We start from the raw sequence: 121,896 nt of genomic DNA on the forward strand, positions 1-121,896 counted from the left end.
GGATGGAGTCAGGGAGAGAGTGATGCTTGGATTCTTATTCCTGGAGGTGGAGCGGGGGGAGTGTAGATGAGGGGTGGACAGCATAAAGTTTGGTCTAGCTTGGTGAGTCTGTGATGCTGGTGGTATGACGAAGTGGGGCTGAGCAGGGAACAGCAGACGCACAGGGCTGGAGCTGAAGGATCTGGGAGAGGGGGAGGCCAGCACAGAAACAAGGGCATTGGTGTGGAAGGAGTCTCTGGAGTCCTGGTGTGGACAGTGTGGTGTATGAGAGCATGTGGAGGAGAAGGCACAGCCCTGGGGAGCACTGACAGGGAAGACCGGGAGGAGAGAGATGGGTCTGAAGAGGTGGCCAAGGCAGACCACACACTCGCATGCACACACACACACACACACATACAGCGATGCTGAGAGTGACTTGGAGACTTTAGAAGTCCCCATCGCTCCGTCTTCTAGTGGGTGATAACTGGTTTTTCTTCCCCCTGGACTCCTTAGAACTCAGCCTGGGGCTTCAGAACTCCCATCCTCAGAGCGCCCAGGTGCCTGATGGATGTCTGCTGGTGGATGGATGGATGGATGGATGGATGGATGGATGGGTGGGTGGGTGGTACAGTCATCCATCCACATGATGCCTCAGCAGTGGCTGAGAGGATGGGGGTCTCAAGCAGTCCCTTAGAGGGAGAGTCGGCAGGGAGGGGGAACTAAACGGGCCATGGGTGGCTAAACAGGAGTATTCAGAGACAACTCAGGGCTCCTGGCTGCAGGATGACACCGGAGAAGCAGCGGCATTCTACGTTAATGAGAACAGGAAAGGGGCTGGGTGGGGGCGCGGCGACGATGGGATGAGTTTGAGGCATCTGTGGAGGGGACCAGTCCACACTGGCTCCAGTCTGTGGCTCAAGAGAGAATGGGGGTGGGCCAGTTCTGAAGTGCAGGAGGAGACTGAAGTGTCCTCACAGAGGGCAGTGGGTAAGTTTGTGCACAGAGCAGGTGGTGTGAGAGGAGAGGCATCACGGAAAGAGAAGAGAGACAGGACAGACAGAAAGACCCTGGTCCAGAGCTCACCAGACATTCTGTGGACAGATGGATGGATGAGCCATCAGACGAAGAGTCCATGAGAGTGATGGAGAGGGTGGGAACCAGCCCTGACCACGCCCCGGAGAGACGTGATCACATATGTGTACACACAGGTACACACACACTCAGAGAAACACAGAGAAAGAGCAAAACTCCACAATTTTCCAGAAAGAGACAGAAGGAGCTGGAGCGGAAAGTAGCAGACACACACGCGCACACACAGGCACACACACACACACAGAGCAGGGATGACGCGCACACTCGCAGCGAAACTCAATAAGGCTCCTCGGGAGAGCGGAGCGAGATGAAGACGGAGGCGGGGGTGGTGGACACATCAATAATAAAGTCAAAAAATAAAATGAAGAGGACGAGGTAGGCGCCTCAGGGAGACACAGGCAGGCAGACGCAGGTACACGTCTCGTGCACACGCGCGCACACACACACACAGAAGAGTGGGCGGGGGTGGGGGGTGGAGTGGGAAGGAAAGCCTGCTGTGGAGCCTCCGAGAGAGGGGCCCCCCTGTGACCCACGGTCCACACTGAAGCAGACACCGCTTGTGACCCTCAGGGCAAGGGCCAAATCTGGAGGGAAAAAACATGAGGCAGAAAGAAGGAGGGAAGGAGAGAGGCAGCCCCACAGACCTCTGCACAGGCAGCTATGCGAACACTCAAGACAGACAGACAGAAAAGAACCACATACTTGGGTTACAGGGACACATTCTGGAGGCCAACCCCGAACCCAGAAGAAGAGAAAAAGGCAGGAAGGGATGTCCGAGCACGGACGTTTGGGACAACTCTATCTGTCATAGTGAAAAAGAGAAAACAGCCTCCGTGTACATCCACAGAAGGGGAGCTAATCGACCGCATGTATTCTGGAATGCGCCCCGGAGCAGATTTCTAAAACAGGGCGCGTCCTGGGCCTGGCTGGCAGGCTGGCTCTCTGGGGGGGATATTCCCAATCTGTAGCTTTTGTTGATTTCTGTGGTGTAAATACAACCACCAAGGTCCATTTCAAGCTATCAACGCGCCATCGCTGGACTGAGTTGGGAAGAGGTGGCCGCCGTTGGCTCCTGCAGCTGGAACAAGCCGGCTTCAGCACAGTGACGGTGGGTCGGCGTGTTCACCAAAGAGCTCGAAGACTTGCCACTGGGAAGAAAGCTTGTTGGCAAAATCTGCGCACAGTAAATAGCACGTATATTTGAAACACTCCCCTTCAGAACAACTCCATTTCATCTAAATAAGATGGACAGGCTTACACAGACTGGGTCCCCCCCACCAAAGCAACTCCATTTTATCTAAATAAGAAGATGGACAGACTCACACACAGTGGGTCCCTGTGGTTCCCCTGGAGCGGGGTTGGGGGTGAGGAGAGGCAAAGGGCTCTCAGTCTTTCCCATCATGCTTTAAGTTTTTGCATAGAAGATGCCTTCATATATCACATGTATAATTAAAAACTATTTTTTTTTAAATTAGAAAAGGAAGAAAATTGGAGAGGGAAAAGGGATGAATGAGACTGAGGAGAAGGAAGGGGTCTCCAGATCTTTGGTCTGTCTGTCCATCAACCCCCTCCTCTGTGCTGAGACAGAGAAAGAAATCAGATGCAGACCCTGCCCTCACGGAGCTCCCAGCCCCTGGAGGCAGGGGGAGTGGTGTGGGAAGTAGATTGGGGGAGATGCCCAGACACACGTACACCTGGGTGCCGTGGATGTGTGGAATCCTCACCCGATAAGGTGGGGCCCCCAGGGAGAGGTGGGCAAATACTTCTCTGAGGAGGGCATGGGCTTCCTGGAGAGCACCCGAGACCCCACTCAGCAGAGCTCTATCAGGGAGAGAGAAGGGTGCCGGGCATGGTCAGCATGAGGCCGCTTACCCAGGGCAGCAGACAGAGAGGCAAGTGGGAGGATGGGGCCCTAGGAGAATGGACACAGAGGGGTGGATGAAGCAGAGGAGGCTGCAAAGGAAAGAGAAGAGGGATGACCTCAGAAGTGGGGGTCAGGGAAGTAAAGGAGGTCCAGACACCAAGATAGACCCCCATCGTCAGAGACCTTGGATGGATGAGGGAGGTGAGGGGAAATGGGCCATGGGGTCTGGAAGCCTCATCCAGCCACCCTAGTGAGCACAGAATGGCTGCCATGGGAGGTTACAGAGGACCAAGGATTGGGGAAGGAGTGGGTAGACATGGCCAGAGCTGAGAGCCCCTCCTCAACTGTTCTGTGGATGAAAAGAGAAAGGACAAGAGAGAATCAGGAGCAAAATGTCAAGGGAGAGCATGACTCTTCACGTGGGAGGGATGTGAGCATGTCTACCTGCTGAGAGAGCCCAGGGGAGGGAGAGAGAAGGGGACAGCTGTTGCCAGGGCAACCACATTACTGGGAGGATGGAGAAGATGGGACTTCGGGGGTAGAATCAGCCATGGGTTGGATGTGGGAGGCAGGTAGAGGGGAAGGGGCTAATCTATGTTTTCAGTCCCGGATTTGGGACATGGAGGGAACACAGAGCTGATAGCAGACTTGGTGAGTCTATGAGGCTGGTGGGGTCCTCAGTGGGGTACATGGTGCTTCAGAAGAGGGGCCTGGAGTGGACTCAGAGACGTGGGGACATCTCTCTCTTTCACATACAAAACCACATACACCGATGCTCAGAGTGACATAAAAACATGAGATGAACTTACCCCTACATTCTTATTACAGATAACTGCTTCCCTGTGGACTCAGCTCCACCGGGATGCAGCCTGGGCTGTGGGGTCTGTGTCCTCAGCAGAGCAACCAGTAGGTGTTCAGTGCATGCTTTGTTGGATAGATGGATGGATGATGGATGGGTGTGAGGAAAAGAGGGAGGGAGGGAGGGAGGCAGGAAGGAAAGGAGGGAAGGAGGGAGGGAGGGAGGCAGGAAGGGAGGCAAACAGATGGGTTGATGGGTAGAAGAATGAATGGAGTGGTTGGTCCATGCCTGAGCCATGACAGGGGCTAAGGAGTTGGGCTGGGGTCTTGAACAGCCACTTGGAGGGAGATTCAGCAGGAGGGGGACACATCTGGGCATGGGTGGCAGGAGAGGAAGGAATCAGAGAAGACTCCTGGCCTCTGAGCCTGAGGAGGGTGGCGATTCAGTGCTAGTGAGGCCACGAGGTGTTTGGTTGACCCTGGGAGGTGATCACTTGGGGTGTGAAGATGCCTTGAGAAGCTCTAGGTCTGCATTGGCTTCAAATATGAGGCTGCGGTTGGGGCAGAGTCCAGGCTGCGGGGGAGAAACGGGGGTGTCAACCAGAGGAGCAGGGCCAGGGCAGGGAGCAGGGCCTCACACGAAGGCAGAGGGAGGAGGTGGCCAAGAAGGAGAGGGAAGGACAAGGCCTGACCGTGCGTGGAGCTCAGTGGGCACCGTGTGGGCGGACGGGGAAGATGGACGGACAGATGGAGTCTACACCAGGGACCTTGACCACGCCCCGGAGAGAGAAACACGTTTCAGACATGTATGGACACATACGCGTACCACGTACACACAGTGAGGCTGACGTACAGTTAGAGAAAATGCCACAGATCCGGAAAGAGAGGGCTGAGGGGATGGGTGGCACATACGGACACTCACACGGCAGGGACGCCATACAGACTCCGAGAAAAATTCACAAGGTCCCTCTGGAGAGAAGGAGGGAGCCCGTCTGATAGAGATGAAGACGGGGCAGAGAAGGGATTGGTTGCAGAATCCTCAGGGAGGCATAGTCAGAGGAGCGCACGGTGGATGAACAGCTGGGACGACAGGGGAGACAGAGTGACTTAGAGACACAGGCGGCTGACATGTGAATGCTCAGACAGACAGACAAAAAGGACAGGCTAAGGACAAATGCTGAGACCCCTCTAGAGCTACGCTGTCCAACAGGGGAGCCAGGAGCCACAGGTGGTTCTTGAGCACTTGACTCGTCCAAATCGAGATCTGATGCAAGTGTAAAATGCACGCAAGATTCCAAAGACTTCGTACCTGAAAAGAAGTAAAGCAACTCCTTCCTAAATATTTATATTGATTACATGTTGCAACACTGATGCTTCGTCTACTTTGGATTAAATAAAATATATTATTAAAGGTAATTTCACCTATTTCTTTTTACGTGTTCTTTCCACTTTTTTAGTGTGGCTATTACAAAATGTAGAATTATACACGTAGCTCCCACTGCATTGGACAGGACGGGGCTGGAACCTAGAAGAGGGGGACAGAAGAGGAGGCAGGGGCCCCGGAGGTTCGTATGGAACTTCCGTCAACTACGCGATGATGAGTAGTTAGCTTGTTTTCACTCTTTTCACATTATCACCCTTGTTTGGAACGGTGGATGGAACGGTGATAAAGTGAAAAAAGTGAAAACAAGCTAACTACTCATCAAACGAGGGATCAACTAAGTAAACACTCATGTCAGAGTCCTCTGGCCACTACGCCTCGGCTCAAAGAATGGCAGACCTTCCCCGTGAGCTGCCAGGGAAAGTAATCCAAGCTGGGTCATCAAGTGAAAACCCATTACAGAACAACACACACTTACAGTAGTACCATGCAGCATGTGGGATCTCAGTTCCCGACCAGGGATAGAGCCCGGGCCCCTGCCGTGCAAGCACGGAGTCATAACCACTGGACCGCCAGGGAAGGCCCTACAGTAGCATTTAGATTTAGGAGGATAAAAAGAACTAAAAACACTGCATTTCTATGAGTACCTAGGAAAGGGGGTGCAGAGGACTCATCCCCCCACGCTGATCCCCTCAGTTCCCTCCCGGAAGGAATCGGGGGTTGTCCAAAGAAAACTTAGTCTTGTCTGTAAAATGTTAGTATGTAAACAAAAACTGTTCCTGTGCTATTTCTGTAATGAAGTTATTTTTTTTTAGAAAAAGAGAAAGAAGGCAGAAGAAGGAGGGAGAAACTAACATAGAAAGATGGAGAGCAACATCTGTGTGTCCATCCGTTTATCCTTCTGCCCAAACATCCCACAGCCTGTTGAAAGAATCACGCACCCTGCTCTCAAAAGCTTACAATCCAGTGGGGAAAAGACCTCCCCACACTGGTGTCTGGCCTCCCCTAGGGGGTGATCATATGGGCTGGTGGGTGTCCCCAGAGGAAAAAGGTCAGCAAGGCTCCTTCAGGGAGGACAGAGTGCTGGGTCCCAAGAGAAGCCCAGCTGTGTGTCAGACCAGAGGGAAAGGCATTCCTGGCCAAGATCCAACACAAGGAAAGGCCTGGAGGTGGGAAACAGACTTTCTAAGAACCTCAGGTGGTTCGGGGGGCTGGGCTACAGGAGGAGCGCCACCAAGAGACAGACGGCTGGGGGAGTAGGCGGCAGCCAGTGCAGAAAGACCTTGAAGTTGGACCAAGGGCCTGGGTGCAGTAGAAAGCCACCAGGTAATAGCCATGCTGGGGAGAAGCAAGCTGGCCAGGCATGGTTCTCAGTATTCACAACAGCCAAGACATGGAAACAACCTAAATGTCCATCAACAGATGAATGGATAAAGAAGATGTGGTACATGTATACAATGGAATACTACTCAGCCGTAAGAAAGAACTAAACAATGCCGCTCGCAGTTTCATGGCTGCAACTAGAGATTATATTACTAAGTGAAGTAAATCAGACAAATACCATATGATATCACTTGTACGTGGAATCTAAAATATGACACAAATGAACCTATCTACGAAACAGAAACAGCCTCATGGACATAGAGAACAGACTCGTGGTTGCCAAGGAGGAGGGAGTTGGGGGAGGGATGGAATTGGAGTTGGGTATTAGCAGATGCAAACTATTATATATAGGATGGATAAACAACAAGGTCCTACTGTATAGCACAGGGAATTATATTCATTATCCTATGATAAACCATAATGGAAAAGAATATATATATATAACTGAATCACTAAACTGTACACCAGAAACTAACACAACATTGTAAATCAACTATACTTCAATAATAAAAAAGTTTTCTAGGAAGGGTGCTCAGGCAGCTACGTGGGCATGGCAGGAGGAAGCCAGAGCTTGTGCTCAGGGATCAGCCTGGTGGCCTGACTGGGGGCAGAGGCCGGGCAAAGTGGGAGAGCTCAGAGTTAGTCACTAAGGAGGCAGAGGGGCTGAGCTGCAGTGGGATGGACAGTGTGAGAGGAGGGGTAGTCTGGGGTTCCGTACTGAGCTGGAGAGTGTTCCCCCAAATCCACATCCTTCCCAGAACCTCAGAATATGACCTTATCACCCAGAGGGCAGGTGGCCATGTGAAGACAGAGGCAGAGATTGGAGTTTGGTAGCTGCAACCACCAGAAACTAGGAGAGAGACATGGAACAGATTCTCCCTCTGAGCCCCCAGGAAAAAAACCAACCCTGCCCACACCTTGATCTTGGACTTCTAATCTCCAGAACGGGAAGAGGATAAATCTTTATTGTTTGAAGTCACCCAGTTTGTGGTACTCTGTTATAGCAGCCCTAGGAGATTAACATAGGTTCTGACCTGGGCAGCCGGGCAGTGGGGAGGGAGCAGGAGGGAGCGGATTGGGGAAGAAGAAAGGATGAGGCCTGTGGTGATCACACCAAGTGTGAGAAGGTGCCCGTGGATATCCATGGCATCCTTCAATGTGCCATTGGGGCTCAGCAGAGCATCTGGGTCCAAGAAAGAAGGAGCGCTGGGAGGTTAGCGTGTGGACAGGCAGTGCCACCTAGGGGGCGGGAATCTCCTCCAGGGGATCAGCCAACTCAGGAATCTGAGAAAGAAAGGACCAAGCCCTGGAGAGCAACACCTATGAGGGGTGGATGGAGGCAGAAGCGGAAGCAAAGGAAACTTAGGAGGGACTGCCCAAATATGGTCAACACGTTGTCAATACGGGTGCCAAGACAATTAATCGGTGAAAGAAGAGGCTCTTCAACAAATGGTGCTGGAACAACTTGACATCCACGGGCAATAGAAGGAACTTGGACCCCTATCTCATACCATATACAAAAATTCACTCAAAATGGATCATAGACCATAGCTCATGAGAGAGCTAAAACTACAAAACTTTCAGAAGGAAACATAGGCATAAATCTTCGTGACCTTGGACCACAATGATTTCTTAGACACCAAAAGCACAAGCAATGAAAGAAAACATAGATAAACTGGACGTCATCAAAATTAAAAACTTTTCTGCTTTAAAAGACACCACCAAAAAGTGAAAAAACAACCAACAGAATGGAATAATATTTTTGCAAATTATGTATCTCATAAAGGCCTTGCATCTAGAATATATAAAAAACTATTACAACTCAATAATAAAAAGACAAATCGCCCAATTTAAGAAATGAGCAGAGGGTTTGAATAGACATTTCTCCAGAGAAGGTATACAAATGGCCAATAAGGACATGAAAAGATGCTCAACATCATTAGTCATCAGGAAAATGCAAATCAAAACCACAATGAGATATCGCTTCACACCTGCTAGAAGAGCTATAATCAGAAGGATATATAATAAGCAAGTGTTGGTGAGGCTGAGGAGAAAAGACAGGTATCAGTGAGGGTGTTGGAACCCTCAGCACTAGAAGGAGTGTTGCTTTGGAAAACAATCTGGTAGTTTCTCAAAAGATCAAACATACAGTTATCATCTGGCCCAGCAGTTCAATTCCTGGTCTATACCCAGGAGACATGAAGTACGTGCCTACACAAAAACGCGTACATGGATGTTCACAGCAGCATTACGCATCATCGCCAAGAAGTGGAAACAACTGAAATGTCTTTCAACTGGTGATGGATAAATAAAATGTGGTCTGTCCATGCAATGGAATAGCATTTGGCAAGAAAAGGAATGGAATACTGGTACATGCTACACCACGGATGAACTTTGAAAACACTAAGTGGAGTGAAAGAAGCCGGTCACAAAGTACCACATATTGTATGATTCCATTTCTATGAAATGTTCAGAATAGGCAGATTCATAGACAGAAAGCAGATTAATGGTTGCCTAGGGCCGGAGGGGATGGGGAAGGAAGGGAGGGGATGGCTGAGCGGGGGGGGGCGGTCTTTTTTGGGGTAATGAAAATGTCCTAAATTTGATCATGGTAATGGATACACAATTCTGTGAACGTACAAAAAGCCATTGAACTGTAGACCTTCAATGGGTATGTGAATTATATCTCAATAAAATTGTTTAAAAAACAAAAAGACGGAGTGCTTGAAAGGTGGGAGGAAAATCATGAGTAGAGGGTGGCCCATGAGGAGAGTAGGAGGCAAGAAAGGAGGGGGCATCTTGAAGTGAGGTGAGGGGCCCCCAGTGGGCTGGGAGATGAATAGGGAAGCAAGGCTGTGGGATCTGGGAAACAAGAGGCCAGTGGGGCCCTCCTCCCTCACTGGGGTGGACTCAGGACTGACTGGGTGCACCGGGCGCAGTGGGAAGGCTGAGGGGTGGATGCATGCGATATCCCATTCCTCCCCAGCTCTTCTGGGACTAGGGGAAGAGGAGGACAGGTGCTGGCTGGGAGCAAAGGGTCCAGGGAGAAAATTTTGTGTCTCTGGGAGAGAGGTGACTGTCCATCTGTATGCTGGATGTTGCCTTGAGGAAGGAGAGGAGAAAAAGGACTCTGGGAGAGACAGCTGAGGGAGGAATCAGGAGGAATTGGTAGGAAGATTGGAGGTGGGAGGTCAAGGTGTAGGGAGGGGGAGGTCTCTGGAGTTCTTACCCCAGAGATGGGGCCACGGGGAACCTCAATGAGGGATGGGAAGGTGAGGAGCCTGACCCTGCGCTGGTTTGCACTGCTGGGACTGAGGAAGCGCCGTGGACGTGTGGGTCTAGTGCCTCCTCAGCAGGGGCTGGAGTAGATGCAGAAATGAGGCAGCCATTCTACAGGAGGGAAGCCCTGGGGATGGATGACGTGGCCCCGGAGAGAGAGGAGGGAAGAGGGCACAGCCCTGGGGAGGACTGATGCCAGTGTAATGGGAGTATGGGGAAGGATCCAGCGAAGAAGGGACCAAGAGAGGAAAGAGATAGGCAGATTCCCCATTTTCTCTCCTTTTCTCTCTCCCCATGTGCACGTGTAGGCACGCGCGCACACACACACACACACACAGCATGCAGCTCAGAGTGACAGAAAGATTTGGGACCGCTCTATTGCTGTCTTCTCATGGCATGTTAGCTTACCTGTCTCCCCTGGGGCTCTGAAGTCCTCAGCAAAGAGCCCAGTGGATGCTCCATTAGGTTAGAAGGATGGAATGGTGGATGGATGGACGGATGGATGGATATGGTCCAAGCATAAAATTCTTATATCTGAGCTGAGGCAGGGGCTCAGGGGATAGAGAGGGAGTCTTAACCTGTGCTTTGGAGGGAGAAGCAGGAAGGGAGGAACAGGTGGGCCATGGAGATCAGAATAGGAACAGTCAGAGATGACTTGGGGCTCCTGGTTGTGGAGCCCTAGGTGGTGGTGATGCCCAGTGCTAATGAGAATGGAGACAGAAAGACATCGAGTGGGTGTAGAAACAGAGCAGTGGGGTTGAGGAGCTGGGTAAGGGCTTCCTCAAGTTCAAGTTTGTGGCTGGAGGGAAAGAGAAAGAGGTCTGAGCTGCGGAGGCACGGTGGGGACATCAGCACAGAGGACAGGGGACAAGCATGTCCAGGAGTGCATGTGTAGTGAGCAGAAGACCTGGGAGGTGTGAGAGCAGGAGGAGGAGGAGTTGGGGAAGGACAGGACAGACAGGACAGACAGACACTGAACTAATTAAGCTGTTTACGAATATGTAGGGGAGCCGGCAGATAAACAGGCAGGGAGAGCAAGAGAGAGGGTAGGAGCCAGCTCTAATCACATCTCAGCCGAAAAGATGAGACACACACGTGCTCACACATGGAGAGACAGAGCAAAGAAAGGACGTGGGTCCTGGCACCTGCTGCTGTGTGTTTGTGGATGATGGGTGGATGGATGGATGGAGAAATTCAGGGAGTAAGAATAAAATCAGATAATGGGACCCGAAAGAGAAAGATTCATGTGTGACCACTCTGCTGGTCACCTTCCTGATAACAGATTTCCTGTGAGGAAAGGGGATGGTAACCAGGATCAAGGGAATCAAAGAGAATTTCAAGGCTTTAGAACAAAACTCCACAAGCCCCCAGAAAAGAAAGAGAGCTGCGGGGGAAGGGCAGCCAGCCCAACACGCACACACATATACGCAGCAGGAGTGACGCACAGCCTCAGAGCAAAATTCAATAATTCTCCTCTGAGAGGGAAAGAGCAGAGATGAGCAAGACACAGTGAGATACAGGAAGAGAAGGGGGATTAGACGTCAATAAGAGAGTTGAAAAGAAGCGGGGGCGGCAAGCCACGCAGGCAGATAGATGGGGGGCAGGCAGACACTGAGGCACAGGCTCATGTGTGCTCACACGCACCTCACGAGACACCCCACCCCGCTCAGGGCACGGGGAGAGGCTCCGGGTGAAATGCTGGATGGATGAATGGACAGATGGATGTCTGGAGGGGGCTGGATGGATGAGTGGAGAGGGATGGGCAGATGAATGGAGGGTGATGGATGGATGGATGGATGGATCGATGGATGAAGCAACCCAGAGACTGGAAACAAAACCTGATAAAGGGCCCAGACAGAGAAAGTTCTAGATGTCTATTACTGGCTCCTCCAGTTCCCACCTCCACGTTTCTCCTCTGCTCCAGGAGGCTGACTGCACTGATTACCATCCGTGGGCTCCCTGCTCTCTGGCTTCCAGTTGGGTTTGGCCCATGGGATGCCCTAGCAGGAGACAGGTGGGGGAGGAGAGAGATTCCGTGGGTCACCTCCGGCTGGCTGGTCCCTTGACTGAAGGTCACTGCTCCTCTCGGGGCAGCCCTCCTCCACAACTATTGCCTCCAAGTTCTGGTCATTACACCCACCCCTCATCCCCTACGTAGCAGAGGTGGTCACAGCCTTACCACCATCATCCCCAGGTTTCTGCAAAATCCCTCAGCGTTCTTCTATTACCGCACTTGACAGCACAGTGCCTTTGTAAATAAACTCCTCAAATGTTCCTAAATTCGAATGTTCCATCTCTTTCCTGTTGGGATCCTGACTGACACAAACCCACCGTGAGAAGAACGGACAACACACACTTGCGCCTACATGAACACACACACGCACACACGGGGACACAGTGACGACCACACCCAGAAAGAACAGGGACATTGGAGAAGCTGAGCGAATGAGGAAAGCAAGGAGAGACAGAGTGACTCGGAGACCCGGAAGGCAGCACGAGAATGCACAGGCAGAGTAGGGAAGCGGGGACACAAATGTCAATGGCAATATTGTTTTAACGGCAAAGAAGTAGAAATCATCTAAATGTCCATTACCAGAAGAAAGGCTGAATAAATCATGATGTGTCTGCTCTCTGGAATACCATTCAGCTGATAAAAAGACAGGTGTACACCCTTACGTATTGACAGGAAAAGAGATCCCCAAAAATTGTTCAGTCAAAAATCTCTCTGGGGGGCTTCCCTGGTGGCGCAGTGGTTGAGAGTCCGCCTGCTGATGCAGGGGACACGGGTTCGCGCCCCAGTCCGGGAAGATCCCACATGCCGCAGTGCGGCTGAGCCCGTGAGCCATGGCCGCTGAGCCTGCGCGTCCGGAGCCTGTGCTCCGCAACGGGAGAGGCAACAACAGTGAGAGGCCTGGTACTGAAAAAAAAAAAAAAAAATCTCACTGGGAATTCCCTGGCGGTCCAGCGGTCAGGACTCAGCGCTTCTACTGCTGTGGGCCCGGGTTGGATCCCTGGTTGGGGAACTAAGATCCCACAAGCCACACGGTGCGGCCAAAAAAAAAATCTTGCTGAGCAATAGTCACAGGTCAATAGAATTTTTATGGAGAAAAACACCCTAAACCAAAACCTACCAAAAACATTTTCTATTTCCATAGGAATAAAGCGTACATGTACGTATATCTGTATATATGCATGTGTAAGGGTCTATGAATGTGTGTGTGTATAGGTATCTAGTATGGAATGATTCCTGCTAAAGTAATGACTGTGGTCTCCCCAGAGGAAGTGGATGGAAAACAGGATGGGAGGAAGGTCAAAGGGACCCCTTAGCCTTTTTTTTTTTCTTTTTGGAATTTTATTTTACTTATTTTTTTATACAGCAGGTTCTTATTAGTTACCAATTTTATACATATTAGTGTGTATATGTCAATCATCTCCCAATTCATCCCACCACCACCACCCCCCGCCACTTTCCCCCCTTGGTGAGGGACCCCTTAGTCTTACCTGTGATACTTTCTTTTTCATACAAAGATGATGTGTTCGTGTGTCACTTAGGTAATTAAATACTGATTTTAACAGGAGAGGAGGCAACAGGGGAGAAAGAGAACAAGAAAGTTGAAATAAGAGATCCTCTAGACAGACACAGCTTCCATCCATTTATCCGCCCGTCCTCCCCTCCAGCCACGGCTATTGGTCAGCGCCTCCTCTGTGCTGAGACACGAAGACCCTGTCCCAAGACATACAAACCCACACGTGTCTGGGCGCTCCGGACACCCCTGGGAGTGCTTCCCTCCGGGAAGGGTCAATCAGCATTTCTTGGGAGGACACAGGCCTTCCTCTGGATAGACAGTGGGAGGGGGAGGGAGAGGCCCATGATGGCCATGCCAAGGAGAGGCATCCCCTCCGGCCAATGGATGTGGAGGTCCCGGCTCCGCAGGAAGAGGCTGGACCACAGACACAGTCAGACGTGGCCAAAGTGCGAATAGTCCCCAGGCCCTGGGAGGGGTGGAACTGACCTGGAGGAAGCAGGCAGGGCAGGTGAGGGAGGTAGGGAAAGGTTGTGGAGAGCAGAGATGCCGCAGCCCCGGGAGGAAGAGAAGCCTCCAAAGGAAACTGAAGAGAGACAGCTCAAGAGGTGGGAGGAAAGCCAGGACCCTCAGCGTCCCCGGAGCTAAGGGAGGAGCAGGGCTCCAAACAGCAGAACCTGTCTCCAGAGGCAGGGTCCCTATGGACCAGGGGGGAGGGGGAGACTAAAGACCTGATTCTGTTTGAAGGTCAGTGGAGGAGGCCTCAGTCGAGCACCACGATGGGCTCAGTTCAGCTGCAGGTGGTTGCAGGGGGCTTGGGGAGGAGGGGGAGAAAGTCTGAGCCTAATGTTTTCTCCCAAGCTCTTCTGTGGACTGAAGGAGAGAGCAGACAGGAGGTACTGGGAACAAAAGGTCATGGAGGGAGGTGAGCGCTTTTGTCTCGGAAAAACCCAGGAGAGGGGAAACATGGCGTTGCCAAGGCAACCACGCTGACCAAGGGTGATGGAGAGGAGTGAAGGGGAAGATGGGGATGGGGGTTCAGAGGAAGAATCAGCCAGACTCAAAGGCGAAAGGCAGGATAGGAGCAAGGGGCCTCGATTTCTGTTCCCGGAGATGGGGAAACAGGGACGAGGAAAGTCAAGGATTTCCTCCCAGACTTGGTGAGTTTGCAATGCTAGGGACACCTAAGTGGGGATGGAAAGATGTTTAGATACATGGGCCTGGGTAAACACAGGCAAGAATGAGGGGGGTGTCAGTAACCCCCAGTGTGGATGGCATGGCCCAGGGAGCATTGGTGAGTGGAGATGAGCAGAAAGGAAAACACAGCCTGACAGACACTGATGCTGGAAGGGTGAGGAGGGAGACCGTCCGGAGAAGTGGACATACAGGAAGACCCCACGCACAGCATGAGCGTGAGGCTCAGAGACCACAACCTAGGGAGCCTTTATGCCTCTCCTCGTCTTCTCATGACGTAATGAGTGGTCTGTCTTCCCCTGGACTCTGAGTTTTCTCAGGACACAGCTTGGGACTTTGGGCTCTTGCCCCTCAGCAGAGCACGTGGTAGGTGTTCCACGGCATTTGTTGAATGTCTCCTGGATGGGTGGGTGGGTGGGTGGGTGACGGGTGGGTGGACAGATGGATGGGTGGACAGGTGGGTGTATAGGTGGATGGGTGGGCAAGTGGACGGGTGGGTGAGCGGATGGGTAAGTGGGTGGATGAATGTCGTCCAGGTACAAATTTCTGGGTCCTTGCTGAGGCAGGGCTGAAAAATCAGGCAGAGGTCTTGAGCAGTCTCTTCGAGGGTCACTTGACAGGAAGCAAGGCCGTGTGGGCCGTGAGTGGTAGGGGAGAGAGACAGAAGTGACTCAGGGCTTCAAATAGCAGAATGCTATTCAGGCTGTTAAGAACATAAGGCGGTGCCCACCAGCGGTGTGGAGAGGCGGGGGGGGGGGGTGACGTGATGCTCTGGATTTAAACACCTGAGGGGGGTCCCAGCCAGTGTTGGCACAGAGAGAGTCACATCTCCAGGAGCACGGTGGGGGACACACACATGGAGGGCATGGGCAAGAGGGTCCATGGAATATGTACGGAGTAGAGAGAGTGGGCACGGGAGGGGACCCAAGGCGTCCCCAGGTGTGAGAGTGGACGAGGGGCAGTAGTTAGGGAAGAACATGCAGAGACGCAGGACAGACACATAGATCCTGGCCCAGAGCTCTCCAAGGACCCCATAAATGAGTGGGTGGGTGAATGGATGGATGGATGGATGGAAGGACGATGGACAGACAGGGAGACAGATGAAGCAGGATAGAAAAGGTGGGAATCAACTTTGACCATGAACACACCTGTACACATACACACACACACACACACACACACACACACACACACACACAGTGAGATACAGAGAAAGAAAAACTCCACAAGCCTCAGAAACGAGAGAGGGAAAGCTGTGGGGGAAGCAGCAGCTACACACACACAAACACACAGAGCAGAAATGACGCACAAACAGAGCAAAATTCAATCAGGCTCCCCTGGAGAGCTGAAGGAGATGAAGTTAGAGGCAGCAAGCGAGGGAGCAGCAGGTCAAAGTTTCAAAATTCGAAGAAGGGGAGCAGGACCCCAAGGGAGGCCACGGGGTGGAGATGTGGAGCGTCCACAGTTCAGCATAGACGCCACCCGGCCCGGGCCCGGGCTCCAAGGAGACGCTCACGTGCGTTTGCAAGGGGATAGATGTAACCAAAGGGCCAAGAACTAAGCCCGAGGAGGGCCCCAGAGACAGATAGACCCTGGGGCGCCCCAGACAACTCCCCGCAGCTCCACGCTCCACCCTCTGCCGCCTCCCAGCTCTCAACCCTCAAGAGGTTGGGCTGTGCAGACCCCCAGCCTGAGCCCCCCATCTTCCCGCCAAGCTTGGCCAGTGGGATGGTGAGAGGGAGGGAGGGATGGGGAAGGTCAGTATGTTCGGTCCCCTGGACCTCAGGCTGCTGTGTCCTCCTCCTCTCGAGGCGACCCCCTCTACACGATTCTGGAAACTTCTCCCAGTGGTGGTAACAATTCACGGCCACCATGCATGGCTTCCGGTGGCCCCTAACCCCCACCTCGGTACCTACGTCCACAGACCCTCCTCAAAGTCCCTGCATTGTGGAGAGTCCTGCTGGGGCCTGACTGAGGCTAGGATGGGAACAGGGGTCAACGGAGACCTCAGTCTTATATAGAAAGCCTTAATATTTTTTTAACAAATATAATCGGTTCTTATATCTCCTGTGGAATTTAAAAATTATTTTCCAAAAGGAGAGATGAAGCCAGAGGGGAGAAAGAACAAGAGTGCAAGAGAAGAGACTCACAGACACTTGTCCAGCCTCCCTCCAGGGCAGACCCCAAGAGAAGGCCCGCCCAGAGGGAGAAAGATGACCACCCGCGTGCTGCTTCGTGCTGCCCGGGGAGCGCTTGCTGGGTCCCACAGGGCCCCAAGGGAGGGGTCAGCGACCCTGGACCCAAGGCCTTTTTCTCTGCCCGAGGTGTGGGTCTGGAGAAGGAGAGGGGCCAGTGGCACCCAGCCCAAAGGGAGCCTCCCTCATGCCAACACTTGGGGTGCAGGCTGGGCAGAGACTGAGCCTGAGCCTGAGCCAGGTGGGGCTCAGCATGGCTGGGGAGAGGTGGGAGCCAGGACAGAGCTCTGGGGAGCCCTGAGACCCCACGGAGACTGGCAGGGTCGGGGGGGAACCCTCCAAAGGAAACAGAGGAGGCACGGCCTGAGAGCTGGGGGGAAACCAGACATCCTCCGTGTGCACAGTGCTGGCCCCCAGCATCAGGGGCCCCTGGGGGGCAGAGGGAGTGAGGAGAGAAATGGGCCGGCTGGTCATCACTGAGCAGGTGGAGGAGGCCTTGCTGGAGAGCTATGGGGGCCGAGGCAGGGGGCCTCACTGCAGAGGATGGGAGAGAAATGAAAAGTGCCTAATGTTCCCCCACCCCAGCTCGTCTGTGGACGGAAGGTGAGGGAAGACAGGAGGGAGACGGGAACATCTCTCCTCAGGTGCAAGGGAGGCGAGCAAACCCACCAACCGAGAGGACCCGGGAGGAGGGAGAGAGGACAGCTGTTGCCAGGGCGACGACACTGGCCGTGAGGATGGGGAAAAGCAAGGAGGAGGTGGGAGAAAGCCTTTGGGGGAAAGAATCGTGAAGAACTGGGGGCTGATTAATGCTGGGGGCAGGAAGAGGGGAAGGGTGGTCAGATTTCTGGCTCTGGAAATGGGGGATGGCCCTGGTCGGGGGATGAAGAATTTGGTCCTGGTTTGGGGAGTCTGTGATGCTGGTGGGACCATCAAGTGCAGCCAAGGAGGGCTCTGGAGCTTACGCCGAACAGAGGGCCTGGGTTGGGGGTAAGGGGGGGGACATGAGGTGGGGCAGCATCTTGTGGAGTGGGCCCCTGAAACCCCAGGAGTGAACCACAAGGAAGTCTAGGAGGGAGAGAAGGAGGAAGGTGCAGCTTTGAGGAGCATCATTGCTGGGCCAACACCAGGAAGAGGGAGAAGCGTCTGGAAAAGTGACCAAGACAGACACACATACTGACGTTCAGAGTGACATAGAGCTGTGAGAAGCCCCTGTTATCCATCCTGTAGTGCAGTGATAACTGGTCTCTGAGCTCCTGCAGGATGTGGGCCTGGGTCCTCAGCAGAGACCCCGTGGGTGCTTGGGGCAAGTTTATTGGATGGATGGATGGACGGATGGTCCAGGCATCAAAGAGCTGATGACCGAGCTCTGAGAGGCTGAAGGGATTGGGGTGGGGAAGGAAGTGCCAAGCAGCCCCTCAGAGGGAGTCTTGACAGGAAGAGGGGAGAGCTGGGGGCGGACGGCAGGAGTGAGCGGAGTCAGAGATGACTGCCTCCCGGCTGCGAAGCCCCAGGTGGTGGTGATGCTCAGCACTAATGAGAGCTGGGAGAGAAACACATTTGGAGACCTGAGAGATGATGCCCTGGGTTTGCGTTGGAGACCTGAGAGATGATGCCCTGGGTTTGCGTTGGAGACCTGAGAGATGATGCCCTGGGTTTGCGTTGGAGACCTGAGAGATGATGCCCTGGGTTTGCGTTGGAGACCTGAGAGATGATGCCCTGGGTTTGCATTGGAGACCTGAGAGATGATGCCCTGGGTTTGCGTTGGAGACCTGAGAGATGATGCCCTGGGTTTGCGTTGGAGACCTGAGAGATGATGCCCTGGGTTTGCGTTGGAGACCTGAGAGATGATGCCCTGGGTTTGCGTTGGAGACCTGAGAGATGATGCCCTGGGTTTGCGTGCGAGCCCAGAGTCAGTGGCAGGAGTGGGAGAGAATGAGTAGGGTCGGGGCTGAAGGAGGATGCTGGGGGGTCAGTGCCAAGAAGTACTCTGTGAACTCATCCAGGAAGTAGGTGAAAAGTAGGAGAGGGGGGCTTCCCTGGTGGCGCAGTGGTTGAGAGTCCGCCTGCCGATGCAGGGGACGCGGGTTCGTGCCCCGGTCCGGGAAGATCCCACATGCCGCGGAGCGGCTGGGCCCGTGAGCCATGGCCGCTGGGCCTGCGCGTCCGGAGCCTGTGCTCCGCAACGGGAGAGGCCACAGCAGTGAGAGACCCACGTACCGCAAAAAAAAAAAGTAGGAGAGGGAAAGATCCAGGACAAAGAACTAGGGGCCCCGTGATGTGAGGATGTATGAAGCAGGAGGACTCGGGGAGGAATGATGGTCAGGACAGACAGACAGACCCTAGTAAGGGGATCAGCAACAGTGTTGTGGATAGACAGAAAGGCATAGGGACATAGAGTCATGAAGGATGACAGAGAGGGTGGGACCCGATCGCGACCCTGCCTCACAGAGAGAAGCATTATCTAAACACGTGTACACTTGTGCGTGTTGCACACCCACAGTAAGACACGGAGAAAGTAAAGAGCTACAAGCTTGAGAAAAACAGAGACAGAGCTGAGGGGGCGAGCTGTGCGCACACACGCACGCACGAACACACACACACTCGCAGCAGGAATGACGCACAAACCAGAGCAAAATGAATAACACTTTCTCAGGAAAGTAGGAGAGAACACGGCTGAGCCAGAGAGATCAAGACAGAGGCAAGAGGAGCAAGACGAGGTGTAGATTAAAAAGCTAGAAAAGAAAAACAGGAAGGGAGGTGGGGCCTTCAGGGGACCCACAGGCAGGCAGGTAGAGACATAGGCACATGCACAGGCACACACCCCCTAACACACACACACACACACACACACACACACACACACACACACACTGTAAGCTCTTCTCCTGGAACAGGCTCCATATGTCTTTGTTGGTAGGTGAGAGGATGGAGTAGCCCGGGAGTGAGAATAAAACCTGAGAAAGTCCCCAGAGAGAGGAAAGCTCCTCAGATTCCCCGAATTTGATTGTGACATCGATTTCCTGATGGGACCTTTACTGATCCACATACAGGGTGGGGAACAGGCAACACAGAAACACACACACACACACACACATACACACACACACACACACACACACACACACTCGATGACTAGGGCCAAGTCCAAAAAGAACTGGGAAAGATGAGGGACAAACTAAGAGAGAATGAGGCAGGGAAGGAGATACACAGAGCCCTCAGGGAGCCAGGAGACGGATGAAAGCACAGACAAGGTTTGGAGTACCCCCAGGACCCGAAGAAAAGGGAGCCAGAAGGAGACAGCATGTGTTTGGTACAGCCTTATCTGTAACGACGAGAAAGTGAAAACAACCAACATGTCCATCCTTGGCGGGGAAGAGCTAAATAAACTCCAGTTCAGCCCTTCTCTGGAATCCCGTGAGCAGAGGAAAAGAATTGACTGCAGTATATGTTCTAATAAGGAAAAGGAGCCCTCAGAGAACTGTTGAGTGCAAAAGCTCACGCGAGAATAATATACATAGTATGAGGGGATTTCTTTTAAAAACAAGAACAACAACAGTATTTTGAATACTGTTTACCAAACCACATTCTGCATTTTCCAGGGGAATATATACGCTTCCATTTCCAATTGCTCATTGATTTTTGTAGATTGACTTTGTATCTTGTGGCCTTGCTAAACTCACTTAATAGTTCTAGTCTTTTTGGTAGTTTCTTTAGAAGTTCCTATGTAGACAATAGCGTCATCTGCTAAGAGAGAAGGTTTTGTTTCTTCCTTTCCCATCTGTATGTTCTTTTGCTTCTTTTTCTTGCTGTATTGCACTGGCTAGGACCTCCAATGTGACGTTGAATAAGAGTGATGAAAGTGGATACCCTTGCCTTGTTCCGATCTTAGGGGGAAAGCAGTCTTTCACCACTGGGTGTTATTTGGGGGGGGCGGTGTGTGTGAGAGAGAGAGATGAATTTTTTTGCACTAATTTGATAATGCTAGTTTCTTCTTGGGAAAGGAATTGAGGAACAGGATGTAGGCTGAGGGGGACAGGGGAAGGGACTTTAGTCTCATATGTAATGTTTTAATATTTTAAGATAATATATTTGTATATCACAGGTGAGACCAAAAAGTAATCTTTATTAAAAAAGAGTTTAGGGGCTTCCCTGGTGGCGCAGTGGTTGAGAGTCCGCCTGCCGATGCGGGGGACACGGGTTCGTGCCCTGGTCCGGGAGGATCCCACATGCCGCGGAGCGGCTGGGCCTGTGAGTCATGGCCGCTGAGCCTGCGCGTCCGGAGCCTGGGCTCCGCGGCGGGAGGGGCCGCAGCGGGGAGAGGCCAGCGTACCGCAAAAAAAAAAAAAAAAAAAGAGTTTAGGGTGGCAGAGAGGGGAGAAGGAAACTGACAAAGAACAAGGAGAAAGAGGAAACCCACAGGTACAAATTCCATCTGTCTGTCCTTCCTTCCTCCTGCCCCAGACCCAAATATCCCTAGCCCCTCCTCTGTGCTGACATCGGAGAAGAAATCAGACACAAGGTTCAGTCTGGTGGGCAGAAAGGCACCCAAACAAAGGCATACCTGGTTGTTCCTGGGATATGATGGGGATATAGAGGCTATCAGGGTCTTCATCAAAGAGGATATGGTGCCTTATTCTTGAAAGGTGGGTTTGGAAGGGGAAGGGAAAGAGGCCATTGCAGCCTTGCTGACAGAGAGGAGGGGACATCCGCAGGGACCTCTCCATTGGGCAGATGGATTTTCTTTTCACAATGGGATAGAGATCGCTGATCTGGCGAACAGGAAGTCGGTAGGGGGATTTGTCGAGCATCATGGCGGGCCCAGAGGAAATGGGGGCGGCTCTGCTAAAGCCAAGGCTTCTGCAGATGGATGGAGAGAGTGGACAGGAGTGAGATAAGGCAAGATGGAGTGCTTCTTTCCAAGTTCGAGGAAAGTGAGCACTTTCCCCTGCTGAGAGGAGCCTGGAGAGAAGGGAGAGCATGGCCGTTGCCAGGGCAACCATATTGGCCATGAGGATGGGCAGGAACAAGGGGGAAGACTCGAGAGAGATGTTGGAGGAAGAATCGGCAAAAAATTGGAACTGAATTGGAAATGGAGGGCAAAGGAGAAGAGAAGGTGATGTCTGGGTTTCTGGTCTTGGAGATGGGAGGTAGGAACCTCCCATCTGGGAGGAGGGTGGGGATGATGGGGAGTTTGATCCTATCTTGGTAAGTCTGTGATGTTGCTGGGGCATCCAAATGGTGCTGAGGAAGGGACAGGGGATGTGCATGAGGGAGTTTCTGCACAGAGAAGGATCTCTGAAACCCTGGGCACAGACAGCTCGTGGAAGGACAGGAGAGAAGCAGGAGGACGCAGCCTTGGGGAGCACCGATTCTGGAGGATTGGAAGGAAATAGAAGGTCTGAAAAAGTGGCCAAGACAAATAAGACAGATGTCACCCCCCAAAACACGCACAATGTAGTGACCAAAGTGACAGAAAATCTTGGGAAGCTCCATCACACGTCTTGTAGAGCAGTGATGACTGGTCTGTCTTTCCCCTGGACTCTGATGAGGTCCTGCATGACGTGGGCCAGAGCTTTGGGGCCTGTGTCCTCAGCAGAGATCCAGTGGGTGCTTGGGGCAAGTTTGCTGCTTGGATGGGTGAATGGATGGATGCAGTGGTCCAGGCTTCAGTTTTCTGGGCCGGCTGAGGGAGGGGCTGATAAGACAGTGGGGGCTGGGTGCTGAGCAGCTTTTGGAGGAAGATTCTACAGGAAAGAGAACAGATGGGCTGTGGGTGGCAGGAGAGTGAGGACTCAGAGATGACTCGGGGCTCCTGGCTGCGGACCCAGGCAGGCAATGACACTCTGCGCTAATGAGAACAGGGAGAGAAACCCATCAGAGGTGCGGAAATGATGCTGTGAGCTTGTCATATGCTGGGTTTGAGGTACCAGAGTCAGCTGCGAATTGGCTTTGAGTTTTCAGCTCGTGAGCGAAATGGGAGTCTGGCCTGCAGGCTGCAGGAGGAACACACACAGAGGAGGGGTAGCGTCCAGTACACACACTGGGGGCCCGGGCTGTGAAGGCAAGTGGAGGAACAGGAGAGGGGGAGGCAGGGTGGTGGACAGCAGACAGCCGTGAGCTCACACCACACACCCTCACAGCCCGGGCCAACCCAAGTCCTGGCAGGAAGCAGGTGTTTAATAAACTTCTTGTGGCTGAATTAACAAATAGTTGGACAAAGCGTGAATGACAGTGACCCAGAGACTGGGAACTACCTCAGCCCAAGCCCTAGAGGGAATGACGTGAGAGACTGACAGATGTTCACACACATACACACACACACACACACACACACACACACACACAAACACACCACGAATGGCTCACAGACTCAGAGCAAAAATTCAACAAAGCTCTTCTGTAGAAAGAAATGGAATGTGGCTTTGGAGTGAAATAAAAAGAGAGGCAGTGAGGGAGGGGGAAGAGGCCCTCAGACAGCAGGACACAGATATAGGCACACTGTACACGCACACACACTCAGTCTCACTGACTGGCACAGAATCTGGCACTCGTTAGATGATGGCTGGCTGGCTGGCTGGCTGGCTGGCTGGCTGGAGGGATGGATGGGATCAATAGGTGGATGGATAGGTAAATGGATGGATGGATGGATGGATGGATGGACAGATGGATGGTTGGAAGGGTAATCCAGAGATGAGAATAAAATTTGATAAAAGGCCCAGAATAGGAGTGATTCACATATGTCCACGTACACACGTCACACACATACACTGCCTAGCATAGCATCCACCACAAGGTACTTAAAAATGGAATAACTGAATAAACTAATAAATTAACAAAGGAAGGAAGGAATGAAGCAAACTAGAAATTAGGTCAAAACCCAATAAATGAGAGAGACAGAAGTATAACCCACAGTGAGACAGACACAGATGCACACACCCAAGCATGGGTGTGAGTTCACACTCACACACAGGATGATCCACTCACAAAGGGAGGGCCAAATCTATGAGGGCTCAGAGAGAGAAGTCGGAAGCTAGGAGCGAATGACGAGCACAGCAGAGCAAGGTAGGGAGGCAGAGGGGTGAGCTGGAGTGGAGGGTACAGGAGGAGAGCTATGAAGGAACAGACTTGATAGGATGTGGTCACCGTTCAGATACGTGCACGTAATTCATGAGCATTTATAGAGCACCTACTATGTGCCAGACACTGTAACGAGCAGATTACGACAGGGAGCTTCTGTTGTAGGAGATTCAGCTCCTCCTCTCCCAGGACTGATCTTCTAGTACAGGAGACAGAAAAAGGCCACGTAAGTTAGAAAGATAATTTCTGATACTGATAAGAATGAAAAGGAGGTTAGTGCAGGGTGGTGAGACAGAGCCCAGGGGGAGGGGAGGCATGATCAAGGGAGGCTTCCCTGAGTGGCATCTGAGCTGAGAACTGAATGACAGAAAGGGTGGAGGTGGCAGCCTTGTGAATTTCTGGGAGAAGAGTCTTCTCAGGCTGAAAGAATGAAAACGGCTAGAGCCCTAAGACAAGAATGAGCTTGCCATGTTTGAAGAGTAGCAAGGAGGTGGGCGGAGCCAGACTGAGTGAGTGAGAGAAGAATGCAAGAGATGAAGCTGGCAACATGGTCAGGGCCAGATCCTGTTAGACTTTGGCACAAAGCTTGGGTTTTACAGTCAATGCAGTGGGAAACCATTGGAGGGGTTTAAGCAGGCAGTGGCCCGATCTGATTTATAAGATCCCTCTGGTTCTGAACACAGGAATAGAAGCAGGGAGCCCAGGGAGGAGGCTGGGTTATTGTCCCAGAGAAATGATGGGGGCTTGAGTTAGGATGGAACAGGTGGCGTGAAGAAAACAGAATGATTTGGAAGTTCAGTCAATGAACTGACCACGAGTATGTATGAAATGATGAGGGTAAAAAGGGACTCCTGGATAACTTCCAGGGTTTCAGGGTGGTGTAATTTATTGATCTGGGGAAGAATGAGGAAGGAACAGGTTTTCAAGGAAGATGGGATGATTTCAGCTTTCAGTGTAGTGAGTTTGAAATGCGTGTTGGGTATCCCTGCAGAGAAGTGAATGAGCAGTAGAGTCTGGAGTTCAGGGAAAGGTAGAGTTTGGGAGTGGTCAGAAAACAGAGAGTATGCCAAACTGTTGAATTGGAGGGGTTGTGTAACTGAAGAAGAGAAGGGGGCCATTTAGAGATTGGGGGAAGTGGGAGGATCCAGCAAAAGAAATAGAGAGACCAAGAGGTAAAATCAGAGAAATGTCTGAGAACCAAGAAAAGTGAAGGTTTCAAGACTGAGGGAGTGTTCAATCACATCCAACATTACTGATGGGACAGGAAGATGAGGACTGAGCACTGAGCATTGGATCTGACGAGATGGAGGTCACTGGTGACCTTGCCAACAGTAGTGTCAATAGTGAGGTCAGGGTGAAAGGCTAATAGAGGGGTTAGGGAAAGAATGGTGGGGGCTGACTTCCAAGGCCTTGCTGAGATCCAAGACATGCTCTAGTAAATGAGGTGGAATGACGACAAGCGATGGCTTGGGAGTAGGATAGCTGGAAGCTGGGACTTTGGAATTGGAGCTGCTGTTGCAAGGTCAAAGATACGATCATGGTTGAGCTCGAGTAGAGAACGAGATTGTTAGCACTTGGGAGGTCAAGAGCATGGCGTTGGCTACACCATCCATGTGGGTGGTGAAGTCATCAAGGAAGGCCACAGGACTAGGAACAGAGAGAAGAACCAGGAAATACCATCCTCAGTGACTGAGGGGACACAATGGGAGACCGGAAAATGACCATCCCAACAAGCAGGTGGCGTGAACAATGCAGAGTCACGAGGGATGCGGAGGTACCACCCTCACGATAGGGCACAGCGTGGCCTTGTTTACCGACCCAGGGAGCCCAGCAGCAGGAGCACCTGTAGGGAAGATGCTGAGTCCACTTTGGGACACATGGAGTGGCAGGTGCCTGGAGGGATAGCCAGGTGGAAGCATCTAGGAAATGACTGATCATACAGATCTGAGGCTCAAAATAATGATTAGGCAGGAAATGAAACCTCAGGAGTCATGGTATTTGAGTGGTTATTGAGACAGGGGGCAGGGAAACAGATGGGAAGAGAAATGAGAAGGGCTGGGGACACAGTCTAGGGATGAGGGAGGGCAACGATACATTGTTTTAGGTTCCGATGGTGGTTGTACCAGGTACTGAAGTGAGGGAGGCGAGGTGGGGGTCAGGCTTGGGGAGTGGACGTCAAGGGCTCATTTGGAGCATGTTAGAGTTGAGTTGCCTGTAGACTCCCACGTGGAGATGTGGGTGTAAGAGTCTAGGGTTCAGGCTGGGAGTCAACCGCATGAGGCTTGCTGGGTTTTCAAGTCATAGGACTGGATGAATCAAGATTCCCAAGGAAGTAAGGAGAGAGAGACCAGAGGGACACAGAGAAAGGATATCCAAAGACTGAGCCATTGGCTTACCAATATTTCATCAGCACTTACAAGGGGTTCCCCAGCTTTTCTTCAGTGGCCAGTCATGAAAGACAGGAGAGAGATGGGGATGAATGTGCTGCAAACTGAGAACAGCGCTGAAATGCTGCAAAGACTAAAATTAAAATGTCTGTTAAATCTGGAAGCATGGAGGTCACACCGATGACCTTGATGGGGGGCCGCTGATCACAGTGTGGGGAGGTAGGGCTATTTGGGGTGGAGGGCAACTCTTCCCACAAGCTCTTCTGAGAAGGGAGAAAAGAAGGAGCTGTAGTTAGGGAAGAGGTGGGGTCACGGGGAGGATCTTTTTTCTAGGATGGGAGAGATTTGCACGCTGGCTGGAGGGATGCAATTTTTTTTTCAGAGGGTAGCCATCCTTCCAAAAGTACAGCATGTAAGACAAGGAGATGGAAGCGGATACTGAGAGGAGGACGAGGAAGAGAAGAAAGGCGCACCCACTGGGTCATTCATTCATTCACTCAGAAAATCTCTAATAACACCTATCCATGTAATCCTTAATAACAACTGCGGATGGTGAGGCTGGCCCTTCCATAACAGCTTTTCAAAATTCATCTAATCCTTGTGATACCCCATGAGGAACGTGCTGTCTGTGGCTTCATTTACAGACGAGGGGACTTGGGAAGGTGACAGGTGTTGGAGTAAGAAGTGGAGGGATGAGTGCAGAGGTGGGGGGCCGGGAGGGGGCTACGCTGCAGGAGGGGCTGCGCAGGGGCTGCTGAGGGGCTCCCGGAGGGAGCGTCAGCAGGAAGCCAGACAGATGGCTGTGGGCTGCGGGAGCTGAGGAATCAGAGATGACTCTGGGCTCCTGGCTGCTGCCCCCAGTAGGCGCTAATGAGAACAGGAGAAACACATGTTTGGGGGCTACAGAGACAAGATGGTGGGTTTCAGGCATCCGTGGAGAGGCCCAGATGGAGACACAGGCTGGCATCATGTCTTTATCCTTGTGGACTGCAGGAGCAGGGGATGCACTGCCCAGGGAGAAGGGGCAGAGTGAGGAGACAGCAGGCTCAGGGTAGGACAGGAGACGCCGAAAACAGAAAGACTTCAGGGCCCTTGACACTTTGAGAGAAAAATTCTTAATATCACCTCATATCATTTAGAGGGTGACTCTAGAGACAGACATCTTTGTCCAAAACCCACCTCTACTACTTAGTTGTTGTGTGAGCTGGGACAAGTCACTTAACCTCTCTGAGCCTTGGTTTCCCCATCTGTAAAATGGGGATAGTAATAGTATCAAGAATCATATTGTAAGGGTTAAATGAAACATACAGGCAAGGCACTTAGGACAGTTTCAGACGTGTAGTAAGCCTATGTGAGATTAGCTGTTGTTCTTGCTGCTGTGGTTATATTCTGTCTCACTCTGCCCCTGAATACCCACAGCCTTTAGGAAGGCAGATATACAAAAAGGGAACAGTGATGTGACCTGAGATTTGTTTTAACAGCCACATTTATGAGAGAGCCCAGGAGGAAGCCATTTACTAATACGGGGTCAGGAAAGACGTTCGTGAGGAAGGGTCATTTGAGCTGGGCCTTGAAGGATGCATACGAGTTAGCAGGTGGAGGAGAAAGGTTTATTCATTCTTCCAGCCTCTCTCCAGCATCCCCCGAGTGCCTCGCTCATGCCTGGCCCTGTGCTGGGTGGGGGAGGCCAGAGCTCCAGAGAGGAACTGAGCACCAGACTGGCTCCTCCTTGTGTCACTCCCAGTCTCGTGGGGGAGACAGACATGGGAGAAATAGATTGTTATAGGTGAACATGGTAACAGCAGCAACAGGGATATGCCCAGGAAGCTATGGGAGCTTCAAGGAAGGATGCCCCCTTGGGGGTGACAGGAGGGGCACCATAAAGAAGCAGAGGAGGGAGCCACGTAAAGAGAATGACAAAGGAAGGAGAACTGCATCCCAGGCCAGGCACGGCCATAGCCAAAGCCTTCAAGGCGGGCACTCCGTGTTGTGAAGGTCCCCAGGCTTCCCAACCAGCCTTCCCTCCCCCATCCCCACTGCCCGCAGGCCTCCCTGATTTCCCTCGCTCCCTAATTCCTTGAGTATCTATCGGACACCTCAGAGGAGCCACACCTGGGTGGGAGGGAGGAAGGAAGCAAGGGACCTGTGGGGTAGGGTGAGCTGTGATTCAGCCGGAGAGGAGAGAGGATGCCAACACAGAGGCAGCAGCACTAACCAGCATGCACTGGGCGCTGCTGCAGGACCGCACTGCACTGAGCATCTTTGACGTGAGCCGTCCCACGGAGCCTCAGAACTCTTGTTGTCCTCACGTTGCTCTGAGGACCAGCATCAGATGCGAACAGGTGCTGGGCACCAAAGTCCAGAGGCTTGTTTATCTACTGTGTCTCGGTGAGAGGCAGGAGGCACAGGAAGAACCAAATGGAGAGGAGACGGCTGAGTTCTCAGCAGGAGGCGACCTGGGCCATGGGTAGAGGCTGTGAGGGCTCAGACCACCCCACTCCTGCTGCCCGTGAACCACGTCCCACTTCCCGGCCCCCAGCCCTCACGAGACTGAAACAAGAGTGAAGCCCCTCCCTGCCCCGGCACCTGGTCCTCTGCCGCCCTCGTCTCCCAGGCTGCACGAGGAAAAGCTCCCAGAACCTCTGTCCCATGTCCTGGCTCCACTGCGTTACCCACGAAAGCCCCACCCGCAGCCACCAGCTCTTCTTCATTCTTAAGCAACCCAAGAACAAAGTGACAAGGGCAGAAAAAGGGATGGTGGGACATGGAAGGCACCCAGCAACCTGAGGGAAGCAGCAGAAGAGAGAGAGGGAAGGGAGGGGAGGGAGGATGGGCTCTCTGTCTCTCTATCTCTAACCAACACCCCTCCGCTATTTTTTTCTCTGGATTTCTCTGTCTAGCTTCCTCTCCTCTCTCTCTCTCTCTCTCTCTCAACACACACACACACACACACACACACACACACACACACACACACACATCAGATAAAGCCCCAGAAGGAGGAAGGGAGGGATGGAGGAGACTGTCAGACAGACAGAACTTCCCAGACAAAGACATTCAGACCATTCAGACAGGCTGACAAAGACAGACACACAGGGGTGTCCCGAGTGGAGACGCCCAAATGCTCCTGAAGGAACAGAGAAGTAAAAACAGTGAAATCAAATTTGCAGAGAAAAACTCACGCCGAGAGAAAAGGTTCACAGATACAAAGAACATTGCAAAAAGATCTCCAAATATTAATAGTGGTTCCTTTCTCTCTGGGAGGTGGGATTACAGGGGATTTTTATTTCATATTCTTCTGCACGTTCTTTCTGGTATTTTCCACCTTCTTTGTGGTGAACACGTATTACTCCTGAAACCAAAGGAAAACAATAAATGTCATTTCTGAGAGAAAGAAAACATCCGAGGCAGGGTGGCGGATACAGCCTGCCAAAGAAGCAGCGAGAGCGTAGACCACACGCGCACACACACACACACACACACACACACTCCTCCACAGACGCTTGCACACTCACGGGCTCACACGTTCACACACTCCTCCACGATCGCAGTACTCCCGCACACACACAGGCCCATTCTTTAGGCGCACAGCATGAACAGCTAGAGTGAAATTCCAGAAATCTCCAAGGAAGGAAAAGGATGGAGAGGAGGAGGAAGGAGAGGCAGACAGGGAAGCCTGGAGAAGGATGGACAGACACACGCACGACCCTCTAGCCGAGGGCATGACTCAGCACAGCGGCTGACAACGGCCCCCTAATGCCCTCGTTTTTCTGATGGTGGTTGTGGTTCTTGGGTTTTTCTTATTACAAAGGTAATAATGCAACTTGTGTTCCTGGCAGATAATTTAGAAAAAATGATGCTCTGTTTTTTGAATGAGCAAAAGAACTTATGAATGGGAGTGACCGACGGAGACAGAGGGAGAGCAAACTGTGAGGAAACCACAGAGAGGAAGTGAGAGAGGCTGAGAGAGGCAAAGGCCTGTGGAGGGACACACACACACACACACACACACACACATGCACACACGCACACACGCACATACACATGCACACAGGCGCACACAATGGGACAAGAGCAAGATGGCGATTTTGAAAGGCTGCAGAGAGAGGGAGGTGGCCAGCAGACAGTCAAGCAGATGGGTGTCCAGGGAGCCAGACACATGGACACAAGCCCAACATGCACCCCTCGAAGCTCACACAGAGTGGGGGGCAAATTTCAGGGAGGCCTGAGTGGCGGGAGGGAGACCCGCCATCCCACAGACACACACTCCTTGTCTGGGCATCCTCAGGACGGGCTTTATGAATGAATGAATGTGGATATCCGTGAGACCCCCCAGGGGGAGAGAGAGCCCATGCAGACAGAGACAGGCACCCAGAGACAGAGGCACAGGCTGAGAGAGACGCAGAGCGGGGCTCCGAGTCAGACCGGAGACAGTGACAGAGACTGAGAGGGGCAGAGAGTGCGAGACAGGAGGAAGGGCGGTGGAGGGGGCATGAGGGGCACTGCGAGGTGGGGCCCTGGTCATAGTCCAGCTCAGGGTCCGCTCCCCAGCACGCTCCCAGGGGCCCCTCCTCCAGGAAATGGGATCAATAGGGCACTTCTATTGTTTTCTCTGTGCTTTTCTGTATTTTCTAAAAGATTATTAATGAAGATGGATGCATTATTTTTTGGATCAGGAGAAAACATGTGCCTTGAAAGAGAAAGAAAACTGGTACAGAGATTGAATGGAGATGAAGCTACAGAGAACAAGCAGGGGAGCGATCAGACACGCCCACGTGCGCCACCCTCCGGGACTGAGGGCAGACCCGAGGAGGGGGAGCAGGGAGCAGTGGGGGGCCGAGGAAGTAGGCAAACTGAGGCTCCGATCCCCAGACTTCCAAACATACCCGCACTCACACAGAGAGGACGAGCTCCTGGAGGAGACTGCGGGCACATTTGTGGATCACCTAGTGTGCACGGGAGCCTAGGGTTAGGTTGCCTACTGCAATCATGGGTGGCAAGTCTGGGCTGACCCAGAGGCCCGGGCAGGGGACGGTCTCCCAGAGGAGGGTCCCGGAGCTCAAAACCTCAAAGCAGGGCCCGGGGTGGGGGAGATGGGGAAGAAGGTATGGGGCAAAGGGGGAAGCTTGAGCACAAGGACAAAGGCTTGGAGGAGCAGAGGGCGTGAGAGAGAGAGAGGAGCAGAGAGACAGAGGCACAGACAGAGGCAGAGACAAGCGAAGGAGGCTGCGGGCCTGGAAGAGCTCAGAAGTTGGCTTTGTTCGCTGTACAAAGAGAGTTAAGGGATTTAGGGCCTGGGGGTTTGGTGTTGTTTGTGATCCCTGGGAGGAGGGAGGAGAAGCAGGAAGGCCAGAGAGGAAACCAGTGGAGCCTTCCAGGGAGAGGTGGGGTGCCCTGACCAGGGTTGAGGGAGAGGTGGGTGGATGCGTAGGGAACAGCATCTGCAGGACAGGTTACCATGGGGGTGGGGGAGGGTCAGGCTGACCTGAGCAACTAGAGGAATGACAGGGATCCCCAACTCAACAGGGTCTCAGGAAGAGAGGGTGGGGTTAGATTTGCAGCTCCTGCCAGATGTGTGGCAGGGGTGTGAGGACCCCTCAAGCATGATGCCCCAAAAGGGGATGGAGTCAGAGCTGGGGGCGCCATTGGGGAGACGGGCCTCCCCAGGCAGGGTGCCTCTGGGAGTTCCAGCAGGTCAGGGGCAGGTGAAGGGAGTGGAAGGAGACCCGGATGTGAAGATACACTCACAGACACACACAGACACGCTCACGGACACACACAGAGACACACACAGAGACACAGAGGTCGGGAGGAAGCGGAGCCCGAGAGAGGAGGAGGGACTGAGGGAAATACGTGGCATGAGACAGTCAGACATGGACACATCTGGAAAAATCGAGGAGGAAGGATAGGGAGGCCAAGAGACAAAGAAAAAGGGCGAGCGTGGCGGGAGCGGAGAGACAGAGATGGAGACAGTGCGGGGCAGAGAGGGAGAGAGGGATAAAGAGCCGTGATGGGGAGAGAGAAGGAGAGACCCAGAGGCAGAGACAGAGCTGGACACACACACACACACACACACACACACAGAGGCTGAGAGGCGGAGAGTCTGACAGAAAGCCCAGAGAGGGAAGGGAAGTGGGGAGGGGGCGCCCCTCTCCCTTCTTCCTCCTCCCTCTCCCAGAGCAAGGGCAGGCTTCTGTAACGCCTTAGAGACAGAGAGGGAACGGGCTGGAGGGAGGAGAAGAGAAGAGAGTCACACACACACACACACTCACACACAGCCCAGCGCACAGGAGGCTCACAGAGTGAGCACAAAAGCAAGAACCCCGCAGAGACGGGGCCAAGGAGGGGGCTCCTCTGTCTCTGTCTCCCTCTCCCTGTCTCATTGTGTGTATATGTGTGTGTGTGTGTGTGTGTGTGTGTTTGTGTGTGTAGAACACGTTCAAAGAATGACAATGACCCCCAAGGCTGGAGCAGAGAGAAAGCGAGGAGTCCAGTGTGGTGGACAGACAGAACAGTACACACACTCACACACACACACACACACACACACACACACACACACACACACACGACAAAGCATTTGATGCTTAAAGGGAGCACAAAGCCACCTGGTGAGAATGCCAGGGGACGGGTCTGGGCGGCGGGCTTGGGGGTGATGGAGGAGGGAGGACGCTTGAGAGGCGGGCAGTGGCGGCTGAGGCCTGGGCTTCGTTTGGGGTAGGGGTGGGGAGCCAGGGAGTGACGCAGTGGGTAGACAGACGTGGTCAGAGGCATGTTTGAGAAGGTGCTGGTGTCTGGGGAGTTTGATCTGGGGGAAGCGGGGATGGCCGGCCAGCCAAGGGGCAGCAGGAAGCAGGCTGGCAAAGGGGAATGGCCGTGAGATTGAAGAGGTGGTCATGGTAGGTGGCTCAGGAAGGAGGGAGATGCAGCCTTGGGAGTCCAGGGTGTGCAGTCAGCCAGGGGTGGCCCAGATCATCCCAGGAACGGGAGGGCCAGGAAGGGGAGGGCCCAGTGTCCCAAGACAGGAGGGCTTTTGAGACTCAAAAAGAGGCAAAGTGGACAAAGTGTGGTCTCTCCTTACAATTAAATATTATTCAGCCATAGAAAGGAACAAAGTCCTGACACACGCGACTACGTGGATAAACCTCAAAAACATTACACTAAGTGCAAGAAATCAGACTCAAAAGGTCACATATGGTAGGACTCTGTTTATCTGAAATGTCTGGAATAGACAAATCCACGGAGACAGAAAGTAGATTGGTGGTTGCCGGGGACAGGAAGGGGGGAGGGGAAATGGGGAAATGCAACTAAATGCCACTAAATTGTTCACTTTGAAACGGTTAATTTTATATAAATTTCACCTCAATAAAAAATTTTTGTTTTATTAACAAATAAAAACTAGTTCACCAAGCAGGCACGTGAGGAAAGGGATTTCCAGGTGGAGGGACCAGCACCTGCAGAGGGGGTAGCGGGGTGCAGGCGCGTGGGCGGGTGGGAGGGGGTGTGGCAGGGGGAGGGGCTTGGAAGCAGGAGGAGAGGAGATGGGAGGGGGGTGCTTGAATACTTCTTGGAGGTGGGAGCCTCGGCGACCTATGAGGTGGGAGAGCTGTGACTGGTCCCCCCTAGGGTGAGATCAGAGACCGGAGACCACAGAGGAGGCAGGTATCAGCCACTCAAGTGGGGGCTGGTGAGGTGCGAGCAGCGGGCGCTGGGGTTGAGGGGTGATTCAGCCAAGGGACTTCGGAACCAGTTAGGCGCAGGTGAGAGCAGATTGGGTAGCGAGGTGGGAGCTAGGGATTGCCTCCCTGGGGACTGGGTGGGCAAGAAGAGGCACGTCCCTGCATCCTGGCCAGGCAGGGTTTAGAAATTAGGTTGTTCAGTCAGTCAGAGAACATGTACTGAGTGACTTCCACGGGCCGGGCAGTGTTCTTGGAGCTGGAAACACAGCACTGAACAGACACTCCATGCCCTCCTGGGGCCTACAGCACAGTGGCAGAGAGGATAGTGTGAGAGATGGAAAATAAACCAAGAAATCCACACATAAGATGATAGCTGGGGGACTTCCCTGGTGGCGCAGTGGTTAAGAATCCGCCTGCCAATGCAGGGGACACGGGTTCAAGCCCTGGTCCGGGGAGATCCCACATGCCGCGGGGTACCTGGGCCCGTGCGCCACAACTACTGAGTCTGTGCTCTAGAGCCCGCGAGCCGCAACTACTGAAGCCCATGTGCCTAGAGCCCGTGCTCCGCAACAAGAGAAGCCACCGCAATAAGAAGCCTGCACACTTCAACGAAGAGTAGCCCCCGCTCGCTGCAACTAGGGAAAGCCCATGCGCAGCAACGAAGACCCAACGCAGCCATAAATAAAATAAATAATAAATTTATTAAAAAAAATAAGATGACAGCTGGCAGGGAAAAGTGCTTTGAAGACAAAGACAGCAGGAGCAGGATAGGGGTAAGGAGAGCTAAAACGGAGGATGCTGCGTTAGACTAAGTCACCAGAGAGGCCTCTCTGAAGAGGGGACTGTGGAGCGGAGACCTGAGGAGGTGGGCGGGCACACAGATCTCAGGAGAGAGCTCCAGGCAGAGGGGACTGCACGTGCAAAGGCCCTGGGGTGGGAGCAGCACCTCTCATTCAAGGAGAGGCAAGGGCAGGGTGGCTGGAGCAGAAGGGGTGGCAGGTGGGGGCTGGTGGTGAGGAGGGAGCAGCAGAGCCCTGCCTGGAGCCAAGGGCCTTCCGTGTGGGTGATGGTGAGTGCCTGGGTTCTGCAGGGGGCGCCCCTCAGGGAGATGGACCCTAATAAGGACAGTGGGACTAACAGAAGGACAAGGAGGACCTGTCAGGCCCAAGCGCTGCCCACTCTGCCCCCCGCAGGGTTGGTTGATGGAGATTTGATTAAACCCTGAAAGTTTCCCCAACAAACTCACTCAGCAACCGAAAAGCAACAGGAGGGGCAAAAGAGTGAGGAGCTTTGGACAGACTTACACAGAGGCAGGCCTGACCCCTGAAGAAAGGAGAAGAAAGCTTGAGAGAGCCTCCGAGGGAGAGCGGGAGCGGCGAGGCGAGGCCCCCATGCTGCCAGGCGCCAAGGATGACGCACACACCCGACCCACGCAGGGCTCGCGGGGTGTGACACACCGCCGGCTCTCAGGCTGGCGAGGCTGCCAGGGGCAGATGGTGACGTGCAACCCCGACAAAGCCCCCAGGAGGGGGATGCAGAGAAGGAAGAGGATGGGGAGGGAGACACGTGAGCCAGATGGGCGGGCGGTGGGGGAATCTGTGGCCAGACAGACAGACAAGGAGCCCCCAGAGAGAGAGGGAAGGACACACAGACAAAATCACCCAGACAGATCCCTCCACTCAGAGAGACACAGCCAGAGACACAGTGACCCTCACAACACATGGAGACACAGCCAGGAGGGCCCTTCCCTGAGATACACAGACAGGAGACAGACACACGCACACACAGACACAGACAGACAGCTGCCGCACAGCAGAACACACACAGAGACCAGCAGACACTCCCATTCACACAGGCAGAAACAATCAGAAACCCAGGTTAGGACACACAGACCGTCGGATAAACACACAAACATATCAACACAGAGAAACAGATACATACACACAAATACAGACAACAGACAGTCAAACACACACACAAACACATCCACGGACACACACAGACTAGGACCAGATACTCACATGCACTGGTGCACAGGGACAAACAGACAGACCTCACATGGACAGAGACACACAGCCCCTCACCCTGAGTAAGACAGAAACACACACACTGATGTTGGGGGAGAGATGGGCAGGACACCCACAAGGGCAAGACGGAAGGACAGGGAAGTTGATAGAAGTGAGTAGATGAAGATGAGGAGACGGTGTGAGGCCAGATGCCTGCCCCCCCACCCGCCGCCCACCAGGCTCGGGGTCTCCCCTCCACACCAGGGTGCCCAGTCACGGATATGCTTCTGACCCTGAGGCCTGCCGCACAGCAGGGGCTGTTTGTCCCCATCACGGCCTCCCACCCTGCGATGGGGCAGCAACTATGTTTGTTGACTGAAGGCACGACCAAATTTGCCTGATGTCATAGGGTCACTCTGGGGGGTCAAGTGCAGGCCGGAGCACCGCAACAGGTGACAGATGACAGGGAAGCTGGTGCGGGGCAAGACATGGAAAAGGAGCCGGCAGGGAAGTAGGGGGAGTGTCAAGGGGACCGTGTCCCCGAGGTGCAGCATCAGACCCCGGTTTGCTGGAAGGTGGGAGAGGCCACGGTGAGAGCCATTTCAGGGAGTCAGGAACAAAACGCCACCAGACAGGTAGGGAGAGGGAGGGGCCGACATGAAGACAGCCCTAGGATGGGATGGGAAGACAGGTGGGGAGACGGACCGCGGTGGGTGCACACGTCTGGGGCTCAGCTTGGCTAGAGACCCCGATGGCAGCGGGGTGCCTGTGGACCACATAGAGTTTGCAAAGGGGGCTGGGGAGCTGCGAGGGGCAGGAAGGGGAGGGCCAGGCCGGCACACACACACACACACACACACACACACACACACTGCCAGCCAGCACCCACCCACCCTCAGAGACAGCAAGGGAAGAAAGGAGGAGAGAGAGAGAGAGAGAAATAGAGCCAGGCTCACCTGGAAAATTCTAGATAGAGCCCCCAGGAGCGGGAGAGGAGGAGAGAAAGGCAGAGGTGGGGGAAGCAGGAGCGAGGGGGAGGTAGTGGGCGAGCAGGACACACACAAACACACTCTCCTGCACACATACACCCCTGCAGTGACGCACAGAATGGAAGCAGAATTCAATAATGACTGGGAGACAGGGCGCAGAGCGGAGAGAGCAGAGTGGAGCAGCGGGGGGCAGGAGGGGGCGGAGGGAGCGAGCCAGACACACACAGCCCCGTCTCAGGAGGTATTCAGTAATTGTTGATCGAATGGAGGAACAAACACGAGGGACTCTCAGAAGGGAAGCCGCGCCTAAGAAAGTTCCAAGACGAATAGACAGAATGTCACGCATATATACAGTGAGAAAAAAAAAAATCCCCATCAACTTTTGAATTTAAAACAATGATAATAAACAGTACTAGAGTCAGAATAATTGTTCCCTTGAGGGGTGGGGGTGGTCCTGAGCGAGAAGGAGGCTGCTGAGGGTCTGTTTCTTGCTCCGAGATGTGGACCCACAGGTGTAGACACGGGTAAAATTCATCGAGGCTTTTCCCTGAAGATGTGTGCATGTTATGGTATGTAAGTTATACCTCAATTTTTTTTAATGAGAGAAAGAGGATAAGAAAGGGAAGGAAAGATGAATGTCAGGTGGCGAGAGAGAAACAGATGCACACACACACATACACATGCACACACACACACACACAAATGATGTAACAGTGTCCAGGTCAGAACAAACCCCGAGAAAGTCTGACAAGAAAAGTAGTCAAAAGCTAATGCGACCAAGAGAGAAAGCCTGATGCCTAGACCCTCACATGGAAAGAGAGAGCGACCCCAGAGAGACCTGAATTGGAAGGGGTTCCACAGGGCAGGAAGGACGTCGCCAACATTGGCCCCGTGAGCCGGAGGCACCGAGGATGGGGGCTCCTGGAGAAGGCGTCCACCACCAGTCGTGGAACGGCCTGGCCAGGGTGACCCGTTGGAGATGGTCATGAAGCAGAAGGGGAGAAGGGAGCTGGGAAGGAGTTGAGGCTGGGGTGGACTTCAGAGGTGCAGGGGCCGGGCTTGGTGAGGGGCCCGGGAGCAGCTGCGTGCTCTGGTCCGGAGCTCATAACCCAGGGGCAGGGGGCGAGAGAGGCGGGCGTGGGCGCCGAGACGGCCCAGAGGGCAAGGATGACAGTGGACCCAGGAAAGGCGGTAGGAAAAGGGCCCAGAAATAACTCTCGGACAGACAAGCGGATGGCTAGATGGATGGAAGGATGCTCGTCTGCAGAGCGAAAGCAAACGCTGGACAGAGCCTTGGAGATGGATGTGGAAGTAGAAAGAGAGCCTTAAGGGGAGGTGGGGAGAGAGACAGATTCCACTGTGTGTGGAAAAATCAAAATGGAGCCGGAGAAAAGGAGGGCGAGCAGAGAGCAAGGGGTGAGAGGAGATTTGTCACACACACACACACTCACACACGGACACACTCACAGGGGGTGTTCAATGTGTGCTGACCGAAAGAAAATACAAAGGAACTGCCTGCCAGAGTTCGAGCAGAGGATTTAGGTAGAGTAGTCGAGTTGACACAGTGACAGACAGCTTGTCACACACAGATACACACACACATGCACACACAACCTTTCTCTGTGAATCCAGGCACACAGGGCCAAGGCAGCTTTCAGAACTGCCTTGGAGACAGGGTGGCCACACACAATCACCCCCAGCACAGGAGAGGCTCAGGGAGTTGACTGAACATAGGGACAAATGCAAACGACTCAGGGAATGAGCACTACAGCCGAGGACCCCAAAGAGAGGGGGTCCGGGCAGGGGGCAACTGTGTCCCTGTTAGTCACTCTGTGTCACACACACACACACACACACACACACACCAGCCGGGGAAGGAGCAGCTGCTTCATGATGAGTGATCTAGGAAGAGCCGGGGGCGTGAAAGGGAACAAAGCCCCCAGCCGATGGCAGGCACCCCCCAGACTGGAGCGAGGGTGGCGGCGGCTGCCCACACTGGGAATTCGACAAGCCACAGGGACAGGAGAGCCGGAGCCTCAGGGGTCAGATGAGCCAGACCCTGGCTTGGCCACACGGACACACGCACAAGCCTGAGGACACTGCACAAGTGTTGGGGGGGTGGGTAAGCGAATGGGGGGACATGTTGTGGGACACAGACACACACGCACACAGACGACTGTGCAGTCACATCTTGGCAGAAGAAACGAATTAATGCAGGTAACACGTAGAGTCAAGCTAAAATTGAGAGGCAGAGACGGAAAGAGACAAAGAACAGAACAAAAAGAAAGCCAGAGACACAGACACAGAGACAAAGAAAGACAGGAAAACAAAGAGAGAGAAAAGGAGAAAGGCAGCGGGGATGGAGAGATGACCAACAGACACGAATGCAAGAAGGACACAGACGTCTACAACCAAAGGAGCGACCCTGAGAAGGGAGTTTGGAAGGAGAAAACAGAAATGGAGGCCAAATGACAGAGGGAGAGAAAGATCAGCAGAGGAAGAGAGAGAGGCACCCAGGCCACCCAGGGCTGCCTCTGAGGACTGGCTAGATTGGGGTTTTAAGACACAGCAAGCAAAGGAATGAATGAAAGAAAGAAAGATGACTGAATGGATGGGAGGGACCCTCAGCACAGCCCGTGCTGGATTCAGGGAGCAGCCAGGGGGTCAGCAAGGGACCACATGCCATACACCCCACACCACATGCACCACACACACACCACACGCACACACCACACCACACACACAACACACACAACACACACACACCACGCACACCACACACACTATACACACTACACACGCACACCACGCACACCCACAACACACACACCATGCATGCACACACCAAACACACACCATGCACACCATGCACACCACACACACCACACCACACCACACACACACACCACACCACACACCACACACACCACGCACACACACACACCACACACACCCCACCACACACCACACTACACACACACACCACACACACCACGCACACACCACACACACCACACGCACACCACACACACCACTCACACCACGCACACACACACACCCCACACACCCCACCACACACCACACTACACACACACACCACACACACCACGCACACACCACACACACACACCATGCACACCACGCACACCACACACACCACACACACCATGCACACCATGCACACCACACACACCACACACACACCACACACCACTCACACCACACACACACACACACCACACAAACACACCACACCACACACCATACCACACACACACCACACACATTACACACACACACCACAAGCACACCACACACACACCACGCACACACACACCCCACACACACCCCGCACCCCACACCACACACACTACACACACCCGCCACACACACTAACACACATACCATGCACACCACACACCCACCACACACCCCACACACACCACGCACACCCCACACACACTACACGCACAACACACACACACCATGCACACCGCACACACACCCCACACACACTACACACCCACCACACACCCCACACACACCACGCACACCCCACACACACTACACGCACAACACACACACACCATGCACACCGCACACACACCCCACACACACTACACACACAACACACACACACCACGCAGACCAGGCACACACACACCATGCACGCACACACCACACACACACACCACACACACTACACACACACAACACCACACCACACACACCCCACACCACACACCATACACACACCACACCACACACACACACCACACCACACACACCGCACACATACATCACACGCACACCACACGCACACACCGCACACACCGCACACACCACACCACACACATTACACACACACTACACACATACACCACACCACACACACCACACACACACCACGCGCACACACACCACACACACACCACACACACTACACACACACCATGCACACCACACATACCACGCACACACCACACACACCACGCACACCACACACACTGCACACACACGCCACGCATACCACACACAACACAACACACACACACCACGCACACCACACCACACAGCACACACTACACACACCACACACACCACGCACGCACACTACACACCACACACACACCATGCACACCACACACACCACACACACCACACTCACACCACACATGCCACACACACCACGCACACCACGCACACCACACACACCACACTCACACCACAGACGCCACACACGCACACTACACACACTATACACACACCACACACACACCATGCACACCACACACACCACACCACACACGCCACACACACCACGCACACACCACGCATACGCACTACAGACACCACACGCGCTACACACACATCACACCACACCCCACACTACACACACACCACACACACATACCACGCACACCGCACACCACACACACAACACACACAGCACGCACAACACACACACACCACGCACAAAACACGACACACACACACCACACACAACACGCACAACACACACACCACACACCACACATACACACACCACACACACTATACTACATGAACAACATACACATGGACCATGGACGCCATGTATACACCACACAGGTGTGTGCATACATAAACAGTTGCAGGAAGCCCAGAGAAAAGACAAGGTTTCAGGAGCCCCCGAGAGAAGGGGGAAGGAGGAAGCTGGAGAGCAGGGAGAGTGGAGTTCCGCGCACCTCTCTCGCCCTCTCCCGGTGCTGGTCTGTAAGTCTGTCTGCCTCCCTCTCGCTCACTCCCCCGCACACAATCACACCCCCTAGAAAAGGGGAGAATGGGGGGTGGGCAGAGAAACGAGGGGATGTGATGACTCGGTGGCTGTCCCACCCCAGCCCGCTGGCTCCCACCTCCTGGCCTTCGCATGGCTGTCCTGCTGCCTGGAGTGCTTCCCGCCCGGCCACAACCCCCGCTCCCCGCCCCGCTTCTCCACCTGTTGCCCTCGGGCCTCACTCAGCCCACTCCTCAGGGGAGCCAGCCCGGACGCTCTGTTCAAGTCCAGGACCCCGTCTCTACTCTACTGGGACCGTGGGCCTTTCTGCATCTGTTCTGCTCATCTGTCCTTCTGGACACTAAGTGCCTTGTCCACGGCTGCTCCCCAGCAGATTTTTCTCCCCCCGACCCCCTAAACCCCAACCGGGGTCAGGCATACAGTAGGTGCCCACCGGAAACGTGTTCAATGAATGCTTACACACCTGAGTGAGAGCAAAGCTGGAAGGCATTTAGGATGAATGTGGAAGGAAAAGGCTGAGGAGGGCGGAGGGAGGGAGAGCCCTGGAGGGCAACGGCAAGATGGGGCAGGCACAGCTGGAATAATCTAGATGGAGGTATGGGGGTGGGGCAGATTCCTGGGAGCTGGTGGGTAGTCGGGGCGCAGGGGGGGCGGTGATGCACTTCGCGGATACAGGCAAACACACACGTACACGCGCACATGGCCGGGCAGGGGCAGCTGCTCCATGATGAGTGCTTTATGAAGAGCCTAGGGAATGAAAAGAAACACCTGCCCCCAGCTCATGGCAAGGAGAGGGGGCTACAGGGAGAGAGCCCACATTGGAAATTCAACAAGCCCGAAGATCTGGGAGGGCAGAAGGCCTGAGAGAGACACAGGGAGCCAGACCCCTGCTCCCCGGCAGACATGTAGACACCAGGGCCCCGCGTGTTTGTTGGGGGAATGAATGAATGAACAGGGGACCCCAGAGCAAGGGACAAACCTGTTAGGGTGAGAGAAATGGACAGAGAGGAGAGAGACTCAGGAGGCCGGGTGATACACACAACAGGTGGCTTCGATGCACTCAAACGGAAGTCAAGGGCAGTCCGCAGGGGGCAGAGTCTAGATGAAGAGAGATTCAGAGAGGGTGGAATGTGCAAAGGACACACAGCCTGCCCCCAACAGCCATTGCCCATGGTCAGCACAGAGAAGGCACTCAGTAAACCTACAGCCCACCATACCTTTAGGTGCCCATGAAAAATGTTTTAATTTCTTTTAAAATCGGAAGAAAAATGAACTTTAACTCAAAGAAAATGTTTTCATATATAATGTTAATATATTCAACTTTATATCAATGTTGTCATAAAATAGAATTTTTAAAAATATTTTTTATGGAGAAAGGGGTCCATGAAGGCAAAGCTGACTAGGGCCCATGAAAGTCATAACGGGGCCCTGGTTGGGTGCCCAGCCTGGGACTACATAACACGAGGCCAAGGTTAGGAAGGACGCTACTGCAGGGAGTGCTGGAGCCAAGGGAAGCCAGGGAAGGGGCAATCAGGAGGCCTTCCCGGAGGAGGTAGATGTCCAGGCTGAAGGAAGGAAAGACGTGTCAGGCAGTCAGCGTGCCACTGGCAACTGGAGCCAGCCTGGCAAGGCCTGGAATGGCAGGTGAGGGAGATGGGGCTTCCTCCACCGGAGACAAAGGATTCTGAGCAGGGCCAGAGGTGGGAAGAAAAAAAGGAAGGCCACGGCAGAGTGAGGGTGAGTGATGGTGAGTGCGGCCCAGGGCTGGAGGCTGAATGGTGGAGCCCTCCCCAGAGTGGGCAGGAGCGGACAGGAGTTGAGTTGAGGGTCAAAGGTGAGGTGCCCAGGGGATAGTCGCCAGGGAGACTGTCCAGGAGGGAGGCCTTGAGGCAGAGGCTGGAGGGAGCATGGGGCTGAGTCTGGGGCCAGGATGGGGAGTGAGTAGAAAGTGACCCCAGAAGCCAAGTCCCAGGAATCCCGGGGAAGGGGAAAGGGGTGGCCGAGAGGTTCATTCGCAGACATGCATGTACACAGATGCACACACACCGAGAGGGCGGCAAGAAACGGAAGAAGAGAAGGATATTTAATAAAATTGCAGGAAGTTGGAGGTGGGAGGTAGAGACACCCACTGGCACAGAGATCCAGCCGCAGACACACGCACCCACACACACACACACACACACACCCACACACACACACACACACACACACAGGACAATCAGAGAAAGAGAAGGGCATTTAATGAGACCACAGCAAGGGGGAGGCGTGGCGGCAGAGGCAGACACACAGATATTTGGACAGATGGACAGAAGGCAGAGCCCTGGATCCCACGGGACATACCCTGAGGGAAGCACAGCCCAGCACTGGGTGGGAAAAGCCCCAGGGAGGGAGGGCTGGGGAGACTGGGATGGACAGACAGACGGACAGAGCTCCATCTCCCAGCCTGATTCCCCCACCCCCATGCCACCCCCCCATCTCCATCTCTATCTCCGTGTTTCTGTCTCTGTCAGTCTCTCTTTTTCTCTCTGCAAACCACAGCTTTTTGGAGCCCCCAAGAGAAAAATGGGAAAAGAAGACAGAGATGAGAGAAAAAGACGAGGGACCATGTGTGTGCGTGTGTGTGTGTGTCCAGCACAAGGTCTAGTTGGAATTTTAGGAGGGAGGGAGGAGATGAAAGGAGCAGAGGATGAGCAAAGAGACCCACAGCAGCACAGAGCCGCAGCCTGGAAGGACCAGCAACACGCACGTGCCCCGAACACTGCACACATCACACACCCATTGCACACACTAGAAGTGCAACTGGTGGAAGGGAGGTCAATGAAACCACGGAGAAAGGAAGACAGGGAGGGGGGGCTGAGAAAGAGCCGGCACAGGGGGCCTGACACAGACCCACAGGCGAGCACGTGCACCCACACGGGCGAGCAGGGCTGCAGCAGGATGGGGCCCAAGGTTCACCTTTAATGTAAGTTTTACATATGAACATCTGAAAGAATCGATAGGCCAGCAGCCCAGAGTGGCAGCCAGTAACCATGGGCCAGAGGATGGAGAGACAGAGAGAGAGACAAGGAGACACTGAAGCCACTGTGCAGAGCCCAGGCGACAGGCCCAGATGGACACACACCCAGAAACATGCCCCATCCTTTCTAGGTGGGAGGGAGGGGGTAGAGAGCACAAATTACCGTCTTCTTGTATGTGCTTTTCTGTATCTTTCCTGCCCTACTATATAAGGAATTTTTTTTCCCATGGGGGCAAATATCATCTTACTTTATCAAAAAGAAAAAAAAAAAAATGCATGTAGAATGAGAAAAACCACTGAAACCAGAAAGGGAAGGCGGAGGGGACGAGGGGGTCCCAGGGTCTCCAATCGCCTGAAGTGGGCTGGAAACTGAACAGGGCAGCAGAAGCAGGAGCAGGCAGAGGGGGCAGTGAGATGATGGTCCCAGCAGAGTAGACGTCACTCGCCTTTTCGCTCTTTCTCTTGAAGAGTCGAGCAAAAGCAAACTGAACAGGGCTTCCCTGGTGGCGCAGTGGTTGAGAATCTGCCTGCCAATGCAGGGCACACGGGTTCAAGCCCCGGTCTGGGAAGATCCCACATGCCGCAGAGCAACTAAGCCCGTGAGCCACAATCCTGAGCCTGCGCCTCTGGAGAGGCCGCGATAGTGAGAGGCCCACGCACTGCGATGAAGAGTGGCCCCCGCTCGCCGCAACTAGAGAAAGTCCTCGCACAGAAACGAAGACCCAACACAGTCAAGAATAAATAAATAAATTAATTAATTCCTACCCCCAACATCTAAATTAAAAAAAAAAAAAGCAGATGCCCAGAGAGGGGAAGTCAAAACCAGTGGAGCCAGAGACAATAGGTGGGAGAGACAGAGCAAACTCCTGCCTCCCCAAACTCCTGCCTCCCTTCTCTGATCAGACAGCACCCCGCTGTGCTAGATCTGGGTGCTTCAGCCAGAATTGCCCCAGCCCCTCAAGCTCTCATTCTAGGGGGGGAGCTGTGTGAATGGCCGTGACCACCCTTGCAAGTTCCAGGGGGTCAGGGAAAGCGCCCAGAGGTGGTCTGTGGCCTTTGAGATGTTTTGAAGGATGAAGAGGAGTTTGCCAGGTTGCAGAGAGGAAAGAAAGGGCACTCTAAGTCGTGGAAACAGCCTGGGCAAAGGCACGGAGGTGTGAGAGGGTCTGGAGGAGAACCAGAGCCGTACAGAGATTGATAAGGAAATAAAATCTGAGACGGAGACACAGAGAGAGAGAGACTAGAGAAATAGAGACGGCCACGAGGCACAGAGAAAAAGAGAAACTAGCAACAGTGAGAAACAGACACATACAGAAACGGAGACAGAAAATCAGAAGCACACAGAGAAAGACCAATTAGTGCGGGGGGAGGGGGTTTAGGGAAGAGGAAAGAAACACAAAAAATTGTGAAGACAAGAGAGCCAGGGCCAGAGAGCCTGAGAGAGAGCTGAAGAGGCACAGACAGACAAAGAGAGACAAAGACGGAGGAGGCAGAGAGAGACACACACGCATTGAATCACTTGGTGAGACCAGCGAGAGACGGAGATAAAGGGGTCTCGGGGCTTCTTCCCCGGCTCGACCCGCGGCTCACCAGCGCGCAGGCGCACTCCCGACCCGCCGCGTAGCGCGGACGAGCGCTTTGTCCCCGCCGGGGCTGGGGCGCGTCCCCGGGCTGGGCTGCTCGCAGGTGTCCTTGCGCCCCCCGGTGCATGGGGGCCCTGGCGGAGCGGCCGGCGCCCCGTGCACGCCCTGAGCCCACAAGCATCCACGCGGACACACACACTGCCCCGCGCAGACAAGCAGAGCCCCGCCACACACATCGGGGCCCGCGCCCCCGGGGGAGCCCACAGATTCAGGCAGAACCACCTAGAGTGGCGTCCCCACAGTACACACAAATCTCTGCACACAGGGCCAGGAAAAACAGGTTCACACATCTGGACATCCAGACTCCCAGGCCACCTGGACACGTGTCCACACACCAACACAGACACCCATGAGCAAACAGGGCCACACGCATACCCCAGTGAACACAAAGGCACACACCCACAAGCGCACACTCACACCCATGCTCCTACCTCTGCTCCCAAGACACATGTACACCCATGGGGTCTCCAGGTGTCCATTCTGACCGGACATTGTGGTATTTGGCTTGTGAAAATGACAGTGAACAGAGAAACATCCTGATTTTGAAATCTGTTTTTAATTATACAGATTAAACAGTGTTACTACGACCAGAGGTAACTTACATGGATCGGTGTGTGATCTGATATAAAAGACATTTCTTCCTATAGACTGTTGCAAATGAACTTCCCAGATTGTGTGCCTTGGTGGAGGGGAGAAGGGAGGAGAGGAAGGGTCTTTGGATTTTTCTCCAGGGTGCCCAGGGCTTTTGCTAACCCAGTCTCACCAACCCCCCACCCACCCAGCCCAGCACTCCCGGGAAACACACAGCACGCACACAGCCACATCTCGCTGTGAGGACATCCACAACTCCACAAGGGCCTGACAGCCCTGCGGGGCCCCCAGGGTGTCAACTGCCACCACCCACCCAGGGCAAAGAGTCTTCAACTGCTCACACTTCCTGCTCACGAGCCCTGGGCTTCGCCTGGTGCATCTCAGACATAAGCAAGGTTTCTGCCAGGCACAGTCACTCCCCAAACTCAGGGATGGATGTGCACACAGCCGCATTCCAGAGATCTCCAATCTGATCATGTCCCGCTCTGGCCTCAAGCCCTCCAGCCACCAATGCTGCCTGCACAAAGGCCCCTCTGACACAGTCTGTCCTCACATCCCACCCCCTCTCACTCTCCAGCACACAACAGATACTCAAGAAACCGCTGACCAAACTCTGAGGTCTGTTTGTGTTTAATCAGACAATATGCAAAGTATTTACAACCAATTCCAAATCCCCCCTCCCCCCACAGGCCTCGGCCGTGGAACGCAGGAACCCTAGGCCCTGCCCAGAGCCGGGGGTCCCCTAGGCCTCTGCATAGTCATCTGAAATCTACAAAACACTGTTTGTTTAAAAAAAAAAAAAGACAGTATTAGGACACCTTATACAAAGGACACTGGGCAGTCAGAAGGGGATTTGGGAGCGCGCTGGGGTAAGTGAGTCCAGATTCGACTGGGACGGAGACGGGACAGGAGAAGACTTGGGTAATAAACATGTATGAAAGGAAGAGTTGAAATTTCACAGGCAGGTACCACTTGGCCTCCCTCCCCACTGGCAGGGCCTGGCTGGCTCGAGAACCCCTGGCAGCAGGAACGTTATTGCTGTGATGGGGGGCTGTGGGTGAAATGTACAACAGGTCTGGGGGACAGAGCAGAGGGCGTTTTTACATGTTAAATATGAACACACATGGAGGAACATACACGTGCACACACACACACACACACACACACACACACACACACACACGCACACAGGGGCCCTTGGCAAGATGCCTACAAACTGTTGGCTGCCCCATTTAAGAAGGACACACTGAGGTCCAGGGAGAAGCCACCACATAGCCCAAGGGCCAAAACACGGTCTCCTGATGCCATGGGCTGAGCTCACCACGTGATGCCAGGCCACAGGGTCTGGACAGGAGTGGAGCAGTTGCAGAGGCCATGGCCACAAATGGAGGCAGACACTGCAGCCCAGAGAAGGAAGCAGGGGCTGCCCGAGGGCACACAGCCAGTCCTGGTGTGTGGCAATAGACACCCCAGTCCTCCCTCCTCACCCCAGTCTAGGCACTCCTTTCCGTACTCGTGAGTTAAAGGTGCCAACTTGGGGAGAAGAGCAGGGGCCAGGCGTTGAAATGACACAGGACAAACTGGGCGAAGGAGGACCTGGGGTTCCTTCCTGAGGCCAGGGCCTCCCAATCATTTGGATCTTCTATTTCTGCTTGATTGCCTCCAGAGCCGGTGAGCTCACTCCCTTTCATGATTGGCTAGCTCCAAAGGTCAAATACCTCCCACCTTCTGATTGAAACCTGCCTCCCTACCCTTGTACCTTTCATTTCTAGCTCAGCCCCACATCTACCTCCACTCTCTCCCCCCACAATAGCCCACTGAGCAAACAGAGGCAGCAGGACTCTCTCTGCTATCTCTAACCCGTCCTCAGGCCCCTTGTCCCCTGGGCTGCCCCAGTCTGTCCACAGTGCCTCCAAGGACAATCCTGTTGGTTCCTGAGGAAGACAGAGGGAGCACCAGGTTCCAATCCCACCTCAACCCTGAACTGCTCTGTGGCCTTGGGCAAGTCACATCCCCTCTCTGGACTCAGTTTCCCCATGGGTAGTATGGGGACAAGGAATTGAAGATCTCTAAGGATCCCTCAGGTCTAAGAAGGGCAGGGTTTGAGGGAGGTGTCCACCCCACCCACCAGCAACAAGTCAAGCTAGGCCTCACCAGCCTGGGAGCCACAGCAGAGGGGGCTGGACCGAGCAGCCTCCACCAACAGGCGTTTCAGAAATGGGTGGCAAGGAGCAGGGTGGCAGGCAGGCCGAGGGCCAGTGGCCCATCACTCCTCTTTGGAAAGGCTCTTTGGCTATCTCTGCAGACAGACCTGGGGTGGCGTGGAAGTGGGAAAGGGCCAGTGCGTGCAGTAGGTTGAGGCTAAGAAAAGGGTGCCCTCAGCCCGGCCCTTCTTCCCAGTTCCTCCTGCTGAGACGCACAGAGCTCCAGGAGGGAACGCAGGGAGGAGGTGTGCGGCTGGCCAGGGGCCGGGGCACAGTCACTGCGCCAGCCTTGGACCCCGCCCCCAGGGCGGCCCCAGGCCCCAAGCCCTTCCATGCCACAAAAGAGGGAGGGGCCTCGTCACTGGCAATTCAGCCCCACAGAGAGGATCAACGGGGGGCGGACAGGCAGAGGCAGGCAAGACCCCACGTCAGGGGCCACCCAGCTCAGGATCAAGCCAAGAAGGCAGTCTGGCCCTGCAGCCCACGCCCTATAGGTTCTCTCCGGGCTGGTACTGGGGCTCGGTGGACGTGAAGTAGTCCTCCAGGAAGGCCTGCAGGTACTCGAAGGTGGGCCGCTCCTCTGGGTCCTTCCGCCAGCACTGGCACATGAGGTCATGCAGAGACTCGGGACACTCGGGCGGGCAGGGCATCCGGTAGCCCCTCTCCACCTGGTCCAGCACCTCGCGGTTCACCATCCCTGTGGGCAGAGGGAAGCATGAGTAGGCTGGCCCCACTGAGGAAATTGGGGCAGAGGGAAGTTGATGGGAACAACAGAGAGGGCTTCCTGCCTAGGAGAGGGTGGCTGTGACCGTGGGTAAGGCCCCCCCCAAGGCTGGGAGCCCTCACCAAAGACAGAGCCTAAGATCAGACGGTCAACCTCTTTGTTATACAGATGGGGAAACGGAGGCCCTGGACAGGGTTTGACTTGCCCAAGGTCACCTGAGCAGAGGGGTCACCAGGGCAGGGGCAGAAGGACCAGAGATGGGCTGTGGGGAGCCCTCTTACCGGGGTAGGGCACCCGTCCCTTTGTCGTGAGCTCTGTCAGCAGGATCCCGAAGGACCACACGTCTGACTTGATGGTGAACCGGCCATAGAGGGCAGCTTCTGGAGCCGTCCACTTGATGGGGAACTTGGCACCTGCAGGACCAAGAAGGGTCGGGGGAGCTCAGGAGAACATCATGACCGCTCTGCCAGATAGGCCCCATTCTTATCCCCACTTGACAGAGGAGGAAACTGAGGCTCAGAGAAGGGGTGTGACTGCCCACGGCCACACGGCATCTGCCGGGAGCCTCTGCCCACCTTGCCGGGCTGTGTACTCATTGTCTTCGATGAGCCGAGCCAGCCCAAAGTCAGCCACTTTGCACACGAGGCTTTCTCCAACCAGGATGTTGGCAGCACGGAGGTCTCGGTGGACATAGTTCATCCGCTCCACGTACGCCATGCCTGAAGCGATCTGTAGGCAGAACCCAGGAGCCTGGATCAGGGGCCACCCCTTGCCCTTCCCGGATCACATGGCACATGCCCAGGGGTGGTGTTATCCCCAGGAGTGGATAGCCAACCAAATGCCCCACCCTTCCCAGTTCTTCAGGCAATGACGTCAATTTACAATAAATACTGTTGGCACAAAAAGCAGGACCAGTGCCCAGCAGGAGGAGGTTGCATAGGGCAAAGGACAAAGGGGAGGCACAAGACAAGATGCAGCCAGGGAAGTGGGGCGACCGTGCAAAAGAGGCCCAGATGCTCCCAGAGACACAGAGGAGCGTCAGGTCCTGCCTGTTGTCCCAAGTCCCCTCCCTGAACCTCAGTTTTCTCACCTGTCAAATGGAATAATAGCCATCTCTACCACCTGATTGTATTAAGGATTAAATTAAAAAGTAGTTGTTGGGGCTTCCCTGGTGGCGCAGTGGTTGAGAGTCTGCCTGCCGATGCAGAGGACACGGGTTCGTGCCCCGGTCCGGGAAGATCCCACATGCCGCAGAGCGGCTAGGCCCGTGCCATGGCCGCTGAGCCTGCGCGTCTGGAGTCTGTGCTCCGCAACGGGAGAGGCCACAACAGTGAGAGGCCCACGTACCCCCCACCAAAAAAAAAAAAAAGTAGCTGTTGAGCACTGCCTACAGCAAGCAAGTACTAATACATGTTTGATGAGTGACTGACATTGACAGAGAAGAAAACTGAGGTCTGAGGTCCCATAGCAAGTCAGTGACTCCTGATGCCCAGGTAAGGGCTCTTTCTTCTGCCCGAACCACCACTCACAGCACCTGTAAGTGGTCCCAGTAATACATGGGATGAGATCAGTGAGTGTGGGGCAACCAAGACAAGGTCCTTGGAGGGGGCGCTCAAGAGGCCAGACATGGTTGAACCAGGTGGGTCAGAGAGCTCAAGGCCAGGCGTGGGAGCGGGGAGGGGCTGGCTCACCTGAGCAGCCATGTCCACCAGCTGAGGCAGCCGCAGGTACTTGCCCGTCTCCCCCTTGAGAAAGTCCAGCAAACTCCCTGGAGAGAGAGAAAGCAGCTCTAGCCCCCACCCTGTCCTCCCTGAGCCAGGAAGCAGTGACTCCCAGATCTCGTCCACCGGGGCAGGCCGGCCTCACTTTAAGCACACAGCAGATTTTGTGCAAACCCATCTCTGAATGAAGTCTGTGTTTGTCACTTAAAAGGCAAGCAGGATGGGAAACAACCAAATGTCCGCCTCTAGGCAAACAGAACTGTGGTACGGCTATACTACGGAATACTGCTCAGCAACAAAAAGGAACAAACTACTGATACACACGACAAGAAGGAAAACCCTCCGATGTAAAAGATTTAGCTATACGAAATTCTAGAAGAAACAACTCTGCGAAGACATTAAGCCCATCAGCGGCTCTGTGGGTTTGGGGCTGGAGAGCACTATCTGCAAAGCGGTACAAGGGTGCTTCCTGGGGTGACGGCCATCTATATCTCGGTTGTGGTAGGAGATACACAGCATAGCCATTTGTTAAACCTCACCAAACTGGACGCTTAAAATGGGTGTATTTTATCCCATGTAAATTATACCTCCAAAAAGTGGAATTTTGAAAAATAATTAATTTCAAAACCAAGTAAAAGTCAAGCCAGGAACTTGACCCAGATGTGCTGTGGCTCAGCTTGGAGGATTCAGGGAGCTCTCCTTCCAGCCCCAGAATGGCAAATGGCTTTCCAAAACCAGCAAATGGGGGGACATAGATGCATCGTGGGAAATCATTAAAAACGAAATGAACGGAGAAAGGCAACCTTTGGTTTAACTTTCCATTGACCTGGAAAGTTGGTTCTTTCCATTCATTCCGCCTTTAAAGGCGTATGCTCTAGATGTGGTGGGAGGTGAAGCACGTCCCACCTGCCCTTTTGTGAGGACCCCAGCCAGGGCTCACCCACGTGTCCGCGCCATCACGCAGGCCTCACCCTTGCTCATGTACTCCGTGACGATGTAGATGGGCTCCTCAGACACCACCGCGTACAGCTGCACCAGCTTCTCATGCCTCAGTTTCTTCATGACCTGGGCCTCCTGAAGGAAGGCCTCCGGAGACATCGTGCCGGGCTTCAGCGTTTTGATGGCCACCCTGGTGGCGCCATTCCAGGTCCCTGCATGGAAAGGGATGCAGGCAGCCTCAGGGGAGGACCCTCATTCCCACCCCACAGGGACCAGGATCCGCCGGCCTGGGTACCAACTTCAGCTCTGGCCTCCCAGGCCACGTGACAAGCCCGGCCAAGGCCCAGCCCCTTTCTGGACCTCAGTGTCCCACCTGCACACAGGGCCCGCTCAAGAAACAGGAGCTGTTGTTCGGATGCTGATTATCAGAGATGTCCCCCAAGGCAGCACACTCATCTGAGAGTTGGGGGACCGTGGTTCCAACTCAACCGCCCTCTCCTGGGGAGGCGTGTTCCTTCGGGTGGCCCGGGTGTTAGCAGATGGAGCATGTACTCGTGGGGGCGGGGGATGAGGCAGAGCCGGCCTCAGAACAAGGCCACCAGAACAAGAGCTGTCTCAAGCCACACTCCCCGAACAGTAAGGCAGCACACTAAGTAGAAGGGCTCGGACGTCAGTCTGGCAGGAGTTTGGCTGCCACCTCTGCCTCCTCCCAGCAGTGAGACCGTAGGTGAGCCAGTTCCCCTCTCTGAGCCTCGATTTTCTCATCCGGAAAGTGGGGATGCTATAGTATCCACCTGTGGGCTGTTTGAGGATTAAATGAGATTTTAGCCACTGGGCCAAGCCCACTGTAAGGACACAGTTAATAATAGCTGCAGCTGTCATTTTATTATTATCTGGTTTTTACATTGTGAGGCCTTAGGGGAAGCTGTGCTCTAAACCAGTGTGTTTAATCTGAGTTTTGTCCCAGCCGGGCCTGAGGCGCCTTGGGCCCATTCCTGCCCGTCTCTGGGCCTCCAGGTGCGAGCTGGGGCTCGGGCCCCTGTCTGTGGCCTTCCCGGCACAGGCCCTCTGGGCATGCGTACCAGGCGCTTCGTGAGTCTACCTGGATCACCCAGGGAGGAACGGGAGCCTCCCCCACTGACTGTTCACCGCACGCCCAAGCCAGGAATGAGTTTTGCAGCCACAGGAATGGCTGACGCCATGGATTTTTCAGGTTTTGCTCACGTCCTCTTTTTGTGCCTGTGCCTGGGAGCTGGCTTCTCATCCCCCTCCCCTCTCCCCAGCTCAAAGCCTCCCCTTCCCTGACTTGGCCTGACCTCCAGCCTGCAGGCCTCTGTCCCTGCAGTGCTGCCACCCAGGAACCCCCTCTGCTCTCCTCCATCATCTCTTCCTCTGAAGGGAGGGAAGTGGTGGTGGTGACGCCAAGTGAATACTGCGGCTCAGATGAAACAACCTTGAAAACAGCACACGGCCATCCACCACCCCCCCCACAACATACACACCCCCTCGCTGGACGCGCAGGCTCACAACAGCCAGGCCTGCCTCACCGCTGCCTCTGCAACTCCTGTGTCAGCAGAAACCAAAGCAGAAGGGGGCCTGGGTTTTGTCAGGGCTGCGTGGCATTTGTTTTCAAGGACGGTTTGGCCGTCTCTCCAGAGTTAGACAGGAGATCATTAACAGGCCTGGAACACGCCAGACCCTGTACTCCTTCTGTGAGCGGGGGCTTCTCTTCCCACAGCTGAAGCTAACGTGTGGACCCACACGGGGCCAGCGTTCTCTCAACCCCACCAGGGTGTCCTATTATCACCAGTCCCATTTTACAGTTGGGAAGATCGAGGCTCTGTCCATGAGTGTGACAAAGGAGAGCTGTGCATGCAATAGCAGGTGGGCTGGGTGGCATCCTGGAAGGCTTCCCAGAGGAAGTGGCACCTGAGCTTGGATCCGCAGGAGGGTGAGTGGTTGACTCGGAAAAATAGCCCTCCAGAGTGAAGCCACCCAGCCCAGGCCACACGGCACGTCACTGGGGCGTCACGATGCCCAGCCCTGAGCAGTTCCGGGTAAACAGGTACCACGGTGTGCGGAGGTGTGGCGGTCTACACCTCAACTTGCTGTCAGCCACCACTGGGGGAGCTCCATGTTGAAAGTAGAACCCACTGTTCAGCAGAGGTGATGGAGCTCGTGGAGGCGAAGGCTGGGGGACCCATGGGGCCTTGAGTTGCCACTTTGGCCAGACATCTGCCTGGTTCGCAGGTGGGCACATGGCGGGGTGTGCGGGGCCGGGGCAAGGCCTTACCCATCCACACCTCTCCGAAGCAGCCCTGGCCCAGCTTGACCTCCAGCCGCAGCGACTCCCGGGGGATCTCCCAGGCGTCCTTGGCCAGGCCCTGAGTCTGTGGCTTGGACATGGGGCACACAGTGGTGAGGCGGTGGCACAGGCCGTCAGCATGTTCTGAAGACAGAGGCAGGGAGGTGGAGTTCAGGCCCGGCGTCCGTGCTGGGGTCTCCGTGTCCCGCAGACTTACACACTGTATACACACAGGCTTCGGGGAGGCACAGGACACCCCCAAGGCCAGGCATCCATACCCTATGTGTACACAACCGTCCCCAACACAGGCCCACACCACCTCGTGCATCTGCTCCCTGAGTCATTCATTCGTTCATTCATCAGACTTTAAGCGGGGGCTACCTAGGCAGGTGCCAGGGACCCAGTGGAAACCTGCCCTCAGGAAGTGCATAGTCCAGGACGACACCCAACTTCCCTTAATCACCTCCGAGGACCACGAGTGTGACAGAGGAGAGCTGTGCATGCAATAGCAGGTGGGCTGGGTGGCATCCTGGAAGGCTTCCCAGAGGAAGCGGCACCTGAGCTTGGATCCACAGGAAAGTGAGTGGTTGACTCAGGAAAATAGCCCTCCAGGCAGAGGGCACGCTGCCTCATGCATGTGCAAAGGCCCTGAGGGAGAAATAAGCCCCTGGTTTGGAGGAACTGAAAGGAGGCCAGGGGGCTGCTGGAGAGTGACTGGGGGAAGGAGAGCACCAGGTAAGGCAGGGAGGCCAGCCAGGTTTAGACTACCCAAGGCCTCAGAGGCCACATGGGCGTCTTTATCCTAAAATTCCAAGGTAATCCCTGGAGGGTTTTGATCTGGGGGAACGGGGTTCAGAATGAAACCTACAGTGGTGGCCAAGGGGACAGAGCGGGATGGCAGATCCTAGAGGGATTCGGGAGGCCTAGCCAACAGAGGAGGAGTAGCGTGCGCTCTCAGGAAAGGCCACGCCTGCACGCGCAGGCCACGGCCACGTGCCACAGGCCCACAGACACCCACAGAGAGCTGTCCACGTGGGAGCACCCAGGCCATGACGCCTCAGTCCAGCCGGGCAGCCCTGAACATCCAGACGGATCAGCCACACTCCCGCACACTCGGCCTGGCCCGTGTATCACGCTCACGACCTGCGCACGTGAGCTCCCCGCCTGCGCGCGCTCTCTCTCCCGCTCTCTGCTACAATCCAATCAATAGAGCCACCCCCTCCTTGTCTCCCGGTAACCAGTTCTAACTGGTCCTAAGGCTGCAGGGGCAAATGACACCGGCCTATGCCCCCTCCTTCCCAGCTCACTCCTCCAGGCAGCCCCCTCCTCACCAGGCAGCTGCGGAGGAGGAGAGAGGATAGAGGGGCAGGTTGGGGTGGGGGGAGGGAAGAGGGGAAACAGAGAAGAGAGGGCACAGGGAGGAGAGAAGGAAAAAAGAGGGGGTGGGAGGAGGGAGAAAGGGGAGAGGAAGATGGGGGGAGGGGAACGGGAGCGCACACCCCCAGGGTGACAGAAGTCCTGGCCCTTCTTGGCCCCAAAGCCCCCCTCCTCAGGGTCTGCAGCTCATAGGATAGGCGGAGACCCCCGCATGCTCTCCGAGGGCCTACACTCCCCTGCGCCCAGCTGGCCGCCCGGGAGGCCTGGCCGGCACTCACTAGAGTAGTAGGCGACCAGCTGCTGCAGACTGTTGAACTGGGTGCGGGAGGTGATGTAGAAGCCGCCGCTGTCCAGCTTGCGGATCTTGTAGTGCTTCACGTTGAGGCCCTTGGCGTTGTCGAAGTCAGACACTGAGAGGCAGTAGGCGCCTGCAGGGCAGGCCAAAGAGGAGCCGTGACCACCATGCCAGCCCACCGATGGGCCACGGCACCGAGCACACCGACCCAGCACGGGACGGAAGGGAGGCACAGGCAGAGCCAGGTCTGGTCCAGCCTGTCTCTGAGCACCCAGTTCTGGGGCGGCCACTGGGGCAGAGCTAAAGGACAAAGGGGCACCTGACCGGAGAGCCTTTCCATGAACGCTTGGCCCTAGCAAGACCTCTGAAGCCCAGGTGTGCATCCCAACTGTGTGACCTGAGCGAGTGGCTAGCCCTCTCTGGGCCTCGGTTTCCTCCGCTGCACAATGGGGCTACTTCCCGGGCTGCTGGGGAGACTCAATGAGCCTACATATAAGAGGGCCTGACACACAGTAGGTGCTCGATAAATGCTGGCAGGGAGCCTAACAGGAATGGTCCCGAGTGGCTGTGTGTCCCTGGCCTAACTGCCTTCCCTCTGGGGGTCTGCCCACGGGCACACTGTCCGGCCGGGCCCTGCCCCTTCCTGAAGACTCCAGGCTCAGGCAGGAGCGATCCTGGGCAGAAGACCACGTACTGGGTGTGGCCTGAAGGCTGCCAGAGCTAAGCTGGGCCAATCTCGATGGCCCCTCCCTGTTTCCCTTGAGCCTGGAAGAGCTCTGGGCTGGAAAAGTTTCCTTCTGCCCAACAGGCCTGGCTAAGCCTGAGCCTAAGAGATGCCTGGGGTGGCATCAGGGAACAAGGCTGAGCCCCAGGGGTAGGGGAGGAGGCTCCAGGGGCCAGAGAAAGCCTTTCTCGGGAAGCAGCACACAGGCCTCATGCTAGAAGCCCAGTCCGCACAGCCCACAAAACCTCTGGACAATCCTCAGGTGGGGGTTACAATCTCCAGTGTAAAGAAGGGAAAATGAGGCCCAGAGAGGGAAAGCAGCGAGCCTCAGGTCACCCAGCAAGTCAGGCACAGAGCTGGGACTTGAACCCATACCTGGGTCTCTAAAGCCTGCATTGGACAGCCATGACTTTCCACAGATGGCCAGGCCGTGTGCGTAGAGAAGCCACAGGCCTGAGTCTAAGGCCAAGCCCTGACCACATGTGCACACACACAGGCATGCCTGTGTCCAGTGGCTGTATGATCACACAGGTCCACACTCCCTAGGCCCTTGGGCACAAGGACAAACCCGTAACAATTCACTCCCACACAGCAACCCACAGACAACTCCACCCCCACGTGTGCACACACATGCCTGGACCCACACACGGCATGCACAGCCACATGACCTCTCAGAAATGCACACACATGACACAGATGCTCTGCCTTCCCATCTCCCACCGAGCCCCAGGCCCACAGGAAGCGGGAGCTCCGTAGCTATGGTGATGGAGTCTGCAACCCACGTGCGGAGGGGCTGGAGAGAAAGGGGTGATCATTCTCTGGTGGGGAGGAAGAACAGGAGAGGAAAAGAGGCCAGGACTGTTGGGGGAAGGGCAAAGCCAGGTCCCAGCACCCAGTCCAGCCCCTGAGGCCCCTAGAGAAGGGGAAGGAGAGGGGCCCATTGCATCAACACCCTCCCTGGGAATAGCCTTTTGCTCTGTGACCCTCAGACTCCCTGACAACCTGTGCCCATTCCTCACCTGAGGAACCTGAGGCCAGAGAGGCTGGCCTCTTTTGCTGCACCTGTTGCATCATCTTTTGCTGCATCTCTGGTCAACCCAGAGTGACTCAGTGTTCCTCAAATGGACCTCCCTGCCTTTGATCCTGTCTTTTTCTCTAGCTAGAGGGCTCTTCCCACCCCACTCCATATACCAAACTCCTATTCATTCCACAATACCCGGCTCAAATAACCCACAAAAGGCTCAGTTCCCACTGGTCAGCAGAAGCACTCATACCTTTCGTGGTCTCACTTTCTCGCACTAGGAAGGTCCCTCTTGGGTTCTCCGCATTGAGCAGTAACCGCTCTGACTCCCGTCTGGTGATCTTGCCAAAGTACCACCTGGGGAGGGAGGTGGAAGGATGGTGCTGGTGGTCCAGGCTTCCGCCCACCCACAGTGCCTCTTCCTGGGATGTGGCTGGGGCCCTGGGCAGCCAGACCTCCCACTCTAGCCCAGGAGAGAAGCTCTGAACTGGCAGCGATGGTAAGCAAGCAGGAGGCCAGAGACGATACTCACTCCTCGGCCTGGATGGAGTCGGAGGGCGCGACGTAGTTGCTGGGGATATAGCCCGTCTGTCCTGTGCTGAGTGAGTGGGCCAGCCACCAGTCTCCCTCTCTGAGCAGGGGGAGAGGGAGGGAGCAAAGGAGAAGGGAACCATCAGCAATGGAGCCCGATGCCTGCAGTCTTTATAGGTGCTGTGCTGGGGGCTCTTGAGGCTGAGTGAGGTGCAGGGAACAGTGAGATCAGGCCTCTCACAGCTGCCAGGCCGAGGCAGCCTGGGACTCTTCCCCTCCCTACCCCAGATGCCTCTTGGCCAAAGCTGACTCAGATGACAAGGCCCGAATTCACGGGGCAGAGTCCTGGGACAGGAAGTGATCTGCTTTCCTTCAGATAGAACAAGCAGTCTCAAGATGCCAAGAGCCGCCTTGGGATTGAGGGAGGGAGTTCCCTGTCTTTGGGGAGCAAGCAAGTTGTAACAGGAGAAGATTCCTCCTGAGATGGATGTCAAATCAGACCTTCAAAGCCTCCCCAAGTCCTGAGATTTGGAAGCCCAAGCCTGGGAGCTGGTAAGACCTGAGTGGAGGCGAGGGGTGGCTCTTTGGGGGCTTGGTGACAATCCAGGCGCCAACCCTGCAAACTGGAGCAATGCTTGCCTTTGTCACAGATCATGGGTCACACCCACAGGGTTCCTTGACTGAAAACTACAGGCCTCCTCCTGCAGCCTACCCATCTATGGGGGAAACTGAGGCCAGAGGGGGCTGGGACTTGCCCAAAGTCACACAGCGAGTCGTGTCAGAGGGAGCTGAGGTGGCAGAGCCCCAGTACCCAGGGCCCTCTACACTAATTGCCCCATGAGGAGGAGGTGATGGGGACAGGGTGATGGGCGGGAAGAGCCCCTGGCAGGGCGGGTCCCCTGGGTCTGGGTGGGAGTGGGGAGGGGGCAGAAGTACCTTTGCAGCCATCTGAATGTGAACCAGGTCTGGCTGGAGCGGGGGTCCAGAGACACAGAGGAGGGAGGAGAAAGCGAGAGCCCAACAGGAAAGAAGAGGCAGAAATGGGGGTGGTGAGAGAGAGAGAGGCAGAAAGAGCGAGGGAGAGAGCTGAGCGCCAGGCGGTGCTGGGGACGGGGGAGGGGGGACAAGGCGGGGCAGCCACTAGGGCCTCGCATCCAAAGCAATCCAAGGGGACAGGGAGAGGGTCTATGGGGAGGGAGGAGAGGCCAATGGGAAGGGCTGCCTGGGAAATAGGGTCCAGCCCCCTCCCATTCCCACTGTGCAGATGGGAAGACTGAGGCTAGAGAAGCAGAGGCCTCTGCTCAAGGTCACGTCACGCAGCCAGGCCCAGGTTCCTAACTCCCAGATGAGAAGGAAGCCTTCCCTACAGGGTGCAGCAGGGCTTGATACCTTGCTGAGCTTCTCAATCCAAGGCTGCCTTTGACCTCATCACAACCCTGAGAAGACACACAGCAAGCAGGATGCCCTCCCCCACTCCCTATCACCGGGACACAAAGAGAGAAAGGCCCTTGCCCACAGCCACAGTCTGGACTTGAACCTGGATCCCTGGCTCCTGGTTTTTCTGAGCTGCCTCTGACCCATATTCTTCAGCCCATTTTGAAGATGGAGAAGTTGAGGCCGGGAGAGAGTGGGGCTGGGGGAGCTCTCTGAGAACAGGTGAGTACAGGTGAGCATCCCAGAGCCAGGGGCCCAGCCAGGTGGGCCGAGGCTCAACCAGAGAGTGTGGGTCCCTTCTGGATGGAGTGAGGTGAAGAGAGAGAGATTGGGGCTGTGCGGTCTGACTTGGCTGGGAGATCACCGCACGCATGCTCAGGCGGGGGCACAAGCTCACATGGGGGTCTCTGCGGGAGAGGGAGGGCCCTGGAGTAAGAAGGCGAGGCCCGCCTCAAGGAAAGAGCCTAAAGATGCCCAGGCCCTCCATCTACCTCTCTGTGTGCCCCCACATAGGGTGGGGGATCCACACTTGTCTGTCCCATTTGACCCTCAAGGCCAACCTGCTAAGAAGGAAGGCAGGCCTCAGCCCCCCAGATGCTGAAACTATGGCTCAGAGATGTCTAGGGACCAGCCCAAGGACACACAGCACCCAGGCTGGAGTAACCCAGCACTTTCTTTGTAGAGTTGGGGAAACTGAGGCACAGAGTGGGGCAGAGACTTCCCAAGGCTACACAGCAAGGACTCAAATCACAGGGAAGAGCTGAGATCTTCCAGTCCCAAGTCTTCATGTCACCAAGGGGGAAAATAAGGCATAGAGAAGGGCGATTTGCCCAAAGCCACACAGCGAATCAACAGCAGAGCAAGGGTGAGAACCAGGGCCCCTGTGTGCCCACAGCCAGACACAGCAGGCCTCCTGGACCCCTGCACCCTGCCCAGGCCTCTCAGAGGCTCAGAGACCCTCAGAGAAACCAGGGGAAGATGGAGGAGGAGGCAGCAGGACTGGGCCGAGGTCTAGGTCAGAGACTACAAAATGAGGCAGATTGACAAAGCCAGAGTGTGCAAGCTGGCTGGCCTCTGGGAAGCCCCCAGCCACCCACTCACAGGGGAAGGCCGGCAGGAGCTTGTGCCCAGGGGCCAACCAAGCAGGGCCCCAGAAGCAAGGGTGAGGGTTCAGCTCTGCTGACACTACCCAGCCTTCTGCCAGCAGAGCCTCCACCGCCTAACATCAGCCCATGTGTGAGTTTGGGCTCACAGTCCAGGTTGGGGGTTTTATTTCACAAGGGCAGGGATGGAGGTGCGCTGCAATCTCACAGGATCCAAGGTCCACCTTCAGCCTGGCCCCAGCTTGAGAGGTACCTCAGAGCCTGAGCGCCAGAATCAGGGCGTCCTGGCGCCAGCCCAGCTCACCACTTGCAGGCTGCGTTACCTTGGCCCTGCAGGACCTTGGTCCTCATCTGCAGGAAGGGGATACTCATGCCTCCCTCTGAGGATGTAAAATGCTGGCACAGGGCCTGGCACGTAGTAGGTGCTCAGCATGCATGAGCTGTTAGTATCTTGATTTGGCTAAAAAAAGAAAAGCAATTAAATCTGCAACTCTGTGGTACTCCTCCCCACTCTCCAAAATGTTTTTAAAAACCAAAGCAGCTCAGTTCCAGTCTCCGATAAGGATTTGCTGTGTGACCTTGGGCAAGTACCCTATCCTCTCTGGGTCTTAGTTTCCTCATCTGTAAAAAGGAGATAATATTCACAAAATCTCCCGTGCAGGCAAAGTGTGTAAATCAGTCAGCTTCAAGCCAGGCTTTGGGTAAGCTGATTACTGTGATTATCATCTGAGCCTCAGTTTGCCCACCTGTGAAATGGAGATATCAAGCCCCATCTTCCCATGCCAACAGTCTGGGAGGCTCAAACCTGCCTCAGGTGGCTGTGAGCTGTCTCAGCCAAGGACCAGGGACTGCCCTCACGATGAGGGGCCCCATAGCTTCCCAGATCAGTCCAGTCTGGTGGGGATACCGATCTGCGCCCGGCTCAGAAGTAACAGCGGTGTAAACCTAACAGGTTGAGCAGATGTATTGCATCTGGCGCCTTCCCTAGGGCCTGGTTCCTATCAGATAGGCAGGAAGAGGGAAGGAAGGGAATCACACATTCCCTGCCTGACTCCTCACCCTCCCACATATGGCAAGAGGAGAAAGCACTGGACCAGGAGTCCCCAAGCAACAATTTTACATCCCAACTGCTGTCACTAGCTGTGTGACTTCACGCTACTGACCTCACCTCTCTGAGCCTCAGGATCCTCTTTTTGGAGCCTAAACCTTGTGGGTAACTCAGGCTGGCGTGTGCATTGGGAGTGTGGCAGCTTTGGAACCTGGGACATTATGCCAGGTGGGTCCTTCTGTTTCACTCATTTGGGCTGTTGGGACTGGCCAGAGGAGCCGTTTGGGGATCACAGGCAAGCCAGGGCAGCTGGGTACGGCCCAGGCAGTCAAGTTTCCGAGCCCTGAGGCCTGGACCCATGGTTGGTGGGGAGAGAGCAGGGTGAGGCCAAGGCAAGTCGTGTGAGGAGGGCCAGAAGGGGTCCCTCACCCCATGGTGGGAAGTAGAACTGGAGTGCCCAGGGCAAGGGGACAGAAGCCAGTGCCTGCTGGAGCACTGCCCCAGAGAAGCTGCTGGAATCATCTGGGTGGGAGGAAAGGGCAATTTAGGAAGCATCCCAGAGTCAGACCCAGAGGGGCTCTGACTCCTGAAGACTTAGACACCGGGGCAGGGGCTCAGGCCAGTCACACCTCAGACCCCAGTGGCTTCCTCGGACCCAAGACCACACAGTACCCAGGATTCTAGGAGCAGAACCGTTTGGCATGGAGATCCAGGGCGTGCGGGCTCCAGGCTGCTACTGTGAGGACCCCAACCCAGCCAGCCCTGGCCAAACCCCAACAGACAGGCTCAGCCTTAAGCTCTCCCTCCCCGACTCCCAGCCCAGTCACAGGTTAGACTCAGAAAGTCCCTCATTCCTGCAGGGAGAGGGGTTGGAGCAGGGGGTTCACAATAATAGACCTTAAGCAACAACAGTGGAAGGACATGCAGGGTGGTCCCTGGGTGAGGTATGAGACATGAGCACCTCAAATGTGGGTGGCCCGTCTTCCACTAAGCCTCTCCCCACCATCCCATCATCCCTCTTCTTCCTCTAATGCCAGCCCCCCAACTCTCTCAGAGGAGCAGCTGAGCTTTGTGATGTGAGGAAGGGCTCCCCATCCACTCCCACCCTCCCTCACCCTCCAATCGGGGTGCCTCACTGCCACCCAAGGGCTTCCCACGGATGGGACTCCATCACTTCCTGGCAGCCCCCAGCCCATCATGGAAGGCAGGAAGAAGGAAGGCAAGGGGCTGGACAAAGGAAGACGTGAGGGCTGCCCTCTGACTCTGAGTGAAAGAGGCAGAATCAAAGTTTTGAGAGCTTTGCTCAAGCTGTGACCCCCTGAGACACTCTTCCCATTGTTGCTGGTTGAGATCCTCCAGTACTTCAAAGCCTCTAACCTGAGGCATCCTCCCCAGCTCGGGCCCTTCCCTCCTCCCAGCTCCTCGGCACCTCCACAGAGCTCCTCTTCCAAGGGCTCGGGGTCATGCCTACCCCTCCCAGCTCTGCCACTACTAGCTGTGTGACCTTGAGCAAGTCACTTCACCTCTCTGGGCCTCAGTTTCCTCATCTGTAAAATGGAGCAAGTAAGCATTTCCACTTTCCAGGGCTGTGGCGCTGTATAAATAAAACAACGCAACTGCTCCGCACGAGAACAGGCCCACGCTCGAGGCACGAGAGACGGTGGCTATTTTATGACTGTTCACTCATCTCGTGCAAAATCACCACCCGGGCACCCACAGTGTGCTGAGCAACAGGTGATGGGGGACCCAGAAATGTGGCAGGCCCAAGAGCAGCCCTCAAGGAGTTCCCAGTTTAAGGAGAGGGAGATACAAACAGCCGGAACCATAAGAGAACTAGAGCGGCATTGGAACTCAGACAGAAGCGGGTGGGGGGAGCTGGGAAAGCCCCCTCCCTCCGGGACAGCAGCTTAAGGAAGGGAGAGAGCTGCTGCCCAAGTTCCAATCCTGGCTTTGCTACTTGGTAGCTGTGTGACCTTGGACAAAGGCCTTCACATCTCTGAGCCTCAGTTTCCTCATTTGCAAAATGGAGATGGCCCCTCCCCCATCACTACAGCCCTGGTGGGAGGGCAGCAGAGCAAATACAAGGACATGGGTAAAAATGCCTGCTACCTCTTTTCCCCTTTGCCTCACAAAGGGGGCAGTTCTGAACTGGATCTTGAGGGATGAATAGGAGTTTGCCAGACAGAGATGGGAGAAAGGGTGCTTTAGGCAGCGAGAACGACATGCACAAAGGGCAGGGAGGCATGAAGAAGCAAGAAATGCTTGGAGACGGTGGAGACGTCCAACCCCCTTAGCCAGGCCTTCGAGGATGCTCATGGATCGATTCTACTCTACCCTCTAGAACCTTCTCGCCCTTCTGCAGCCCTGAAGGCCACCAGCCCCCTCCAGCGCTGCACCCTCCCACAAGCTGCCTTTCTGCGAGGGGAACCGCCTTCTTCCGCTCCCTCCATCCCCTCGACTTCACTGTGCTTCCTGCAGGGTCCTGCTTGAAACTCCCAGGCCCTGTGGTCGCCATCAGAGGGGGGGCACACAGCAGGGGCCCTAAGGCCTGAGCTGACCCCGGCCCCGCCCTCTGCCTGCCACTTGGCCTGGACTGGGGCTGCATCCCGGCCACACTCTGGCTCCAGGAGGGCATGGCCTTCTCCACCCAGACCTCACTGGGCCCAGCACTGGACCCTGCATGCAGCTGGCACTCAGTGTGGGCTGAACAGGGAGGGGATGGGTTAGCATGAGGTGGACGGGGAGTGACAGGGGTGATGGGAGGACCCTCCCCATTCGCAGCCTGGGATTAAGGTAGGGATCTGGTCAAACTATTGGGGGTGAGGACAGAAGCTGGGGAAGCGCAACCAAGGGAGCCAGAGACCATGTGAAGCACATGCCGGCGGCAGCCCACCCCCACCAGTGAAGCGCCCCTACCCAGCCCGCCGCCCACGGAGTGTGTACACACCTGACATCCACCTTCCTCCTAGGGCCAGCGAGAGAGAAGCAGAGAGGGAGAAGCTGAGAGAGAGCTGGAGGGAGGAAGCACGGGCCAGGAATGGGGAGGGGGTTCCCCGAGGCTGTTGGGGGGATGGGAGGTGGCGGAGAGGGGACGCAGGCCCTCCGAAGGCAGGAATGCAGCAGGCGTGGAGCTGTAGCCCACCCTCTGTCGGCAGCTCCGCCCTCTGTCGGCAGCTCCGCCCCCAGTGTGATCACCCCAGCTGTGACCACCCCAGGGCACATGACCCAAAGCCTGCACCCCCCCCACCCGCCATGACAGGCGTTGCACCCCACCTCACTGCACTCTAGGCAAGGAAAGGAGGGGAGTGGGGAGGAGGGGAAGGACGCCACCCCATGGCCAGAGCCTCACCCACCCCTCGCCAGTTCACTATCCCTGCTCACAGGGGCCCCCAAGCCTGGCAGGGGCCCCCATCCCCCCCATACGCCAACTTGGCCCTAGGATGCCCCATCCCAAGGCTGGAGTCCCTGGAGGTGAAGCAGAGGTGCCCACCAGGGTGCCCCGCCCTCCACACCCTATCGCACCATCTCACCCCCTTGCCCTATCCTGACTCCTCTCACACTGGGTCCCCAGGATGGGTCCCCCAACCCTCCCAATGAGGGCCCTCCCTCTACAGCTGCAGACTCTGGCTTTACTGGTTGCCCAGGCTCTCCAGCCTCTCTGTGGGCACAGCCTCCAGCTCCACAGGCCCTGCTTTTTGTAGTCCTGGGTCCCCGGCCCAGTCCTGCGCTGATCACATGCCCCTGTGCGGGTTCTGGGATCTGGAGTGCTGTGCCCTGCTGTCCAGTTACGGACCCAGATCGCTGTCCCTGGAGCCGTCCCAGACCCCCGACCACCGGCGCCTGCCTCATCACCCCCAGAGGCCCCAGGACAGTTCCCTGCACCTCAGCTGCCTGGACACCCAGCTCTGCCTGCTGCCCATGAAGCTGGCCCTGGACGCTCAGAAGTGGCTCTATCCCAAGACCAGGCCCAGGGTTGGGGTCCTGAGGGGCAGTGGGGTAGGGAGGCACTCACGTGTTGTTGACAATTTGGAGCCGCTCCCCTTTCTTGAAAGACAGGTCAGTCTCTGTCCGCGACTCATAGTCATAGAGGGCCACAAAGGTGGTCACTCCGCCTGCACAGAAGGTGGGGCATGTCAGAACGGCCAGAGCCATGGCTGGGGGGAGAGGTGGACAAGAGAGCCCTGCACCCTGGGCGGGGATGGGGTTGGTCTCCCACCGCCAGCCCAGAGGCCTGGTCCCATTCACTGGGGGTGGGCCTCTACGCATGTCCCCCTGTGCCTGTGTGTCCCGCACGCTTGTGAGGGCGTGTAGGAAGCACGTGCGTCTCTCCACCTCTGAGTGCGCCCACTGGGCTTGAGGGGATGCTGGGTGTTGGCTTCTCTGTTTGCTATCTGTCTTCCCCACAGCCCCAGAAGTCCCCAATAACAGACATCTTTGTTTTGTTCCTCGAGCCTGGTGTATAGTACGTGCTCAAGAAACAACCATTAGATGAATGAAGCAGTGAATGAAGGAAACTGCGCCTGGGGACGTGGCTCTGTTCTGGGGAGGTATGACTCTGGATGCTTCTGTGTGTCAGGGAAGATCTTGGCTGCAGGTAACTGTCCCCTCTGAAGCCTTCTCTGTCCCCCCGTGTGAAGTTACAACCTCCAGCCATACATCCACCAACACTACTCCCTGCCCGTTTTGCTCTTTCACAGCAGTTACCACCCACTAACACCCTGCACGGTTTACACACCTTGCCCTTTGCTTCTCTCCCCCACAGGGGTTTTGTCTGTTTTACACGTTGCTGTGACCCCAGCACCAGAAGAGACCTGGCGCACAGAAGGGGCGCCACAACTGTCTCTTGAACAAACGAATGGGTATGTTTGTGGGTCTGTCTCACTTGGGTGTGTGTCTGTGCCTGTGTGTTCTCACTGCACATACGTGCATCTGTGCATGTGTGAGTCTGTGGGTCTCTGGGATGGCATTTCTAGCTGGGCACGTGTGTGCTCTTGAAGGGCTTCTGACCACATGTGTCTGTCTCCATCTGGGAGTATGAGGTTTTTTGCATATGTGTGTTTGTATCTGTGTACATTTGCCTTGGGTGTGTGTCTGTGCCTGGAGGGTGCACATCCATGTGTCCCTGAGTGTGTCTCTATGTGCATGGTGTGTCTGTTTACGAAAGCGTCTCTAGCTCAGCACGTGTAAATGTCTTGTATGGGTGTCCTGAATGAGTTGCTGACTGTGTGTGAGTGTGTGTATGGGGGGGGGGGCTCTGTGTGAGGGTGTCCGGGTAAGAATGCACATGTTTGTGTGAGGGTCTTATGTCTGTGTGTCTCCAGGACCACATCTGCATCTGTAAGCATCCTTTGCCTGGCGCTGCTATACCCACAAAGCGCCAGCAGAGGGTGCAGGGGCGCATCTCGGCATTGGGCCTGGCCTCTGAAGACCCCAGTTCTCTTTCTCCGTTCTAACCCGCCCCGCCCCCTTGGCCACTCACCGCCTCCTGTCCTGATCCATCTCTGGGCTGACCAGAGCAAAAAGCAATGCCTCAGACCCGTCCCCGTGCTTCCGAGAAACCCCCCGGCTCTCTGGCCTGTTTCCGCCTATAGTCCTATATCTCTAGGGCCCTTTATACGCCACATCGGATTCACCCCTAAAGGCAATGGAGTGTGCACCACACTTTCCAGTTTATAAAGCCTCCAGGAAACTCCCAATGGTCCCTAAAGCCAAGTAACCCCCAGACTCCTCCCCGTCACTGAGCGAAAGAAACAGCAGCCCAGAGAGGGGGCGTTGCTCCCCCAGGGCACACAGCCCTCCTGGGGGAGGCGCCAGGGCCACCCGGCTCCCACACTCCCAGGCGCACTGACCAGCCAGGGGCCCCGCCCTCTGCGGGGAGGTGACTGTGTCGGAGGAATTGAAACCTCCGAACAGCTTGGGCTCGGCGGCTGCAGGGGCGAAGGCCGTGCTGGGGCCCCGGTGGCCATCAGCGGAGGCCGGCTTGCTGGGGGTCTGTGAGGTGGGGAAGGCACCCCCGCCGCCGCCGCCGCCGCCGCCACCGCCGCCGCCGCCGCCACAGCCGCCATGGGTGTTATCAGCAGGTTCCAGGCTGCGGCGCCGCTGGCTGGCATCCTTGGGCTTGCTCTTGTTGCTGCCCATGGTCCTGCTGGAGACGAGAGAGGACCCTGGGTGAAGGGCTCTGGGAGCCGGCAGGGTTGCCTAGGCCCCTTAGCCTGCACTCCCATCCATTCTACAGATGGGGAAACTGAGGCCCAAAGAGGCCTCTTTGGGTAAGTTACCTTTCAGAATGGGAATAGTGATGGCAACCATAAAGGGCTTCCTGGGTACAGGGCCAAGCACAGAAGAAACACATCATAATCAGAAGCCCTAACCTTCCCCACCTTCCTCTGAGTCACTGTTTCTGTCTCTCATGGGTAGGGATAGTATCTTGAGTCATGTTTATGTCCCAGGCATATAGGAGAAGGCTGAGGGTTTGTTGAGTGAATACATGACTGACTGAAATTGTCTAACACCAGGGGGAAAGGTGCTAAAAGTTGCAACTAGGGCAACTAAGGAGAGATGGCTGGGAGCTCACTCCAGGCCCAGGGCCTTTGCACATGCTGTTCCCTCTGCCTGAATGCTTTTCCCTGACCACTTGAGCAGAGTAACTCATGCCTCCTTCAGTTCTCAGCCCAAACGTTGCCTCCTTGGAGGCAGCATGTGGCAGGTGGGAGGGAGATGTTTAGGGGTGATGGATTATCTTGACTGTGCTGATGGTTTCATGAGTGCATCCACGTGTCAAAACTTATCAAACTGCACACCTTAAACATGTGCAGTTTATGGTATGTCAATTATACCTCAATAAAGCTCTTAAGGAAAAAAAAGTCACTTCCCTGGAAAGTGTTTCCCAACTTCTTTCATTGGTTTAAGTCCCCTTGCCTTTTGTGCCTCTCCTTGATAATATGTGGCCCAGTTTTGTGTGTGTGTGTGTGTGTGTGTGTGTGTGTGTGTGTGTGTGTGTGATTACATGATTATCATCATGGGCTTTTGTCTGTCTAGTTCACTGCTGTGCTCCCAGTACCCAGCACAGGGTATGGCACACAGTAGGTGCTCAATAAACAGCTGAATGAATGAGTGTGAATGTGTGACTATTCAATAGTTAAGAGAGTTCTCAGCCAGAAACCTGGGAGGGCTAGAGATCGGGAAACACAGAGAAACCCAAGTTGCAAACTCCCCAGTGACGCCCATAGCCCTGCCACCCCCCCTTTGCTCCCCATGTTGCCATCTGCAGGTCCTCATGGAGCCTAGCCAGGGTCTCCCCACACACCATGGCCGCCCCTCCCAGCTCCCTCATCTTGGCAGCCCTGATGGGTCATCACCTCACCTGGTGCAAGGCAGGGGCTATCCCAGAGGACCTGGGAAGCAGCCTGAGGTCTCAGCACGAACACCAGGTGTAGAGTCGGCGGTCTCGGACTAGAGGCCCTGCTCTACCTCTCCCCGCTGTGTGACCCTAGGCAAGTCACTTCCCCTCTCTGGGCCTCAGCGTCCTCATCTGCAAAGTAGGGATAAAACAGATTTCTCAGAACTGTTGGGAGGATATGACTAGAAAGAGAAATCATCAAGGTTCTGTCTCTTGGGTCATGATTTATCAGGCTCTGACTCTGGCAGGCCCGATACTAAGAGCTTCCCAGCCCTGAAATATCCTTCACTCCCCCAAAAGCAAGAGTGAGAGTGAGGCCGTGTATGGCATGGCATAGTCTGAAGCCAGACTCCCCAGACTCAGATCTTGGCTTTGCTCCTAATCGGCTGTGTGACCTCAGGCAAGTGACTTAACTTCCCTCTGCCCCACTTCTTCAGCTGGAAATGCCTGTGACAACTGAAGGAGGCAAGGCAGAGTGCTGGGAACACAGTAGGTCACCCGGCCACATCAGCTATTACCGATACTGTGATTCTGGACACACTGGCGATATGAGCTCCGATTACTCTCCAGGGGATGCTGCAGGCCCTGAAATCAGTCCAGAACTTCCTCTGGGAACCCGTGAATGGGCAAAAGTCCCCTTGACTGGCTGGGGCCTCAGGCAAGACGGTTTGCCCTGAGCGCCAAGCCCAGCTCTGTGACACCCCTCCCTATGTGAACATTAGCCAGTCCCTGTAACCCTCTGGGCCTCAGGCTGCCCGCCTGCACAATGGGGGCGTGGCCTGCATGCTCCCTGGGGGCCATCCAGCTCAGAGAATGTGGGGCTGGGGAGGCCCTGGGGAGACCTGCTCAAGGGATATGCCAACAAGCCTAGGAAGGCCAATTTCTACGGCAACCCAATCCGTTGAGGTCACGATGCCCATCAGCGCTCATACAGTTGGTGTCCTGTGGGATCTACTAACCCGGTTACCCACAGCCCCAGGCTCGATGGAGGCTGAGCCCCAACCACCGCATCCCCACCCACCTGCTCCCTGGTATAGTATTCACAGCACCAGCTGTACAGCAAGCCCTCTGCCAGTCACCACAGGGAGACACAGAGATGAACTGGCCAGGTCCTGCCTCAGACGGTGCATGCTCTAACAGGGGACTTGTTTGTGGGACTTTGAGAGGAAATAATAGTTACAAAAACACATTAAAAATATTTTTTAAATTTTAATGAAGAACTTTCTAAGAGCCCAAACTTTCTTTAGAATGAACTAAATGATGAAGAGTGAGCCTCCTGTCACTGGAGGTGATCAAGGACAGGAGAAAGTATACTTGGCTAATGTGCCGTGGAGGGGGAAGGAAAGCCAGGGCTGGAAATTGAAGGCCCTTCCAGCACAAAGAGGATGCATTTGCCCACTTGGGAGGGGGCAAAGAAAAAAGCTCTTGACCCCTAAGCTCTTACACTAACCCAGAAGACCACTCCCCACTGAGACACTCAGAAAAACATAAGAGGTCCTTCAAGACCAGACTAAGGTGGCCCAGGGCCTCTGCTTGCAATGTTTGTTGGTTTGTGGGGTTTGGGTTTTTGTTTTGGGTTTTTGGGGTGGTTTTTGTCCTTGTGGTTGATCCTGATTATATAAGTACCACCTGTTTGTGGAGAGGTGGGCAGGTCGAGGTTAAGGGCCAGAGTACTGGAGCAGACTACCTGTGTGTGAATCCCAGCCCTACAAGCCCAGTGTGGGACCCTGTGCCTCAGTTTCCTTCTCTGTCAACTGAGGATAACAACAGTACCCATGTCATAGGGCTGCTGGGAGAATCCATGAGGAAGTACACGGAACATGCTTGAGATGCTGTGGCACGCTGGCAACCTGCCTCCAGTGGACAAGCCCCTGGGCATGGCGGTGCATTTCCTTCCGGCATCATATGAACATAGGACTGTATATTGGGATCCATCTAGTGCCCTTGACTCTAAGCTCCCTGCGGGAAGGACCGGGTCGGACCCATCTCTATATCCCTACTAGGTGCTCTGAAATATTTGCAGAATAGACAAAAGACTAAATGAGCACAGACATGATTTGCATCCTGCTTTGTTCCCGCAATGCCATGTTGTAGAGACCAAGTATCATTCTGCAATATTCAAACACTCCCAGAGCCTGGACCTTGTACTGGGCCCTGCTCTGAGCACTTTGCAAATATTGACTCATCAAATCCCCATGATAATCTAGGAAGTAGATACTAATAGTGTCCCTATTTTACTGACGAAGAAGCAGAAGCACAGAAAGGTTGAGGCACCTGCCTGAGATAACACAGTGAGGGTGAGAATGAAAAAAAGTGGGGACATGAAACCACACTGGGCGGCAGGAATCAGGAGCTGCTCACAGGGTCCACCTCCTGCCCTCCGGACCTCTCTTTCACATGAACAGCAAGATGGGGTGTGAGTGGATAAGGCAGCCTAGCCCCATTCCTACAGAAAGCCCAAGATTTCAAGCTTTGACATAGCAGAGCGTGCTAGAGGAGGGACAGCACATTTAGGGTGGGATCTAGTCCCTGCAGGGCTGCCGCTGTGCTGTGTGACCTTGAGAGAGACCGCCCTTCCAGACCGTGGTCTCCTTTCTTGAGGCAGGACCCTGTCTCAGAGCCCAAACGCTAAGTCACCATGAGCTGCCCATTTGAGAAGGGACAACTCCCCACATCTTTTCCGCCACTTGCTCACTCCAAGGCAGAGATATATCCTTGGGGTCCAAGAGGAAGTGGGGGGGCTCCATACTCGGGGTGTCTGAGGCTCCCAGAGGAAGGTAGCCCCTTTCCTCTGGGGAGCTGCTGCTGACCACAGGCTCCGGACAGAAGGCCTGAGCTATCGCTACCGTGAGAGGTACTGGGATGCTCTATAGCACCTCCCCATCAGTGTCCCCAGCGCTTCGTGCTCAGCGGGTCCCAAACTAACTTGGCATCTCCCTCTATGACTTCCCCTCACCCCATGTCTCCATCTCAGGGCTGGTTCGCCCGTCCTCCCCGCCAATCTTCCTCAAATGCATCCCTCCCCACACCCCATCTCCACTCCCTCAGGCCAGGCCCCTGTCGTCCTGACCTGGGACAGCAGTGGGGGCCCCTCCAGGGCGCCCTCGTCCAGCAACCAGAGGCATCTCTGTAACGCACACAAACAAATAGGGCCCCTGCTCAACACTGTTCACGGAAAACTGGAAAAGACCTAAGTGTTTATCAGAGGGGGACTGGACAAATAAATGCTGGTCTGTTCATCAAGTGGACAGCTGTGCAGATAAACAAAGAGAATGAGAGCTCGGTGTGGCCCGGGAAGATGCTCACAACACACTATTAAGTGAAGAGGAAGATGGCAGCGTAGAACGTCCTCTGGGCCACTCGGGGCCACAGTTTCCTCATCTAGAAAATGGGGGCAATAGTGCTACCTATGTCAAAGGGTTGGTGAGAGGATTAAAGAGAATGCAGACAAGGCCTGAGTGGGGTGCCTGGAACGTAGTACACATGAACTACAATTATTTTTGTAAAGAAAATTAGCATGTGAATGTGTATGTGTGTGTATGTGCAGACGTGCACACACATGTGCCGTAAGGTTTAGAGAACGTTCTGGAAGGAGTCCAAATTCTTCACAATATTTAATCCAAAAGCTCCCCATCATCCCCCTCTGGGTGAGGCCTAAACCCTTCAGCTGGGTCCACGCGGCCCTGTGGAGCTGGGGCTGTGGCCTCCTCCCGTGGGCCCCCTACCCTCTCACCTCCTGGCCTTTGCCTAGGCTATGCCCCTAGGCACAGCTACTTACAACATCCAGAAGAGTCCAGAAAAAACTGTAGTGCAGTCAGGTCATACCCGCTCCTTCCTTCCTGACTCTGAAGAAGGTCACCTCCACCTCTTCTAAGAGTGGAGGGGAGGCCAGGAGCTTAGGAGTTGAGAGTGAGGACTCCAGTCAGACCTGGGTTCAAATCCTGGCTCCACTACTTACTAGCTAAATCTTCTTGGGCAAGTCACTTCACCTCTCAGTTTCCTTATCTTTAAAATGGGCATAATAAAAAGGAACGAAATTGAGTTATTTGTAGTGAGGTGGATGGACCTAGAGTCTGTCATACAGAGTGAAGTAAGTCAAAAAGAGAAAAACAAATACCGTATGCTAACGCATATATATGGAATCTAAAAAAAAAAAAAAAAAAAAGGTTCTGAAGAACCTAGGGGCAGGACAGGAATAAAGACGCAGACGTAGAGAATGGACTTGAGGACACAGGGTGGGGGAAGGGGAGGCTGGGACGTAGTGAGAGAGAAGCATTGACATATATACACTACCGAGTGTAAAATAGATGGCTAGTGGGAAGCAGCTGCATAGCACAGGGAGATCAGCTCGGTGCTTTGTGACCACCTAGAGGGGTGGGATAGGGTGGGTGGGAGGGAGGCTCAAGAGGGAGGGGATATGGGGATATATGTATAGCTGATTCACTTTGTTATACAGCAGAAACTAACGCAACATTCTAAAGCAATTATACTCCAATAAAGATGTATAAAAAATGACAGATAATAAACAGATAAAAAAATAAAATGGGGGTAATAATAAACTTAACATCTGAGAATTAAGTGAGAGTCCATGTGCCAGGCAGAGAATAAGTGCTTGATAAACAGTGCTCACTGTTGTTTGCTGTTATTACCGTTACAGGTGACAAGAGGAGCAACGCAAGAGGAAGCAAGAGTTAGTGGCAGGGCCTTGAATGCCAAGCACAGAACTGAGCACATTGCATGCAGTTGATACTCAATTGTCCCCACAGCACAGTGAAGTAGGGACTATAACTACATCCACTTTACAGATGGGACCAAAGTTCATGGAAGCCAAAACCTTGCCTAAGACCATACAGCAAGCGAGTGCAGCAGAGTTGGGATGCTCGAGGGTCAGGAGAGTACAGTCAGAAGGCACCTCTGGTGCCCCGCCCACTGTGCTGATACCCTCCCTGCCCCAGGTACCCCCACCATTCCACCATCTCCACCTCCCTAACACAGAGGCAACACAGGTCAGAGGTCAACCTCCGACATCACCATCCATATCTCTGGACCCTCCAAGGAAGAAGAAGCATCATGGAAAGCCTGGAGCCAGAATGCCAGGTTCAGATGCCAACTTGCCATTTCCTGGTCATGCAGCCTCCAAGGGGCCTCAGTTTACCCCTTATCAAAAATGGGAATCTGTGTAATTGCTCCTATATGATTGGGCTTGAGGGGAAAACATGAGGTAATACTGATAAAGTGCCTGGAACATAGCAAGTGCTCAATAAATACTAGCTATTATTATCACCACTGTGGAAGACCTCTCTTCAGATCCTTGCTCTCTTTTCTAACCACTCTTACAATTAGGCAAAGGCTTCCAAAATTCCAACTGTGTGTAAAGCCCTGTGCGTGGCCCTGGAGAGATTGTCTGGTAGAGTTGATTGGAACCAAGGCCTACAAAAGCCACTTCACAGGGAAAAAGTCCAGAAAAGACAAGCATGTCCACTAGTTAACCTTGCTCTAAGATGCTTGCCAGTGCAATGAGCTAAGAAAAAGAAATGGATGGAATTGGAAAACAGAAGATGAGTATCATCAGTTGCAGCTGTTATCAATATAGATCTGAGAAATCCAAAAGAATCTTCTATAAAACTATTGAACAAAAAGTGAATTAAGTAAAGCAGAAGGAAATTAAATGTAACATCCAAAAATAAATAATGTAGCTATGTACCAACAGCAATCAGGAAATAAAATGAAAGAAAGCTTAGCATGGGAATTCCCTGGCATTCTAGTGGTTGAGACTCTGAGCTCTCACTGCCAACGGCCCGGGTTTGATCCCTGGTCGGGGAACTGGGGTCCTGCAAGCTGTGCGGCGTGGCCAGAAAAAAAAAAAAAAAAGAAAGCTAAGCATTGCAAAAATATCGATTCTTCCTAAGTAAATCTACAAATTGAATGTGATCCCAATAAAACCCCAACAGGATTTTTTTCTAACTAAGCAGGTCAATTTTAAAGTTTATGAGTAAATGTATAAAAATAGCCAGGAATGGGACTTCCCTGGTGGCACAGTGGTTGAATCCGCCTGCCAATGCAGGGGACACGGGTTCAAGCCCTGGCCCGGGAAGATCCCACATGCCGCAGAGCAACTAAGCCCACGCGTCACAACTGCTGAGCCTGCGCTCTAGATAGAGCCCGCAAGCCACAACTACTGAGCCCGTGTGCCACAACTACTGAAGCCCACATTCCTAGAGCCTGTGCTCCGCAACAAGAGAAGCCACCACAATGAGAAGCTGGTGCACTGCAACAAAGAGTAGCCCCCACTCACCGCAACTAGCCAAAGCCCGTGCACAGCAATGAAGGCCCAACGCAGCAAAAAAAAAATTTTTTTTTTTTTAAAAAAGAAAGAATAGCCAGGAAAACCTTAAAAAGAAGAGTAACAAAGAGAAAATAGTCCAATCAGGTAGTAAAACTTACTATAGAGGCACAATAATTAAAACTGTGTGATATCACTACAAAAATATATAAATTAATGGAGCAGAAAAGAGGGTCCAAAAATTGTCCCCAACCATATGGAAATTTAATATATTATGAAAGTAGCATTTCATAACAGTGAGAAAAAGGTAGACTATTTTTAAGACAGAGTTGGGACCAATGATCTGCCACCAGGAAACAAAGCTGTATCTCAATCTCACTCCACATGCCTATAAATTCCAGATCAATCATATTTAAACCACACAAAAATAAAACCATAAAGCTCTAAAATAAGGTGGGAGAATAAGTTTTCTAATCCCAGCATGGGAAAAGCATTTCTAAACATGACCAAAAAACCTAAAAATCATTTTTGAAATAATACATCAATCTACATAAAAATCTAAAACGTCTGCATGGCTTGATAAACATCGTAAGTTCACAAGACAAACCAAAAACTAGGAAAACATTTGTAACTCATAGATAGGCAAAGTTTTTTTTCCCTTAATATATAATGAGCTCCCATAAAATAAGAAATATAACCACAGATAGTTTACAGCAAATGAAATGGTACTTAAACATATGAGAAGATGCTCAATCTCACTTAGAAAATAAATCACATTAAAACTACACAAGCCACCCAGCAACAGCAGAATACACATTCTTCTCAAGTGCACATGGAATATTCTCCAGGATAGACCATATGCTAAGCCATAAAACAAGCCTCAATAAATTTAAAAGGAGTGAAATCATACAAAGTATGTTTCTGATCACAATGAAATGAATTAAGAAATCAGTAACAGGGCTTCCCTGGTGGCGCAATGGTTGAGAGTCTGCCTGCCGATGCAGGGGACATGGGTTCGTGCCCCAGTCCGGGAAGATCCCACATGCCGTGGAGCGGCTGGGCCCGTGAGCCATGGCCGCTGAGCCTGCGCGTCCGGAGCCTGTGCTCCACAACGGGAGAGGTCACAACAGTGAGAGGCCCGCGTACCGCAAAAAAAAAAAAAGAAAGAAATCAGTAACAGAAATAAATTTGGGAAATTACAAATATGTGAAAATTAATACACCTAATAACCAATGAGCCAAAGAAGAAACCACCCAAAAAAGTAGAAAATACTTTGAGATTAATGAAAATGAAGACACAACTTATCAAAATGTATGGGATGCAGTAAAGTAGAACTTAAAGGGAAATGTATAGCTGTAAATGCCTATATTAAAAGAGAAGAAAGGTCTTGAATCAGTAACCTAAACTTCCACCTTAAGACACTAGCAAAAAAACAAAAAAAAAAGAAGAAGAAGAAAAAGAAGAGCAAACTAATCCTAAGGCAAGTGAAAGGAAGGAAATAAAGATTACAGCAGAAATTAGTGAAATAGAAAATAAAAAACAATAGAGAAAAATCAACAAAACCAAAAGTTTGTTCTTTGAAAAGCTTAACAAAATTGACAAACAAGAAAATTGTTCTGAGCAAGAAAAAAAGGGAGAAGACTCAAATTACTAAGCCCAGGAATGAAAGAGAGGACAACTACCAATCTTACAGAAATAAAGAAGATTTTAAGGAAATGCTATGAACAATGCCATGCCATGCCAACAAATTAGATATCTTGGATAAAATGGACAAATACCTAAGAAAACACAAACTACTGAAACTAAGAAGAAATAGAAATTTTAAATAAAGCTAAAACAAGTAAAGAGATTGAATTAGTAATTTTAAAACATGTCACAAAGAAAAACTCAAGCCCAGGTGGCTTCACTGGTGAATTCTACTAAACAGATAAATAAGAATTAATACCAATTCTTCTCTTGGGAACACTTCCCAACTCATTCTATGAAGCCAGTATTACCCTAACACCAAAGCCAAACAAAGACATCATAAGAAAAGAAAACTACAGACCATTATCTCTTATGACTATAAGATGTAAAAATCTTCAACAAAATACTAGCAAACTGGATCCAGCAACATATAAAAAGAATTATACATCATGACCAAGTGAGATTTTCCCCAAGCATACAAGGTTGGTTTAAATTCTGAAAATCAATCAATGTAATATACCATACCAATAAAATAAAGGACAAAAACTATATAATAATCACAGTAGATAAAGAAAAAGTATTTGGCAAAATCCAACACACTTTCATGATAAAAACACCCACCAAACTAGGAATAGAAGGGAATTTCTTCAACCTGACAAAGGGCATCTATGAAAAAGCCATATCTAACAACATACTTAATGGGGAAAGACTGAATGCTTTCCCCCTCAGAAACAAGACAAGGATGTCTGCTCTCACCAGTTCTATTCAACATTGTACTGGAGGTTCCAACCAGGGCAATAAAGGAAGAAGATGAAATAAAAGACATCCAGATTGGAAAGGAAGAAGTAAAATTTTCTTTATTTGTAGATGACATAACCTTGTATATAAAAATTCCTAAGGATTCCACTAAAAAAATTATGAGAATAAACAAGTTCAGCAACTTGCAAGGTACAAGATTAGTATATAAAAATAAATTGTATTTCTATACACTAGCAATAAACAATCCAAAAATAAAATTAAGAAAATAAATTACAATATCAAAAGAAGACTTAGGAATAAGATTAACAAAAGAAGTGCAAAACATATACTCTGAAAACAACAAAAATTGTTGAAAGAAATTAAAGAACTAAATAAATGGAAAGACATCCCATGTTCATGGATTGGAAGACTATGCATTATTAAGATGGCAATAGTCCCCAAACTAATCTAGAGTCAACACAATCCCAAACAAAATCCCAGCTAGCTTCTTTGCAAAAATTGACAAACTGACCCTAAAATTCATATGGACAGTCAAGAGACCCAGAATAGAAAAAACAATCTTGAAAAACAGAAACAAAGCCTGAGGGCTCACACTTCTCAATTTCAAAACTTGCTGCAAAGCTCTGGAAATCAGGACAGTGTGGTGCTGGTATGAGGATAGACTTATAAATCAATCCAGCAATAAACACTCACATTTATGGTCAATTGACTTTTGACAAGGGTGTCAATATAATTAAATGGAGAAAGAAGAATCTTTTCAATGAATGCTGCGGGAACAACTGGATACACTCAGGCAGAAGAAGGAAGTTGGGCACCTTCTTCAAACCCTACACAAAAATTAACTCACAGTGGATCACAAATCTAAATGTACAAGGTAAAACTTTAAAAATCTTATAAGAAAATACAGGCATAAATTTCCCCACTTTGGATCAAAATAGTTTCTTAGTCATGACACAAGCAACAAAAGAAAAAATAGATAAACTGAACTTCATGAAAATTAAAAACGTTTGGACTTGCCTGGTGGCACAGTGGTTAAGAATCCACCTGCCAATGCAGAGGGCACGAGTTTGAGCCCTGGTCCGGGAAGATCCCACAAGGCACGGAGCAACTAAGCCCGTGCGCCACAACTACTGAGCCCGTGTGCCACAACTACTGAATCCCACACACCTAGAGCCCGTGCTCTGCAACAAGAGAAGCCACTGCAATGAGAAGCCCACACACTGCAACAAAGAGTAGCCCCCGCTTGCCACAACTAGAAAAAGCCCATGCACAACAACGAAGACTCAATGCAGCCAAAAATAAATCAATAAAATAAATAAATTTACAAAAAAAAATTAAAAACGTTTGTGTGTCAAAGGACACCATCAAGAAGGTAAAAAGAATCCATCAAATGGGGGAAAATATTTGCAAACCGTATATCTGATAAGGGACTTGTATCTAGAATATATAAATATCTTTTACAACTCAACAAACAAAAAGAGAAATGACCCAACTTAAAAATGGACAGAAGATCTGAATAGACGTTTCTCCAAAGAAAATATATGGCTAGTAGCTGCATGAAAAGATGTTCAACATTATTAGTCATCAGGAAAATGCAAATCAAAACCGCAATGTGATACCACTTCACACCCACTAGGATGGCTGTAATTAAAAAGATAGAAAACAACAAGTTGTTGGCAAGGATGTAGAGAAATTGGAAACTTCATACATTACTGGTGGGAATGTGAAATGGTATAGCTGTTTTGAAAAAACAGTCTGGCAGTCCCTCAAAAAGTTAAATATAGAGTGACCATATGACCCAGAAGTCCCACTCCTAGATATAGACCCAAGAGAAAAGAAAACATATCCACATAAAAACTTGAACGTGAGTGTTCACAGAAGCATTATTCATAATAGCCAAAAAGTGGAAACAACCATATGTCCATCAATTGATGAATGGGTAAATAAATGTGGTATATCCATATAACAGAATATTATTTGGCAAGAAAAAGGAATGGAGTACTGATACATGCTACAACATGGGTGAACCTCGAAAACATGCTAAGTGAAAGAAGCCAGACACAAAAGACTAGGTACTGTATGATTCCATTTACATGAAAGTTCCAGAATAAGCAAATCTATAGAAACATAAAGTAAACTAGTTGTCACCTGGGGCTGGGGGGAGGAAGGTTTGAGGGGCAGTGGAGACTGACTAAATGGGTTACACAATTTCTTTTGGGGGGTGATGAAATTGTTCTAAAATTGTGGTGATGATTGTACAACTCTGTGACTACACTAAAAACCATTAAATTGTACCCTTTGGGGGAGGGATAAATTGGGAGGTTGGGATTGACATATACACACTACTATATATAAAAGAGATAACTAATAAGGACCTACTGTGTAGCACAGGGAACTCTATTCAATACTCTGTAATGAGCTATATGGGAAGAGAAGCTAAAAAAAAAATTTACATATGTATAACTGATTCATTTTGCTGTACAGCAGAAACTAACACAACATTGTTAATCAACTGTACTCCAACAAAAATTCAAATAAATAAACACATACATACATAGATACATACAAAATAAATAAACTGGACACTTTAAATGGGTGAATTGTCTGGTATGTGAATTCTATCTCAATAAAGCTGTGTTTAAAAAAAAAAAAAACACTACACCAGAGGCCACTGTTCATCTATTAGATTGGCAGATCCCCAAATTCTAGATCAACCTGTGTTGGTGAGAGCGAGGGGAAGAAGAGGATGCGGTGTGAAGATACATCAGTGCCACCTCCGTGAAGGACCCTCTGGCCATATCTAACAAAACTACAACTGCACACATTCTCGGACACTGCAATTTGGGATTAATCCTAGAGGTATCCTCACACGTGAACACTAAGCACACGATGGAAGATACGCATTGCAGAACGGTCTGCAATAAGCAAAAGGCTGGAAACAACCAAAAGTAGTCTTCTCTAATTAAATAAAGCATGGTCTCCATCCACACAATGAATACTACGCAATCAGGAAAAAGAAAGAAGCGGCACTATATGATCTCCAAGGCACACTGTCAAGAGCAAACAGTCACATGTAGAGCTGAGGATACCATGCATGATCACTTGAGGTTTTTAAACTATTTTTTCTAATATCCATGCTTACATATGCCTGGACTCCCTGGAAGAACACACCAGAAACTCCTCCCATGGCTGCCTCCAGCAAGGAGACCTGGGTGCCAGAGAGGTTTACTTTTCCCTGCCTTCTTCTGTACTGTTTGAATTATTGTTTACTGTGTGTGTTAATGCTTTTTCTTTCCTTTTTAAGACAAAAGTTGACATATACACACTACTATATATAAAATAGATAACTAATAAGAATCTACTGTATAGCACAGGGAACTCTACCCAATACTCCGTAATGACCTGTATGGGAAAAGAATCTAAAAAAGAGTGTATATATATATATATATATATATATAAAACTGATTCACTTTGCTGTACAGCAGAAACTAAAACAACATTGTAAATCAACTATACTCCAATAAAAACTAATTTAAAAGGAAAGAAAAAAGACAGGTTTACCTGGTATCAGATCCTGGTGCTCTCTCTCATAGCTGGGAAGTCACTCCACTTCTCTGAGCCTCTGTGCTCTGCAAAGAGAGGGATAATAATAGTATCTGCCTTGCAAAGTTGTTGTGAAGGATTAAATAAGACAAGGCCCCGCACGCACACACGCACAGGGCTCCCCACCGTGTCTGTGTCTGGCTCCTAGCAGTAGGTGCATGGTTCATGCTGGTTATTAATACGTTACTACGTACACCGAGGTGGATTGTTAACAAGTGCCACCAGGGAGACTTGGGACCAAGTGTTCAGAGCATCAGCAATCCCCTCCAACTGGGAGGAACTGGGAAAGGATTCCTGGGGGAGGCAGCATTTGAGAAGGGCTTCAAGGTCGAGAAGGAGGTCCACAAATAGAGATAACTGGGGGCTGTGCCTCTGGCAGAGGGAGCTGTGCAGGCAAAGGCCTGGAGGTAGGAAAGTCCTGGGTATTCGCTCAGTCGTTCATTCACTGGCTCCTTCAACAGAGCTCAGCTGAGCACCGACTATGTGCCAGACACTCTCATAGGAAAGACAGACAAAGCCAAGTAGCTGGACCATCGAAGGGAGGAATTACAGAGAGTGTGAAGACAACAAGGGGCTGGGGCAGAGCCTCACCCAGGTCCAAGTGTTCATAGAGCAGACCAGGAAAAGGAGGCTCAGAGAGGGAGAGAGGCTACCTAAGGTCACACAGCACCTTCTCAACTTCTGGAAAGGTCCGCTCCCAGCTCCACCCTTCCCATGTCCCACGAGCCTGGAGAAGAGAAAGCCCACAAGGGCCATCCCAATGTGCACGCATCAGAAGGTGCATAAAGATGCCATCTAAACTGGGGTCCCCAACAAAGAGGAGGGACAACTGGTTCTCAGATGATAACAGCACCTAGCTGATGGGTAGAGAGACTCCTGTGTGCCAGGCACCATGCTGAGAAGTGCACTACATCTACGAGCCCAGGTGAACCCTCTGCAGTCCTATGTGGTCAGCCCCATTTTGCAGATGAGGGAACTGAGGTCCAGAGAGGTCAAGTTACTTGCCTAAGGTCACACGGCTCATAAGAGACAGCATTGGCAGGCAGACTCGGATTGTCTGGGCTCCGTAGCCTCAGGTCCCAGGGCCCATCGCCCAAGGGAGCCACTGCCAGGGCCTGTATCAGCAGTCACATCCCTTCTAAAAGCACCCAAGGTGAAGCTGTTCTCAGCCAGTCCAGGAATGTCTCCTGATAACAGTGGCCCAACCGGGGGTGGGAGGAGTGGGTGGTGGTGGTTGTGTGGGGAATGGGGGGGAGGGGCGGCAGGAGGGACACAGCCCATTTGAGTCCATCTGTCCTGCCTCTGGAGAGGAGGAAACAAAAAGGTCCCATCAGGCACCCATCAGAGTCAGGCGGGTTGCAGCATCCTGGTTAAGGGGGCTCCTGCTGTGGCCCTGGGAGAACTCTGGGCAAGTCAACCAAAGCCTCCTTCAGTACCATGGAGACATCCATAATCACCCCAGACAGTTGCAAGAGCAAATGAGCTAACCACGTGTGCCCTGGGCACGCAGGCCATGCTGGATAAAGGGGCGGGGGGGGGGGGCGCGACCACCACTGCTACCTTATTATTTCCATTGTTATTGTTTAGCTCTCCAGTTCCCACCAGGACCCTGCTTCACAGGGACGATCAGCCCCCATCTCCCAGAGAAGGCAACAGAGAGAGGCTCAGAAAAGCCAAGTCAGCTGCCCAGGCCACCATCCAAGACAGCAGAGGACCAGCTGGGGATCCTGGCTCTCCTGGCGCCAGGCCACTTTGGCCCCTCTCCCCAAGGGCACCAGTCCCAGCTGGGCTCTCGAAGGGAGTTATTACACCAGGGACTAAGCAGGGCCCTCAGTCAGTCCTTTTTCTACTAGGGTAATGGAGGCCAAGATAGGGGGAGTGGCTGGCCCAAGGCCACACAGCCCAAGAAGGACCACTTACGGAATGAAACTGTCACCCTTCTGAACCTCCAAAGCTAGGTCCCCAGCTGATGCCCCACCCTCCTCGCAACAGCCCTAGGGGGCAGGTACCACCAGCACTGGCCCGTGTCCACAGGGGAGGAAGTTGAGGCTGGAGGAGCGTGGGAGAGGGTGCCGGCCCATCATGCCCATCCCAAAAGTGGGGGCTGTGACCCTTTCCTGCCTCCCCTGGAGCCTCCCACACGTTGGCAGGAATCTTCTGATTCCCTTTCTTCCTTCAGACTCTCAAAAGAATGACGTGCTCAACTGACGTGTTTTTCTACAAGTGGTTTCGGAATATAGAAGGGAGTCCTGCTTCAGAGCAGGGGAACATCAATAATGACAGTAATAAGAATAAGGGCAGTAGCAACAGCTAATATTCGTTTAGCGCTTTTTTTTTTTTTTTTTTTGGCCGCACCGTGTGGCATGCAGGATCTTAGTTCCCCGACCAAGGATCAAACCCGCACCCCCTGCAAGGGAAGCGCAGAGTCTTAACCACTGGACCACCAGGGAAGTCCCTATGTGCCATTCTTTTTTTTTTTTTTTTCCTATGTGCCATTCTTATCACCCCATTTTACAGAAGAGGAAACGGAAACACAGACAGGTTAAATGATGTGATTAAAATCCCGCCTCTTAGCAGCTAAGTGACAAGTTCCTCCCTCTCTGAGCTTCTCCCTGAAGGGGGGCTGCCACCCCTTGGGTCACTTGAGAAGGACCCAAGGAAGAAGCCAGGGCCACGGCCAGCTCAGCCCCCTCCCCAGAACTCAACACCATTGGCTGCTCCAGTGCAGGCTGGTGGGGTGGAATGGGGCATGCTGATGGCGGTGTGGAGACCACACCTTTCCCCCTCATGCCCTCCCACCTGGGGTTCACACTACCCGTTCCATGCTCCCAACAGCCTTGGAACAAGCTATGGCCACAGTCATTTTACACATGAGCACACAGGGCTCCAGGAAACTGCCCCAGCCAGGAAGTGGAGTGCAAAGGCCCTGAGGCAGGAAGGTCAGATGTGCAGGTCTGGACTGAGTGGGTTCCAGCTTAACTGGGTCGCTGCAGGCTTTTGGTCCAGGCACGAGGAGGTCGGAGGGAGGCCCCGAGAGGGACCCGTCCAGCAATTTAGGTCAGAAAGACCTGAAAATTTGAGAGAGAAGCCCATGAAGATTTTCTCAGGCCCCTGAGTGTGCTGGGAGGGATGGGGGCGGGGGGGGGGGAGGTTACTGAGGCTTCATCCCACAGTGATCCTATCAGAGCGCAGTGATCAGCTTCAGAGGAGACACCTAAACCATGGTGGACTTCCCAGAGGAGGGGACATCTCAGCTAAGGTCCAAAGGCTGAGCAGTTTGTGAAAAGAGGAAGGGGAAGCATGATCCAGGCAGAAGGGATTACTTGGCCAAAGGCCCAGAGGTGGGACCATTTAAAGAAAGGCAAAGAGCCATGTCAGTTTAAGTCATGTAGTCTCAGTTTCTCCAGCAGCGAAATGGGGGGAAAGACAGGCACACAGTGGGTACCTCCATCTCCCCCACACCCACTGTCTTCCTTCTCCAAGGCCCCCACCCAAGAGGAAGGGCACTTCCTCCTGCCATGGAGCATCTTTGGGGCTGGTGAGGTTGGCAGGGTTGGGAGGTTTCACTGACACCCCACCCCCCTGACACCCTCTACCCCAGAATCCAGGCCAGGCAGCCTGGCAGGTGGATGGGGAGGGCAGCTCACAGGCCAGGAGGCCACAGCCCTGATCTCAGAGAGTTTTGGGAGATCTCCCCCTTCACAGATGTGGAAGTGGAGGCTCAGAGAGGAGAGCAGTCAGCCTCAGGTCACACAGCAAGGCGGAGGCCAGCTCTTGAATGAGGGTGTGGGACTGGGACCCGGACTGAAGATAAGATTCTTGGGGCACCAGGCCCAGGAGCGCTGGGCTGAGGAGGAGCTAGAAGAGGAGATGCTGGCCCCAAAGGACCACAGGCTAGGCAAGTCCCAGGGACCCAACCAGACACCACCTGGCCCGGCCAGATGAGGGCTGGCCACCATGTGGCTAAGTGGAAGGCCTCCATCAGAACCTCCATGTGACCTCGGCAAGTCACGCCCCCTCTTGGGCCTCAGCATCTGCACCTGGACAAAGGCCCTGGCATGCCAAGGATTCCTTAACAGACCCCCAGCATCAGTGGTGACCACAGAGAACACTGAGGTGACACGTCTTGCTCTCTCCCAGCCTCTCCAAGGTCATGTCTCCCAGGCCTCGCCCCCGTGGTTCCACCCCCGCTGGCTGATGGCCGACAGGCCTTGGGGGGACAGATGCCAGCCGGCCCCTGCCCACGGTGCCCGCTATTCCTGCCAGCAGCTCTGGCTGCTTCCCTGCTCTGGGAACACATAGTGCCCCCTCGTCCCCGCCCCCGCCCACACCCACGCAGGAGCTCCGTCCAGGGACACAGGTGGGCAGAAGCACCTGGCGGCCAGGCCCCTCGACACTGTCGGCCCTGTGCTCAACCCCACACACTCAAAGCTCACAGGTGCCACCCTGGACATGTGACCTCAGGAAGGTCCAGGCCTTCCTTTATTCATCCATGAAATGGGGGCTCTGGCAGGTCTCTGGGGGAGAAGGCATCCAAGCCTGAGCTGAGCACAGTGGTCAGCAAGAGAGCCAAAACCCTTAATGCTCCTACGGGCTGTTCATGGGATCAAGGCCAAGGGTGGAGGGGCGTCTGCTGTACGCTCCCTCCTCCCCACCACTTAACCCTCCCTGGACTCGTAATTACCCTCCAGCCTCCAGCCCTTTGCACACGCTGTTTCCTCTCCTGAGGCTTCACCACCCACCTCCCCCTGCCCCCCATGAACTCCAGGGCACCCTATGGGCCTGACCACAGGTCATATTTGACCTTGCCTACCCTCCAACTGAGAGAGGTACTTCTCTTTTTCTGGGCTCACATAGCCTCCATCACATGGGGACTAAGAGTTGTACTGCTTGGGGACTTCCCTGGCGGTCCAGTGGTTAGGACTCAGCGCTTTCACTGTGATAGCCTGGGTTCAATCCCTGGTCGGGGAACTGTGACCCGAAAGCTGTGCGGTGCAGCCAAAAAAAAAAAAAAGTTGTACTGTCTGGGTTCAAAACCTAGCTCTGACCCTTCCTAGCTGTGTGACCTTGGAAAAGTTATTCTACCTCTCTGTGCCTACATTTCCTCACTTATAAAATAGGGACAAAAATAATAATTACCTCCAAGGATTGTTGTGAGGATTAAATGAAGTCATATTTGTAAAGGGCTTAGAACAGAGCCCAGACCTTAGCAAATGTGCCGTAAGTATTTGCCATTAACCAATAAGAGTAGCAGCTGGCACCTGTTGAGCACCTACTGTATGCCAGGCCCGGTGCTCAGTATTTTACCTGGATTATCTCACAACAGCCTGCGAGGAGGGGCCGTTATGAATCTCGCTTTAAAACGGCAAAGACAGGGAGGCCCGGAGGCATCAGCTTCACCTCAAAATATATCTGGGGACGAAGGGGATTTTGCTGATATTAAGGAACTACTGTGCATTTCTTTCAGGTAGATTATGGTTTTTGTGGCTACTTTCTCAACATGAGTCTTATCTTTTAGAGATACATACTGAAAGATTTACACGTGAAGGAAGACATGCGTGCGGGATTTGCTTTAAAATGACACAGGAAGGGGGCTTCCCTGGTGGCGCAGCGGGTGAGAGTCCACCTGCCGATGCAGGGCACACGGGTTCGTGCCCCAGTCCGGGAAGATCCCACATGCCGCGGAGCGGCTGGGCCCGTGAGCCATGGCCGCTGAGCCTGCGCGTCCGGAGCCTGTGCTCCGCAACGGGAGAGGCCACAACAGTGAGAGGCCCGCGTACTGCAAAAAATAAATAAATAAAATGACACAGGAAGGGGGTGGCACAGAACAGGTTTGGAGGGGCCAGGCCTGGCCATGGGCGGTACTTGGGGCTCAGTGACAGGTTCATGGGGTTTGTTATACTAATATGCTTCCATAATAAAGAGTTTAAAAAGGAAGATGAAATAAAATAATGCAAAACAATGTTGGACCCCCCACAGCCCCATCAACTGCCTTAGCCTGGGCCAACCATTGTCACCCCTTCCCCTCGCTGGACCAATGCAGTCGTCCCTCTGGTCCGCCTGTCTCCACCCTCAGCCCCCAGTCTGCTCGCCACACAGCAGCCAGGTGCTCTCAGAAGGCCTCCTGCGGCCCCCGCCTCACTGGGAGGAAAGAGCCAACATCAGAAGGGTCCAGAGGCCCTCCCTGGACACCCCCGCATCTTACGGCCCTTCCTCCTGTCATCCTCCCTGAGCTGGACACCCCCGCATCTTATGGCCCCTTCCTCCTGTCATCCTCCCTGCGCTGGACACCCCCGCATCTTACAGCCCTTCCTCCTGTCCTCCTCCCTGCGCTGGACACCCCCACATCTTACGGCCCTTCCTCCTGTCATCCTCCCTGCGCTGGACACCCCCGCATCTTACGGCCCTTCCTCCTGTCATCCTCCCTGCGCTGGACACCCCCGCATCTTACGGCCCTTCCTCCTGTCATCCTCCCTGCGCTGGACACCCCCGCATCTTATGGCCCTTCCTCCTGTCATCCTCCCTGTGCTTGCTCTGTTCCCCTAGCCTCCTCGCTGTTCCTCCAACACTCCAGCCTACCACTAGCTTCCGATCTTTGCACTGGCTGTTCCCTCTACCTGGGTTCTCTTGCCCCAGGGAGCTACATGGCTCCTCCCTCCCCTCCTGGGAGGTGAGCTTCTGGGAGAGGTCTCCCCTCCCGCCCCCCACCCCCAGGCCCACCATCCTATCTAATTACAACCTATTCCGTACAACCCAGCCAGTCTTCCCAGCTTTACGTTTGACCCGTGACACCTATAACATTGTAACAGACCACGTGCAGATCTTCCTTATTTGCTGTGTTTTCGTCTCCCCCACCAGGATGTCAGCTCTGTGAGAGCACAGATTTTTGTCTGGTTGGTTCTTTGCTCTATCTCCAGCCTCTAGAACATTGTCTGCCACATAGTGGCGCTCAGTAAATATTTGTGGGAGGGAGGGGTAGGTGGAGGGAGGGATGGAAGGAGGGATAGAGGGATGGAAGGAGAGAGGGAGGGAGAAAAGGATGGTGGGATGGATAGAGGGAGGGAGGGAGGAGTAGAGGGAGGGGGGAAAGGAGGGAGGGAGGGATGAATGGGTCCTACCCAGGGCCCCAGGAGATAAAGAGATACAGGCCTCAGCCCCAGGTCTGCCCAGCCCCACAGCCTATGCTCCGACCACTGCACTCTCCTGCCACTGCCTGGCATGTCCCCGTGGCAGAGCCTCTGACCACCCTGGTTACATGGGACAGTGTGCAAGTCTGAGACAGCTGTAGACCCCGAGCCGCACCCGGCACGGCCGCAGGCATGGCACGGGCACCGGGGTTGCCTGCTGCATGAGCCAGGAGTGAGTGAAGCGTGAGCCAGGGGCTGTCCGTGTTCCAGGGCAACCAGAACGTGTCTGGTCCCGTGTTCCCGGTGCGAACACACTCAGGGCTGGCAGGCCTCAAACCGGCTCTGCCAGTGCGGCCAGGGCGGGGCGGGCGCTGCAGGCTCAGGCTGGCATGGCGGGCAGATGAAGGGGTGCTGCCCGAGCCGGGACCCGCCGCTCGGGGAGGGAGAAGCTAAGCGAGCGGACGGCGCCACTCCCACTAATCCCGACCCCGTGCAGACAGAACTGTTCTGGCCCGAGCGGCTCTTGGGTTTCTTCCTGGGCAGTAAGGGGATCCCTTTCCAGACCCCAGGCCCTGCCCTGCTCTGTAAAGGGCAGGATCCCTTCCCGCTAGGATCCGTCCACAGCCTAGAAGCCCGAGATAGGAGGGCAAGGCCGGGAAGTGGCCGGCGCCGGAGCAGGACAAGGCAGCAGGGAACCTGGTGTAAAGCCTGGCTCTGCCCCACGGTGCTGCACGGCCCTGAGCCAATCGTGGCCCTTTCAGGACCGTTTCCCCAGGTGGAAAGCAGTGCTCGGCATGGATTCCAGGGACCCTCCATCCCACGGTGCCGATTTATCTAGAAGAGGCCACCTCGGTGACTCCAGCCCTGCCCCCAAAGCCCACCTCTGAGGATAGACATGGGCAGAGCCCGGACTCACACACGTCCTTACTCCCCACAGAAACAACAATGATAAAAATACCTGCTGAGGGCTTCCCTGGTGGTGCAGTGGTTGAGAATCCGCCTGCCAGTGCAGGGGACACGGGTTCAAGCCCTGGTCCGGGAAGATCCCCCATGCCGCGGAGCAACTAAGCCCGTGCACCACAACTTCTGAGCCTGTGCTCTAGAGCCCGCGAGCCACAACTACTGAGCCTGCGTGCTGCAACTACTGAAGCCCAAGCACCTAGAACCCATGCTCCGCAGCAAGAGAAGCCACCGCAATGAGAAGCCCACACACTGCAACGAAGAGTAGCCCCCACTCTCCACAACTAGAGAAAGCCCACGCGCAGCAATGAAGACCCAACACAGCCAAAAATAAAATAAATTTTAAAAATAAATTTAAAAAAATACGTGCTGATCACTGAACACTTAACTCTATGCCTGGCATCCAGCTTTACATGCACTGTTTCACCTGGTCCTCCCAACAACACTGTGAGGTAGGGACTGTTACTGTGCCCATTTCCCAGCAGAGGAAACTGAGGCCTAGTTGAGGCAAGTTGTAGTTCAGGCCCCCCACCCCACCCCTGGGCAGCCTCTATCTCCCCAAGACAGTTCAGGGTAGGAAAGAAATCTCAGGTACCCCCTGAAATGGCAGGGCCCATATTCCCCAAATCCATTGATCCTCCTGAGCCCTTAGAGGCCAAGCCCCAACCCTGCCCCCACTGTGTAACCCAGGCCATGGGTGTACCACTCAGAGCCTCAGTTCTCTCATCTGTAAAATGGGTAGGATCCTGCCAGCTTTGCCTAAGGGATACCGCTGTTTAAAGCCACGGGAACTGGAAGACTCAGTCCAACCCTCAGGACAAGGTGGAGAAGCTGCTGGGCCTACGTGCCTCGAGATGGATTAGGGGGAGGGAGAGTGAACATGAACCAGAAGCCCAGTGGTCTGTGGCGGAGACTCAGCCCCTCATCACCAGCAGCCCAAGAGAGGAAGGATGATTCTTCCTGTGCCCCATGTAATCCAGTTCCAAGCCCTGTCAGTCTCACCTCCAAACACATCCTGAATCCACCTCCTTCCCTCCCACCACGGTCACCCCCTCGTCCAGCCCTCCAGGCTGGCCAATTGTAGGCAGAGAGCCTTTCTGAAATGTCCATCTGAACCCATCACTCCTGCTTACACCCCTCACAGCCCACACTCCAAGACAAAAGACAAAGTCCTCGCGGGGGGCCTCCGAGGTCCTGCAGTGGACACTCCCAGCCCCACCCCCTTCACTCCTGCTCCACCCACACTGGCCACTTCCCCTTTCCCTAAGAACCCAATACACTTCTGCCTCGGAGCCTTTGCACTTGCTGTTCCCTCCACCCAGAGCATACTTCCTCCAGACAAATGCCTGACTCCCTCACTTCCTTCAGGTGCTTTACTCAAACGTCTCCTGCTCAGAGAGGGCTTTCCTGACCACCGTTTTAAATAGCAACACGCCCAGCCAATTCCACTCTCTCTTTGAGCCTCATTTCAAAAGCTACTTCCTCACGGGAGGCTTCTCTGACCTCCCCCAGCCCAAGTGAGAACCTTCAACTTCTCCTTCCAGGCATGGACCATGGGTCTGATGACATAACATACCATATGACTACATGTCTGATGAGGACAGGGGCCACTTCTGTCTCACTCACAGCTGAATACTCTGCAGTGGGCGTAATATTCAAAATAGTTAACAGCTGGGATGCTGGGCACCATCTGGTCAGAACAGACACTGGCCCAAAGTACAGGGCCTATAGCATGGAGTGGGTACTTGGTAATTACTGAATGAATGAACAAAAGGATGAATGGAGGGACGGATGGATGGATGATAGATGGATAAGATGGATGGATAGATGGATGGATGGATAAGTGAACAGGGCACACACAGTGGGCCTGGGACTTACCAGGGATGCCCGGGGCTCTGAAAAGGTGGCCCGGAGAAGGGAAGCGTGCATGCAAGCTCACCAGCCTGGCTCTGCAACTGCAGCCTCTCCTCCCGCACAGCCCGACTTTCATTTCCCATCCTTTCGGTCTGAGGAAGCTCCTTCCCCCCAGGGGAACTGGGTGAGAAGGCGGGGCAGATGGCCCTCTGGTCCCAAAGAGGGGGGGCTCCCAGACTCCATCTGTCCCACCACAAAGGAGCTTTGTCCTCGGTGCTGAGAGCCCGGGGCAGACCGGAAGCTGCCCCTCAGCCTCCCAACAGGTCCCGGCACCCCCGGTCAGCTGGGCCAACAGCTCCAAAGCCAGATCCCAGGGACTGACACAGTATTGGGCACAGCCTTCTAAAATCTCATTAATCCTCCCTGGGAGCCCTAGGAGGGAGGTTCTAGGACGACCCGAATTTTTACAGATATAGAAACTGAGGCAATGTTATCTGGCCAAGGTCTCCCAGCCAGTAAAGAGCAAAGCTGGGATTCAAACCCAGGCCCACCTGGCACCAGAGTCTTCAGCCACAGCTCTCAACTCACCATGTCTGGAGTATAGACCCTCTGGGTTCAGCAGGGTGGAGGGGCCTTTTGGAGGTACAAGTGGGCAACCATGCCTGACCCTTCACGCTACCAGGAGACTACCACCCTGGCGAGGTTTACCCAACAAGGGAGGGAGGTCGGGCCCTGAACCCCGGAGCCCTCGCCCCACGCCCAGCCCGTGCCCCAGGTGCCTCTGGAGTCTGCCGGCCCCAACACGTCTCCACCGCTTCCTGCCAGGCAGGCGTGCACAGGGAACGGCTGTGCGGGCAGGCAAACCAGGGGGCAGACACCCCCCACCCCTCACCCGCCGCTCCCCTGTCGCTCCCAGACCTGCCACCTACCTGGCTGCCACCCACCTTCTCTCCAGGCCCATCTGCTCTCAGGGCAGTCACCAGAGCCACTTCACCAAAGCCACACTGCTGACGGGACACCTACCCTCAGCTGGGCACTACCCACAGCACCAGACAAATCAGTTCTGTCCCGCCTCCTCCGCGCCTCTCCTCGCTGCCCAAGGGCAGTGCGTAGTCTCTCCAGGCAGGTACTCCCAGCCCTCCATGGACTGGCATCAGCCACCTCTCAGGGCCAAACTCTACCACTCCTCTGAGCTCCAACAAGAGCAACTATTCACACTGCATCTTCAGGCCTTTCTCAAGCTCCACCTGCTCCCAGAGAACCATTCCATTCTTCCAGGTATGTCATATGTACCGCTTCCTCCAGGAAGTCTTCCCTGACCCACTCCCTCCAAGACCCCAGACCAGCCCCTACCTTCTGTCCCAGGCAGGGGTTCTTGATCCTTATCTTAAACCCCAGCCTCTGTGGGCTACCTTCACTTGGCAACAGTAACTGAGCACTTAAGCCCGGCCTGATCCTTCTCTCTGTCCTCCCTTTACACCTTCAGCAGGAGGCCTGCCCTGCTCCCAGCAGCCCCAGGCCAAAGCCTTGCCTGATCAACTGAGACATCGTCTAAATACCTTGTACTTGACCTACCGCTCCCCACCTCCCCAGGCTACGTGGACACACATCAGGCTCTTTCCCACCTCCAGATCTTTGCTCATGCTTTCTCTTCTTCCTGGTAGGCCCTCGCCCTTCTTTTCCCCTCATGAGCTCCTGCTCACCCTTTAAGCTTCAGGCCAGGTTATCACCTCCTCTGCAAAGCCCTTCTGTTATCATAATAGCTGCCCCAGTTCATATGGTTCCTACCTCATGGTAGGGCAATGATCAGGGTCTGTGTCTGGCTCCCCCAGGTTGTAGGCTGCTCCCAGAGTGAATCTTTGGGGTCCCCAGCACCCAGCACAAGGCCCAGACCTCACCAGCAGGTAATCAGAAGTCCAGCTGCCGACTCCCTGCCTGGAGACCCCAGGGGCAGAAGCCTGGAGCAGCTCCCAGAGGCAGTACTGAGTCCGATCTTGCCCACACTGACCACAGATCTAAGGTAGGGGCGGAGTGGGGGAGAGGGCTTTCCACCAACGGCCAACTGGTAACCAAACCCACGTCGTTTCTGAAACTAGGGCACAGGAGAGAAACGGGAACAGCAGAATTGTCCCCAAATAGAACTGTGGCTCATCTGGTTCCAGGGCCTCCGGGAACACCTGGCAGGGGTGGGGGTGGGGAGGGCAGGTGGCTGCTCCCGAAGCTGTGAAAGGAGATCTGAAGCTTGGAGGGTGGGGAGGTCGACACCACCGCAGTCGGCACTGACACCCTGCCCACCTCCCTCAGGGCTGGCCCCAATCCTGGAAGGTGGCGGGTCCTCTCCCACTTTCCCCCACCCACCCATGGGGTGCTCCCTAAACCATCCCACCTCCCAGCCTTTGCTCAGCCGGGTCCTCTGCCTGGAATGCTGCTCCCCTTGCTGCTAGTCAGAATCCTGCCAATCCTTGTAACCGTAGCCACGGACTGGGCACTTTCTATAAGCCCGCCATGGGCAGGCATCTGGGGAGAATGAGCTTATCACATCTTCCCAACAGTCCTGTGAGGAAAAGACTCCTGACCCCATCTCACAGATAAGGAAACTGAGGCTCAAAAAGAGAAGCCATTTGCCCAGGACACAGAGCAGAGGAGGCAGGTGGACCAGGTGATGTGGTGGGACCTGGGTGGCGGCAGCCAGAGGGCACCCAGAAGGCCTGGCAGGGCCTGGTTCAGCTTCCTAGGCAGGCCCAGCCTTGGGGACTTGGCATAACTCAGGGCCAGAGAACACAGGGCACAGCCCCACAGGGCACAGGGGACAGAACAAGAGCCCCTACAACCCTCTGACCCCCCACCCTAGGGTGGCTGAGGACTGAGGAGGCACATTGGTACAAAGTGATGGAACTATCTCCCCTCAGATATGCACAGACCCACTGCACAGATGAGAAAACTGAGTCCTGGAAGGGGACAGTTTCCCCATCTGGAAAGTGAGATGTGCCACAGGAACCTTCTGGCTGTGACATCCCCCTGTGGTCTGGTGGATGCTATTTCCTTTCTCTGGGTCTCAGTTTTCCTATCTGGAGAATGGGGCTGTGATTCCCTTCCTCCCCAGGTTGAAACAAATTATAAAACAGTTAACATTTATTGAGCATTTACTACGTGCTGGCATTGCTCAGAGCATCACGCATAGTGCCACACTCGATCCTTAGAACAAGTCTGTGATGTGGATACTGCCATCGGGCCTGTTTTTCAAATGGGGAAACTGAGGCAGAGAGAGGTGAGCTGACTCACCAAAGTCACACAGCTAATATGGAGGTAGAGGAGAAACCCGTGGGGCTAGGGGCGGGGTGGCTTCCCAGAGGAGGCTCCTGGCCTTCACACTGCCCAGAGAGGAGCGGCAGGGAGGGGCTGGAGGAGGGGTCAGGGGTCAGGCAGGAGGCAGAGTGCGGCTCAGTCCAGAGGAGGCAGGGCAGGCCTACGGTGCTGAGGAGGTCCTGGGTCCAAATCCATGCACTGGGTGGCTTCGGCAAGCCTTTTTGCTCCTCTGAGCCTCAGTTTCCTCTTTGGTAAAATGGGGCCAGAACTGCTGCCTCGCAGGGATGCTGTGGGGACCAGACACAGCCATTCGCCTGGCACTGGGCAAGGGCTCAACTATGTGCTCAAGGAACAGATGACGATGGAAGGAATCCTCAGGGCTGGGCCACTGGGCTCACTGTTCCTTCAGGATCCGGGTGGTATCTGACTCTCCACTCCGAAGGGGTGGGAAGGGGGGCCCAACCTGCTTCTTCTCTAATTCCTAGACAGAACCCTCCCAGCTCTGCCAGCTTTCCAGGCTGTGTGACCTCAGACAAATCACTTCACCTCTCTGAACTTCCGGATCTTCCTTTTGATAATAAGTTGAGGCTTCCACAGGGCTCTGAAAGAGGAGTTCCTCACTGGAAGGACTAAGGGCTTATGCGGGGAGGGTGGTTCAGTTCCACCTGCCCAAGCAGAGAGAGTAGTGTCTGGCATAACCCTGCCTTGAGGCCTCAGTTTCTTCATCTGCCAAATGAAGTGGGTTTTTTTTGCCATGCTGCGTGGCTTACGGGATCTTAGTTCCCCGACCAGGGATCGAACCCGCACCCCCTGCAATGGAGGCACAGAGTCCTAACCACTGGACCGCCAGGGAATTCCCCAAATGAAGATTTTTATGATGGTCTGTCTCCCTCCCAGCCCTGCTGGGGATGGCCAGAGGTGATTGAGGAAAGTGCTTTGTAAACTGTAAAGTGTGGCACCCTTGGGAGTGATCACTATCACCGTACTCCCTTAGAGGCAAAAAGAATCCTATGACTCGCCATCTAAGGCAGAATGTGCTACAGCCGTGAGGGAGGGCAGAGAATGGGCAAGGCAGGTGCAGAAGAGGGGAGCGTGAAAGCATGGACTTGGGCTGGGGCAGAGAGGATGGTCAACAAAAGCTTTCCGGAGGCAGAGGCATCTTAGCCATGATGGGTGTGGAGAGGGAGGGCACACCAGGCAGCAGGACCCACAGGGTAAAGCATGGATGCTGGAAAACCCAGGGCCAGCAGGAAGGCAGCTGATGGTTCAGAAAGGCTAAAGGGTCACCTGAGTGAAAGGGAAGTGTGGGAGGTGACAGGGTGAAGCAGAGGAAAGAGCTCAGCCCAGACCACCAGCACCCCCAGGGGCCCTTGCTGGGGACCGTCCCCAAACCACAAGAGCAGTAACAGCCCCTGCCTCCAGGCCACGTGGGCAAAGGCGCAAAGCACCCAGTGCTCAAAGGGCAGCCACCTTCAGAGAGATGGACCCATTCAGTGAGGGGGCCTTGATGCCAGGGCTCAGGGCACTGGGAGGCCTTGACAAGCCACAGGAGGGCAAGGGCTGAGGCGGGAGGTGGGCTCAGGGAGGCTGGCTGGAGATGCGGGCTTCCAGTAGGTCCAGCCACCAAACTTGTCTGTCTCTAGTTAACCTCCCCACCAGCCCCACCCCATAGGACTAGCCTGAACACAGGCGTCCAGTCTCAGCCCTAGCGTTCCTGGATCAATTGACCTGCAGAGACCCAGAATTCCCGCCTCGTCAGGGAACTACCTTCATAATCACAGACACTCAGAAATCGTAAACACTTACTGTGCGGGGGCCCTGCGTCGGAGCAGACACAAATTCGCTCACCTGACCCTCACGCCACCTTGTCAAAGCTGTACTGGCATTGCTGTCCCCACATCAGGGATGGGGAGACTCAGGCTCAGAGCAACCATTTTCCCACAATCACACATAGCGAACAAGTGGCAGAGCCAGGACTCGAACCAGAACCAGTTCGCTCCAAAGGTCTGGCTACTTCCACTCCCTTTAGTCCATGAGCAACCATGGAGCGCCCATTATGGGCCAATCCTGGAAGCTGGGGATCCCAGCAAGATCCCAGTCCTCCAGATCTGAGTGTAGCTCCACCAGCCAGAGCTGGAAGCCCAGAAAGTCAGGATCACCTGCCCGCCCAGCAGCACATCCACCCTCGACCCAGGGAAAGAGCCCAGCCAAGCTGAGCGCACACCCAGGGGGACTCCGATGCCTCACATCAACCAGAAGCCAGAAGTCTGGGCTCACATCTCACTCCGCTGGGTGATTGCGGCCCCAGCCCTTGGCCTCTCTAGCCTCATTTCCCTCTTCTGTGTAATAGAAACAAAAATTCCATCCACCCCAGGGATAGGACAAAGAATGGAATAAGTCACCTTGCTATGACCTGGCCGGAGAGGGCACAAGTGAGGACATCGACATCAGACAGAGTAAAAGTCAAGGCCACAAATTTGGATAAAGCAGCGGGAGAAAAGATAATCAGACCTTGACAGGGAGGCTGAGCTTCCCGACACCACACTAACCCCAACTTCCATCCCCCCGCCGGGAGACCACCTGTGCCGGCCTCACAGCCCAGCAGGTCTGAGGACTCCAAGGACCCATCCCCACAGTCTCTCAACAGCCCCCCACAGCCCCGCTGACATCGCCAGGCTCACGCGGCATCGAAGAGGACTCAGCCAGGCCAGCCCCTGGAGAACCCCGGCTAAGATCCCTGTCGCAGAGCCTCAGGAGGGAAGATCCCATGCCGGACAGATGAAGAAACTGAGGACCAGAGGAGAAAAGGACCCGGGCAAGATCACCTAGCTTCTTCTCCTCTCTCGCTTCTCATTTTATACTGGAACTTCTCTGGGTAGTTTCAAGAGGAGGGGAGGTACTGGGGTTCAGGTTGGAGGGGCAGTCACTTGCTCAAGGTCCCACAGAAAGGGGTGGGGAAATCAGGGTTCTGGCTTCCACCTCTGGGATCTTCCCCAATCATCTACTCCTTGACTCAGTCCCCCATCCCCTGCATTGTATTGTGGGAAGGAACAGGCTGGCTGGGTGGGGCGAGCCCTGGATGAAAAGATAGGAGATGGGGCTTCCCTGGTGGCGCAGTGGTTGAGAATCCGCCTGCCGATGCAGGGGACGCGGGTTCGTGCCCCGGTCCGGGAAGATCCCACATGCCGCGGAGTGACTAGGCCCGTGAGCCATGGCCGCTGAGCCTGTGCGTCCGGAGCCTGTGCTCCGCAACGGGAGAGGCCACAACAGTGAGAGGCCCGCATAACACAAAAATAGGAGATCTGCATTTTTCTCCCTGCTTGGACAATATGTCCTGGGTCTTTCTGGCCTCAGTTCCCCCATCTGTGAAAAGAGAGGGTCAGAATAGATCAGGAATGACAAACTCATGGCACACATACAGTGATGTCTAATCCTCTGTCTGGGGCAGACATTACTAATCTATCACAGCACTCTTTCCCATGAAGCCAAGAATGGACCTCAGAAGGTTTTTCAACACAGCAATCTTGGTCTGGGTTAGGCTTAACCCTAACCCGAGCCCTAACCTTAACCCTAACCCTAACCCTAACCCTGGGCCATCCCTAGACTGGGTAATGTCTGAGTCCCCGCAAGGGACGGGAAGGGGGAAAGAAAGACGTAACATTTACTGGGCATCCAATAGTTTCAAGCTGCTGGGAGACATTCTCTGATTTAATCCTCACAAGGGAGGTGTGCAGAAGCTGAGGTTCAGGGAGGCTGAGTGATTTGCCTTTGGACAGACAGCTGGGAACAGGGCCTTGAACACAGCGGAGGTACCTACTGGGTCATCCACCCCAGGAACAGTGATGCAGAGCCAGCTACCAGGTGAGAGCCTAAGGTACAGCTTCACGCCATCCTCCTTTTGGCCGTACTAAGTGCAACCTCCATGCCCATTTTACAGCTTCACAAACTGAGTCACAGGAAGGGGGTGTCAGCTGCCAGAAAACAATGGCCTCGAGCAGGTGTCTGGCTGTTCCCCACCCCTATCTATCGAGCTAATGTGTGCTAAACGCTTTACTTCAGTCCCCTTGGGACATCCTGGGAGCCATGACTCATACTACCCCACTTCATAGATGAGGAAACTGAGATGCCCCCAAAGGAAGGGGCCCCCACCCCTCTAGGGGCTCGAGTGGAAACCAGAGTGGTTTACCATGGAGATAAGGTGGTAGGAGCAATGGAGGGAAAGTAAAGGGCTGGGGGAACCCAAAGGGAGATAGAGGCTCGGGGGCCACACAGCTCAGGCAGGAAATGAGGCTCCGGTCAAAAAGCCCAGGGCAGTGGGGTGGAGGCCTTTGAAGGGGCTGTAAGCCCTGCAGAGACACGGGAGGCCCAGCCCCGGAATAGGAGCCCAGAGCCCCACAGCCTAGGTGCGGCCCTGTCACTTGGCAACTGGGAGACCCTAACAAGTGTCTTCCCCTCTGAGTCTTAGAATTTACATGTGGAAAATGGGGCTAATCTCACCAAAGGCAAGCTTTCAAGACGTTGGGATGGGCTACACCAGCAGACCTCTCCCAGCTCAGCCTCCTCACACACAGAGGGCAAAGCAGGACTCAAGTCACCCAGTATACGGGTGGCCTTGGCCGCCAGCATCCTTTCCTAGACCAGCACCTTCAGAATCAGTGGGAATCATCCACTCAAAGCCTTCACCGGACAGCTGGGGAGGCCAGACCTATTGGATGAACTGACCCGCCCAGTGTCACACCATACAAGGCAGGTCCCATTTCCTGAGCACCTGGTGGCTCCAGGCACTGGGCATACGGCCCTCCTTTAACCCTCACCTGATAGGAAGATATTTACTGTTCCCATTTTCAATACAAAGAAGCTAAGTCTCAGAAAGATAGAATGAATGACCCAAAGACACACAGCGGGAGGGCACGGTCAGAACTTGAACGCAAGCCTGTCTGAGTCCTGAGCCCTTACCCTACCTTTGTCTCCATCTCCCCAGCCGACCCCTCCCTGCTCCCCACCTCACTCCCAGCCTCCAGCCACCCTGCATGGCACTGCCCCAACCCCTGGCTCTCACCCTCTCCTGCCTTCCTGCTACCGAACTCCTACGCTACTTTCAAAGCCCAGCCTCAAATGCCTCCTCCTCTTGATATCTGATCTAGGCCCTCACAGAATACCTGGAGTCCAGCCCACAGATCATTTTCCACCAGGTGCCTTGGTCACCTCTGCACCCCTGGTCTCCAACATGGGGCTGTTAACCCCGGGGACACCAATCAGCCCCCTGTGGGAAGATGAAGGCCAAGCTCCTCCTCAAGGCCTACATGGCCCCACATGGCCCAGTCCTGCTGACAACACCCCCTCACTCACCTCTCACCCACTCCCCTTAATTTTCTATGCTCCAGACTCACAGGCTTTCTCATTGTTTCTCCATAACAGCACACGCTTCCCCACCTCAGGACATTTGGAGTTCCCTCTGCCTGGTAAGCCCTACCCCTAGCTCCACGCCTGGCCAACTCCTCCACGCTTCCTTCGAGATTCCTCTGCACCCCACGCCTCTCCCTCTGAGCCCTTATCACATCTGTGATTATATATTAATTTATTTGGCAACCTGTTTGCTACTTGGCTCACCCTCTAGACTTAAATTTCTGGGCAGCCAGGGACCTGTTCACAATTCCCCAGCAAGGACCCACCCAGGCTGACCACTCCTCACAACTCCAGGGGCCCTGGGGCGCGTCTGAGCTGAAGGGAAGAAATAGCGCTCTGCCCCTTCTTTGTTGAGGGAACTGCTGCCCCCTCCTGTCACCACCTCCTGGAAGCCTCCTGAGGCCTCCTACAGCTCCCACTGCTAACCCATCGCCACACTGCTCAGCCCAAGTTCAAAGCTCCTAGAACATTGTAGGCGCTCAATACAGGGCCATGGATGCTTGTATCTCGGCAGGTTTGGGGAAACGGGGTCAGTTGAGGACCAGGGATGGGCGGTCTGTCAACAGGCCACTGAGCCATCTCCTCCCTGGCTCCTGGGGCTTTGGGGGAGCTAGACAAGCCCCCCTCCCCACCCCGCCAACCCCAGGTCACAATCAGGGAAGAAGCCAAAGCAGGAACTAGCTATGAGCTGGGGATACTCCACGCTCTGGGAAGAAGCGAGGGGAGGAGAGGAGAGAGCTGGGGGGCCTTCCTGGGAGAGGTGAGCCTTAAGCTAAGCCTTAAAGAGCAAGAGTAGACAAGCAGCTCTTAGAGGAAAGGGCACTCCCAGCAGGGACACCAGCAAAGGCCCGGGAGCCGCACAGGAGGGCCTAGGCAGGCAGTCAGCTGAAAGAGGTGACACACTGTAAATCATTCCCCTGGGTGGAAAGACCACATCACCACACCACCAAAAGGGCCTCGTGGCTTCCACCCACTCACTCACTCATCAGTAGAGTCTTTTCCAACACTGTCTCGTGCCTGGTCCCATAATGGGAAACCCCAGTTCCCCCACCACTGGAAGGGTGCAAGGGCAGCCAGACCAGGGACTCTGAGGTCTAGGCTCTCATTGCAGCTTCAAACTGTGTGGCTTGGTCAAGTCACTTCCCCTCTCTGAGCCTCAGTTTCTTCACCAGCAAAATGGAGATACACAAGAGTCCCTGCCTCATAGGAGGTGCTCAGTAGATGTTAGCAGCTATCATTATCATGGGCCCATTTTATACTTAACAAAACTGAGGCCAGAGGGAGTAGTGAGTTGTCTCAGGTCACACAGCTGCTGGGTGGCAAGACTGTGCCGGGGCTGTTTCTTTCTCAAGGGTTAGGAGGTGGCTTTGGGGGCACCAATCCACCCCCCTAGGACCAGCCATCTCACCTCCCACCCATCTTTTTTAGGCAATTCATCCAGTGAAGTGCTCATTTATTGAACACCTACCACATGCTAAGCCCCTCCCCGCAGAAGTGCCTACAGTCTTCCCCTGAGGATCCCCACTGCACACATGTGGACTCAGAGGGGTAGTCCCTTGGCCCAGGTCACCCAGTGAGACGAGAAGCCTAGGTCTTGTCTCCCCAGCCAGGAGGCCAAGATGAGGGTCAGCAACAGAACCAGCCTGGTCCATTCTTGAAATCGTCTGGTCTCAGCTGCACTATGGCTGGGCCTGGACTCACCCCAGGTGACCCAGAGAGCACTGTCCCAATTGGACAGAGTCCCTGAAGCCCGGGAATCTTTACCCAGGGCCACGCACGAGCTCCGTCCACTCTCAAGTCTGCCTGAAGGCCCCAGAGGCCGAACTGCTACCCCACAGGTGACCCCCTTCTGTTCACCCCAAGCTTCCACCAGCCCAGTAAGCCCAGCCAGGCCCGCAGCGGGGCCTGATGAGGACCCCTAGCTCAGAGAGGGCAGGCAGCTGTTTGAGGACACACAGGAGGGCCAGTAAGTGGTGGTCCCTGTCGGGACTCAAACCCACCACCAAGCCCAGCCCAGGCGGACAAATGGACCCAGCCTGGTGGCGAAATCCCCAAACTTTTGCCAACTTCTGAGCAGACAGGCGGCTGGGCCTGTCGAGAGGCGAGGCTGGGGGCTGTGGGCAGCAGGGACCAAGCAGTTTGGCCAGTCCCTTCCGGGCCGGCAGCACCAGGCCCTACCCGAGGCCCCACGAGGACAGGGAGATCCTGGTGCCCCGGCCCGGCACCCCCAACCCGGCGCCCCCAGGCCCACCCTGTCCGCCCCCTCTCCACCCCCCCATCCAGGGCTGGGGGCGCCAGGCCGGGCAGCCGCGGCCAGAGGCGGCGCCGACTGGCTCAGATTTCAGATTTGGCCTAGACCTGGCCCGGGGGCTCAGGCCCGGCTCGCTGCTTGCTCTCAGGGGGCCCGTAGAGGGACGGTGAGCCGGACGGGGTCCCCGCGCGGACCGGACCTCTACGCCCCCACCACCCAGCCCCCTCCCCCGGCGGCATCACAACAAAAGGCCGCGCCAGACAAGTCCCGGTGCGCCCGCCCTGCGCTCCCGGATCGCTGCTCAGCCCGGGGGGGTGGGGGTTGGAGGGGGGGCCAGGAGCCCCCGCGGCCCGGCGATCCGACGCCAGGGTGGTCCCCGGGCGGGGGCTCCCTCACGCGGGCCGGGACTGGGGGCCGGCGGAGGGCCGGGGGGCGCTCACCTGGGCCGGCGGGCAGGCGCACACACCGGCAGACAGACGCACCGGAGGACCGACCGCCGGACGGCCAGGGGTTCGGGCACACGGCGGCCTGGCCGCTCCGGCTCCCAGGCCGGAATGGATTCCGGGCCGGGAGAGACAGATCGAGAGAGAAAGGGAGGAGGAGGAGGAGGAGGCGGCGGCGGCCTGGGGAGGGGAAGAGGAGGGAGGGAGCGCGCGAGCAGGGAGGAGGGGCCCGGCAAGCCGCCGGGAGGAGGAGGAAGGAGGAAGCGCGCCGGGACAGTTCCCCGCCAGTGACCTGGGAGAGACTCGTGCGCGACCTCCCCACGCCAAGGGTCCCGGCGGGCCGGGGAATGGGGGGCGGAGGCACCGGGCCCAGAAGCCCCGCCCCCACCCCGCCCTGAGAGCGCTCCCTACCCTTGGGGGCACCCATCAGCCCTCAAGCCAAAATGCCCTCCCTAACTCCCCCCCAGCCCACCCACCCCATTTACCCCAAATCTACCTCTCCCGAAATTATTAGTAATAATCAACAGCAGCACTGACGGAGCGCTCACTTCTTGCCAGGTGCCAGGCTAAGCGGTTCAGGTCAATTTTAGGATCTATTCCTACCAACCAACTGGGCTGGGCGGGCCAACGATTATCCCCATTTTACAGATGAAGAAACTGAGGCACAGAGAAGGGAGTCACCTGACAAGAACCGGACCTTAGACCCTGGCCTTGACCTGAGTTTCCCAAAGTGGGGACTGAAGCAGGAAGGACGGTGCGGAAAAGAGCAACATTTGTCTAAATAGATATACATTCATTTTAATGTGCATCAGAAAGAAGAAAAATAACTAAGGCAGCCCATCCGAAGTCAGCAAGTTCCAGATACTCCTGCTTAGGAGGGGGCTGAAGCAGGTATTTAGTGGCAATCACACTTCCAAGTAGATAAAGAGACTGAGTACATCTGGACACAGGGGGCAGGGAGTGCAGCAGAGAAAGGAGGGGACATTGAGGAAGTGCTGGTTTAGCCACAAAACCTCCCAGCACCGCTCTCTGACCCCTCCCCCCACTCCCACCATCTCCCGACCCAGGCTTCAGGGCTGCCCTTTTGGGGCTGGGTGCCCCACCCTTGGCTCTTCACATGTCTTCCTGGAATGACGGCACAGGGAAGGTAAGCCTGAATCCAGCGTTAAATGCCACCATCTGCCTCTACTTGCCTTCTCTGAAAGTTCTCTCGTATCACAAGTGGGAAAGTAAGGCCCAGCCGGGCCAAATGGTACCAGCCTGGGCTTCTCCTGAAAGGAGCTGGAAGGGGAACCCTAGAATATGGGAGGCAAAGACCTCAGGGTACAATATAGTATCCAGGAGACCAGGAATGAGCAAGGCCTTAAGCCAGACTGATCTGAGTTCAAATCTAGACTAGTTGCCCACCCACCGTACCTTGTACAAGTCCATCAACTTCCCCAGCCCAGGTCCCCTCAACTATGATACAGGAGTGAACATGGCCACAGAGGACTCCTGGGAAAGTTAAAACTGACAAAGGTGAGGGTGACTGAGGTTGTGCTCAATGAAGCGTAGCTCTTATGGTTGGTAAACTGAGGCCAGAGGGGGAGAGGGCTGCTTGAAGCCCCACAGCAGGTCAGCAGCAGAGCCAGCACCAGTAAGCCAGCCTGGGCTGGTGAAATGGCTCCACATATTTGCAGGGCTGGCTTAAAGATTAACCGCAGCTTCCCAGGATACTGGGCGGGCCCCTAGCTGGAGGAGCAGGTTTCTCAGCCTTCATTCACTCCTCAGACAGGCCTGGAGGCCTTTACTGGAGGCCTGGGCTAGGGGTGGGCTGTTCACCCAGTGGTGTACTGGAGCTGGCTCTTCCGACAGACTGTGTTCGTCTCTTCCCAACTCCACGTTCAATGATGTCATGTTGGTACCTTGACATAGCCATGGTGGAAGCACTAACACCTAGGAAATCAGCAAGCACTACAAATCAAGGCTTTTTCCCTTCCAGAAAGCTAGTTGTTAAATATTTCCTGGCATATCACTAGATTCATCCCCAGGAGTTCAACTGAAAGTTCTGAGCTTCTTCTAGAGCTGGGATGACAGAGGGCTTAGAAGCACAGACTTGGGACCCATAGACCTGGGTTCAAGTCCCATCTCTGCCCCTTTGTGGATATGTGACCTTGAGCAGGCCATTTCTCTGAGCCTCACTGTGCCAACCTGCAAAATGGGCTAAAGACAGTGATCCTCTCAGAAGGCTCACGTGAGGATGAAATGAAGTAATGTACACCCAGTATGTCTGAGCCTTTTTCATACCCTGCCCTCTCTCTTCGAGGAGTGGGGGCAGCTGGGACACATCTCGGCTCTATGAGCACAGATGCAGCCTTCCACCTGGAGCCACCACTGGCTCGGCTCAGCGGCTGAGGTTCTCAGGAGGTCGTTCAGGAGGATGTGACCGGCACAGTGGTTTCATGATTGAGCGTTGGAAGAGTTCGTTATTTTCAACCACCCCTCTGGTCCTTCACTCAGGCTGTAAACCCCTACCAGGAATGCTTACCGCACATCTCTAGCTGCCCAGCCCTCCCTGTCCATCAGGGTCCTAAGTAAGTGCCACTTCCTCCAGGACATGCTTCCTGACAAACCTCTGATGGAGACACACCCCAAGCCATTCAAGGTGCATCTGTCCCCACCCAGAGGGCAGGGACTATGGCCTGGCCCATGCCTGGCACAGGGTGGGCACTGCCTGGTTGGCCAGAGAGAGTACTCGGCCTAGGGATCCACATACAAGAGTTCCAACTCTTCCATTCATCGACTCTGTGACCCCACCCTCTCTGAGCCTCAACTTACTCATCAGTAAAGTGGGAGCAACGATCCTACCACCTTCCAGGATTATGTAGATGCAAGAGCTGACAGTCTGGCCTGGTGGATCAGTGAGTGACTCTTGGTGCACTATTTTGCTTAAAAGATAGTTAGTAAAACAGAAACTCATTGCTTAATACCTGTAAATCATTCGTCATCATTAATGGACAGCAAACACTTATTGACCACTGATGGTATACACAGTGTGAGCTGGGCCTGGAACGCCAAGAGGGATAATTTCCCAACCCAAAACACCCAGCAGATGACAGATGTGATTGATGTCAACATGGTAGAGATGGCGAACACCAGCTGTATACAGTTCTGTATCTCTGGAAACCTCCTCTCCCCTCCTTCCCCCGACGTGGGTCAAAGCCACAACTGAGGGCAGGATGGAGCATGGGAGGTGAGGCCTGGCCCGCCACAACTGGCAGCAAACCTGTGGCGAGAGCTTTCTCATGCCACGGGATCAGGGGCACCGCCTGCGCCTCACCCAGGGCCCTGGTGGCTCTGGCTCCCACCCACCCTGAACCCAGCTCATCCTTGGAAAGCAGCTGGAAAGCTGACCCTTCACAACCACTCGGTGGGAAATTCCAGACCAGCCCTGTCATTCCCCAGATGGTTTGCTGTGAGTTGTCTATTCGAAGAACTGGGCTCAGGGTTACAGGATAAGGTGAAAAAGTGGGCAGGCTCTGGCTTGAGGCTGTGGAGTGGGCTTGGCACCTCTCATGGCACCGCACTTTACAGTTTACACAGAGATGCCCAGTGCCTCAGCCTGATCTGGCCCTTGCCAACCGCTCAGGCTTCGCTTGCGAGCCCTGGTCCCCTTCCCTCCTAGTCAAGCCTGCTTCCCTGCTGTCACTCCATCACAGAAGCTTATTCCGCCCTGAGGCCCTCTGCACTGGTCCCCCTGTCTGGAATGCTCTCCACCCACCAGCCCCTGGCTAAGCCTTACTCTTCCTTCCTCTGGTCAGTCAATATTTACTGAGCATCTACCACGTGCTAGGGTCTGTGCTATACGCTAGGGATACAGCAGTGAACAAACCAGATCTGGTGTCTGCCTTGGAGTTGCTCACAGCCTGGAGGGGCAGGGAAGAGTGACAGTGTGCTAGGCACAAGCATCGGGGGCTGGTGGGGCCCGGAGGAAGGGGTTCTAACTCAGCACGTGTGTTGGCGAAGGGGGGCTGCTGAAAGAAGGAGTCATCTATGGCGAGTATAGAAGCCGGAGGAAGCAATTGCAGGTGAAAATGGAACAAAAGAGAAGGTGTTCTGGGCGGGGGGACAGCATGAGCAAAGACACAGAGGCCAAAAACAAGCTGTGTTTGGAAGCACGTGATGGGCGGGCTGGGGTGAGGGAAGGGAGGCTGGGGGGAGCTCTGAAGATCCTTGAATGCCAGGCTTGGCTTCTGTCCTGGAGGCAGTGGGGAGCCATGGAGGGTTGCGAACAGAGAAGGGCCTGGGGAGAGGTGCTGTCACTGAGTGGGGGGCAGATTGAGGGGCAGTGAGGAGCAGTCTGGAAGCCTCTGGGCTGATGGCAACCACAGCTGAGGACCAGCAGAGGTCGAGCCCCCGGCTTACATCGGTGCGTGTGCATGGGCACCTACCTGCGGCCCAAGGAGCGAGGCCAAACTGGCCCGAAGGCCTAAGACACAGGACGCTAGGGAAGCGTCCCCAGCCCCATGAGAGTCGAAAGGAGCTGGGAGCAAATGAGCATGTGCTTCCTCAGAGGCCGGCCTCCGGCAGGGGTGGTCAGCCACCAGCAGGTTCCTCCAGCATCCTTCCACCTCCAGGGAAAGGATGGAGACAGTGGGCACCTGAGCGGGTGGAGCCCAAGTGATGACAAACAAATGACAGTGTTGACCTCTGAGTGCCGCCACACACACTCACCTTCTGGGGCTGTACGGCCAATTCACAGACGGGAAATGTGCTGTTCAAACGTATTTCTCAGCTGGGAGTCTGGAGACAAAGCAGGGGCTGTCACAGGAGGAAAAGCCCTGTCCACGTGAAAATGGGGGAGACACCTGGCTGCCCCCCAAGAAACTCAGCCCTTCATCACATCACTCCCCTCAGGCCACAGTAGAGGCCCAAAGAGGGACAGACACTCTCCCAAGGTCACACAGAGAGTCACCGGCAAGCAGAGCCAGCCCCCCTCCAGCCCAGGCCTCCTTCCGCCATATCTCAGAATGTTTGTGAGAAAGGATAAAAGGAGCCAGGGCCCTTGATCTGCCAGGCCTGGCAGGAGGGCAGAGGGCAGGGCGGAAATCTGCAGCCAGAGCTGTGACCCTACAGATCAGAGGGGGTTAGAAACCTGCTGAGCAGAGAGGAGACAAGTCTGCAACAGGAGGTCTTCGAAGAATGCTTGTAAAAATAATCATCGTCACAACAGCCCAGTCACCGTGTGCAGAGCTTCCTGGGCAGGGCCCTGTTCTGGGGTCCATGTGTAGCAAGGTGTTTGTTCTTCACAGCACTACAATGTAGGAGCTATTGTTATCCCCATTGTACAGATGGAGAAAACTGAGGCTCAGCAAGACTATGTGCCACGGCAAGGGAGGGCAGGACCTCAGTTTCAAGCCTTCCTGAGTCTGGAGCTCAGGCTCTGCGGTCCTGTCCTGCCCAGACCTTGGACGTCTTTCACATTCAACAGGGAGAGGCAAGACCCACGGAGCCTGACCCAACCTCTGATCCCTCCCACCCTGAGCCTCTGCTTCCACCTCATGGAATGTCTCCATCTCCCACATTTCCCAGGCCTGTTGGGGAGATGGAATGTAGCAATGTTTTGTGGGAGTACTTGAAAAGTAGATACTAAAGAAGAAAAAAATGCTCATACTATACTCGCTGTCACGGAGGGGTGCATAACTCCCGGCTCCTTAGGTGTGGGCTGCTCACAGCGACTTTCTTCCTTCCCAAGAGGACAGCATGGGTGGGTGGAGGGGTAACTTTACCTTGGAGAGACCTGACAAACACTGCCTCCACCAGGTGGTCAAGGTCGACATCAACAGGGATAAGTCACTGTGATAATATGTACCCTTAATATGATGTGGTGAGCGTAGCATTTCACCTCTGTTGTCTTCCTCCCCAGAACCCATAATCACAGTGTAATCACGAGAAAAACAACAGACACATTCCAGGAGAAAGATACTCTACAGAATAGCTGAACAGTTCTCCTCAAAACTGTCAAGGTCATCGAAAACAAGGAAAGTCTGAGAAATTATCATAACCAAGAGGAGCCTAAGGATACAGGATGATTAAATGTAACGTGGCATCCTGGGTGGGATCCTGGAACAAAAGAAGGACATTAGGGGAAAACTAAGGAACTCTGAATAAAGTATGGACATTAGTTAATAATAATACATCGATATTGGTTTATTCGTTGTAACAAATGAACCATATTGATGTAAGATGTTAGTTATAGGGGAAATTGGTTGGGGGGTATACGCCGTATCATGTTCTAGAGCAAAGGACAGAATTTTAAGACAGACAGGAAGCCAAGAGAGCTGTTGCTAAACATTTCCTTTTTTTTAATTAATTAATTAATTTTTTTTTTTTTTGGCTGCGTCGGGTCTTAGTTGCAGCACGCGGGATCTTTCGTTGTGGTGTGCGGGCTTCTGTCTAGTTGCGATGCTCAGGATTCTCTCTACTTGTGGCATGCGAGTATTTTCTTCTCTAGTTGTGGCACGAGCTCTCCAGAGCGCATGGGCTGTATAGTTTGCAGCACACGGGCTCTCTATTTGAGGTGCGAGGGCTCAGTAGTTGTGGCACGTGGGCTTAGTTGCCCCACGGCATGTGGGATCTTAGTTCCCCGTCCAGGGATTGAACCCGCGTCCCCTGCATTGGAAAGCTGATTCTTAACCACTGGCCCACCAGGAAAGTCCCTAAACACTTCTTTTTAAAGCTTGAGAAACTGAGGACTGGGGAATGAAGAGATTCGCCTAAGGTCATATGCAAGTTTATGACAGCCTCAACTAGGATCAAGGGTTCTCAATGTCACAAGTATTTGTCAAATGCCTGCTGTATACAAGACACCAGTCTAGGTCCTCATCATGGTGAAGGCAGGTTGAGAGGTTCAAAGATTTGTCCATGGGTCAGTACCTCCCCCTGAGCCCGGTGTCCAGGGACACAGACCGTGCCCACTGGGGGCTCTCAAACCAGAAGGGGAAACAGGTGCTGAAACACCCTGAGCAGGAGAGCCAGAGAGCTATGAGCTTCCATGTCCAGAAGATGCAGCCCCACCATCTGCAACCCATGTGATCTCGCTAAGCCTCACTGTGCTGCTGGATGAAAAGGAGCTGGTGACGGAACCTTCTCTCAGCGATGCTGAGAGAATCCAATAAGGTGTCAGGGCTGTGAGGCATCCAGCACAGTGCCTTGGTCACTGTAAGCACTCAATAAACAATGATTCTTTTTTTTAGTTTTAAGGGCAGTCTGAGTGCTGGAGAGCTCAGAGAGGGAGCGATTTGTCAATCTGCTTTGGTGGGGATTTCTTGGGGGGCTTCCTAGATGAAGGACATCTGGGTTGGGTCTTGAAGGATGGAAAGGCGTTTGTTTGCCAGGCTGAGAGGATGTGGAAGCTGCAGCCCCGGCCTCCAGAGTTCACCAGCTGGTCTGGCAGAGAAGGAGATGCATCGGGCCGCTCTCCCTGGGCATTCCCACGCCAGGGGACATCCCCATTTTCTTAGCCTTGATGCCTCCTTCCCAGCCTCCCTGGGCTTTGGGGTTCACCATTGCCTGAGTCAAGGACAGAGGCAGCAGGGGATGGGCAAGGGCGGGGGTGGGCACCGGAGCCGAACAACTCCAGGACTGTCTGGAAATGAAACCCAGCCCTGCCTCCCACTCACCAGCTGAGTGTCGCTTATACAACTTCCTCCTTCTGTTCCTGTTCAGGAATTACCCGGGCAGGGCTCCGTGCTGGTTGGGGGACTGCCCCAGATGCTGGGCCTGGAGCCTCCTGGGGTCTGCTCTGGTCTCTCAAAGACTCATAGACATTTGGTCTCGTGTCCCATTCCTGCCCTCCAACGTACACTTTCTCCTTCCCCGCTCCATACATCTGCCCTTGCAGGATCGCCCACCATCTCCCCTCAGCTTGTGCAAACCCCGCTTGCCCTCCTCGGCCCATCCGCCACTCCTCCCGGAAGCCTTCCGCAGAGACCCCTCTTGGTCCTTGTATCCTCTCTACTCATTCATGCCTCCTGCATGCCAGGCCCTGTGCCAGGGTCGGGGACGGATGTAGCAGCGAGCAAGACCGAAACGGACCCTGTCCTTTGGAGCTGGGGCCTCTACCCTCTACGTCCTGTGCATCCTGCCTGCTTTGTCCGCCCCCTGGGTGGGGAATCGGAAGTCTGGTGCAGCCTCTACACGGTGTGGTCTTGGGCAAGTCCCTTCCCCTCTCTGGCCAGCGTTGTTTCCATAGCTGCTGAGGGAAGAGGTTCAATGTCATGTCCAGGGAGCCTTAAGGGACAGGCAGGAGGGATGGAAAGGATCGCCCCCACCCACCCTGCCGACTCCAATACAAAGCTTCCCTCTAAGTGGAACAGGCGAAAGCATACACAGGACTTCAATTCATCAGAATATCTGGGTGGAAACGAACATGGGGGCCCGGGAAAGGGGGCTTACCAGGTGGCCAAACATCATGGTTAAGAGCAACTATGGAGACCGGGCTTTGAATCCTGCCTGGATAGCTCTGTGGCCTTTGGCAAGGCACTTGACCCCTCTTACCCTCACTGGTCTATCTGTAAACTGGGGATAACTGTACACATCTCCTTTGGTTGCTCAGTGATCAGCGTGACACACACATGCTAGACGCTCAGTAAATGGATATTGTTGTTGTTATTATTATTATTATTATTTCTGGTGTAGCCAACCTAAGGTTCCATTAGAAAAGCGGAAAACTGTGACAGTCTTAAAATTAACAATGTACATCTATATGTTTTGCCCTGGAAAGAGTTCATGCTATACTAGTAAATTTAAATGTTATAGTATTAACAGTGTAATCCCATTTCTGTTTTTAAAAAAGTGTGGGAGTAGGGAAAACAAAAGGAATAAACACTACCATGTTTCTAGCATCCCCCGGGGATGGGGGGAGGGGGAGACTCACAGATGAGCTTAATAGTTTTTTCTTTTGTGCTTGTCTTTACTTTTTAAGTTTTTGAAAATGAGGTCATGATACAGGGGCAATAGAAAGGGTTAGAGATTATTTGTGACTCTGATCTGCTCCCTAACTGCTCTGGAGGCCCAATGCAAGGCCTGGTCATAGACTCCACAGCTCAGGGCTCCCGGGGAGCCAAAGTCCACGAGGGTGAGCTGGCCATGCACTTGGCCGCCAACCCTCACCCCACCCCCTGCCCCAGGTGCCTCTGCCTGGGATCCTGGCCCTGCCTGATGAGAAAGAGAGAGACTCCCAGGGCAAGTGCCCACTTCTCTTCCATGACATCCTGGGGCTCTGCTCTTCCCCTTTCCCTCAACCTTGGCTCACCCTGTTTACGTCCGCACACCCTTCCAGGATGGGGCAGAGGCAGGTAATAAGGAGGGGGGCTCCTCTGCCCGGGGCCTGGCTTTGGGGCCGAAGACACAGCCAGTAGTAGCCCAGGAGGAGCCCACAGTCTGGTGGCTCCCGCTCGACTTTATCTTAGTTGGGTTCTCCCAAAGAGAGACCTGAGACCTGAGACCAGTACTCATTAGGGAAGTGATCCTAGAAGCTGCAGTGGGGGGACAGGAAGAGACAGGGAAGGAGAGAGGCCAATAAAGGAGGCTTATCCAGGTCACTGCCAGAGGCAACGGGAGCTCCATTCCTCCGGAACCTCAAATGAGTTTCAACATGCTTCCCACAGATGCCCATCCTACGGGGCCTTTGTCCCCAACTCCTGACCCTCTTTGGCTTCGGGATGCCCGCAGGGCTGTTGACTCCCTCACATTCCATAACCAAGCCTGCTCCCTGCCCCCACAGAGCCAGAGGGAGATGATCTGAGAAGGGACCACCCACCCAGCCTCACCCCAGTCCCCCTCCCACGGCCCGGCCTCTCTCTAGAGCTCGGGGTCCATCTGTCTGTCATCCTCCAGACCTTTCCCCAGGACACTCTCCCAACCCCCATTCTGACATCCTCTACTTACCCTAAGCAGAGCACGCCCTCTGTTCCCTGAGGCCGGCCCCCATCCTGGGTCCCCAGCTTAGGAATAGCTCTTCCACCTTCTCAGAAACGCAGCACCCTCAGCCTCCCCAGACACCCACACCCCCAAGACCGATGGCCTCTGCCACGCCCTCCTTAACCGCCCCCTCCGTGGGTCCCTCCGCCATGCTCAGGTGGGGCCTGGTGCATCCAGACACCGGCCTGGCCTCCTCCTGATCTCCCGGCGTCTGGTCTCCCCACCCCTGACTCATCCGCTAACAGCCTTCATGTTCCTCTTTCCAGGACACAGCTCTGGTCCTTCAGGGGCTCCCCTGTGGCCTCAGGCCAAAGCCTATAAAGAAGGCCACAGAGGGCGGGACAGCCTCTCCACTGCTGTCTGCATCTTCCCCCAGGGCTGAATTCCTGGTCACTGCCCACCAGCAGCACTGTCTCACCTTTGCTCTTTGCTCCACTGGGGATGTACCTCTCCCCACCTCTCCTCCCTGGTTAATCCTGTACATTCTTTGGCCCTTCCCCTGACCCCCCCACCCCTCAGTCTGGGTCAAAGCTTCATGGACGCCCTCTGCACTTCTCACAAGGAACGTCAGTTTTACCCATCCATTTCCCCCACTGCAGGCCAAGAACTCCAAGGGGGTGTAGTTTGGACCTGCGTCATCCTTGTGCCACAGCACTGCCCCCACCAGGGCTTGACGCTGGATAAACTCCATGCTTGTTGGGACAGGAATCTCAGGCCTGGATTCCACAGTTCCACCGGAACAGTGCAAGGCCAGTCCCAGCCCCTGCCTGAGGCGAGCACATTCAATCAGTCTTCCAGAACAAGAACTGAGCCAGCCACCCTGCCCCAGGACACAGCGTGCGTCTGGCCTCTCCCCACACCCCTGCCGGCTCAGGGAGGGACTCAGGGGGTTTGGGATCCTAGCAGGAGCCAGGAAGGAAGCCAGCCCCTGTGCTGGCCCAGGCCTCAGCGCCCCCTGGGACCATGGTCCCTGGCTGAGACCTCTCCCATCCAGATGGTTGGATCTGGGGAAGTCACCTCCCCCCAGCCCCAATTTGAACCAGGCCTCTTGCGATTTGTGGTCTATCCTCGACTTCCACCACAGCCACCTCCTAATAATTAAACATATTTAATCATCCAATAGGTAAACGAGCTCCCTGGCCCTTGAGCTAGCTCCCCTGCCGTCTTCCCATTCCTGGAGGTTCTGGCATCTGTGTTTCCAGGACCTTGGTGCAGGGCCATTTGACTCAGTTCAACTCAGCAAACACTGTGGAGCACTGTCTGCAGCAGGTGATAGGGCCAGCCTCCCTCCCACCTGCACCTTGGGCCAGGGCGAGGGGGAGGAGTCCATCACCAGCCAGGCCCCTCTACCTGCCAGGCACAGGAAACTCAAGGCCCAGAGAGGGTGAGAAACTTCCCCAAGGTCACAGAGCCCAGGGGTGGAGACCTGGTTAAGGTCTTGGGAGTTGATGAAATATTTACCATCTTGTGGATACACACTGGCTGATAAAATACACACAGCTCCCACCTTCGTGAAGTTCACAGGTTGGTGTGAGGGGTGGTGGATAAACCAGAGAACAAACCTGTTGATTCAGAAAGGCAGACTGTGCTACCTGCTAGGATGGGAGGAAGCCCGGGATGTGATGGGGAAGAGTGGGGACCACTGAGGACAGGAGGTCAGGGAGAGCTTCTCGGAGGAGACGAATTTTAGCTGAAGTTTGAAGGATAAAAAGAGAGGCCATACAAGGATCTGGGGGGAAGAGCTTTCAGGCAAAAGCCCTGTGGTGAGAACGGGCTTGTCTAGGTGGAACCGTGGTACAGTGGGGGCAGTGGCGGGAGAGAATAGTGGGAGGTGAAGCTGGAGCCTGGAGCAGGGCCTGGAGCCTCCTGGGCTGTTGTGAGAGCCTTGAACTTTACTTAAACGCACTGGGAAGCCTGTAGATGTTAAACAAGAGGGGTGACAAGATTTGATGTATGTTTTTGAAATATCCCTCTGGCAGCTGCCTGGAGGGGGATTAAAGGGGGGCAGGTGGAAGCAGGGAGGTCAGCAAGGAGGCTAGGACACCTCCAGGAGGGGGTGAAGGAGGCTTAGCCCCGGCAGGGAAGGTGGCGGAGAGAGCATGATTCAAGTGCATTTGAAGGAAGCACCCACCGTCCTTGCTTGGATCAGGAGCGTGGGAGCACACAGAGGGCGGAATCGAGATTAATTCCCAGGCTTTTGGTTTGAGTGGAGGGAGTTGCCATTTGCTGAGATGGGTAGGAGCCCGCTGAGGGCAAAAAGTCATGAGTTCAGTTTTGGCTGAATTATGTTGGAGAAACCTTTTAGGTATCCATGGTAATGGTGAAAAAATTAATACTTCAGCCAATACTTATTTAACACAGTCTGCATCAGACACATTTAATCCCTCCATCAACCCCTCAGAATAGGTGCCATTATTATGCCCTCATTTCACTGATGAGGAAACTGAGGCTTGGAGTAGGATGTTGTATATAGGATGAGAAGAAAGCCAGGGAGAGCCCCAAGCAGTGCTCACATCTAAAAGACTGCAGGAGGAGGCCCAGAAAAGGAGTTCTGGGCTTCCTGGAAGGGGGTTCTCCTGGATCAGCCTGATGTCACCAGGGGTCACATAAGAGAAGGCAGGGACAACAGAGTCTCCAGGATATTGAGCCACAGAGCGGCTAGAGCTGCCCCTGCGCAGCACGGTGGCCGAGGAGTCGGGTGGGGGATGGTGGGATCACGAGGTCAGGAAGGAATGGGAGGGGAGGAGGTGGACAGAGCAAGTGTCCCCACACTTTCCAGCACCTAAGCCTGGCTGGGAAGGGCAGAGAGAGACGGGAGCAGCTAACAGGGATCTGAGGGTCCTGGGATGCTGCCCTGGTCATCTGGGTTCAGGGACTCCAGCCATTTGCCAGAGAGATGGAGACCTCAGAATACCTTCCTTTTTGATATCGTCCGGCCAGCAGTGTGCCTCAGTCCTGTGTTAGCACGGAGAGCTCTCTCCCGCCTGCAGCAATTCTCCAGTGGACTGAGGACAGGGCATGGGGTCAGGAGAGGCAAGAGTGACTCACTTTCACCTCTCTCAACCCCCGCCGTTCTCACACAAACCGGGACTTGGTCGGAGCCGAGAGGTCTGTAGGGCGTGGCGCCCTGATGCTCCCTGGGGGCTGTGGGCCTGTAGGAGACCAGGAGGGCCAAGGCCCCAAATGCCAGAACAAGAAGTCTCTCCTGGCTGCTGGACCAGGTGCCCTCCATGCTCAGAAACTAACATCAACACTTTCCCCACCTCAGAAGTCCAGAGTGGGGGACCACGACCCTCAGCTGAGTTAGCCATCCCCCGCGAGTGTGCTCTGGGGAGACTTAGGCCCACAGTGGGGAAGGGGCTTGCCTAATGCCTTATTCCGTTCGTCATCTCCTCCTTCATCAGTGCCACCAGATGTTAATCCTCTGGCATTGTCACCTCCCCCTGGAAGCCTTCCTTGACTCTCCTCCATCCCCAAAGCCCCTCAGGCATAACATCACCAGGTTTGCCACAGTCTATCGGATTGTCTGTGTGTCATCTGGCCCCGCAGATTGAAGACAGAGGCCACATCTGATCCATCTTGGTGTCCCCAGTGCCCAGCTCAGGGTCTGGACAGAGCGAAGGTGTGGGTGTGTTTGTTGAATGGGTCTCATCTGAACTGAACTGAACTGACTGTTGGACAGGCCTTGATCCTTCTCTGGCTCCCGGGTAGAGAACTACATTTCAGGTTAAGCATCTCTACCAAGCGGCTGTGCAGATGCGCAGTGCCCCTGAATGATAGGAAACCAAAAGGGACATCAGGCTTCCCGGCCTCATTTTCCAGAGGAGGAAGCCGAAGCTCAGAGCAATGGAGGCACAGACCACGGGCTGGCGATCAGAGCGGATGAATCATACTCAGATGGCCTTGGCCCTGTTCCACGGCTCCCCTCCCGGAAATGTTAAAGCTTAGGTTTCCTCGTCTGCAAAACCAGGCTGGACGCAGCAGTCTCTGGAAGTTCAGCCACGGTCCAGTTCTATGAACTCACAGGCCCCAGGCGCCACAGTGCGGGGAGGAGGGATCACTTAAGAGGCTGTTTATCGTCTTGTTGTACCCCCTTGAGCTCTTGGAGCAAAACATTCCCAAGAAGCAGGGTGATTCATTCACGGCACCATTTGCCAGGTCCAGAGAAAAGGCAGACCATGAAATACATTCTGCAACTTTTAAAGAGGAGACAAAGAAATTTCAAGATGAAGTTTCTCTTTAGTGGACAGAAAACAAGCTGGGACATATATATTTTTCCTCCCAGAGATTCAAGTTTTTGGGGGAGCAAACTATCATGGTTTGAGCCAAATTCTCCCAAAATGCAAGGTGGTATCCTTAACGAACACCAGGGACAACATTGCTTCATAAACAGCGCGATGGACTGAACCTGACAACAGCCGATTGGCTGTTTTTGTTGTTCTTGGTGCTAATCCTTTCCAGAACTCTGACTGTCAAGGGGAAGATGAAAAACTCATGCTTGCTCCTCTTAAATTAAGCAGAGGATGCTGCATGTGTTGGAGAGGTTGGACATCGTGCAACCCAAGAAGACATGGAGGGAGGTAACAGGTGAGTCTGGTAAGGGGACCTAGGGGGGAGCAGGGTTTAACTGCAGGGAGAGAGAATGGTGAGCTTCCACCACTCACAGAAAACCACGGGAACTACTCCAGCAGTGCAAAGACAGATGGAGAACTCGATCTCTCATTTTGAAGTCACAGGATCTCTATGCCCTGAGTGTGGGTCTCACAATATGAATGTTATACTCAACTCTTTTAAAATTGTACTTTTCGCTCCCAAGCCCTCGCTGGGCAGAAGTGGGAGTGAACTTGACCACTTTGCCCAAGTGAGGATGAATGACGTGCTAAGAAAGTTCCAGAAATTTGGGTTCTCATTTGATTCTGATGCCAAAGAGCTAAGTCTCCTCTCTGGGACTCAGTTTCCCCATCTGTAAAATCATAGGGCAGAGAATGGGTAGAGGGAGAAGAGGAGACCCCAGAGGCATGGGCTTTGGGGTCATACTACCTGGGTTCTAATCTCATTTTTCTAGCTGTGTGTTCTGAGGCAGTTACTTAAACTTCCTGAGCCTCAATTTTCTCATCTGTAAAGCAGAGACAATAACATCTACCTATGGGAATTGCTGACAAGTTAAATAACATGTGTACAAAGCACATAGCTTAGTGCTAGGCCCACAGGAAAATTTTTTATTAAGGTGTGATTTACACATAGTGAAATGCTCAGATCTTAAGCATTCAATTTTGATGATTGCATATCAAGATACAGGACACTTCAATCACCCCAGAAAGTTTTCTCATGCCCCTTCCTAGGCAATCCCTCTCCCAGAAACAACCACTGATCTGATCTCTATCACCACAGGTTAGTTTTGTCTGTTTTAGAATTCTATATGAATAGAACCAGACAGTATATATTGTATTTGTGTGTTTGTGGGTATGTCTGGCTTCTTTCCCTCAACACAACAGTTTTGAGATTCATTCATATTATCGTGTGTATGAGTAGGATGCGTCCTTTGTGGTGTGCAGTATTTCATCGTATAAACGCACTACAGCTTATCCACTCTACTGTTGATGAGCATCTGGGCTATGTCCAGTTTTTGCCTATTGTGAGGAAAGCTGCTATGAACCTTCTAGCTAGAATTTAGTCAAGACTTTCAAGGACAAATACTTTCTTTTCTCTTGGGTAAATACCTAGGAGTGGAATGCTGGGTCATAGGGTAGATATATATTGTACTTTTTAAAGAAACTCCCAAATGGTCTTCTAAAGTGGTGGTACCATTTTACACTTCCACCAGCAATGTATAAGCATTCCAGTCACTCCATACCCTGCGCAACATTTGGTGTGGTCAGTCTTTTCAATTTTAGTCATTCTAGTATCACACTGTGGTATTAATTTGCATTGCCCATGACTAATGAACTCCTGTCATGTGCTTACTTAGAAGTTTTTAAAGGTCCTCTCCCCCTCGTTGCCATGGAGCTTTCAACCTCCATGATTTGAAGGACTGTTGAACATATAAGGAAGGGAAAAACTGATGACAAAATCTACTAGAAATGTAAAGAGCTCTACAAATACAAAACCAAACGTGAGCTCAGCCCTGGAACCCTCCCGTTGACTTGGGTTTCCCAGGACTGGGGAGCTAAGGACTCGTTTTGTCTTCCAACGAACGAGTTGGGGGGCCAGATCATGGCTGACTTGAGGTCAGAATGTTTTAATGATAAACTTGTCCCTGATTGAATCATCATTTTCACTGCTGCCATTTACATAAACTGCCTGCTATGCTCCAGGTAACTTATATACACACAGTATATATATTTTTACAATAGCCCTGCAAGGTTGTTGTATGATCTCTATGTGGTGGACTCTGAACATCAAAGATGTGAATTCTTTTGCCTAACACCACACAGCTACATCTCCTTGAGATCCAGATTCAAAATGAGACTGTCTGGATCCAAAATTTCCTTCAAGTTGCCTTTGATTCAGCTATGAAAAGGAACGAAGTGCTGATACATGCTACAACATGGAGGCACCTCAGAAGCATCATGCTAAGTGAAAGAAGTCAGACGTAAAGGGTCATGTACTGTGTGATGCGTTATACCAAATATCTGGAGCAGGTAAACCTCCCTAGAGACAGGTAGCGAATGGTGGTTGCCTGGGGCTGTGGGGAGAGGGGAACGAGGAGAAACTGCTTAACGGGCATGGGGTTTTATCTTGGGGTGACAAAAATGGTTTGGAACTAGATGGAGATGGTGTTTGCACAACACTAATAAATGTTTTAAATGCCACTGAATTGTATACTTTAACGTGGTTGATTTTATTTATGTGAATTTCACCTCAATAAGATTAGAAAAGCAAACACTTCACCCTGCAGTCTCTTCCTCATTAATGAGCATAATTTTACCATGAATGATTTAGTCCTCTGGTTAGTAAAGCCCCCAGCACGGGGGCCCAAGCTCTTCTTTCCCAGAGAACCCCCTCCCCGCTTGAGAATTCCAGGGAGGAAAGAGCAGCATGAGCTAGAGAGTGGGCCCTGGAGTCAGCCTGCCTGAGTTCAATTCCAGGCACCTCCATGTCCTCATCCTCAAATGTGGGTGCTAATGCTACAACCTCGTGGAGTTGTGAGGATGTACCGGTATCAGACATGTAAAGTGTCTGGGCACACATAATGTTTATTCTCTAAGCTGTGTTGTCAGGGCAGGCCAGCTTCTCCTACTATCACCTGTGCTGCAAATAGTTACTGAGCACCTGCTACGTGCCAGGCAATTTTCTAGCCTCGGGGATTCATCTATAAGCAAGAACAGCAATAAAATTCCTTTCTTCTTGGAGCTAACATTCCAATTGGGGTAGAAGACAATAAATAAAGTAAAATACATGTGTTAAATGGTGGTAAATACTAAGGAGAAAAAATAAAGGGTGAGGGATAAGAAGTTTGGGGGAAAGTTTAGAATTTTATTTAGTTATTTTTTTAAAGATTTATTTATTTGGCCGTGTCAGGTCTTAGTTGTGGCATGTGGGATTTTTTTAGTTGTCGCATGCGAACTCTTAGTTGCCGCGTGTGGGATCTAGTCGCCTGACCAGGGATCGAACCCGGGCCCCCTGCACTGGGAGCGGACCACTGGACCACCAGGGAAGTCCCGAAAGGTTAGAATGTCAAATTAGGTGGCCAGAGAAGGTTTCCCTGAGTGATGTGTTTTCATTTCCTCTTGCTGCTGTAGCGAATTACCGCAAATGTGGAGGCTTAAAACAACACAAGTGTAGTATTTCACGTTTCTTGAGGTCAGGAGTCCAAAATGGGTCTCACTGAGCTGAAATCAAGGTGTTGGCGGAGCCGCGTCCTTCTGGAGGCTCCAGGGGAGAGCTCATGCCTTGCCTTTGCCGCTTCTAGACGCTGCCCACATTCCTCGGCTCATGGACCCACATCATTCCAACCTCTGCCTCCCTTATCACATCTCCTTCTCTTTGACTTTCCTCCCTCGCTCTTTTCCTTATAAAGACCCTTGAGATTATGCTGGGCCCACCTGGATAATCCAAAATAATCTCCCCATCTCAAAATCCATAATCACACCTGCAAAGTCCCTTTTGCCATGTAAGGTGACACAGTCACAGGTCCTGGGGATTAGGATGCGGACATCTTTGAGGAAGCCATTATTCTGTCCACCACATAAGGCACAGTATCTAAAGGACAGCAAGTTCAAAGGCCCTAAGGCAGGGCTTGCCAGACTTGCTTGAGGAAGATGGAGATCAATGAGGATGCAGTAGAGTGGGCAAGGGGCGAAGTGGTCTCTCACGAAATCAGACAGGTGAAGAAGGTAAAATGGCTCTTACAGGCCCTTATGGGTCCCAGTGAAGACTGACCTTTACCTGAGTGAGATGGGATCAGGTGAGGGATGTGAGCTTATGGGTTTTATGGATGCCCCTGGCTGCTGTGTCTAGAACAGACTAACCATGAGCAGGCTGCTGCAATATCCCTGAGACGATGGTGGCTGGACCATGGTAGTAGAGAGAAGTGGTAAGATGGGTCTCATTCTGGATTTTGAAGGTCAAGT

At 53.8% G+C, this 121,896-nt stretch overlaps 1 protein-coding gene across 4 annotated transcripts; it reads right to left on the bottom strand.

Annotated features, from left to right (window-relative positions):
* Positions 1 to 47,648: 47,648 nt before the first annotated feature.
* Positions 47,649 to 103,496, bottom strand: SRC (SRC proto-oncogene, non-receptor tyrosine kinase). Of its 4 annotated transcripts, XM_060030816.1 has the most exons (16): positions 103,358 to 103,496; positions 81,972 to 82,039; positions 69,647 to 69,814; positions 68,133 to 68,428; positions 66,296 to 66,395; positions 65,231 to 65,248; positions 59,635 to 59,667; positions 58,700 to 58,798; positions 58,421 to 58,524; positions 56,406 to 56,555; positions 54,739 to 54,894; positions 52,478 to 52,657; positions 51,477 to 51,553; positions 50,361 to 50,514; positions 50,067 to 50,198; positions 47,649 to 49,758 (listed from the first exon to the last, which is right to left on the bottom strand). In XM_060030816.1, the coding sequence occupies exons 4-16, from the start codon at positions 68,419 to 68,421 to the stop codon at positions 49,550 to 49,552; spliced, it is 1,701 nt and encodes a 566-aa protein (XP_059886799.1). In that variant the 5' UTR covers positions 68,422 to 68,428; positions 69,647 to 69,814; positions 81,972 to 82,039; positions 103,358 to 103,496; the 3' UTR covers positions 47,649 to 49,549. The 4 variants fall into 4 exon arrangements, with proteins under 4 accessions (XP_059886799.1, XP_059886798.1, XP_059886796.1 ...); XM_060030815.1 differs by lacking the exons at positions 59,635 to 59,667; positions 65,231 to 65,248 and having other exon boundaries at positions 68,133 to 68,425; XM_060030813.1 differs by lacking the exons at positions 59,635 to 59,667; positions 65,231 to 65,248.
* Between the last annotated feature and the right edge of the window lie 18,400 nt (positions 103,497 to 121,896).

Source organism: Delphinus delphis, chromosome 15 (genome assembly GCF_949987515.2).
Source record: "Delphinus delphis chromosome 15, mDelDel1.2, whole genome shotgun sequence".
Taxonomy (NCBI): Eukaryota; Metazoa; Chordata; class Mammalia; order Artiodactyla; family Delphinidae; genus Delphinus; species Delphinus delphis.

Bases quoted from the DNA above. Each gene is read 5' to 3' on its own strand.
- SRC (XM_060030816.1), bottom strand. From the start codon at position 68,421: ATGGGCAGCAACAAGAGCAAGCCCAAGGATGCCAGCCAGCGGCGCCGC. The intron at 58,525-58,699 runs GTGAGTATCGTC...CTCCCTCCCCAG, and splicing joins GACTCCATCCAGGCCGAGGA to GTGGTACTTTGGCAAGATCA. The intron at 51,554-52,477 runs GTGAGGCCTGCG...CTCTCTCTCCAG, and splicing joins CACGGAGTACATGAGCAAGG to GGAGTTTGCTGGACTTTCTC.